Source organism: Urocitellus parryii, chromosome Y (genome assembly GCF_045843805.1).
Source record: "Urocitellus parryii isolate mUroPar1 chromosome Y, mUroPar1.hap1, whole genome shotgun sequence".
In the NCBI taxonomy this organism is placed as follows: domain Eukaryota; kingdom Metazoa; phylum Chordata; class Mammalia; order Rodentia; family Sciuridae; genus Urocitellus; species Urocitellus parryii.
The window spans coordinates 32392696-32536874 of NC_135548.1; the positions used below are offsets into that span (position 1 = coordinate 32392696).

General features: G+C 47.2%; 6 protein-coding genes across 6 annotated transcripts; all 6 read right to left on the minus strand.

Annotated features, from left to right (window-relative positions):
- Window positions 1-69992: 69992 nt before the first annotated feature.
- LOC144251006 (olfactory receptor 5V1-like) lies at window positions 69993-70931 on the minus strand. Its single transcript, XM_077794142.1, has one exon. It carries the CDS (start codon window positions 70929-70931, stop codon window positions 69993-69995), a length of 939 nt encoding a protein of 312 aa, XP_077650268.1.
- An 8233-nt stretch (window positions 70932-79164) lies between these two features.
- Window positions 79165-80118, minus strand: LOC144251007 (olfactory receptor 5V1-like). The gene has a single exon (XM_077794143.1). The coding sequence runs from the start codon at window positions 80116-80118 to the stop codon at window positions 79165-79167; it is 954 nt and encodes a 317-aa protein (XP_077650269.1).
- A 25054-nt stretch (window positions 80119-105172) lies between these two features.
- LOC144251008 (olfactory receptor 14L1-like) lies at window positions 105173-107618 on the minus strand. The gene is made up of 2 exons (XM_077794144.1): window positions 107504-107618; window positions 105173-106149 (listed from the first exon to the last, which is right to left on the minus strand). The coding sequence occupies exons 1-2, from the start codon at window positions 107616-107618 to the stop codon at window positions 105173-105175; spliced, it is 1092 nt and encodes a 363-aa protein (XP_077650270.1).
- Window positions 107619-115338: 7720 nt separating this feature from the next.
- Window positions 115339-116282, minus strand: LOC144251009 (olfactory receptor 2G3-like). Its single transcript, XM_077794145.1, is given in 2 exon segments — window positions 115339-115568; window positions 115571-116282. Coding segments are annotated over 2 exon segments (942 nt in total).
- A 12305-nt stretch (window positions 116283-128587) lies between these two features.
- Window positions 128588-129541, minus strand: LOC144251010 (olfactory receptor 2G2-like). The gene has a single exon (XM_077794146.1). It carries the CDS (start codon window positions 129539-129541, stop codon window positions 128588-128590), a length of 954 nt encoding a protein of 317 aa, XP_077650272.1.
- Window positions 129542-136808: 7267 nt separating this feature from the next.
- LOC144251051 (olfactory receptor 2G6-like) lies at window positions 136809-137741 on the minus strand. Its single transcript, XM_077794178.1, has one exon. The coding sequence runs from the start codon at window positions 137739-137741 to the stop codon at window positions 136809-136811; it is 933 nt and encodes a 310-aa protein (XP_077650304.1).
- Window positions 137742-144179: the final 6438 nt, after the last annotated feature.

The following is a 144179-nucleotide window of genomic DNA, read 5'->3' on the forward strand; positions in this document are numbered from 1 at the left end:
TAATAGAATTTTGGGGAAAGACCAAACACTTGTAAGTAAGGGAAATGCAAAAACTCCCTTAAAAATTACTGTAGGCTTGAATATTCAAGACCTCTTCTAGCATTGCACAGATGAGCTGTACATGAGGCTAAGATGGCTGAGGCTGAATGCGATCTAGAATATTCCTGACACTCTCTTGGGATAAGCATATTTGAAGTTTTCATTATCACCAGGTTGGGCTACATCTTCTTTGACAGACACATAAATAACATTTCTGTATGGCTGGTGGGAAAGCTATTTCTGGTGTGCACTTTCTTTAAATGGACTATCCCAGTTGATCCTGATGCCATCAAAGAAGAACTTGGCTTTAAAATTAGATGCACAGAGGCTCATACTTGATCCAAGGAAATAACCTCTCATATGCCTCACAGCTTGTGATTCACAGCTCCAGACTCCCTCAATGGGCCCTGGGGGTGGAGCAGACCCCAGAGTGAAAGGCTGCCCTCTAAGGGATTGGGGAATTCCAAACAGCTCTGGACATGTGGGGACTGAGATGAACTATGAGGTCTAGTTTTCCTCTTCAGATGTCCCCATTTTGACTGAAGCCATTAGGACAGTCTGCTGGCTGTCTATCAGGGGCTGGGCCTTCTCCCTCTCTGCACTCAAGGTTAAAGCACATTTCCCAGCCTCCCTTGGAGCCTGGAGTGGCCATAAGATCAAATGCTCAGTGGAAGGAAGAAAACATGATTGTGCCCTTAGCAGTCCTGGGCTGTGAAGCCTCCTGGGAGCTCTTTTCTATGTCCTTGAGCTCCTTCCTGACACCTAGGGTGGCCCCAAGTAGAGACTTTTGGGATGCCAGAGATGGGACACGGCAGATTGCCATGAGACTGGACCCCTGAGTGGGTGTGTGGAGAAGAGAGCTGCTGACCTGGAACCCCCACATGGGACTGTTACACATAGGTGTCTGTCCAGAGCTGTCACTTGTTAAGGTCTCCTTGTTACAGTGTTTGACTTGAGCAACTGTCCCTGTGTTTTTGTCCCATTAACTTTTTTATCCTCCTTGGTATTTCTTAACCTGCTCCCCTCTAACCCTCCATTGCCCCTGTTATTCAAGCCATTCACCATCTCAACAGCCCCCTAACTGGATGGCAGAGCCTGACCCCCTGGCATGGTGAGTAGGGCCACCCCCAGTACACCCTGCCCACCCCTACAGCCTCAGCTCCCCATGCTCCCCCATCCTGGCTTTGTGTCACACTGAGAGACAGAGACCCACAGGCAATTCCCAGGCCCTCTCTGACTTTGTCACCTTCACAGAGCGATTCCTCTCTCCCCAACCCTTTTCCTTCTCTACACCTGCTAAACTCCTACTCAGCTTCACGGGAAGATGCACCTGATATCCTCAACTGGACCATGTGGCTGTCTCTGTCCTGGGAGCCCTGCCCCTTCTGGTTTCCTCTCCAATGAAACAAGTTTCTTCTGTCAGCTTAAGTGCACAAACATGCAAGGGACAAAATGATAGATACACATTAGGAGCTTCAAATGCAGAGTTACGAAGCCACTCAAGTTCCCCTAGTCAGAGTGACCTTTACTTCCCCCCTCTCGTCTCAGTTCCTGTGGCCAGGCCAAAAGGTCAGTGGGTCCTCACAGAAGGTCGAAAACCCTGTCTCTGGCAGAGGTGGTGCCTCCCACACTGAGCAGCATCAACCCTCAGGCGCAGCTCCCCACGGCAGGCCTGTGCTGAGTAGCTAGGTTGTGTGGCATAGGGATTCTGTCAGCTAAGGGACTTGCCAAGGTGACCCACAGGCTTGGGGTGAACAGAGAGTGAAACTGAGGCCTGACCTCCAGCTGTCCTCATCCCCACACATGAGGCCCTTTCATGCCACAAAAGGGAAGAGGCCATGCTGCCGCGTGACGTGGGGATTGGGATAGAACAGCCTCATTCTGTCTTATTGTATGGGGACATTCCTGGCCACTGGAGCTCTTCCAGCATGGGTTCATCTGGGAGAGGAGCTGTACGCAGTCCAAGCTGCCCAAAGACAGAACTGAAGAGAAACAAGGAAACAGACGTGTCCTATGGCAATGACCTACACCTTGCAGCACCCCCTTCCCATGAGGAGGGTTTGTGTCTGAGTTCACACACCCTTTTTCCTGTTTAACCATAACAAGATATTTTTCTGATTTTTGCCTCAGGTTCAGTGATTATATGGATGGAGAGTGGGTCATGACAAATAACCAGAAAGAAGTTCAACAAGCAAAACTCACTGAGCATAAACCCTACCTTTATAGAAATACAGCAAAATTTAAGCACTATGTTTTAAAAACTATTAGTGTTAACAAATAATTTAGAAATATTATCCACAACTTCAAGCCCTCATGTTCTATAGCACAGTAGGGTGACTGTAGTTTACAACTATTTATTACATGTTTTAAAAAGAGACACCCCAAACAAAGGAAGGATAAATGTTTAAGGAGATGAAAAGGATAATTATTCTGGTTAAGTGTGGGATTATCTTACTGCCCTTCTTTCCCTACCTCCTCATTCCATTTCAGAGGAAAACTACACTTCCCTGCTTCCCCCACCATCCACAGCCCAGAGGACAAAAAGATACTTGCAGAATCATCAACATTTAATGATTCTGCTGAAATTGGCCTCCTTGGAGGTCACTAATGGAGAATGTGTGTCTGCTTTGAGATTCATGGCCTGTCCCCAAGGCGGCTCAGGTTCTTACCTGGCCCCTTTATCAGATCTGGTCATCAGATCCCATCATTGGATTGATTTCAACTGGGGCTCTTTGGCAGAGGAAACAATCAGAACCGGTTAGCTGAGGTTTCAGGGTGCTGAGCTCTGGAATCCGGGAGAGAGGCTGGTTTCAAAATTGATAGCAACACTGGATGTTACAAGCAAAAGAAATGTCATTGGCTCCAAAATAAAGAAGAGAAAAAAAAATGGCAAAAAGCAAAACAAGCTAATATTTATTTCTAATGCCAAATTATAAATTTATTATTATTATTAGTGGTACCAGAGATTGAACCCAGTGCTCAACCACTGAGCCATATCCCCAGCCCCTTTTATTTTTTATTTTGAGACAGGGTCTCACTAAGTTGCTTAGGGCCTCATTAAGTTGCTGAGGCTGGCCTTGAACTCTTGATTCTCCTGCCTCAGCCTCAGCCTCCTGAACAGCTAGGATTATAGGCATACACTACTGTGCCCAGCAAAATCTTTTTAACTTTTTTAAAAAAATGTGAAAAGTGTTTTGTGAGGACCATCAGCTACTTGAGTGTGCCCCATGTGCTCTGGTAGAGAGGGCTCTGGACCAGGAAGAGGGGAGAACTCCAGATCCTACAGAGGTGCCCAGGCTACATTCAGCCTCTCATGGAGGCCTCAGCAGGCTGGATTAAGGTGTGGCTGGTGATACCCAGAACAGGTGTGGCCCTTCCCTTGCTCAAATATGTAGTGCCTTTTGCCAGGGTGCACCCCGGGCATACCCATCTCCAATCTGGGTCCAGCTTTGAGCTCTATGACATACCCATGGGACCCCTTAATTCTCTCACTTTGATTAATCCAGATTGAATTCGTTTTGTTACTTGTAAATAAAACTCTTAGGAAAGAATCCAGCCTTTGTTATCACCCCCCTTCCTGTTTCTATAACTGGTCAATCAGTTAGTTGGCTGAAATAAGAAGTAAAATATTGAAAGCATTCAAATCAACCTCCATAGTTGTAGATTGGTTTGGGGTATCTGGATAGGTACTTCTTTTGGAATTATCCAAATAAATAATTTGTTTCTTATTATATGTTTGTTTTTATTATGTTTATCATCTAGGGTTTTCCTCTTTCTGCTAGGTATGAGTTCTAGGCAAAGTGGGGATCTTTACTTTTTCACTGCTTTACCAAAGGCTTTATAAGGTAGGTGCTTTATATATGTGACTTAGAAGAATGATAAGCAGTCTTGCCAGAAACACTCAAGCCTAATATTATTAATCTTATTACAGCAGTGATCCATTAACTATAGTTTCACTTTCCATAGTTTTAGTTACCCAAGGTCCAAAAATATTCAATGGAAAACTCCAGAAGTAAATAACTTATTATTATTATTATTATTATTATTATTATTATTATTATTATGCTGGGGATTGAACCCAGGGCCTTATGCATGCAAGGCAAGCACTCTACCAATGGAGCTATATCCCCAGCCCAACAACTCATAAATTTTTTAAAAATATATTTTGTAGTTGTTGATAGACTGTTATTTTATTCATTTATTTATATGCAGTGCTGAGAATCGAACCTAGTGCCTCACACAAGCTAGGCAAGTGCTCTACCACTGAGCCACAACTCCAGCCCAACAACTCATAAATTTAAAGTAAATTTATTATAGTATGTTGTTATAATGATTTCATTTTCTTACTAATAATGGTAGTTAGTCTCTTTACTGTGGCTAATTCACAAACTTTATCATAGGTATGAATACAAATTAAACTTTATCATAGGTATGAATACATGTATACAAACTGATAGTATGTATAGAACAGGTTGTTCTACCTGTAGTTTCAAGCATCATGGGGGTGTGTGGATTGTAATGTGTCCCCCAAGATAAGGGGGGGACTACTGTATTAGAAATAACCCTGTTAGGTTATTATCAAACTTTTTGTATCACTTTCAAAGAAATTGAGGAACAAAAGATTTTAAAAGGGGTAAATTTGATCTGTTCCCTTTATTTATATATTTGATACTGTGGATTGAGGTCAGAGCCTTTACCACTGAATTACATCCCCAGTCCTTTTTATTTTTTATTTTGAGACAGGTTTTTGCTAAGTTGCTGAGGCTGACTTTGAACGTGTGATCCTCTTGCCTCAGCCTCCCCATTGCTGACATTACAAGTATGTATCACCACACCTGGTTGGTCCCTTTATTTTATAGATGAAGAAAAACAGTCTCAAAGAAGGGAAATGACTTGTCCAGCATCTCCCAGCCCTGAAGTGACAGTTGAGGACTATAGCTTACCTCTCCCACTCAGATATCTTCCTGTAATACCACACAATCTCTTATTCCTATTACTTATAGGAGAGTCATTGGGCAGGTTTTTTTTTTTTTTCCTTCTGCTACGAGGTGACAATACACACCAGGACAAGCTTGTAATTACTAGATGGTAGAGGATTTGGCTTTCCTGTCACCAAAGCACCAACAAAGCAGGAACATCCACCTGCAGGCTGTGGCAATAATATACTTTCTACTCTGGCCAATAGACGGGTGTTATTTCACTGGCCTGAAATTGTTCTGTACCTATGAACAGCAGGGATCCCAGGCAATGCCCAAAATGATCACACCTTTTTCTTAGCCCTGACTTTCCAGATTCTTCCATGAAGCAACCCATCTCTCAATCACTTTGTCCCAGGCCAGGACCAATTTGGATCCCCTGCAGACAGGTAATAGAAGAAATTCCCATATATGGGCAATATTGTCCACTTTTGTATTCCTGAAAACCCCATGGTTCAGGATGGGGGATATAAGATGATTCTAGCAAATCCTGATAGTTGAGTCCCTGAGCTTCCCCTAGATTACTAAGGTATCCAGGAATTGATGGAAATATCCAAATGATTGAATGATGTACTCCATTAGCAAGTAAGAGTGCATCTATTCAAAATGTCCCTGCTGAGAAAGTTCAATGTGCTGTTAAATTGTGATCATTGTAGAGTATTTTCATTTTATTTGCCATCTACAATTTGTTAGATCAAAGAATAGTAATGTGTTTATAATGATCATGTCATAAAATGAAGTTAGAAATAAGATGTAGCAATAATGTGACAAATCTGATAATGTGGCATGAAACTAGTTCTATACATAAATTTCCCCCTCTTAATACATTTAGAAAAGAAACTAGACAAAGCTAGATACTCGACATGTGGAGACCTCTGGGAATGGAAACCTGATCCTAGGCATTGGAATATGAACTATAACTCTAGAAATTAATTTATTCTTCATTTGGAGAGGTTTTGCCTGAAAAAAAATCCTGATTTGTCACCATAAGAGAGTAAATTTTCCAAGGCCAGGGTTGTGTCTCAGTGGCAGAGAGCTTGCCTCACACATGTGAGGCACTGGGTTCCATCCTCCGTACCACATAAAAATAAATAAACAAAATAAAGATATTATATTCATATATGACTAAAAACTAATTTTAAAAAGAGGGTGATTTTTCCTTCAAAGGAGTCAGTTCCAGCTGGATGTGGTAGTGCACTCCTGTAATCCAGCAGTTTGGGAGGCCGAGGCAGGTGGATCATGAGTTCAGAGCCAGCCTCAGCAATTTAGTGGAACTCTGAGCAACAAAGAGAGACCCTGTCTCTAAATAAAATATAAAAAAGGGCTGGGGATGTGGCACAGTGGTTAAGCACCCCTAGGTTCAACCCCTGGTACCAAAAAACCAAAAAAACAACAACAAAAAACAGCTCCACAGTCCTTGTCTGAGACAGCTGGTCAAGACAGTTCTAACTGTGGGCCCTGGTGGCTGGTGAATTATTTGGCACCCCTTCAAACTGACATTCTTTAAATATTTTTTCAGCATTTTCTTAGTTGGGGTAGAAAGAACAGATTGTCTGCTAATAAAAACTGTATACCTCTTTCTGTACATTACAAATAAAGGAGTTATTATATGCCTCTGAAATAAAAAATTCACTGGAAATTAAGGAGCTGATTATTCAAAATGTTGCAAGAAAAAGAACATTCGTGGATGAGGAACTCCTCAAGGTAAAGGAAGAGGACCATTGTTTATTGAAGCAGGTAGACCAAGAGCCAACCATAAGGCCCGCAGCACTGGGAGAAAATTGGGCAATAAGTCTCATCTAAGTCACTCAGGAAGGGGGGATATAATCAGTTAGCCTTTTTTCCAGGACACAAAAGTTGGGGGGATTTCAGAAAACAGCAGGATGGTGAACTTCTTCATTATTGCCCTTTTCCATGAGCATGTGGCTCCATTAGATATTGTCAGGACCTATTTGACAACATTCACAATTTTTTCAAAAAAAATTTTTTTTTGTGTGTGTGTGTGTTTTATCAGAGATTGAACCCAGAGGGGCTCTACACTGAACTTCATCTCCAGTCTTTTTTTCTTTTTTGTAACAGGGTTTTGCTAAGTTGTCAAGACTGACCTTGAACTTGCTATCATCTTGCCTCAGTCTCCCAAGTAGCTGGGATTAGAGGAGTGTGCCATCATGACTGGCCATTTGAATGTTTTAAGGGAGGTTTTGAGTGTGTGTTTGTGTGTGTGTGTGTATGTGTGTGTGTGTATACATGAACCAGGTCCTTGTGAATGCTAAGCATGTGCTCTACCACTAAGCTACATCCCCCCAGACATTTAAATTTTTCTTTCATGTCACCATTTTTCTGCCATTTGTTGCTGGACAGCGTACATGGCATACACTTCCAAGGATATGCTCAAAACATATCTACATGTTCTTTCTTCTGGTTTGCATATGACAAATACCTCCCTATTTTTCTGAAGTTCTCGTTTTTCAGTTTTCTTCTGTTAATTTCTGAATTTGGCAATTTCCTGTCAAAAATACTCAAGAGTTTACAGTTTACATAATAAAATAAATCACTCATCTCTATTATTAGCGCTAACCCAGGCAATTCTTTGTCTGACATTATCTTTGGGGGACTGTCAGCTGGTTGGTCTCAGACTCAGGGGTGTGTCCGAGGTTGCTCAGAACACTTGCTTGAATGCATAGAGGAAGACTGTTCAGTGGTAACACTAGTATTGTTGAGGAATGGTACATTTGTTGATTTTTTTCCCTTTGAGGACATTTTGCCAGTTGTTTGAAGATTCTTGTGTGGATGCTGGTGTTAGGACAACCTACTTCCCATATATTCTAATGATTTTTTTAAAAATTAGCATCATCAAGACATAATTCTTATATCATAGAAATCACCCTTTTAAAAATGTACAAGTCAATGTTTTTGGTACATTCATAAAGTTGTCAAATCACCATTTTCTTCTAATTCTGGAGTCTGTGATGGTGGGGGAGGTGGTGCTGGGGATTGAACCCAGAAGTTCTCTAAAACCGAGGTATACTTCTATCCCTTTTTATTTTTTGAGACAGGCTTCCCCTAAGTTGCCCAGACTGACCTTGAACTTGTGATCCTTCTGAATCCTGCAGCTTCCTGAGTTGCTGGGATCTTAAGCATGAGCCAGCACACTTGGCTCTATTTCCAGAACACTTTGATCTTCCCACCAAAGAAGCCCTAAACCCATTAGCAGCCACTCCCCACTCACCCCTTCCTCAGCCTCTGGCAACCGTTAATTTATTTCTGTTTCTATAGATTTGCTGATCCTGAAAATTTCATATAAATGGAAACATAACCAATGTGGCTTCCTTTCATTTGTATCTGGTTTATTTCACTTGGCATGCTTCTAAGATTCATCCATGTTGCAGCACAATCAACACTTCATTCCTTTTTATTGCCAAGTAATGTTTCATTGTTTTGCTTTTTTCACATTTTATTCCCTCATCAGTTGATGGACATTTGGGCTGTTTCCAATTTTTAGTTATTCTGAATAATTATGTTGGGAATGTTTCTATACGAGTTTTTGTGTAGACATGCTTTCATTTCTCTTGGTACCTAGGAGTAGAATTGCTGAGTCTTAAGGTAATTCTATGTTTTGCTTTTTGAAAAACTGATAATTCTTTCCAAAGGAGCTACCTCAATTTGCATTTTACATAGTGATGTATGAGAGTTCCAATTTCTTCATATCTTGTTCACTTTGCTACTGTCCATCTTTTTTAATATAGAAATCCTCGTGGGTACAAAGTGTATCTCATAGTAGGTTTGATTTGCATTTTCCTAGTGACTAATGCCTTGAGAATATTTTCCTGTTCTTATTGTCACATGTATATCTTTGGAGGATGAAGATTTGGGGTCATATTTCTGAGTTGTAAAAGTACTCTTTATATTCTGGATACTAGTCCCTTATTAGCAAATATTTCCTCCCATGCCTGGTTTGTCTTTTCACTTTTTTGACAGTGTCCTTTGAATCATAAACATTTCAAATGCTGACAAAGTCCAGTTTTTCTATTTCATTCTATGACTGCTTGTGCTTCCAATGTTTTAGGGCCACATAGAGCTTATGGCCCAGTTAGCCAGTGGCCTGACCCTTTCCTTGGTCTGGTCCATGTGAGACCCTTGAAAGCTTTGAAAATACTATTACACATGTGTTAAAAGAACAACTTTAGACAAAGTAAATTTATGAGAATTCATTTGAGCCAAGAATGATTCGTGAGCCAGGAAGCACTCAGAACAAGAGAGGCTAGAATGCTCTGCCTGGCAGTGTGAGCAGTGAGCTTCATAGGCTGAGTGCAAAGCAGACTGAGTAGGACATCACCTGATTGGCTAATGCCTGGGCATTTGCCACTTGAGGGGAATAATGTGATCAGTTAGCTGCCTCCATTGGCTGAATCTTGGGTGTTTGTGATTGGCTAAAATCGTTATTTGTTGCAAAAAAAAAAAAGAAGAAAGAAAGAAACAAGTAAGGGGGGCTGGGGATGTGGCTCCGGTGGTGGCGCGCTCGCCTGGCATGCGTGCGGCTCAGGTTCGATCCTCAGCACCACATACAAACAAAGATGTTGTGGCCGCCAAAAACTAGAAAATAAATATTAAAATTCTCTCTCTCTCTCTCTCTCTCTCTCTCTCTCTCTCTCTCTCTCTCTCCTATCTATCTCTCATTAAAAAAAAAAAGAAAAGAAACAAGTAAGGTATCCAGGTCAAGTTAGGTTGGGGTCCATTAAGTAGGAACTCAAGTATGGACACAATCTCAGGCTAATGGCTTCCTACTTATTGCATTCAAGAACAGTTTATTGCTGTAACTACACTTTTTCTCCTTCAAGACAGCAATAATGGCAGTGTCTCTGAGCATTGTCTCAGAAATACCAATGATATACTATGGAGCAAAGTGCTGACACCTTTTCCTATTTGAACTTTCAGAAGAGTTTGAGCATTCTTCAAGCCTTTGATAAAGCATTTCCTTCTCCTGCATTCCTTGGAATTTTCTTTCCATGAAAGAACAAAGGCCTTAGGTCAAATTTGAGTCTTCCACATTGCTCTAGAAGATTCACAAATAGATATTATAATAAGTTCTCTGAAAAGTTCTGTAATAAATAAACATGTTTAAACTAAAGCTGCACAAAATATTTCACCTTGAAACTATTCCAATAAGGACTTGATAGTTTTTCAACTAGTTCTTGCTTGATTGACGAGAAAGGATGGATGTCTTAGGAAAATCTCAACCACCTGACACAATCACAATTTATTTGATATTCTCATCAGAGTCTGTGAGAGATGAATGGGCCTCCCCTCTCTTATAGCCACTCCCTCTGGGATATGTGGATTCTGAATTATCGGGGAAAGGAGAGAAAAAATGGGTGGTCTCAGATGGAGAACTTAAGGACTAGACCTAGACATCACTCTCCGTTACCCTCTGCTCATCCCATGCTCCTTTGGCCTGGACAGATGGTCCCCAGTTTTTGATGATCTAACTTGTGAAATTTTTACTGCCTCCAGTAAAAACCATAGTTAATTTTTGGATTTGGGTCTTTTCCTGGACTGGTGATGTGTGGTATGATCCTCTCTTGTTTTGCTGGGCAGCAGCAGCAGCAAGCCACAGCTTACAGTCAGCCCCTTAGTCATGAGGTGAAGCAACTAACACTCTACAGTGTGCTGCGTTGCTAAGCTAGGAAGCTCAGTAGGCCAGTGGACTGAATGTATTTTGGACTTAGGATATTTCATACTTAGCCATGGAGGTACATGGATATAACTCCATCATAAGTTGAGGAGGAACAATTGTTATCTCTCTAGATGTAATGTGGTCTACCTGTGTGACTGGGGGAAAAGGGTTTTGACACCTAGTGTTGTATGGGCCACATACTTTTGGAAGCACTACTCGATTGGCTTATGTGCCTACAGAGTAAGTGCATGTATTGACTGATGTTATGGGAAGAAGCTTGGTGTCCTATGTGGCTTCCACTCCTGGATGCCTCCTGATGGTGATGCTCCCTCTGAAATCAGAGAGAACATTGCTTATTCTGACCTTGCACATATCTGTCAATAATGTATATTCCTACAATCAACAGAGAAACATTTGGGAAATTATATGTCAAACACTTTCACATTTATATTTCATCAGAGGCAAAATTGGAAAGAACAATTGAGTGCAGTACTTTAATTACACCACCAAAAACCAGGTGGGTGTGATTGCTAATGTAAGGATATGTCTCTGTGGACATGAAGACCAGACAGAATTCTGAAAAATGGAAATAGTTGATGCGTTTACATGGCCAGCCTTTATCTATTATTATTTAGTGTCTGGAGATGCAGTAAAAAAAGAAAACAAATGACTAGTGCTAGTGGTAAATACTTGACATTTTCCCAGAAAGAAAAATAGATCTTTCTGTGGTTGGTACATCGGTAGATACCATATGCTGTGTTCTAGACATCCATAAATAGCCCTGAAAGACACGTTAATATTTTACACAAGAAAATCAATAACCCCCTACTGTATGCATATGATTGCTATTATGCCTCATTAAAGTGTATTTAAAGCCTTTTCCATATCAAGTGGGATTGGAAAAGTAATGAGAGTCCCTGAGCATGTGGTGTTGAAAAGGAAGAAGTGACACAAAGGCTTAGAAAAGGTCCTCTGAGTAGAAGTTGAGGGGCTTCAGAGTGTCCCCAGATGGGGCACAGGCCAGGAGCAGCTGGTCCCCGCTGGCCAGCCTACCTGACACTCTCAAGGCTCTCCAGCATTCCTCTGCCTTCCAGTCTGGGCTACTGCTGAGACCAGCCTGTGCCCTTTCCTGCTGAAGGTGGCTGTCAAAGAGGACGCCCCAAGGTGATCTGTGCTCCAAGGTGCTCCAGGGACCAGTTCTCAGCATCTAGACAGAGGCAAATCTTGTTTTGGGTGAAGCCTAGAACAAAGGCAGAGTGCTGCTTCTGTTCAAGTCCCTGACCCTCCCAGCCAGGCCTGCTTCCTCCACTGTTCCCAGGGGCTACCACTATGCCCCTCCCTCTTGGGACTACAGAGAGGCCTCCAAATACCAGTGAGCCCTGATGCTCCCGTAGTTTTCAGGATAGTAGCCATCCCTCTTGCTGTTTGCTGGTATTTCATTTTCCGTTTTAGCACCCCCACCCGCTTTCTGTACCCCAGAGCTACACCCTAGCCTGCCTCACTGTGATTGCTCCCTTTTACATGTGCTCCCACCACTGTGTTGTTGTCCACCACAAGGACTTAACTACAGTCTAGCTCTTAAGTGTCCCCAAAAGTCATGTGTTAAGGGTTTGTTCCATGTCCTATGGTGCTACTGGGAGGTAGCACCAGACCAAAACAAACCAAACCAATATGAATTCACTCATGTTAAATGCCACATTATACATCTGGAAAAAGATCTCAAACAGACCAGATTTTCAAAAAAAAAAAAAAAACTTAAAGGAAAAAGATCTCAAACAGACCAGATTTTCAAAAAAAAAAAAAACTTAAAGGAAAAAGATCTCAAACAGACTAGATTAAAAAAAAAAACAAAAACAGGAAATTCCAGTTTACCCAAGTCAATCTAACAAGAAAGACTCTATGCTTTAACCATTAACAACAACAACAACAACAAAGGTAACCTGAAATAATCTGACACTAACTGATCACCTTTTTTTCCCTCTACTATTTGGTTTTGAAAACCCACAGTTTATAAAACCTACTGTTCTACCATTGCCTGGTAGGAGTGCTTATTCTATCCTATAAAATGAAGCCTGCCCAATTCATGAATTGCAAATAACAGCTTCATTATTAGTCTATTTCTCATTGCCATAACAAAATAAATATCTGAGGCTGGATACATTATAAGGAAAACAGGTTTATTTGGTTCACATTGCTGGAGGGTCAAATTCATGGCTGCTGGCATTGGTTTGGCTCTGGTGAAGGCTTATACAGTCAGCTTATGTTAGTCATATAACAAATACCTGAAATAGTCAACTTGTAAGGAGACAAGCTTTATTTTGGTTCATTTAGAAGTTTCAGTCCAAGATCAGAAAGTGCTCTCCTCACAGTCAGGAAGCCAAAAAGAGAGGCTGAGGAAGAGACTTGGGTCCCACAATCCCCTCTGAGGGCACATGCCCAGTGACTTGAAGGTCAAGCACTAGTCCCTACTTCTTAAAGGTTCTACCACCTCCTAGTTGTACCATGGGACATGGAACAAACCATTAACACATGACCTTTGGGGACACTTAAGAGCTAGACTGTAGTTAAGTCCTTGTGGTGGACAGCAACACAGTGGTGGGTGCACTGTAAAAGGGAGCAATCACAGTGAGGAAGGCTGGGGTGTAGCTCTGGGGCACAGCACCTGCCTGATGCAGGCAAGGCCCTGGGTTCCATCCCCAGTCCCTCAAAACAAACCAACCCCACACACTGAGGCGTTGAGGCAGAGGAAGCAGGCGGTACTGGGCTTGCTCCTTTGTAATAACTCTCTCGAGAACTAAATTAGGGTACCACAAGAACTACCTGAATCCCCTCCCAGGACGATCCCCGTGACCTAAGTTTTTTAGGTTAGAGTAATATTTCCAGGCTGTATGACTAATTTTCGAGAAAGAAAGGAAGACAGGCAGGGATGGGAGGGTAGGAGAAGGTCAGATAGATCCTGCTTCTGAGGTCTTTTTGATTTCCTGCTGTTCAAAGTACTCAGCATACTAAAGCAGGATATTTTGGAGATTCATTTTCTGAGCCCTAACACCCCAAATGAGAGACTCTATTGAAACTATTCATAACAGAAAAGAGAAGCGTCAAGAAGGCCCACCTCACTCCCCACCCAGGGAGTCTCTGCTCAATCCCCAAACTAACCTACCACAGGCATTGCTGGGTTTCCCCATTGAGTCTGTTACCATTAGATCCTACCCCTTTATTCAATCACATTTCAACACAGCTGCCCATGCTCACTCATCCTAAGGATAAAAATGGGTCTTTTGGATTTTTATCTGAAGATTTCTGTGTAATATAAAACTTTAAGTAAATGTATTATGTCTTTCTTTTGTTAACCTGTCTTTTGTTATTGAATCGTCAGTCATGAACCTATAAACCATCAGGATAGATCACACCTTCCTGGCCCTGTAGAAAACATGTACTTGATTGCCCACTTACTAGAAGTTGAGAGGCCCTTCCAAAAAGTTAAAATAAATAGACACCATTTATAATAATAATAATAATAATAATAATAATAATAATAGATTCTGAAGTATACTGAGTTTTAACGCTAGTTCTTCTGTTTTTAAGATTTGTGGCTTAATTTTTTTTAAATAATTGTTTTTTAGTTATAGGTGGACACAATATCTTTATTATATTTTTATTTTATTTTATTTTATTTTAAAGAGAGAGTGTGAGAGAGAGAGGGAGAGAGAGAGAATCTTTTTTAATATTTTATCTTTTAGTTTTCGGCGGACACAACATCCCCGTTTGTATGTGGTGCTGAGGATCGAACCCGGGCCGCACGCATGCCAGGCGAGCGCGCCACTGGTCGAGCCACATCCCCAGCCCCTTTATTATATTTTTATGTGGTGCTGAGGATCAAACCTAGTGCCTCACCTATGCTAGGCGAGTGCTCTACCTCTGAGCCACAACCCCAGCCCCAAGATCTGTGACTTTAAACAAGCTATATTACCTCTCTAAATTTAAGTGTCTCATTCTGTGAAAAGAATAGAAAAATTTTACCTGCCAAAAATTTTTTCTAGTAATTAAACTAAATAAAATAATTAACTTAGAGCTCATAGCACAGTGCATAGGAAATATTACATGTTAACTTTTTAATCAGATGTAGTGACACACAATTTTAGTCCCAGTAACTCAGAGGAGTCTGAGGATTGCAAGGTCCCAGCTAGCATGGGCAACTAGGTGAAACCCTGTACAAAATAAAAATAAAAATGTGTGGGTATATAGTTAAGTAGTAGAGTTCCCATGGTTTCTATTCCTAGGACCACACACACAAAAAGTCTTTTTTTCCCCATCAAAACCAAGATCTTCTTAGAAGACTTCACTAGTATCAATAGTATCCATCCTTCCCTTTCTGTATTCTCAACTCCATTTTTGTTTCTTACCTAACCTCAGCTCTGTGGTTTGTCCTTCCAAAGGTACCTCAATTAGCAGGCCAATCAGAATCACTTGTGATAATTCATCTCAAACCCTAAAATTCAGGAGGGCTTATAATGATGGGTCTCAAGCCCTGAAAGAAAATAGCTGTTGACCAATATTGCTATGTTCAGCAAAGCTATCCTTCAGATTTAAAGAAGAAATAAAAACTTCCAAGATAAGCAGAAACTTAAAGAATTCATGAATGCTAAGTTGGCACTACAAAAATTACTTGGAGAAATAATATGCAAAAGAAATCAAAATATGCAAAAGAAATCAAAACCAAACTCCAGAGCTCACAAATGGACAAATCTCATTGAAGAGTTGCTACACAAATGAGATACAGGACCAAATTAAATATTATGAATAAATCAAAGTGGCACAAATTAATAAACACCTCTTTTTAATAATACTGAATATTAATGCCCTCAACCCTCCAATTAAAAGACATAGGCTGCCAAAATGGATTAAAAAATAAGAGCCAACTCTACGTAGTTTGCAAGAAAATCACCTTAGAGGTAAAGACATCTAAAGGCTAAAAGTAAAAAATGAAAATTGATATACCAATCAAATGGAGCCCCAAACAAGCAGAACTAGCTACTCAAGGAGCCCACAAACAAGCAGGAATACAGATTCTCATATCCAAAAAAGGGAACTTCAAGCCAAAATTAATTACAAGAGACAAAAAAAAGTCACTTCATACTGATAAAGGGAACAAACCAACAAGAAGACATAACAATAGTAAATATTTATACTTCAAATGTTGATGCACTTAAACACATAAAGCAGACACTACTCAACTTAAAGAAGGCTTAGACCTCACTACAATACTGGGTGATTTCAACACACCCTGCTTTAATAGATAGGTCGTTCAGAAAGAAAATCAGGAAAGATCCTTCAGACCTAAAAAAATAAGTGAAATGGACTTAATAGACATCTACAGAATATTTCATCCAACAATAGCTGAATTCACTTTCTTCCAAGATGCTCACGGAAACTTCTACAAAAACAGGTTACAAAGTAACTCTAGTAAACACAAGAGAATTGATAAAATTTCTTGCATCCCATCAGATCATAGTGGGATGAAATTAGAAATCAACACTCCCCCAAAACTACAGAAACTATAAAAACACAGAAGACTGAACAATACACTTTGAATAACAAATGGAAATATTTTTAGAAATTGTAGTATAAAACAGTAATACTGATACACATTCCAGAGCCTCTAGGACACAATAAAGGTAGTTCTAAGAGTAAAGTTGATATCTATGAGTGACTAGAGTAAAAAATCTGAAGATCAAGGCCTTAGAAAAATGATAACAAACCACTTTTAAAAAACAGTAGAAGTAATTAAAATCAGAGCCCCAAATCAATGAAATAGAAAACTATTGGGAACAGGTGAGGACGCTAGTTAGTTGCCGTCCCACCCTAGCTCATCAGCTGAGGTGACAGCGCGGCTGGCGGGGCGCCAAGGACCCCGCCCTCAGCGCACAGAGGTTGACGCGGAAGCGAAGCGGGGCCGTCGCCAGGGAGACGGGGACGGGGCCTGTGCCAGGGCGGGAACTTGGAGCCGGGGTCGCGCACAGCTCCGTGTGGGAGGAGCCCGGAAGTAGCGCCCTGGAGGCGGGGCTGCAGGTCCCGGTGTGGTGGGTCCGGCTCCCGGGATCCAGGAGCGGAGAAGGTGAGCTGCCGGGAGCGGCCCGGGTCTAGGCGCCCACAGGAGGGTGGGACCCCTGGAGGACTCTGTCGCTGCCCTGGAGCCCCGGTCCCGGGCTGCCTGTCCCCTGGAGCCGCCGGGGCGGTCCCCACAGCGCCCACCGCGGACCCCGCGGTCCCGGTTCTCACCTGAGGGCTCTCCTCGGCGGAGCTGCTGGTCACAGCTGGGTGGATTTTGATTTGCAGGGTCCTGTACAGGATGCGGTGGCCTCAGCAGTGTGGCCTGCGCCATGGACCTCAGAGGAGAAGAGGTGGCCTGACCCGCAGGCCCCCTGGAGAGGGGAGGGCGACTGAGGAGCCCAGGTGACCTGGGGAGCAGGAGGCGGTTTAAAAGACAGACCCGCCCAGATATTTCAGGTCTCACTGACTCTGTGTCCTTTTGTTTTCCTGTCGCACCTGTGGATTTTGTTTTAAGTCCTGGCTTTAAAAGCCCTCTCCTGTTTCCTTCTGTGTACCTGACCCATCATTTTAAACCATGTTCCAAGGTCACTTTTTGGTGTATGTGTGGTTCTGGGGATTGAACCCAGGGCCCTGAGCCTGTTAGGCAAGAGACCTACCTGAGCTCCACCCTCAGAGACCCTTCTAATTTTTCCCCCTTGGCCACAAGGTCTAATTGCCAAGGCTGACCTCAAAGGTTCCTCTTCCTCAGCCTCCCTGGTGGCTGGCATGACAGGCATGCACCTGGGACTGTCACACTCTAGCCTGTGATGGGGACTCATGTGCATCTGTCCAGGGCTGAGGATGGTTCTACAGAGCTGTGCTCCAGGCTCCCTGCAGGGCTGTGGAGGCTTCTGCTGCCCAGCAGCCCTGGTGCCATGGCCAGGGCTCCTCCCAGCCGAGGGCAGGCAGCTGCCCATTGCTGTAGGCTGACCTTATTTTCTTCTTATGGCACTCGTCCGTTCTCTGGAGTATGTTGTATGGTTTGTCCATTAGGAGTCTAACAGGTCCTCTAGAACCTTCAAATAATTAGTAAATTTCCTAAAGAGTAAGTGAGCATGCACAGAAATTGGGCTAATGGGAAGAATGATGTTGGATGATATTTTCATGGCTTGAATATATCATCCAACATGAAGTTACATTTTATTACTTACAAAATAATAAAATAATGTAGCAATACAATAGGCTGAACCAAAATATATCCTCAGGATCTTAGGCATTCTGTAATAAATGTGCATCATTTGAAGGATAGAGTTGATCATCTCTGGGTAATGAAATGGAAGTAAAGGTATCAAAGCCAATGATCATCTGTTTCCAATTTTCTGTGATTTGGTTCAATTGTTAAAGTGGTGATATTTATTAACAATGGATCAAATAGGTTCATAATTGTTTTAGAGTGCAATTAGATGCCTTTACACTTTAGGCTATATGGGCACATTTGAGAACGGTTCCAGCCATTCTCTCATCCTTTGGGACATTCCCCTCAGATGTCCTGTGAGACATTTTCTATGTGAGGCTTTAAGAAGAAGAAGAGAACATTCTGTAAAGAAAACCTTGTGATCTGTGCATTATAAACTTGAATGGGTTCATTCAGAAATCAGAATTTCTATTGAAAGCTATTTGCATGAGCCAAATAAAACCTATTTCTTGGCGTCCTGGTGAAGACAAGGTTTTATCTTTATATGTCTCATTGTTTCTGCCTTGCGACCAGCTCGAGCTTCATGAAAGAAGGTTCAGTTCATAAGAAATTGCTAGTGAGTTTTCAATTAAAGAGACAAAACTCTCATTACCTTTCACACAGCTCCGAGACGGCTTCTCCTAGCTCCCACTTCTAGCCACCTAATGTGGTGGCGAGGTTTACACAAGAGACTAGGGAGAGAGGGAGAGCACGCAGGGAGTGAGCTTTTATTGGGGAATAAAAAATTCAAGGGAAAATCCCATCCAGTGAGGGTTAAGGGGGGCAGCATCCCAAGGTCAAGGACAACGATTGGGTCTTCAGGTCAGTGGCCAGGCACGCCTCTGCATGGACAAGCCCTTGGACCTGGGAAAGGGTGGGGAATGGCTCTGACACAACTGTGTTTGAGCGCCTCTCACCCAGCCAGGGAGGTAAGTCAAATCACGTGCGAGGATGGCCTCCCACAATTGTCTGGGTTTTTTTTCTTGTTGTTGTTAAAATGAAATTCATAAGTTGGCAGACCATTTTTTCAGATGTGTAACTACATGCCATTTAAATTACCTACCTTTAAATGGTAGACGTTTTGTACATGAACACTGCCTGTCTGCACCTTTTTAAACAACCAGTCTGGGCTCAGGAGCCCAAATACCAATGTTAGCTGGAACATGTTCTTCAGTTTGGCCTATTTGCCAGTATGCCCTGAGGTCATCTGTTCAATGAGCTTCGTTACTCCTGCTCCCTCACTGGCTTTCATAGAAACCACATACTGTCTATGAATCAGGGACACCAATCCCACAACATTGTGTTCTTTGAGTATCCAAAGTCCCACTTTTCACTTCACCATGCCTGACATAGGCAGTATATTTATCAGCAAATGTGAGGTTTTCAAAGATCCAATTCTATGTGCTCCTTTCTCAAATAGCATTAGGCAGGGCTATAGCATACATAAATATTAAGTAAAGGCCATAGTTTTAAAATGTCATCCATTGAATAGTTGACACATGTCTGAGATACTTTTTATTTTGGAGGAGGTATTTTTTAATAGGGAATTCCAATAGCTACGTAATAGTGAAATGAGAAGTCTTGCATCCATTTTATTCTCTGTTTCTTATGATTTTTATCAGTAAGGATAAGATACTTCCTTGTTCCAATGCAGATGTTGCCCACTTCTGTAAATGGATGTGGGGTATCACCTGCTACTTGCATGTCTGCATGTTATGCTTGACACTAATATCGTACTTGGTGGGTGGCAGAAAGTCAATACTGAAGTTAAGGTCTTGTGTTGTAGCAGCAGAGCTGAAGATCCTTGGTGTACCACCTTCTGCAATCCATGCTGCTCTGTTGGAGTCCTTTAATGACTTCCTGGTGATGAGCATCATGGTCTCCTGGTCTTTGAGAATGGCCAAGCATTGCTCTGTGAATGTGGAAGATGGGCGTGTGGAAGGCTCCAGGCAGGATGGATCATTGAACATGTACTCTAATCCATATGCCTCTTTAATGACCTGTTTTTCTTCTTGGGTTTTAAGGGAGACAGTGCCCTCAGACACTTCTGTGCAGCTGGGAATGCAGGCTTCTGCTTCACCTTGAAGGAAGCATTAATGATTCATTTCCAGAAGACATGAGAAGAGAGAAGTGAGCCTCTGGTATCATGCAGGTTCCTTGCATTGCCCATGGGCTAGAAGAGAGAAGAGTTGCTTCATGAGATTTGATCGCCTTTTTCCTGAAGAGTTCCACACAGAGGTGAGTCCCCAGCATGTTTAGACACCATTTCAGACCGCTTTGTTCATGGAAATGAATCACACCCCCTGATGATGTGGAAGAGCTAAAGATGTGTTTGCTATGGATTTTCTATTTCATTTCTCAGGGCCTGAGTCAAGCCAGCCATTGTGCTGTCAGTGCATGAGCTGCTGGTCAAATGTGAGGAAGTGGTCTTGCTTTATGAAAACACCACCCTGATTCAGAGAGCCAGAGGCAGCCTGCAGTCCCTGTTTTCCTGTAAAGGCAGATTGCTGTGGATGGCCTCTGGCCTCGTCATGCAGCCCTGCTCAGAGTAGGGGATTGAGGGTCCAGGCAGATCCCTAGTTCCTTTTGACCTTTATTGCCATTGGGCCACCCCAGTATCCTTGGACTCTACCTGGTCTTCTGGCCTGGGTCAGTGGATGTGAGGTTTGGAATCCCCCTCTGTGGCAGGATCCCAGCCCCCCCCAGCCACTTGAGGGCAGGCACAGCCTTCCCTAATTGTGTTAGAGTTGGAGACTTCTCCCACCCATCCTCATCCATGCTCATCCCACATTTTGTAGCTTGGCACCTGAGGACCTTTATTCATTGACTTAGTGGTTAGTGATGATGGTTATTAAGTGACTCTTTCAAGTCACATCACTTGCATGGTAGGGCTAGAGCATGGATCTTCCTAATTGATTTCATGGGACCCTCTCATGGAAACTGTGACTGCTTCCTAAACACACACTCTACATTTGGAGTGTCAAAATTCTTGGCACTGCCTCCTTGGCAAGTGTATCTTGTCTTCTATGTGGGAATTTTACAAATATTTTCCTTTGGTTTGTGGAGGTCATGCAGAAGGGATTTCATTTGAAATAGCCCAAACAAGAAATACCAGTTGTCTTTTTCACACATGGATGTGTGTAGTGAACACCCCTTTCTGTGTGCTTGCATGAGTTACTCCTTTGAATTTGTTGAAGAATGGTTGGCTGGGGAGCAAGGTAACGAGAGATGGATATCAATGGTTGTCAAGTATTCTGAAGTGAAGAATGTATTGAGGATGTGAAGGCTTTTCTAGCCAGTTCCTATGGCTCAGTCAGGGATCAGTCAGAGGATTCTGACTAGTAGACTCTTTGGCACAGATGTCAAAGTGGCCTGGTCTTACCCTGCACAGGACTGAATGCTGAGCTTGAGTGGGAGCTTCTTGTCATTTCAAGCACTTCCATGAGTCTGTCCTCTGTTCTCTTGTATCCAAGTGGTTTCTAACAGGAAAGCAGAACAAAAATTGAAAGTATGGTGATTGATTATTTATACCAATGTTATTTCAATCAACTTTGTATAATACGAAATTACCTTTCTGCTAGTAAGATTTCATATGTGAGGAAATAATGAAAATATTGGGGTTAGGGGATGAGAATATGCAAATCAAACATTTTTGAGCACCAAGACCCGTTTTTTGTTTTTGTTTTTGTTTTTTTAACTTAAATAATATTAAGTGCCAGAGGACCACCGCTGCCATTCAGCCTCAACAACCTCCAGGTCCAGCCTCCAGGTGGCCCATTTCACCAGGGTGTGTGGGACCACACTGTCCTGGGATGAGAGAGCAGTACCCACTGATGTTGTCATCTCACAGAGTAGATATTGCCAGAGACAGTAGGGAGCTATTGGCACATGAGGAAGGGAAGAGCTCTCAGGATGGGAAGAGGGGGCCGCTTCGAGACTCATTGGGCATGGCACGAGGCTGCTGGGTGTGGTGTTGGCCTGGGCCCACTGAGTGGGGCAGATCTGTGGTCTGTGTCCCTGTACCCTCCTCTGTAGCCTGTGTTGGCAGCAGATCAGGGAATTGCGATCAGAAGTGCTCCCAGTAACACAGGCACCAGCCCCCAGAGTGTGTGCCTATCCGTTTCCCCTCCTGGCCTGACTTAGTGCCTGTCTTGCCTCAGGGCTGAGACCCTACAATCTCTGATGAGGGTGTCTGCGGTCCAGATCCAACCTGCATGGCCAACATGCTCAGACCTTCAGCTGGGTCCTAGGCTGCTGCAACCAAACCCTGTTAACTGGGTGGCCGACAACAGAGGAAGTGTCTTCCATTGAGCTCCAGAGGCTCAACACAGTAGGTGTTGGGCTGTCCCAGTGCCATAACCCCTCCCAGGTTTCAAGGGGACTGTCCCCCCAACTCTCCCAGCCCTTCCCATTCTCCTACTGCTGCCCACGATCTGTGGTTCCCATATGGGCATCCCCTCCTGACTCCATCCTCACTTAGGCTGTATCCCCAAGTCTCCCTGGTCTCTGGGTCCAGACTCTCCTCTTCCTACAAGAATATCAGATATTGGATTTGGTCCCAGTTGATGCTGTGTTCCATCATGTGAGCTCTTAGCTTCATCACTGTGCAAAGACTCTTTTTCCACACAAGTTCGCACGACTTTTGGCTGGCTAAGAATTTTCAGGCGACACTTTTCTAATGAGTACACTTTCCTTCCTTCAGATCTCCCCCCAGTGAGTATTCCTCGCACCCTTGTCCTAGTTCCTTTATGGCAAGTTCCCTCCTTATGGCTGAGAGGACCTAGTGACCCCTGAATTCACACATTCTCCTTAATCACCAACACACTGCAGAATTCTCCATGGGACTGCGATGTTTTGCATTGGAACTCACCCCCTGACCTCTAAAAGTGGTCTAGACAATTGGGTTTGCTCCCTCCCTCCTGAACCTCTTTGATGTCCTTTAAAGTAAGTTATTCTTTTGGATTCCTTCCACAGTAGGCAAGTCCTTGGATCCCCTGCTAGAAAGTCTTCCAGCCTTAAGGTCAGATGTGTCCACATGTTGACTTGAAGGATATCAGCTCCTAGAAGCCCTCATCCTGGCTGCAGTGTTTCCTCCCCTCAATGCAAAGCAAGAAAGTGCAGTTGTCCTGCACCCATTCTTCTGCATCCATGATCCTCACCAGCTGGAAATCCAAACTATTAGGAAAGGAGTTGTGTCTCTCTGGACAGATACTTCTCTCTTCATTGTTTCCTGGATCTTACAGTGTTACAGAGAATGACACTACCCTTTCATTGTTTTAGGTGTCAGAAGTCATCTAGAGATAATGGAAGTGCTACAGGAAGAAGATATGCAGCGTTTAGATGCAAATACTCGAGCACTTTTGTAAGAGACTTGAGCCTGTGTGGACTGGTGTTTTGGGCGGACTTTGAACAAATCTCCCTTGGATTTCTTGTAACGTTTCTGGTTTCTGGGCTTGGGAGTGTTCTGGACTTGTGTGTGAGTCAGCCTCATGGGGATGTGATGGGGGGCAGTCGGAGCTGTTGTGCAGAACCTCAGTGATGGCTTGTAAGGCCACCTGCAACACTGCAAGCATGAGAAGGGAGCCCTCTCCCCATGGGTTCAGCTTAACTCTTGTCTTATCCAAAATCATGACTTGTGAAATGTTGCAGAAATGGACTCATGCCAAAAGTTGGGATGTTCTGGGGAGCATGGGCTGTCATTCTATTTTGTCTCTGCATTATGATGTGTTAGTGGGTGGGAACTTGAAGACGTGCTAAGGCCATGGATTCTCCTTCCCTGGGAAAGGGCTTCTCAAATCAGCCCTTGTCCCTGTTTTACCTGCTTCCCCAGGAGGACACAACAAGAACGTTCTTACAAGTTGGCCCGCAGTCTTGGTCTTCCAGCCTTTCAAGTTTGAGAAATAAAATCTGTGCTACGAATTACCCAGTGTCTTGTATTCTGCCACCACAACACAAACTATGCTAAGATGAGGCAATCAGCAGTCTCCCAAGTGTTTACATTGTGGTAATTGACACCAAACATCCGTTTTGTAATTAAACCATTTTGGAGTACACAGTTGAGTGGCATTAAGCATGTTCATGTTGGTGTATAGGCATCACCACCATGCATCTCCAGAACTCACGTGGACATACTCTTGCCATCAATGCTGAATTCTAGTGCCCTGGAGGCACTTTTTATGAACCTGATAATTGAGAATCTTAGATATGTGAAGTCCTACAAAATTTGCCTTTCTCTGGACATGATCATTTTCAAGGGATGCAGTTCACCCCCACTCGTGGGCATACCAGGTCCACTGCTAACTCTGCGGGTGTTTCAATTGCACTCTCAGTGACAGTGGTGACTGTGTGCACATGAGCTGTGTGTCCAGCTCAGATCCCAGGAGCTAGGGTCTTTGGTTCCACACAGCCTATAGGTTGCCTGTTCCTCCAGGTCTCTGCAGGCCAGTGGCATGAATGCCCTGGGCCTGGTGGTTTCTTTAAGTGAGTGCAATACATGTCCACTGTGTCGTGGGTCATGATGGACTATAAATAGAAACAATGCCTGGATACTCCTGGGATCTCAGTGGGCTCAGCCTGTGTGCTGAGAATTGTTGTGACCTCCTAATTAATGGGCCCCCAGAATCCCAGAGAAAAGGGCAAGTCCAGAGCCAGTGGAACCTCAGTGTCTCTGAGAGAACTTTTGGGGTGGGGGGCCGGGATACATTGATGTGATGACTCTGATGCAGAGTCATGTGCTTCGAATCCAGGTAGAGGTGCTCAGGAGCAGCCTGGGCTGGCACGTGGGTTCCCACCTCCACACCTGTGGAACATCTTGGAGCTCTGAGAAGCACAGCAGCCTGACCACGTGAGGGCATCTGCTGTCTCTGCATACAGTGAGCTGGGTTTTCTTCATGTCTCTCAACAATTCCACATAACACCAGCTCTGAACCCAGAGTCCTGGGCACTTAGTTGAGGCTCCATCAGCTCCCACCTCTCTCTACCTGACAGAGCCCTCCTGGCTCCCTCTGCACTCATTACATTGAAGATGAAAACCTGGAGGGTGGGACTTCCCGTCATCCAGAAGTTCCCAAACACATTCCACTGTGTCATTTGTTCCTGGAACCCAAATGGTTGGGGTGGGCCACAAGCACCATGGCATCCATGTGTGGGAACCATGGTAGTATAATCAAGAAACAGGAAGGAGAGGGGTTGGACTGATCAGTACAGATGGCAGGGCATAGTTCACAGTGGAATGGAGAGTTCTCACTCGGGGTGATTGTTGTGATGTGCACAAATGCTCTGCTGGTGCTGGGGTGCCCGCATGGTTTCCAGGGTCTTGAAAGGCTACAGATGCCCACAGAGTGTTCTCGGATGCACATAGTGGGAGGCCCATTGCCCACTATGTACCTGTGGAAGAAGTAGGAGGCCCCCTTAGTGTGGAGGTGCCATCTAGAAGGCAGCCTAGCCTCACTTCTCTGAAAAACTTGATTGGAAGAAAAGGGTATGGACCTGTGCCCAAAGGGCCATATATGCTCCTGGAAGTTGGTGGTGGAAATAGTTCTCCATCCATTAATCACTCCCTCACTCACTAATGTCCTTGTGTCCTTGAGAAAGGCTCTCCCTTTCCTGGTTTTCCTGAATAGAAATCCTCTTGCCTCTTGGGTGAATAGGGTTATGGGTTGTGCAGAGGGTGTTGGTCCACTGAGCATCTTAGAGACTGTCCTTTATGGAGCCTAATGATCCTCATTGGGGAATGAGGCCAGGGTCCTAACTGTGGTTAGTGTGATGACACCATGGGTTCAGAGAGGGAAAGAAGGACGAGGGAAACTCAGATGTCCCTTCATGGCCCCTGAAGTTAGAGGACTTACCCCTTTGCACCTGGGATCAGGAGACCTCATTTCCTTGAGGACACACACACTCAGACGTAAAACTTGAGTGTGGGTTCCTTTCTGGGGTCCAGGGCTCTTGTTATCCACCAGGAATGACAGTGCTCTCCATGCTGAGTGGAGCCATTTTTTGCCAGGAAAGAGCCCATGGTCACGCCTTGTGCAAAGCATCCGACGCCAGGGGCTCCCATCCCTACATTCCTGTCTTGAAAGGAAGCCACTCAGAGGCAAGGTGGGTCCAACCACCTCCCATGTGTTCACTCATCACTGTGTTCCAGCAGTCACCCCAGTGAACAGTCCTGATGGGATTGGATGTGGCTCAGAATGTCACCCTCATGAGCTCTACCCTGCCACAGCTGCAGTTCTGTAGTGGGAGAAACTCAAAACGTCAAAACACATGCACATGAAAGAAAAGAGCAAGAGCCAGAGCCCAAACAGGCCAGGTGTGGCAAAGACAGCTGGAGTGCCTAGGTTGGGACCCAGAATTATGTCAGTGGGGTGGCATTGCTGCTGGCACCAGCATGATAACCGAGAGCCAGCCCTGCTCATTTTGGGGAGCAGTGTGTTGGGGAAGGCAACAGAAATTGAGAGGCAGGATTGAGTTTGGCCCTAGGAGGAGGTTGGGTAAAAGGGCAGTGTGAGTTGGAGGGCCTGGGCAGATAGAGAGAGGCCAGGGCACACCCCAAAGCCTGGAGACTGCACTTGTTGTCCAGGGTTGTGAAACACCACTTCCCCTCTTACTCACAACTGAGAGCAAGGGGCATTGATGAGTTCAGTTTGTGTGCAGCTGCATCCAAGGTGGCTCACCTAGGAACCTCTGTTTCCTTGACTCAGGAGGCTGGGAGTCCAGGCTCCACTGAGGCTCGGCTGGGAGGATCGGAGTCTGAGTTTATGCCTGTGTTCCTGGTGGGATCCATGTTGGCTGAACCTCAGTGTTTTTGTAATGAGAGGATGGGTGACTGTCATGTCTTTATCACAGGACACACTTGTGGTGAGCCATTTCTGTGAACTGTGGCCGCCATTACAAGATGGCGCTGGTTTCCCCTGTAGTCTGTGACAAACAACTCCTTATCAGAATGAGTTGGCACGCTGTGACTTGGCACCCTATGAGAAAAGTCCACGTGGCAGCTTCGCATTGGGGCTTGAGGTGCTTTATTAAGGCTGGGAGGGGCATCCGAGGGAGAGAAGAAAAAGTATCAAGGACCTGAATAAACTGCTGAGAGAAGATTCCCGAGTTGCGTCTTCCTTGCGGGCAAGGGGTCGCGACAAGTGGCGCCGAGACCCAGGAACCAGAACTTTCAGTCAGTCAGGGGTGGTGCACCGGTTAGTCCCAGGTAAGTGGGATCTGCGATCAAAGCAGGGATAGTCCCAGTAAGTGGGACCCGCATCCAAAGCGGGGTCAGCTCCTCTACAAAGAAAGAGAGAGCCTCATATTTATTGCAGCTGCACTGTGTACTTTCACTTTTGTTTTCTGTGTTTCTTTTGTTGTGTCATCTCGTTTTTGTTTTTTGTGCGTCTTTTGTTGTGTCATGGGTGTCGCATCTTCAAGTCCGCTCCTCCTGGCCCTAGATGACCTGTTACGTTCCAAGGGCCTGGAAGTGAAACGTAGTACTTTAGAGAGATTTTTACAGAAGACAGATATTGCTGCACCGTGGTTTGCATTCTCGGGCAGCCTTACTATACCTAGCTGGGATAAATTAGGCAAAGACCTTGACTTTGCTTCTGAGCAGGGCATATTAGAGGGTGGGGTGATACCCCTTTGGAAGATGGTCTGTAGTTGCCTCACAGATGGCAGATGTCAGGAAGCACTTACTAAAGGACAGGAAGTTTTAGAGCAATTACATGAGGAGAAGTCAGAAACGGCAGAAAGTGTGGTATCTCAGGAGGATGGGAGTGTGCGGAGCATGAAACAGGGGAGGAGGCGGCTGTCTCCGGCAAGAAGTGAGATATCTCAGAAGGATGGGAATGTACGGAATGTGAAACAGGGGAGGAGACGATTGTATCCAGATCTCAGTGCGCTGCGCACACCCCCATGCGAAAGTGGGTCAGAGAAAGAGGAGGATGAGGAGGAGGAGCTTGGGAGGCTGTCTTGTCAGCTAGGGAGTGTAGGTATGGGAGAAGGGAACAGAAATAAACAGGGGCTCAAGAAAAATGATCCTCCAGATCCACCGCCGTACGGTGGGGGTGTTTCGGGGAGAGCTTTCCATGCCCAAACATGGAGGGCTGTTAATGCTGAGATGGGTCTTGCTTATCCAGTTTTTCAGGATGACAATAGGGGAAGATTCCATGAACCCTTAGATTTCAAAATTGTGAAGACCCTGGCGGAGTCCGTGCGTACTTATGGGGTGGATGCCGCCTTCACACTAACTCAGGTGGAGGGTTTGTCTAGATACTGCATGACTCCCTCTGACTGGGCTAGCCTTGTTCGGGCTTGCGTTTCCCTGGTAAATATTTGGACTGGAGAGCATTTGTGCTAGAGGGCGCAATAGAGCAGGCCGCCCAAAACCATGCGGCGGGACACCCCGCTTGGGATAAGGATATGCTTTTGGGGCAGGGGAGATTTGCTAATCAACAGACAGGATTTCCTCTTGAGGTATATGACCAAATTAACAGCATTTGCATTCGGGCATGGAAATCACTTCCAAATAGAGGAGAGGTATCTGGTAATTTGACCAAGATTCTACAAGGCCCTACAGAACCCTTTTCAGATTTTGTTGCAAGGATGGTAGATGCCGCTGGAAAGATTTTTGGGGATCCTGATAGAGCCATGCCCCTTATCAAGCAATTGGTTTTTGAGCAATGCACCAAGGAATGTAAAGCAGCAATCACTCCTTATAAAAACAAGGGCATAGAAGCATGGATGAAGGTGTGTAGAGAGATTGGAGGACCTTTAACTAATTCAGGTCTTGCAGCTGCTGTCCTTCGGATTGCCAAAGGGGGTGGTCCTGGTGCCAGAACATGCTTCCATTGTGGTCAATCTGGTCATTTCAGACGGGAATGTCCCAAAAAAGACAGTTTTACTGGACCTCCTTACGGTGGCCCTTCCAATGGCCTTCGTCTACCGGGGTTGTGTCCAAGATGCAAAAAGGGGAAACATTGGGCAAGAGAGTGTAAATCAGTGAGAGACATCCATGGACAGCCTGTTTCAGCTGGGCCAAAAAACGGCCGACGGGGCCCCCGACCCCAGGGCCCACAAATATATGGGGCAATGGAGAATGTCACACCCGAACCCGAGACATGGCCGTCTCTACGCCATCCCATGAAACGCGGAGAGCCACTACAGGCGCCGCAGGATTGGACCTCTGTTCCACCTCCAGACTCGTATTAACACCTAAGATGGGAGTCCAATTGGTGGAAACTGAGTTTAAAGGGCCTTTACCACCTGGCACTGTAGGTTTGCTAATTGGACGTGCATCCTCTATCTTGCAAGGTCTTCATGTTTTCCCTGGAGTCATCAGCCCTGATGCTGTAGGGACAGTAAAGGTTATGGTGGAAGCTCCAAGGGGCATTGTGTCTATCTCTCCAGGGGATCGGATTGCTCAATTACTAATTTTGCCTAGCTTGCATACCCACTTCCCTTCTGACTCAAGGTCACGGACGGGAGATGAGATTGGTGCCACAGGAGGAAATTGTGCCTATTTGTCACTGAATATGAGCAATCGCCCCACTTTGGAGTTAAGCATAGAAGGTAAATCTATTGTGGGATTGCTGGACACAGGGGCAGACCGTAGCATTATAGCCCTTAAGGACTGGTCTAAGGGATGGCCAGTGCAGACTTCTGATCAATCCCTAAGAGGACTTGGATATGCCCAAGCCCCTCAAATCAGCTGTAGACATCTATCTTGGAAGGACCCGGAAGGACATAATGGTACTTTTCAGCCTTATGTACTTGATTTGCCTGTTTCTTTATGGGGCCGTGATCTGATGAATGACATGGGGTTTACTCTTAGCAATGACTATTCCCCGGTGTCTCAACAAATTATGCTAGATATGGGGTATAGGCCAGGTCTAGGACTAGGAAAACACCTACAGGGGCGTAGGCATCCTGTGCAAGGTCACCAAAAGCTTAACAGATTTGGTCTGGGTTTTTCCTAGGGGCCACTGGGGCTCAAATACCCATAACATGGCTCACCGAGGAGCCTGTTTGGGTGCCTCAGTGGCCTCTTCCCTCGGTTAAATTGGCAGCAGCCCATGACCTAGTTAAAGAACAACTTGACTTGGGTCACATCCAACCTTCTACTTCTCCCTGGAATACTCCCATATTTGTCATTAAGAAAAAGTCAGGGAAGTGGCGCCTACTGCATGATCTACGAGCGGTTAATGCTCAAATGAAACTTATGGGGCCCATTCAAAGAGGGCTGCCTCTGCTCTCCTCTGTTCCTCAGGGCTGGCATATTATTGCTATTGACATTAAAGACTGTTTCTTTTCTATTCCTTTGCATCCTAAAGACTCACAGCGTTTTGCATTCACCCTTCCCTCGTGTAACCACGAGGAACCAGATCAAAGGTTTGAGTGGGTAGTGTTGCCGCAGGGCATGGCTAATAGTCCTACGATGTGTCAGATGTATGTGGGGAAGGCACTCGTACCTCTCAGACAAAAGTATTCCTCCATTAAGATCATTCATTATATGGATGATGTACTATTGGCTGCTAAATTAGAACAAAGGGTTAATGAGGCTTATAAAGACCTAATAAACCTGTTAGCTCAATATGGACTGCATATCGCACCTGAAAAGGTTCAAACGGGGGATTTTATTAAGTATTTGGGAGCGACAATTGGGTATGACAAATTAAAACCACAAAAAATCACCATAAGAACTCAGGATCTCCAAACTCTAAATGATTTTCAAAAACTGCTGGGAGATATTAATTGGATAAGAGGATATTTACATATTCCTAATATTGTGCTTCAGCCCTTGTATGCTACTCTTAAGGGTGATCCAGATCTTACTTCCCCTCGTAGCCTCACCAAAGAGGCTAGAGCGGCCCTTATGAAAGTAGAAGAAGCTATACAGCATGCCACTCTACACAGACTCCAGAGTGATAAACCTTTCCAGTTATGTGTGCTTGCCACTATGCGGCAGCCTACTGGAGTACTGTGGCAAGATGGGCCTTTACTATGGATCCACCCACATGTATCTCCAGGAAAATCCTTAGAATACTATCCTGATGCTGTTGCAGCGTTAGCACTTAAAGGGATTCAACAAAGCATTCAATTTTTCGGACAGTCGCCTTCTTCTCTTATCATACCCTACACTGAAGCTCAACTTAATGTTTTGTGTGCTACTCTAGACAACTGGGCTATTCTATGCTGCTCATTTCAAGGAGATATTGATAATCATTACCCTTCCCATCCATTACTCAATTTTGTTAAAGAGCATCCCATCATTTTCCCTAAGGTGACTTCACCCAGTCCTATTCCGGGGGCTGTTAATATTTTTACTGATGGTTCCAAGTCTGGAATGGGAGCTTATGTAATTAATGATTCTCCCCCTGTCCAGCATCAATTTGCTCCAGGAAATCCACAATGGGTAGAACTACAAATTGTTATTGAGGTTTTTAAGCAGTGTTCTTTTCCTTTTAATCTCATTTCGGACTCCGTCTATGTGGTACAAGCACTAAGAGTCCTGGAGGCCGTGGGAGCTATTAGTGATGCCCATAATGTATCTGTTTACTTTACTCAACTTCAACAGCTTATCTGTAGCCGCGCTGCTCCTTTTTATCCAATGCACATCCGGGCTCACACCTCTCTTCCTGGTCCGTTATCACAGGGCAATGCCTGTGCGGACTCAGCCACTAGAGGTCAGTTGATATGCTTGGCTTCCTCCTTGGAGGGGGCTAAATTATTTCACCAAAACTTCCATGTTAATGCTTTAACGCTACGCAGGCGTTTTTCCATTTCAAGAGCAGATGCTCGTCAGATAGTATTACAATGTCCTCATTGTGTCACATTTCTTCATCCCCCTCATTATGGCATAAACCCACGGGGATTAAAGCCATTGGTTGTCTGGCAAATGGATGTGACACACATTCCTGACTTTGGTAACTTCAAGTATGTACATGTTTCTGTTGCTCTGGAATTATTCACGCTTCTGCTTTATCGGGAGAAAAGGCACTAATGTTATTACTCATTGCCTAGAGGCATGGGCAGCATGGGGTGCTCCTACATCCCTTAAGACTGATAATGGACCTGCTTATACTGGCAGACAATTTACATCCTTTTGTTCTACTATGGGAGTGCAACTTACTCATGGTCTGCCTTACAATCCTCAAGGACAAGGCATTGTTGAGCGTGCTCATCGCACCTTAAAGGAAACTTTACAAAAACAAAAAGGGGGAATAGGAGCTGAACACACTCCTAAAGAACGCCTGTCCTTAGCTCTCTTTACCATTAATTTTTTGAATTTGGATATTCATGGTCGCTCTGCGGCCAATAGACATGTGTCCCCTCAGCCCTCTGTGATTGGCTATGTTAAGTGGAAAGATGTTCTTACGGGCCAATGTAACGGCCCCGACCCTGTGCTGACATGGGCACGAGGATCTGTATGTGTTTTTCCCCAGGATCACACGGAACCGCTGTGGGTCCCTGAACGCCTGACAAGAAGAGTCTTGACACCAACCAACCAGCAACAAGAGATACCACAGCAATCCTGTGATGAGGACCTTCATCCTGCTAAGTGCTCTGGCTCTAATGTTGATGCCGATGGTACAGGCGACACCGATGCAGTGGTGGGCAGTGGCACGGGCATGGCCGATGCCGATGCCGGTTCATGGTAATTCTAGTGTTCTCCCCACTCTTTTTTCTACCTCATGTGAGATGTCTGCTCCCTGTGCTTCTCCTAGAGGGGACATAGAGAGCATTTTTAATCAATCTCAAGTTAATCTCACAGGAGTTTTTTGCTTCAGCCTTGGGAACGCTAATTGCATTAGCCTTAAGACCAAAAATTTGACTAACTGGGAGGACCCATTGCGGTCCAGTCAGGACTCAGGGAGCATTATCAGTGCCGTACTGAGCCAAGTAGTTTCGGGGAAGCAATCAGGCTCAGGGACCCCCGCAAATAGCTCTGCTTTAAATATAACTACCTTGGCTATTATCTCCGAGGTGCTAATCCCAGTGCCTCCTTCTTCTAATAGTATCTATCATGCGACTCATTTCAAGGCCTCTCCTTACTGTACCCCTAATCTTGGTTTTCCCCCAACATTTACGCCTTGTCAGGATCATTCTTGGGAGAAACATCAAGTTGCTAAAGGTTTCTCCCTTTCTCCCTCTCTTAAGAGGTATGTTTATAACTTTAATAACAGTGCCAACTCCTCTACAGGAGTGGGTTGGTCCTGGTTTCAGTGGCTGATTTCCAATGAAAGGGGGGCTTCAGCCGATATTTCTACATTGGCTCAATTGCTAGGAGCCAAAAGCTGGTTGGCTAATGTTTCTGGCACTGTTAGGGAGAGTGAACGAGGAAATAGACTTACATCTGTTTCGTTCAACTCTCTGTTATATAGTGCCACATTACCCCCTGCAGTGGTCTGTGTCCAATCCCCGTTCCTGTTCCTTTTGGCTAATGACACCTCGTCAGGGATGCTAGATTGTTCTAATGTTACCTGTCTCTTATCTGAGTGTTGGAATGGTTCTTGGACTGTAGCAGTGGTTATGAAAATTCCAACTTTTGTCCCAATCCCGGTAACTGCAGATCCTGAAAAATTCCCCATTGTTGAGCTATTTCGAGTCCGCAGGGATTTTGGAATTACAGCAGCCATAGTGACAGCCGTGGCGGTATCTGCTGCTGCAGCGGTTACAACCGGAGTGGCCATGGCCAATCAAGTACAAACTGCTGCCACCATTAATCGAGTTGTTCAACAAACTTCCACCATACTCGAATCCCAAAACACAATCAATCAACATATTTTGTCAGGGATTTTAGCTGCCAACCAAAGAATAGATTTACTCCAAGCTCAGGTAGAAGAATTAGCTGACTTGGTGCTTTTGGGTTGCGTTGACCAACGTGCACATTTATGCATAACCTCTGTCAGATTTAATGATTCCAGGAATGCTTCCCGCATCATTGGCGAATATTTGGCAGGAAACTGGTCCATGGAAGCGGAAGACATGATCCAGTCTCAACTAACCCAAATAGCTGTCTTGAACAGTACCCGTGTCGATCCCGTGACCTTGGGACAATTCACCGATTGGATATCTTCTGCCTTTTCCTTTTTTAAAGAGTGGGTGGGGGTAGGCATTTTTGGTGCAATGTGTTGCTTCGGTATGTTCCTCTGTTTGTGGTTTCTCTGTCGCCTCAAGGCCCGCAATGCTCACGATAAGGCTATGATCATACAAGCTCTTGCAGCTTTAGAAAATGGCAATTCACCTCAAGTCTGGCTTGCGCATCTTAAACAGTAAATCTTTGACATGGTCGCTGCACCCCAAGTTATTATAACATTGCACTGGGATCGACATGTCTTTCCTCGCTATTCTCTTAGTGTTGGAAAGCCCTTGCACTCTGCCGGTCTTGCTGCCATTGCACGCAGATGGGTTTCCACACTAGTGCTTCTCTATCGCTTTAAAGTCCATGCCTTTCTTTCAGGGTGCTGTCAACTTGTTTGTCGTTGTACACAGCCACAGTTCAGCCTCAGCTATCCCCCTCCGTCCACCATCGTCACGGTATAGGATGCGAGGCAAGGCACTGCACTTGAGTGATCCTTGGAGTGGACCTCAAGGAGAGCATGTCCTATTGCATGCGGGTTTGACGTCCTTCCTTACCCCACCTTATCCACGCCCCGCCCCACGAAAAAAGGCGTCGGCTGATATGGCCTCAGATCTGGGGAAGGCGCCTCCTTAGGGCTGAGCCATACTATGCAGCCACTTCTGCACAGTGGGATAGGACCTCTACTCTCGCCTGTATTGTCATACAAAAACAAAAAAGGGGGAACTGTGGTGAGCCGTTTCTGTGAACTGTGGCCGCCATTACAAGATGGCGCTGGTTTCCCCTGTAGTCTGTGACAAACAACTCCTTATCAGAATGAGTTGGCACGCTGTGACTTGGCACCCTATGAGAAAAGTCCACGTGGCAGCTTCACATTGGGGCTTGAGGTGCTTTATTAAGGCTGGGAGGGGCATCCGAGGGAGAGAAGAAAAAGTATCAAGGACCTGAATAAACTGCTGAGAGAAGATTCCCGAGTTGCGTCTTCCTTGCGGGCAAGGGGTCGCGACACACACTTCCTAAATGGATTTGTTTGCTCTGAGGAGGAAAGAGAGAGGGGGGGAGTGGTGCTGGAGACAGAGATGCAGACAGGGGTCATGGACTTGGCATAACTCAGTCTTGGAGGTGATATCCCATCACCTGTACCCACTTCAATTCCCATGAATCCAGAGGCTGAGCCCCGTTGAGGTGGGGGTTGAACTGATTCTGGGCAGCAGGATGCTGTGGTACCTCGGAGTCTCTGTGAGACCCCAACACTAGACACACTTGGCCCTTTTGAAATCTTAGGAGAAGCCTTCGGAAGTTGTATGGCAGAGGGGAGCAGCCTCTGCATCTCAGTCACCTCCAACTTGCCATGGTGTAGAGTGGGAACTGCAGCCACGATGGGACGGACATTGGCCACATCCCTGTGTGGGACACAGGCCTGATTGAGTGAGGGTGTATTCTTTGTCTCTCCCCTTCTTGTGATTGTCCCATCTGTACATTTGTGCTTCAGCCACCTGTGAGTCCCATCTCTGGTTTCAGAGAGAATAGAGGGTGTTATGGGCCAATAGACATAATAAACCCTAGAGATTAGATGCTACCCTACTTTCCAGAAAAGACTGGGCACACCATGAGTTGCACAATGATGGGACCAGGGTCCAAAAGCTGCTGAGAGGGAAGGACTGGTTGTGAATGCATTTTTGAAGGCTCCAAGCTGGAACTCTAGTGGCACCAAGCAGGGCAGATGCTGGTGGGGGTATTTGGGTAGTTGTTGGTGAACACCTGTGCACCTGAGATGGGTAGGCATGGAGGAGAAATCAGCAGCCCATAGGGCTTTTGAAAGTGGTCTTATGTGAAAAGAGGCTCAGGTATGGGCACAGGAAATGACATCATTGCCTTGACAATGGATCAAACAGAACATGGAACCCTGGTATCCAGGCACCCACTTCACTGACCAAGCCATCCGAGCTCACTTGGTTGGAGACACTGGAGTGAGAAGGATGTTCCCCTGTCCTTGCAAACAATGCCGAGCCTCAGGTTCCCAGCAATCTCAGGGGGGCCAACTAGCCCTTTTGTGGTTACACTGGGTGAGGCTTCAGCTTAGACGCCAGAGCCTCTGGCAATTGTCACAGAGGAGCTCAACAGTAACAGTGAGTACCACAGGGCAGGTGAGCCCAGCAGGCCCTCTAGTCTGATCCTTGATGAATGGCCCAGGACTCCTATTCTGACTGTGTGTGTGTGTGTGTGTGTGTGTGTGTGTGTGTTTGTACTGATGGGAACTGTCCCATTGTGCTTTGACCCTAGTGTATTGGCACAAGTCATTTTTCTGTTTGTCACCATTTCCATTTTGACCCCACCATTCTTGGTCCCAACCCAGGATGAAAATGATCAGAACACGGAGGAGCCCATCAGGGTACAGAGCCTTGAACCTTACAGGCAGGACCAGCTTAGGAATGAGCTCCTGCCTGTCATTTTTTGGAGGAACCTAAAGTTCAGCAGCAACATGGGGTTAATCTCCTGGGATTCCATCCCCACCCAGCAGGTGCTGGATCTCTTGTTCCCAAGGTAAGCACCAGACCACCTAGCCCAAGTGTGTAGCCCCCTCATGCCTGGGTCTTGGGGCTGCCATGTACCCCTCAGGGACCCAAAGGCTTGTGATACCTAATGAGATAGAGGACCACACTCATAGTGGAATGTCAGCCCCGAATGGGACGAGTCCTGGAGGTGCCTGCCACAGCCTTGCAAAGGGAGTGAACTTTCCCTCTCAGGCAGAGAAACCATCCTGACTCCAGCTGATCCACAGAGGTCCGTAGAGCAGTCCCCACACACTGGGCACCACAGCTCAATGGTGTGCACTGAGCTCATTCCCAGGTGGACTCTGAGGCCAGGTGGTCTTTCTGGTGTGATGTTGGCTTTGTGAAGAACGTAGATCTGTGCCAGAGGCGTCTCAAGACTCGGGCCTTGGGAAAAGCACTTTTGGGTTAATAAAGACATGTTAGACGAGATCGGGCGCATTCAGGGTGGTATAGCAGCACAATTCACAATAGCTAGACTCTGGAATCAACCTAGATGCCTTTCAATAGATGAATGGATTAAAAACATGTGGCATTTATACACAATGGAGTGTTATGCAGCGCTAAAAATGACAAAATCATGGAATTTGCAGGGAAATGGATGGCATTAGAGCAGATTATGCTAAGTGAAGCTAGCCAATCCTTAAAAAACAAATGCCAAATGTCTTCTTTGATATAAGGAGAGCAACTAAGAACAGAGCAGGGAGGAAGAGCATGAGGAAAAGATTAACATTAAACAGAGAAGAGTGGTGGGAGGGAAAGGGAGAGAGAAGGGAAACTGTATGGAAATGGAAGGAGACCCTCATTGTTACACATAATTACATGTAAGAGATGGTGAGGGCAAAGAGAAAAAAAAACAAGGGAGATAATTGAACAACAGCTGATGGGGTAGAGAGGGAAGATGGGAGGGAAGGGGAGGGGGGATATTAGGGGATCGGAAAGGTAGCGGAATACAACAGTCACTAATATGGCATTATGGAAAAATGTGGATGTGTAACCAATGTGATTCTGCAACTTGTATTTGGGGTAAAAATGGGAGTTCGTAACCCACTTGAATCAAATGTATGAAAGATGATATGTCATGAGTTATGTAATGTTTTGAAAAACCAATTTAAAAAATGGAGTTCTGCAGAGATGACAGAGTTTGCCCAGGGTTACCCAACTATGAAGTGGCGGATCCCACACTGGAACATTCAAGTTTTCTTTAGCCCATATGGTGATATGAAGTGTACTACAAAAACACCTTTCATTTCATTCATTTAATAATCACTGAGGTACAACAGAACATGTTTTCTAATCACTAACACTTCAAGAATATTAGTAATAAGACAAATTACAAATTAATATAAATCTTTTAAAAAAACAATAAAATATGTTCAACATTATTGGGACTAAAAAAAAAAATAAAGACATGTTAGTATACATACTGGGACAGAGTGTCCTAGCTGGGACATGGCTGGACAGGGGCTTTGGACATGGCAGCTCCCACACTCAGAGATATGTGGGAATCAGAAGTTTGGGCTCATTCACTGATGAACATGGAGAAAGCACCCACTGTGTGAAGACACGTTTCCAGTCACGTTTCATAATTCAGTGAAAAATGGGGTGCAAATGACTGCCATTGTGTCCCTTTTCATGAGGGTCAGCCTAAAACCGCAGGTGCCATGAGTACACATCCTACATGTGACTGCATCCCTGACTCCATGAGGCATTACTGCACGTTGTCCTCTTCAGTGACTATGGTGGACCCTTGGACCAACTTCAACATGGAATGGGCTTGGGGTCAAGAGGGTGGGCTCCTGTTTCCAGAATAGGGACCTGCAAGGTGATTTGACTTGGGAAGGCTGAGGAAAGACTGCTCTGCCCAATTCAGTTTTCTGCCTGCAGTGTAAGGTGTGGGGCTTCAACAGTAGGAGGGGTAAGGCGGGGAGTTGTAGGTGGAGTCAGGGTCCTCTGGGGAAGGCCCTGGGATAATGGATCCCCCCACACCACACCTCCCTGTCCTCCCCCAGGGCCACAGAGATGTGGTCTGCACTCATGGGAAAAGAGAGGTCCACCGCTACTCAGGGGGACTCAGTGAGCTCACGGAGAATGAGGTAGCATTGCAGCCCACGCCAGGGGAGGAGGTGTCTCTTGAACCCTGAGAAGAGTGGGCAGGAGGACAGACACTCCTGGAAGGTGCATTCCAGGTTGGAGAGCACGTAGCCAAGAGGAAGAAGAGTGTCAGGCCTGCCCAGAGGAGGGGAGAGCTGGTCAAACCATGGATCTAGGGCTCCTTCGTTGAAGGTTCTTTGCCTGTAGCGACCTGTCCTGACCCTGCCTGTACAGTCACTGTGTCTTGCCTGAGGTGGACTGGTGTGTTCAGAACCAGGGACGGTTCAGGAGGGTAGGGTCAGAGGTTTGCTCTGGAGGCCGTGGCGAAGGCAAGGCCAGGGTTTTGCTGACTCCACACCTGTCTCCCCACAGTGCCTCACCTTCCTTCCTGGGGACCTGGGTGAACTTCTACTCCGAGGCTTCCCATCAGCCTCCAGGCTCTCTGAGTCTGCAGTACCTGCTGCCATAAGTGGGGCTCTTGCTGGTTGGCTTGTACTTGGAGCACCAAGCATACCACCTCCTGGCCCCAACTGAAGATGGCATATCAAGCCAGGCAGAGCCTGAGAGCCAGGCGGACCGGGGTGAGTACCTAAGGGTATATGAGGAAAGGTCCAACTGCTGTCCCACTGCAGGGAGTCTGTATGCCTGGTGTTGGGCTGGAAATTAGGATAAGCCTTTGTCCATTCAGGAAATGACCCCAGTCTGCAAAGAGGTCCTGTGTGGGCTAAGGGCCTGAGTTCTTCCTGGCAGCAGGGGTATTGTCTGTCTGTGTGAAGCTCAGGGCAAGGCAGTCATGTTGGCATCTTTTCTCCTCTAGCTACAAGCTCAGTTCCTGTCAGGGCTCCTAAGCCAACCCCAGAGCCAGAGCCTTCTCCCTGGGAAGGGGCAGAGCCGGAGTCCAGGACATCAGGGGTCTCCACTGGGTACTCCCCACGGCCCCAGTACAACAGGCGGGTGAGAGGCAGGTGCCTCATTCATGTCTACCTGGAAAATGAAAAGACACAGTATAAGAGCATCCTGGTGAGTCTTCGAGCAGGGGAGTCTCCTGGGAGCCCACAGTGGGGAAGACCGAGTCCACAGCAAACACCTTGGACTAGGCCTGTCTTCTTGAACTGGAGCTTCTGGAAGGTCAGAAAGGAGAGCATAAAATAAGAGAGAGGCGGGAGAGCAGCAGTATACCAGGTCTGGGTGCAAGTGGGCCTGCGTGTTTTGGGGTGTGCAGGTCAGAAGTGCAGGAGTGAGTGCTGGGTTCAGAGGAGGTCAGAGAAATATCGAGGGTACAGGCCATCCTCTACTGATTTTGGTATTGAGGAGGAGTATATTGAACCGTGGAGGTTGAAGCAGAGGAGTTGGCAGTCATTTTCTTGTGTGTGGGAGGGGATATGTTGCTGGTTGAAGGGAAGGGAGCCATTGTAGAATGATTAGGGTGGGTAGGTGTGGGTCATAGACAACTTGGGGCCTTGGAGGGGCCCATTAGTGTCCTAGTTTGCATGTATGTGAATAGAGATTTACCGGGTCTCTCTGCAGAATTTTCCTGGGTGTGGAGCATCCATCATGAGACTCTGGTGACCACCTCCAGGTTGAGCCAGTGCACCTGCTGGGTCCGAACCTCCTGACACCCCAGCAAGCACTGACACTCTCGAGCCCAGCAACTTCCATGCCTATCATTAAAGAGTCCTAGTGTGTGTTGTGCCCTGGCTGTCAGGACCAAAGCACCTAGGGTTTGTGCCTGGTCCACACACAAATGCAGCTGCATCCCAGACCAGAGCAGGGATATGGAAGTCCACGGGACCATTCCTCCCATCTTGATGGGACTAGAGTGTGTCTGTACAAAGCCTTTTGGTCCTTATTCCCTTGTCCCTGTAGGGCATAGCAGGTTGAAGCAAACTCTTGTACCAAGATTGGACTAGAGGCTCATAGGAAGACCCCACATGATCCCATGAAGGCCTCAGGTAGCAGGGTAACAAGATTGTGCCCTTGTGTTGAGAGCTCTCTTGTCTCTGATTGTCCTTGAGCACTGTCCTCTGGGTAGCTACTCCCAAATTCCCTCTCTGATGAGCTTTCTCCAACCCTGCTCAGGTGACCTGCCAGGACAGCACTCCAGTCATCATCCACAGGGCCTTAGATGCACACTTGCTCCAGCAGGAGGATCCAGAAAACTACGAACTTCTGCAAATTGTCTCGAACCATCAGAGTAAGTGGAACCATCAAAGGGTAGGGAGCAGTGAGTCACAGTGGGCTCACAATAACTGGGAGCCAAAACAAAGTGTGTATTGACCCAATGCCCAGGAAGAGTATGGTGGGATTTGTGCACAAACAAAGTGTAATGATGGGGCATAAATCTGCAGGTTCTTCATGTTCCCCAGGGGCTGTGGACCTGCCTATCATGTTTTCTTTCCTTGGCCTGAGGAGGCATTGCAAAGCTATTATCCACAAGGGGCCAAGAAGAGAGGCTTCTTTGTCTTGTGTCAAAGAAGACAGACAACCACAGGGTGCCTACTTTGGCAGCCTTTCCTGACCTAGACGAGTACATGAGAAAAGCAGTTCAATGAAGAATTATTTCTGGCTTCCAATCTTTCTATTCATTGCAAACTGAGTCCACTTAGGAGCAGAGGCCATTTCTAGAGAGAAGTATGTGGTAGAATAGAACCCTTCACAGCTTGTAAACTCTTCTTGGAGAGAGAGAGAGAGAGAGAGAGAGAGAGAGAGAGAGAGAGAGAGAGAGAGAGAGAGAGAGAGAGAGAGAGAGAGAAAGGAGAAGAAGAAGAAGGAGGAGGAGGAGGAGGAGGAGGAGGAGGAGGAGGAGGAGGAGGAGGATTAGGAGGAGAAGGATGAGGAGAAGGAGGAGTAGAAAAATGAAAATAAGTTGAAGGAGGAGACCATGAATAAGAAGGTCAAGATGACTATAAGAAGAAGCATGAGGAGAAGATGAAGAAGAACAAGAACAAGAAGGAGAAACACAAGCCGAACAAGAAGTATAACAATAAATTGATTAAAAATGTGAATGAGAATTATACTCATGAGGAGGAAATGCAGAAGTGGGGAACTCAAGAGAAATATATTGCTCTGGATGGCACAGCCCTGCTGTGGACATCCTCCACCCACGCTCAACACACCTCCAAACCATACCCCTCAAATGAGTGTAGCCCTGTATGAGTGGATGAATCCACTGGCAAGGTGGAGGCACCCACCTTCAAGTGCTTTTCCCCAAACCCACCTTTGATCATTGCTGCAGTGGGGAGAAAACCTTCAACACATGAGTCTTTGGGGACCAATCCAGATACAAAGTCTAGCTGTTTCTCTTTGGTGGGTCCAACGTGAACTAAGAGGTTCTGGGGTACAAGGGGCTATTTCCTTGAAAGGTGTTCCTGGAGTGGACCTCCTGTGCATAGAGGGTCCTCAGGGAGGAATCAGTGGGGAGTCTTTGGTGGAACAGAAGCTGGATTCGGGGGCTCTCAGGTCTGTGTGTGAGACCTGAGCTGGCAGAGGCTCTCAGTTGTGGGGGATGTTGGGTAGTGTATTCCTTGAGTGTCACCTACCATGCCTTTGCCCCTGCCTCTCCAGAGCTGAGGATCCCTGCTGATGGGAAAGTATATTACACCCTGGATGGAGGAGTGCATTATAACTTTCTTCTTCGGGAAACAGCTGCCAGCAAGTCGTTGAAGGTCAAGCCAAATGAGGTAAACAGCCACCTTCTTCACTCTTTACTCCTGGTGCCACTCCATATCCTCCAAGGGGACAAGAACCTCAGGTTCTGGATGCATGTTGTAGAACGCCCACAGAGCCAACTGACAGGCTGGGTGGGGTGCAGTAGCTGGGCTTTGCTGATGTTGTCATCCCCCACAGTTCTTGGAGCCTTCTGTGGCAGTGGCATCCAGGATCCCAGCAGCTGTGAGCAGCAGCTCTGCAGTGGCTGCAGGATCATTGCCCCAGGCCACCCAAAGCAATGAGTGGTGCATGAGGAAAGTCACCAGTAGCAGCTCCTCACTGCTTCACTCCAGCGAGCAGGTGGAAGACAGCCGCTTTGTTCACGTCATCCTAGAGGGACAGAGCCTGAGGGAGACAAAGTGCATCCTGGTAAGCCCGACAGCAGGGCTGCCTCCTGGGTGTCCACACAGTGGAAGGCAGGAGACACAGCCAACCCCGGGGTTGGAAATAAAGAAGAGAGAGGTCTGTCTTAAGGGCTTGACCTGAGGAGGGAGAGCATCAGCATGCCCAGCGCCAGCGGTGAGTGGGCCTGTGTATTGTGGGTTTTGCAGGCCATAAGTGCAGACGGAAGTGCTATGGACAGATGAAGTCAGAGATATGTCCAGGGTGCAGGCTGCAGTGCCTAGAACTTGGTATTCTCAATGAGTGAGGTTGGAGCAGAGGAGGTGGCAGTGACTTGTCACATGTGTAGGAGGGGATGTGTTCCTGGTGGCAGGGAAGAGAACCTCCTTAGCATGACTAGGTGTAGGAATTTGGGGTCGGGATCACCTGGGGGGTCATGCCAAAGCTTCGGAATGTTAGGCTTTGCATATATGTAAATATGGAGCTAAAGGGGTTCTTGGCAGAATTTCTATGGATGTGCAGTAGACACGCTAATGCTGCAGGTGTCCAGCTGCAGAGGAGACATGTTCAGTGACTGCCAGTGCTGAGTCAAGTACATCATTACAACCAGACCCGCACCAAGCTTCCAGAGGCCAGGGCCTCTCAAAGCTCTCATGAAGCACTGAAGTGCACACTCTTGTATCTGAGTCTGTTTTGTGTAGTGGCAGTCAGGACCAAAATTTTCAGTGCATCTTCCTCTTCCACCCCCAAAGGCAGCCTGCATCCCAGAGCACACTTGGTGCGCAGATCCCTGGCCCATTGCTCTCATCTCAGTGAGATGAGAGTGTGTCTGTGCATAGGCAGTTTGGTCCTTTGACCTGAGTGGAATGTGGCTCCCCAGGGGGAGGGGAGATGGCAGGTACAGGCAGATATTTGTACCAGGATTGTTCTAGTAGCACATTGCAAGAACCCAGGGGGTATATGGAGGACACACTCGGGTAGCAGGATAACAAGATTGTGCCCTTGTATATGTAGCTGAGATTTCTCCTGAATGTTTGACCACAGTCTTCTGGGTAGCTCTTCTAAAAGCCATTCTCTGATGACATTTGTCCCACCCTGATCCAGGTGACCTCTCAGGAGACGGTGACAAGCCTCATCCACAGGGCCTTGGACCAAAATTTGTTGCAGCATGAGGATGTGGACAACTTTGAGCTGCTGAGATTGATGTCTGAGGATGAGAGTAAGTAGGACAATCAGACAATGGGGAGACATGATCCACAGTGGGCTCAGGATAACTCACAGCCAAGAGAAAGTGGGCCTTGGCCCCAAAATACCAAAGTGTGGTGGGCCTGGCGGAGACTCTCCGGGGTTGTGGGTGTTTTGTGGTATAATCCTTGAGTGCCACTTAACAATTCTCTCCACTTCGCTCTGCAGAAATCAAGGTCTCTGACCACTCACTCGTGTGTCTGTCCATGAATCCGGAAATAAAATATTTCATCGTGAGGAAACGCCCCCAGGTCAAGGGAAAGGAGGTAAACACCTACCTTATTCAAGCTGTACTTGTGCTGCCATTCCACTCCCACCTGAGGAAATAAGAAGCCTCAGCACCTGGACATATGTGCTAGAATCCCATAGAGCCAACTGACAGGCTGGGTGGCTTTCTGTTTCTGGGTTTGCTGATGTTCCATCCCCCACAGTTCTCAGAATCAACCTGCAAGTCCTCCAGGCCGCTTTCCCACAAGCAGGTGGGAGACACCTGCTTAATTCATGTCCACTTAGAAACACAAAGTCCAAAGATGGACAAGGATGTCCTGGTAAGCCTGGGAGCAGGGGTGTCCCCTGGTGCTTACATCTGGGTGGGGAGCAGACACTGGTCCAATACCAGGGACTCCTCATGCCCTCTTGAATTTGGAGCTTCTGGATGATCAGGAGGATAGATGGGAATCAAGAAGGGAGAGGTCAGTGTGAAGGGCTGGAGCTGAGATGAGGGCGAGCAGCAGCTTGTCCACTGCAATGTCTGAGGGAGTCTGTGTGTCAGGTGGCAGCATGCAGTCCAGAAGGGCAGGGGCAGGTATGGGTGACAGATGAGAATAGGATAAGACCTAGGTTGCAGGTTCCCTTGTATGGGATGCTGACGTCTATGGAGGAGGACAGCAGTGTGAGGTTCTCCATGTTCCTTGAACAAGGAGCTGAGAGAGTCTCTCTGCAGAGTCGATATGGATGTGGAGCAAGCACACTAAATGTCCAGGTAACCCAATGACCACCCTTGCCGGATGAGGTGCCCTCCTACATCCCAGCCAGCACTGAGTCTCTGGAGGCCAGGAGCTCTCGTGGCTGTCTTTCAGCACTCCTGTGTGTGGTCATGTTCCTGGGTCTGTTTTTGGCCCTGGCAATCCAGACCAAAGCCTCTAGGTTTTGTGCCTAGGCCATTCCCAATGCCGCCTGCATCCTCGGGCAGACCTGGGATCTTGGAGGCTATTGTCCCATTCCTCCCAACTTGTGGGATGAGATTGCATCTGTATGCAGGTAGTGGGATCCTTTCACTTCGAGAGGAGTGCAGCTCCACAAAGAACAATTGCAGGTCCAGGAAGTCCTATGTACAAGGATTGGGCTAGTAGCCTGTGGGAAGAGCCCACATGATGAGTAGGAAGTCAGCCTCAGGTAGTAGGGTCATGGATGTTGCCCTTGTATTTAGAGTGGAGGTGCCTCCAGAATGCCCCTGCCCACTGTCCTTGAGTAGTCACTTCAAGGCCCATTTCCTGAAGGCCTGCCTCCCATGCTGCTCCAGGTGACCTGCCACGATAGGGCTCCTGACGTCATCCGCAGCGCCCTTGACCAACACTTGCTTATTCAGGAGAAACCGGAGGATTATGAGCTGGGCCAAATCATCTCTCGCCGTCAGAGTAAGTGGGACAATCAGATGGCAGAGAGCAAGGGTCAGGATGTGGACTCAGGTCAACTCTTAGCACCAAAAGGTAGTCTCTGACCCCCAAGAACACTCCAACAGGTGTGTTGGGTTCATGCGCAAAGCCAACTGCACTTCTGCTGGTGGAAGGTCTTGAGGTCCAATAGTATACCCCAGTGGATATTGCGGCTCCCCACCAGGTGCCCTACCCTGGACATGAACAGGCATACAAAGCTGACATCATTGAGGAGTGAGGAGGAAAGCCTCTTTCCAGGAGCAGTATGCTTTCATGGTCTGGGATAGGAGTGGTTTCAGAGGAACATGGGAATGCATGGGCTAAAGAGGGAACTGGCATTTTGTGGACTGAAGCAGTACTATTGAAAGCCTTCTGTGTGACCAGAAAACCACTGCCTGGGCAGAGCATTGCCAGGATTCTAGCAAGCAGTAACAGGATGAAATTGGGAAGAAAACACAGCCTGGGAGACAGCTTGAATCATCTGTTTTTGCATAAGATACATGGTCTTCCGCACCTGAGTCCACTTGCCAAGGAGTGATCACAATAGCCAGGTTGTGATCCCTAACTAAAGTCAGATGAGGGCTTCCTGAGCACGTAGCCACAGAGCTCATCTGATAATAATGCCAGTGCTTTTTTGTTGGTTGGTTGGTTGGTTTTTGTGAGCCAAACACCACAGCAGCCATTATCCCATCCTATGTACGCTGAAGACCACCATCCCGATGAGTTCTAGGATCACTTGTCTCCTATCTTAACCTTCTGTTAGGTTAGTAGAGTCTATGGAAAAGGAAGTCTGTCTGGGGCCTTGGTAGCCTAAGAAATTCATAGCAGAGATCCCCATATCCAACCCAGAAGGGATGGAGAACAGGCTCTAGGTTAGAGGAGGGCGACAGGAAACAGGTGTTCAGAGGAAGGAGAAGCAGGCTGTTGTATTCTCCCACTCGGGGTCATGGCACCACTGGGCCATACACCATGTTGGAGGGAAGCAGTCCCTTTGCTGGTCTTTGGAACCATTGTTCTCAGTAGGGCAGCATTTGGAATGTGGCCTCCATTCTCAGAAGCCTGGTTCGCATGGAGGCGGGCTCCACCAATGCAGAAGCACGGCTCTAATGTGGTATCCGTGCTGGTCAGCCTGTCCTCACTGTGGCCATACTTGAGGAAAATAACTCAGAGGAGGAATCCTAGGCCTTTTCTCTGGGTTTCATAGCATTCTCTTTGGTTGTGCACTGAGGCTGTCCATAAAGCTCTAGTGTGTGGCAGTGGAGAGCTCCTCAGCCCTTGCCAAAAAGGCATAGACTGGGAGAGAGAGAACGAGGCTGGCAGAGAGGGAGAGAGAGAAAGATGGAGAGGGAGGATCTCTACTTGGAGAATGAGGATTCATTCAGTGGAGCCACCAGGAACAAGGTACTGTTGCCCAGGGCGCAACCCTGTTTAGGTCTTCCTCCAACCATGCTCAACCTTTCTTCAAGTCCCTCCCACCTCCCAGTAGTGTATTCATCTTGAATGAGAATTTCATGTTGACATTAGAGCACTCACCATCCAATGCTTCCCTCCAAACCCACCCATGAAGATGGCTCCTGTGGGGACTGAATCTTCGGCACAGGAGCCTTTTGTGGGAGATTTCAGATGTAAATCTAGTGGTGTGCTTTGGCAGATGCAACAGGACCTGAGATGTTCTGGAGTCCAAAGCCTTTGGTAGGAACAGACATTAGGTCTGTTGAAGTGCTCTGCCTAGTTCTTCCTCAGGGAGGACTGTGGAGGCTGTCTTTGTTGGTATTGGTGCTGAATTGGAGAGCTCTCAGATGTGTGGCTCTGGCCTCCTCTGGCACAGGCTCTCAGATGTTGGGGTGTCCTAGGGAGCACCTCCTGAGTGCCACCTTCTTTTTGTACACCCCTCTCTCCCCAGAGCTGAGGATTCCAGCAGAGGCCAACGTATTTTATGCCAAGAATCCTCACAAAAAATCCAACTTTGTGCTGAGGAAAAGGAGCCTCTCCCAAAGGAATGATGAATGGATCCAGCCTCAACCACCCTCTCATCCTGCAAAGAAGGCTCCGGCCCTCCTGAGGATGCTTGCAAAAGCATTCTGCTGCTGTGTGCCTGGGCGGGGCTGAGGCAGCCCAGGAATATTTACATTGATTACTATTTTCTTCAAAGTTTGAATCTATAGTTTGCCATTGTCTTTGACCTTATTTAGTAACACAGTTGTTACTCTATCCTGTATTTGTTGTTTCCATTAATATATTATTATTTTAAAATATATATGTTTTTGTTACCTGATCTACTCTGATGATTTGAGTATACTAAATGTAGTAGTGATTCCTAAAGTACACATCCAAACCAACAGGAAGGAATGTTTCATTCTATCAGCAAGAACTTTGGTTTTTAGGAGTTTGGCAGATGGCATTATCTGAGTCAGTTTTCCAATGGGGGCAATGAAGTATCAGCTATCATGGTACAAACACAAACAAAGACACACAAACACACACAAGAGCACACACACTCACTGAGATATAGATAGACAGATGGAGTTGGTCTCTGCTGAAATACTTTGGAGACGTGGTTCTGATTTCTCCCATTTTGGAGTATTTTCAATTGGACAAGGTGTCCTGCAAATGAATCCCATGTCTGAAGAAGACATGCATGTGTACTTCACATGCCACTTTTCACATAGCAGGAAGGTCATGTCATGTAATATTTTTCATGCAGCTGTGTTTTGACTGTGAACCATCCCATGAGTTCAGCTGTGGAATTTTCCACTGGTAGCATCACAATGGGGATCCACTCTTTGGATTTGGGGATATTTCCAATTTCCTTGATTCAGATTGGAATTATATATATATATATATATATATATATATATATAGTTTTTGATGAAAATTCTGCATGTGATGGTAATGAATGCCATGCATTTAGGAATCTGTAGACTGCAGACAATGAATGGATGCCTACTGTTGTCTGGACTGGTCTGAAAAGTCCTGTAGCATCTGAGCATGTGTGAGGGCTGTACAGGTCTTGCAAAAAGTCCAGGTCAGATGATCCTGCACAAATCTGAACTCCTAGTGGTCTCCACAACAGTGTAAGGGCCAAGGAGAAACACACTTCCACACAGAAGTTGGGAAGCTACCTTATGAAGGTGATCATAGATACGGGATCCTCTTGGTAGGACCCATTTTCTATTGGGCCAGAACTGTGCTCTGAATGTGGTTGCTAGAAGAACTTGGAATTTTCTAACTGAAGCAGTTCGTGCAAGCTACTTCCACTTGCAGGAACAAAGTGTGTTCTCATTGAGCACTTTAGGCTGTCCCTGGTTGAACTAGAGTGTCAGAAGCACTTGTAATGATTGGCATTCATGGTTTCACATTGAAGCCTCTGTGCCATCTGTCAACCAGTGATGGCTGCAAGTGGGGAATGGAAGCCATTTGCTGCAAGCAGTTTCAACTTGCAGGACTAACTTTGTTGTAAGTGGGCACATGGTGTTTTTCCTGTGTGAGCTAGAAGAAAGCAAAACTGCTTCTTACAGGTGACAGGCATGCTTTCACATTGAAGCTTTTGTGCCGTTGATCCAAAACAGTTCACTCATGTGGGCACCTGCACTTCAACTGTATGTTGTAAACAAGTGTGACAAATGGATGTCAGTGAGACTTTGGAAAACGGACCTTCTCAGCTGGTCCTCTTTCCTCCTGCAAGTTGGTGATCTCTTTCTGTCACACTTTGTGTTTCATGCCTGAACTGTGCTCTGAATGTGCTTGATGAGAACAGTTTAGAAGTGCAGAAGTGAAGCTGTTTGCAGAAGCAGCTTCAAGTAGCACAAGCTAACTTGTTCTCATTGAGCACATGGAGATTTTTCCTTAGGTGAAGCAGTGTGAATGAGAATGGCTTCTCAGAGCTGGTAGGCATGTTTGCATTTGGCAAACATTGCCATCTATCACCCAGAGTTCCTTGCATGCAGAAACCTTCTTTTTAAGTGTTCTCAGAAAGGTGTGATGAGTGGATTTCCATGGAATTTCGTGGAATTGATCTTTTCAGCAGTCCTCATTGGCTTCTCAAAATTGGTGATCCTGGGCACAAGGACTCTCTTGCCAGCCAACATTGTATTTTGGGCCTGACCTCGGCTCTGAATGTGCTTGCTGAGAGTAGTTTGGGAGTACAAAAGTAAAGCAGTCTCTCAGCAGCTTCAACATTCAGGAGCTCATTTTGTTCCCAGTGAGCACATTGGGGTTTTTCACTACTTAAACTAGCATGAAGAACCACCGCTTCTCAGAGGTGGCAGTTTCCCTCTGAAGCATCTGTACAATTGGTCAGTGCGAGTTCAATGCAGGCAGGCACTTGGATTTCAAGTGAATTCTGTGACAAACAATTGAGCATTGGATTTAAATCCACCTTGGGGAACTGCTCTTCCCAGTGGGCCCACAGTTCTCCTCCAGTTGCTGAACCTAGGTCCAAGGGCTCTCTTGCTAGCACTCTTTGCATATGGGCTGAAACTGTGCTCTGAGTGTGCTTCCTGAAAATATTTTGGAAGTGCCAAACAGAAGAATTTTGGTAAGCAGCTTTCATATTAGGAAATGACTTTTTTTCTCATCGTGCCCATTGAGCTTCGTACCTGGCTGAAGTAGCCTTAAATCCAATGGCTTCTGAGAGCTGGCAGGCCCAGTTTCCATTGGAAGCAACTGTGCTCTTGGTCAATGGCAAGTTGGTTACTGTCAGGTACCTGCAGTTTCAATGAGTTTTTAGAAGAAGGAGACCAAGGGGATAAGATGAAACTTGTGCAATTCATTTCCTAATCAATGTTGGAGATGCTAGGCCAGAGTGGACTTTTGCAATGATACTTTCTCATGTTTTTTTTAGGAAATGTGTTCTGAATGTGCATCCTGAGATGCATTTGTAGGGGGCAAACAGAAAAAGTTTGTGCACAAAGTAGATCTGTTCTCAGTGAACACGTGGCGGGTTTTCCTTGGTTGAACATGCAGGAAGCAGAACCTCTTGTCAGAGCTGATGGCACCATTTCACTTGGAACCATCTATGCACTCAATAAAGCAGAGGTCATTGCAGAGAGGCTCATGCAACTTCAAGATAGTTTTCAGAATCCGTTTGAGGAATGGATTCCAAAGAATCTTTGAGGTATTGACCCACCCATCAGGCCTATCACTTCCAATCTGAGCAAGTGCTCCGAGGTACAAGGGCTCTCCTGCTAGCACACTTTGGATATTGAGCCTTAACTGTTCTCTGAATGTGCTCAATGAGAAGAGTGTGAAGTGCAGAAGAGAAGTAGCGTGTACAAACAGCTTCAATTGCAGGATGTAAAAGTGTTTCTAGAGAGCATATTGGGATTTGGGCTTGGTTGAACTAGTAGGAATTGGAATCCTTCTTAGAGCCAGCAGTTACGGGCTTTACTTAGAAGTTTCTGTGTCTTGTATAAAGCAGAGTTTGTTGCTCATGGGTACCTTCGTTTCCAGTGAGTTTTCAAAAAATTTGAGAAAAATATTTCAATGAAACTCTGGGCCATTAATCTTGTCAACCGTCCAATGTTCCACGTGAATATTGGTGATGTCCCAAGGGATCTCTGGGAAGTACAATTTGCACTTTGGGGGTAAACGTCGTCTGAATGTGCTGGCTGAGAAAAGCTTGGAAGTGCAGAACAGAAGTATTTTGTGCAGGCAGCTTCCAATTGAAGGAACGGTCTTGTTCCCTGTAAGCACATTGAGGTTTGTTTCTGGTTGAAACTGCATGAAGTGGAACCGCTTCTCAGAGCTGGCACTCTCAGTTTCTCTCTGAAGCATCTGTTCCATTGGAAATGTAGATTCCCTTCAATAGGGCCTCATCTAGGGAGTCTGCCCATGTGCCTCCCACTTGATTCAAACTTCTCAAGTGCACTTGTTGTCAAAGCAGGGACTCCGAGGAGAGAGGGGCTCTCCATTCGCCACACTGAAATCTCTCAGCAGGGAGGACTCCTCCATGCTTGGATGGCAGGGCTGTGATCACCTGGGAAGGTGGAAATAGGAGGCTGGTGGTGTTCCTAGCCAGGATGCTGGTGACTGCAGTGCATTTAATCTATGGATCTCAAGGAGCCTTATGCTGCAGATTTGTGTACTTCTGCATCTGTATGCACACAGTTCTTCATGTGGGGAAAAAGCAGTGTTCTCAAAGTTTGCTTTATATTATACTCAACTGGTAATTTACAAACCCCAGTGTCCCATCTTAGCCCAGAGCCATTCCATCAGCCCAGGGCCAGTGGGTGGTCCAGCGGTCAGTACTATGCACAGCTCCCAGGTGGCTCCAGTGTGTAGCTGAATTTGACAGCCAGTGTACTGTAGGATTTGCCCTTGAGGTTAGAATTCATTGACTTCCTCTTATGTGATTTGACTAGTCAGGATGTCTCATTAACTATCTGTGAAATCTTCAAGTTAGCAATCTCTGGTCATTTCTAACCTCTGAGGCACCTGGTTCAACAGTTGGTCATGGTCATGAGTAGTCCTGGGCCACAATGAGGGAGAAGAAGACAATAATGTGGAATGGTGGTGTAGAGAGTAAGGGTGGGGCCAGAGCCCACACTGTGGTTAGGGTAGGGAAGGGATCTGAAGAGACTACCTTGAAAGCGAGCTCTGGCTGCAGTTAACCAGGAATCAGGGCCTGGAATTGGAAGCCATGACAGGGCTTCTGACTAGAAAGGACACATCCTTCTGGGCTGAGTTGGAGGTCCATCCAGGCAGAGGCAAACAGAGAGGATGCAGGAGAGCGGGGGATGGTCTAGATCACAGAGCAGCTCCGTCATCATATCTTAGAGAGTGAATTTGTTTCTTCCAGTTGTTGGTAAATGCTAATTCATTTACGTGTTACATTCACATCCACCTCGTCCATTGGAAAGGCCATTCAACCACCACAGGCAGTGATATCTTGGTGGATGTGTGCATTCTAAAAGGAGGTGAGGTTGGCGCCAATAGAGTGTGTGGGCACTCAGGCATTGGCAAGCTTGCTTTGGAGAGTGAATCCTCTAAATGTTATTGGGATGGCTTTTGAGAGCTCCTGTGGTTTGGCTAGATGTAGAATTCTTCCACACAATTTAGCATGGTGTATATTTTAGAGAGCATGATCACTGAGGGGCAGCTTGCTGGTGTGAAGCCGTGAGCATTAACATCTATCAAGTTTCTCACCTGGAGTTGGCTACCTACAACTGGTGACAGTGTTTTGCTACTGCTGAGCAATACTGAACAAGTCTCTGGGCCAGTAATCCATTGCTGAACTACATCACCAACAAAAAGACACTGAGTGAAGGTGAGGACCAGAAGAGCCCGGGAACCACTTGACAGCAGCCCTGAAGTCCTGAGCTCTGGCACATCATATGCCAACTCAACTGGGTATCAACCTTGTCTTCCTGGGCTCATTAGAACTGTGTGCTTCAACTTTCAGAAGCAAATGCAGAATGACAGAATCTTCTCTGAGGACACTTTTCTAAGACTTCTTTGCAGCATGTCTTCTAAGTCTTATTTGCAGCATGTCTTCACTGGAATGAGTAGTCATTTGGCATTCTGTTGTACTTAAAATTTCATGAGATTCTACCCCTACTTGGTAGGTTGTGTCAAAGTGACTCGGCCTGAATGCATTTTACATCCCAAAGTATGGCTTGTCTTTCCTCCTAAACCTATCAGGGCAGTCAGAGCAGTGAAGGAGTACTATAAATTCAGACATAAAATGGCTAGATAGACTGGGATCACTGTACATCTTTCTAGAACCTTCTTTCATGCTCTGGCTTCCCTGAGGTAAAGTGTGGGGACTCTGGGATCCAGATTTGTTAGAAAGTCGTTTCCTTGGAAGGCAATGCTAGAAAACTCCAGGTGGGAACAGGAAGTGATTAGGAACTGGAAGACAGGGTGTACCAGCCAGTTGTTGTCACTGAGTGACTAAGCACAGTTCTGATAAGGAGTGCTGGGGGTCCATGTAGATCATGCTACTAATAGAAGCCTTCCTACAGGGTGAGAGACCTGGGGTTCTCCACCCACTACTGCCAGCCATGGCAGGATTCTGCTGGTGGCCTTCACTGTAGGCAAATGGGCCATGGTGCTGGGGGCTCTAGGTCAGCTGGGGTGTGAAGAAATGGCATAGTGCTGGACAATGTCATCCAGCTTTAAATCCCCAGACTGGGATATTTAGCAGGGCAAGGTCAGAGACTGTACTCAATGCAGCATCTACTTCTCAGCATAGTGCTAAGCACACAGCAGAAATTCATCAATACCCATGGAATGTGCTGGCTCGCCCCAGCCCTGCTCCAGGCCTCTCTCAGCTGGGCTCTCTCTGCTGGTCTTGTCTGTTCTAGTATATTCAGCTCTTGCTTCTTTGTACTTCGCTTTCCTGAATTATGTCCTCTTTCTCCACACTCCTGTGGTCACTCTTTCTCTACACTCCTGTGGTCCCAAATGGCTGTCTGGTGGGACTGTGGCAGAGAGATCTCATTACTACCAGAGATGGAGTTTTTAAACCAAATAAGGCACATGCTCTGCTGCTTAGGATTGTCTTCAGCATAACGTGAGGTAGAAGGTTTGAAATTAGGATTGTCCTCCCAATCTTAAGGCATGTCATCCCTGTGTGCAGACCAGGAAGTGCCCTGGGAAGAAAGGCAGGTGTGGGTTTGGAATCAGAGACCAGCATGAGAAGAACACTTTCACTGCTTACTAGACAATGAGCTTGGACATGTTCTGTAACCTCTTGGGACCTCAGTGTTTGGATATCTGAAATGGGGATAGTTGTATGACTGACTTCAGGAGGTGGGTAGAGAGAATCCTAGAAGTAGAGGAAGAAAACACACAGCATTTGTGAAGCACCCTGCCCCCATCATTAGTCTTTCCATGATTTTCTAAGCCTGTGTTGATTGACGGTTGGTTACAGCATGCCTGTAGATCTACCTGAGGTACCATCTAATCCACACAGATGGAGAAGCTCACTTTTGCTCAGTTGCCACATTTGCAAGGACACCTTCTAATAGAATCAGATCTAGGAAGCTGGGTTCCCTTTGCAGAACACACAGGATCCACAGCAAAGTTCAAGCCCCTGAGACAGAGGGTTTCTGCTGGTGTCCTCATGTCCTCATGGGCACTGCAATGCCTTTCTCCTCTGATGTTCATTGAGAGCCTGGTCCAGGCCAGGCCAGGGATCCCTGCTGAGGATGTGGCAGAGAATGAAGCACATGCCTGGCTGACTTGTAGGGGATTCAACAATCGGGGGCAAGACAGGACAGTGATGGTGAAGACAAGACCAGTTAGTTGACTTGTCCAAAGGTCTTGGAGCCAAGCACTCTTCTAAGCACCTTATCATAAAATCTTCCTTTCAGTGCCTCAGTTGTCACCTATGGAAAATGGGGACAACCAAAGCACTGAAAGATCAGGTCACTTGGCCAAGGTCATGGAGATAGCACTTGGGGAAGTGTTGGCTGCAAACCCTCCCAGGTGGCTACAGCTTTGGGCTCTTTATCACCCACAGCCTGCAACCTCTTGGTCATGCTGTGGCCCCTGTGACTTGTCTGTCACCAAACAGTGATTCACTACAGGGCCTTTCCCGAGTCCTCTTCCACCTCAGAGTGCCTGTGTCTCACAGAGAGTTAAACAGTTTCCTGGGCACCACTGGAGTTCCTGGTTTTGCCAATCTGGGGTGGGGTCTGAGAATGTGTGTTTGTAACAAGGTCTCAGGTGAACCTGAAGGTGATGGGTCTCAACACAGGTGACTTTCCCCCTCCCCTTGGGTCATTTGACAATGCCTGGAGACCTTTTGTGTTATCACAAGTCAGGGGTGCTGGTGCAAAACTCAGGTAGAGGCCATGGGTGCTGCTGAATGTCTACACTGCATGGGGAAGACCTCTACAGACTAAGAAGGATATGGCCTGATGGGCCAAGGGCGCCAAGGTGAGGAACCCAGTGTGGAGTACAAGCACATTAACTTGGGTAAACTTGGGTAAACCTCGAGCACACAGCCTCTGCTGTCTGCATTGCCATCAGTTGCCTGGTCTTCAAAACCCTCACCAGAATCACAGATTAAGATCTGCTTGTAACAATCCAGCTTTTTCTAGCCTGTTACTCTCAGATTTCCCAAATCCTCCCACAATACAGTTCCAAAGGCTCTGGACAACTTTACCAGGTGTACTCAAAGCAACAACCTGGCTTCTCAGTACTAGTTTTCTGTGTTGTTATGTTGTCCATCACTGTGACAAAAATCCTGAAGTAATCAACTTAAAAGAAGGAAAGGTTAATTAATTAATTAATTAATTTATTTATTTATTTATTTATTTTCTTGTGAATGGCATTTTTATTTACATACTGTATATTTGAGCAAATACATAAACTCTTATATAATTAATTTCCAAAAATGTGCAAGAAATTACTATAATTTGTTTACAAACCATAACACATATTAAAATCAATGGACTTTGGATAGTTCATTCTGTGGTGTTCACAGTACAAATGGTACACACCTGATTTTAAACATACAGAAAAAGCATAAACTACAGCAAGTATTAATTTCCTGGCACTCCAACAACTATGAAATTTCTTTAACCCAACATATATACTATTAAAAAATTCTGTAAGAATTTCTCATTATCTCTGGATGTAGCATTTGAATAACTTTTCAGGAAGAATGACTACACATTTTGCCATGTTATGGTTGATCAAGAAAAAGGATATTTATAAAAGACATTCTTTACAAGATTAAAAGAGTATTAAAAGAAACCAAATCTGTGATTACTAGCATACCAATACTCTTAGAATTTTAAAGTTATTTATGGAACTGGCTATTGTTCCTTATTAGAGTATTTCAACAAAACTGTCTATTGCTGGTAGTGGGATTTCACTTTCAAATTAATATTTCACACTCAATGAAAAGCAATTAAGATTTAAATCAAAATATACTGTTTTGAACCATTCATAAACAATATCTCTCATACACTATGTGACACGTACAGTAATTAAAGTTGGCATTCCTGAAAGCATTGTTGGAAAGATAGACCTGAGGCACTAGCAGAGACCTTGCCTCGTGGTTTCAGCCCATGGTCTGTTGGCATCAGTGCTCCTGGGCCTGTGGTGTGGCAGGGCATCTTGTCAGGGAGCACTTGGTGGAGGAGCCTCATCACCTCATGGCAGCCAGGAAGTGAGAGAGAAAAGGGGGGGCCTTGCTTGCTCCACCCCTCCAAGGGCACACCCCAGTGGCCCACCTCCCACCATCCCCACCCCTCACAGCAGTGCACAGGCAGGTGACAGGGGCCTCTGGGGACACATCCATGTAGGTCCATAGCCCTGGCCCCATAGCAGGGCTGGGATTTCAGGTTTCAATACAAAATGGTGTGTTTCTCGCACCTGCTTGGGTCCGTCCTTGACTCTGCCAAGTGTTTATCTCAGAGTGCGGAGCTTTATATACCATCTCCATTTTAACTTCTGAAGGTAGAGAGTTTATCATGCACGGATGTTCATGTTTTTAAAATGTTCAGATTAGACACATAGGAACTGTAGGTGATCCTGCGGTGGAAAATGAATAATGGTGTGTTTTCTTCTCTGAAAAACTGTTGTCATTGCCGAGAGATAAATATGGTTTCCGGGGAACACGTAAGGAAGCTTCTTGGATACTTCTGGAGTGTCATGGGCCTCCCTTGCTCTATGGCCTGTTGGTCAAGGTGTCTTTGGCTGCTGTTGTGTTTTGGGGGTCCTATGTCTCTGTGCTGTTCACACAGTTGCAGAGACAGCCAGCTTCTGGTCTGACAGAGGCTCCTTGGCAGGCTGGACCTGCACTGTGAAGGCTTCCCGTGGTTCTGGGTGGACCAGCTATAAACGACCCTGAGCAACCCCACCTGTCTTCCATTCTCTGGGAGGCTGGGCTGCTGCCCTCACTCTGAGTTCCAGCAGAGCAGTGTGCCAGGCTCTGCTGCCCAGCAGAACTGGCGAGCTCTGCACTCTGACCAAGCTGCTGGTGAGCACGGCAGTCACCTGATTTAACTCACAGGTGGAGCCCCTGTGTAGACAATGCAAACACCACCAGTATGTGTTTTCTGTTTTTTGGGTTTTCTTTTTTTTTAAAAGACCCACATGTTGCAACCACATGCTGCTTACAAGAGACTCTCCTTGCCTGTAAGGACATGCTCAGACTGAAAGGGAAGTCAGGGGAAAAGACAATCCACACAAACGGGAACCAGAAAGAAGCAGGAGGAGCCACACACATACCATATTAAAAAAAATCTATAAAAACAGATGAACTCTAAAACAGGACCAAGTTAAATATATAAAACTGTCAAACCAGCAAGAGGACAAAACAACTGTAAATGCATTATTCCTCTAAAATCAGAACACAAACAAAGCAAATATTAACAGGTCTGGAGGGAGTAGTAGAAACTAACTATAGATTTTTAACATCTACTTTTGGTGTGTAAAGATCATCCAGATAGCAAATAAATGAGGAAACATTCCACTTAATCTATATCAAAATCATCTACATATTCAATGTACTCATTATCAAAATGTTGATTGTATTAGTATTCAAGAGCTGGGAAAAACCCAAACTCCATGTCTAAACTCCAAGGCAAGTATAATCTTGTGAAAAAAAAACAACAAAGCTGAAAGCATAACATTTCCTGACTTCAAAACACGTTTCAAAGCTGTGCTAACCCACACAGCAGGATACCAGGAAAAAATCAGGCACATGGACCAATGGACAGAACAGAGAATCCAGAAGTGAATCCACACATTTACAGCAACTGGTATTTGATAAAGTCGTCAAGGGCTCACAGAGAAAAGAATAGTTTCCTCAATAAATGGTACTGGGAAAACTGGTTATCCACACAGAGAGTGGAAATAGACCAGTACCCATCATCACATGCAAAACCATCCCCCAATAGATGAAAGGGTTAAAACATAAGACCCCAAGCTATGAATCTACCAGGAGAAAACACAGAGAGAATCTCCATAATGTTGGTTTAGACAATGATTTTTGAGGGAAAGTGGCCTCAAAAGCACAGGAAACAAAGCAAAAAGAGAAAAAATGAAATCGCATCAAACTAAAAAGTATACACAGAAAAGAAAACAGCAGAGTAAAGGGACGATTACAGAATAGGAGAAGAGCTTTTCAACTGTCCCTCCAACAAAGGGCTAGTGTAGAAAAGGTACTAAAGTACTCGGTAGCAAGAAAGTACAGCACCTGACTAAAAATGAGCAAGACCTGCTTAGACGTTTCCCACAAGGAGTCAGATGAATGGCAAATAGGTCAATGTAAAGGTCTCCAGCAGCACTGACCATCAAGGAAACGCAAATCAAAACCCAAATGAATATCTCTTCACTTCTGTTAGAGCAGCTGCTATTTACAGACAGCTAGGGCAGCGGGCGTGTGGAGGGAGGGGCCCTTGCACACTGTCCATGGGAAGGCACACACCTTCACGGAAGTTGGCATGGTTCTTCTTCCTAAAGTAGAAGTCAGGCTCCTGAGCCTGCAATCCCTGCGCTGATACAAAATGAAATAAATCTTGCCAGTCCCAGACAAAATCATAACCAGAAGCTATGAAGGGGGCAATTTATTGCTGCCTATCTGAAATGAATACTTTCTCAAAGATTTTCTTCAACCCCCTGAGAAATGCCTTCCTGTTCTATGTGCATCCTGTGCTCTGTGTGCCTTGCGTGATACACCTATTTCTGTCAGGATGTTTGTCTTTTATGTTTCTAAGATGCAGCCATTGGACAGGACCCTCTGTGAGGAGCACTTCGCCAGCCGTGGCACTAAAAGCTTGGTCCCAGCATTTATGGCAACATGCTCTGCTATGTGCTGCCAGGTATCTCCCCCACTTCAATCTCCCAGACCTTGAACCCGGTGCCTATGGCACAGGTATTTCCACTGTGATGCTCTGTGTTGCCAAATTAATCTTTAGGAAATCTTTCTCTTCATGTTAGGTAGGTCTACATGATTTTGCATGTCAATAAAAAATAATGTTCAAAAATATGTTGAGGCTTGGGGAATGTGAGATCTAAAGAATAATGCTGTGGGCAGAATACTCACTGCCGTGGCAGGAAAGAGAGGAGCTAAGGGAACCTGCCGTACCCCATGGTTTCTGCAGGAAAATCAACACTCCTCCTGGTGTGGGCTGACATGGAGCTAAATCAGTGAATATATTCTAGGATTTCCATGTTTTCCTGAGTACATTGAATGTTTTGCCAAATGGGTAACCTTTGTTAGTTTATTTATTTATTTTGCCATGGGGGAGATCCTAGCCTCACTTTTTAGGTTTATGAATAAGCAAAACTTGTGTGCAAACTCTAAGTAATTAAATAGCTTTTTGAGAATTCAAAGAACTAGACAGTTTCAATACTAAATAAAATATTCAATTATATTTTCCGTGCAATAGTAATTTTACTCAAAATGCTGTACAAGGAAGAAGGCAAGTTATGAATCTGGAGTTAAGCCCTGCAGATACCAAAATCAGCAGTTGCATGGGGGAAATAGGTTCATCCTAGAAGACAATATTTATTGCAACAGAAAAAAAAAAATCATGAGCTGATGAGCCCCATGAAGCACAAACACAGGGATTAAGTGAGCCCTATCAAGGGACTCCACATCAGAAGCCTCATGTCCACCCTGCTCCCAGCTAATGAGCCCCCCACTGCCTCCTTTCTCAGCCCAACAGACAGAACAGTGCTGGATAATCAGCAAGGCTCCTGCGCTGTGTTTGGAATCACACCAGGCCCAGGGAAACCCGAGTTCATTTTTTATCTTACTGTCCCCAAGCTCCCCTGGAATGAACTTGGCCTTCATTACTGTCCACAATGCTGGGGGAGCTGACTGGAACCCCAGGGATGCAACCACCATCATCCTTCTCCTGAGATCTGTGCAGATGCAAGCGCTCGCAATTCCTTCTATTCAATTATAAGTTTTTAATTGCTACATTGTAACGCTCTAACAAGTCCCCTGTCGCCTGCAGCAGAAGTGGAACTGGCAGGGATCCCAGACCCTGAAGTTGCCAAGTGAGGAAAACAAAGGCTGTCAGGTCACCCAACTCCTCTGTGTTCTACGAGGGACCATGTACCAGGTCGCTCCTCCCCACGTTTTTAATAAGCCCCAATCTTTGTTAAAAAAAAAAAAAAAAAAAAAAGTTCTGTCTGGGAGGCCCCTTGATGCTCCAGGTAGAGAAATGAGGCTGCCGGGGAATGGCGCTGTGGCCATGGTGTCCCCAGAACAAAGCAGTAGGTGGCACACCAGTTAGAACCTGTGGGGACACTGCTGCTTGGCCCTGTCTCCCTTTGGGAACGAGAACAAGATGAGACTGCCACATTACTTTCATATTATAAGATCATAGAAATAATAAGATAGCATCCTGGAAAGACCAGCCCCGCCCCCCGCCCTGCCATCTTTGATATGGGCATAGAGTACAAGCTATGTAAATCATGGATGTGTGGCTTTTCTGGAGTCTGTTCAAGTGGCCTATGTGTCTACACAGCGATAATTTTGTTAGTGGCTCCTGGGTCATGAATGGAGAGCAAGAGGACAGTGCAGGGCCACTGAGAGCCATAGGGAGCCTCATCTGACAGGCAGGCACCTGGTGGACCGGCCTGGTGCGTTGGGCCTCCCCAGCCTTAATGGAGTCAAACCACGTTTCCAGGACCATGTCAGGACCCTCCCTTTTCACCAAAACTATGTCACAGCCAAAACACCAAGACCCTCAATAAGAAAGCCCAATGGGGTTCTTCAAAGGGCTATGACTAAGGAGGCAGAAAATTGAGGCAAAAGAGGGGGAATCGATTTTCTTAAAAACTCCAGCTCTGGGGCCACACCGCCCTCTCCTGGAGGAGGTCTATGCAGTGCCATGCTGTCAGCCAAGAGTCAAGAGGTGAATCGGGCAGGACTCCGGAGACTTTCAAGGCATCAGTGAAACTGGAAGGCAGAAGAGGCACTCTGTCCCTCATCTTTCTGAGAGGACTTGCTCTCCTTGAGAATGTCCTCTTTTCCCTGTCCCTTCAAAAAACTCGTGCCTGTCACTTTGAGTGACAGGTCTGAAGTCTGTCTGGGGGCCTTGGCCTGTCTCAGCAGTGCAGAGGCCCAGCCTGTAGCAAGTCCACCCACCCGGCACTGCGCCCTGAGAGCTGGTCTTCAGTGCACTTTAACCCCTGCTTAGTTCTTCCTAACTGGACTCTCTAAGCACTACTCCTTTCTTTGAGGATCTGGCTGGCTCTCAATGCAGAAAAACAAACTTAAGGAGTTTCAGCTAGATCTGCAGCTACGGAAAACTGGGGACAGAGATTTCTGATTTTCATTATGTGAATTCCTCTGACCCACCACGTGGTCTATTCTTCTATTTATCTAAGTCACCTTAAATTTCTCTCCATAATATTTTCCAGTTTTCCTAATACGGTTTTTATATATCACTTGTTGGATTTCTTACAATTTTTGAAGGAATTCTAAATTATATCTCAAACTAAATTTTGTTTTCTCTTTATCTTTCTCAAATAATAATTCTACATTTCCCATAGTTACATTGAGGATTTCTCAAGTATATTTTAAACTACATTTTATTTCGTTTCTTTTTCTTATGACTATCTTAGTTCCTTCTCATAGTTATCTATAGATTCATTTAGAAGTTCTACATTAAAAGTCATGTTGTCTATGAATAATGATGATTTTTTCCTTCTGTTTTGCATTTTTAACGCTTTTATTTCTTATTCTTGCTTTACTGAAATTATTTCACCTTACAACAAAATGCTGAATAGAAATAGAGACCAGGGGTGTCTTCATTTATTTCTCAAACTCTGGAGGAAGATGCTGCAATATGTCACCATTGTGTAAACTTCAATAAAGTTTTTAAAGGTATTCCTTATTATGCTCTCAAGATTTCTAAGGGTCTGTGTCATTAATAAGTGCTCGGATTTTGCATTTTGAAGAGATGCTGACATACATGAAATTCCATGCTGAGGTACAGTTTCACTGTCTTAAATATCTTTATTAAGTTTAGGTAGGGGTTATTTTGGCTTCAGAAGAGAAGTGGAAGTGTTTTCTCATTTTTTATTCCATCTGTGAAAGATTGGAGTAATTTCTTGAACAATTCATTAAGGGTTTACAATTTAATCAATGTGTTCACATTTTACATAGCCATCAGAGGACACAACTTTGCTACATTTTTTTTTTTTGCAATTTTGATACTTTCTGTTACTTGAAAATTTGATCCACATTGTCTGGGATGTATTGTCATAGGCTTTTAATTTTTAATTTTTTTTTTTAGTTGTAGGTGGCACAGTACCTTTATTTTTGTTTTATTTGTATGTGAATCCAGGGCCCTACCTGTGCTAGGCAAGTGCTCTACCACTGAGCTTCGCCCTGCCCTTCACCACAGGTTTTAACACATCTTTTCATCAACTTTTTGATGACTAAAGTTTCCTTTTCTTGTTGTGTTATTTGCTATTTGTTGGTTTTCTCTGTCTTTTTAATCATCATGATTGGTTTTATCAATTTTATTAATGTTCTAAAGGAGCCCAGCTTTTGTTCTATTGATATTATTTATTGTGATTTTCTGATTTTACTTGTTTTTTTTTTTTCTTTCTCTTCGTTTTTGTATTCTTCATGTGTTGATGCTATTTTTTGGTATAATTTCTGCAGCATTTGCCACTTTAGATACCTAACATTCTTATAATTTGAGTAAATATATTTATAATTTATGCATTTTGATTCAGTGACCATGTAAAAGTATATTGTTTAATTTCCCAGCAGGTGAGAATTTTGTTTTTAAATTACTGATTTCTGGATGAATTCCATTTGGGTCATTAAAACATGCTCTCCCAATCTCTCACCCTTTGAAAGCGTTGGGGGGTGTTACCATCTGTGGCTCATGTGGAAGGCCCATTCTATGTGTGGATCAACCTACTTTCTGGAGCATGGTGCACATTCTCCTCACCCTTGGGATCTCGACTGGCTCGTTCTCGTCCTTGACCCACCACAGGGCATTCAGGTCCCACCTTAGGTGTGGATTTGCTCGTCCACTTCTCCTCTCTCTGCTTGTGGACACAGTTGGGGCTGTGTTGGGCTGTGCTGACCATGTAGGCCCATCTGTTCTTGTCCAGCTCACTCATCTGCCCCTGCGCCTTCTTGGTCACCCAGTAACCAACCCTGTGGGATTTTCCACACGGTGTCTCCATGGCTTGTCTTTTCCCATCCTTTTCCAACCAACCCTCTGTGTCTTTATTCTGTGTAATTAAGAAAGGTCTCTTGTGAGAGGAGTGCAGTTGAGATTGACGCTCTCACATGCTCTGGCAACCATGGACGCTTACGTGACAGGGTGGCTATCCCATGGCATCTGTGTGCGTGTGCATGTGTGTGTGTGTGTGTGTGTGTGTGTGTGTGTGTGTACTATTTCCCTGCCTTATTTTGGGAAGCACACGTTTACACTGTTTGATTGTGATCAATTCATTCCTTGTACATCATCTGACATACTTCTAGAAAGTCTGCCGTTCACATTCCTGGGACAGGAAACATCGTCAGTTCCACTTGTATAAGAATCAAAACTCATCTATTCAGCACTTAAAGACTCAAAATTAGGCTGAAACAAAAGCCCTGTTTGGAAAAAGCTTGAACATAAAATCAGAGTAGAGCCAAAACTTTTCTCTGTGCATTAAAAACGTGTATGAATAAGAGCAAGAAGTCTGACATGTTGAACCCGAAGCTCTGTCCTGAAACGGAGCACCACAGACCTCTGCATGTCAACAGTGCCTGGGATTTGCACCACGTGCTGTGTTGTAGAGCTGACTTCTAATTCACAAGTTTGCACATACGTAAGGACTAGTGTGACACATGGACACTGGGTGAGAGAACCCAGTCAGTCAGATGGACTAGCACATCCATCCCCTCCAGCAGGCATCAGGTCTTTGTGAGGAGGACATTGAATCCTTTCTTCCCACAGTACTGCACCATGGACGGTGCAGTAGAACCCCGGGGCCCATCCCTCCCAACCGCAGCGTTGTTGATTGACCAACCCCACCTTCCCCAGCCTCGGATTCGCCATTCCATTCTGTGAGATGACCTCATATAGAACGAGAGTGTGCGGCGTCTGTCCCTCTGTCTCTGCACAGTGCATTTTGCATACCATCCATAGGCCTATCCATCATCCAATCAACAGGACTTGGCTCCTTTTGGTGGCTGACCAGCATCCCACTGCGTGCACACAGCAGAACTTTAAAAGTCCCACGTCTGTCGGCTTCAGGGTGTGGGCGCAGTAGTTCTGCTCTGGGGTTGCGCAGCTTTCTAGCTCTCAGAACATCTCAGTGCCCTTCTGGTTAGCTGCTTTTTGTTACACCTCTTCTAAAGTAGGTTAGGAGGATCACAGTTTCTGAAAATACATCAGCTCTGTGAGCAGAATGATTAGTCACTCAACACAGTACTCCAGGTTCAAATTCTTATCATCATTCTTCACAACACTTCTCTAATGTTACTGATATGGTTGACCTGGTTTGTTTGAAAGTGTTTGGAAAATTCTCTCAATTTCTGAAATTCTGTGGTTGTGTGTGTGTTGCATGGTCTACTGATATATTTTGACACTTTAAAGAATCTTTTAAGTCAGTCACATGTCTACTGTTGTTTCTGAGTTAGGCCTGTTTTCAGATCTTTAAATATTTCCAAGTTTGCTTCCATGGGTTCCTGAGGGACGGATGTTACTATTTCCATTTCTGCACCATTGCTTCATATTTTCCCCTGTGGTGCTGGAGATGGAACTCAGGGCCTCACATATGCCAGGCAAATGCTCTGCCTCCGAGCCCCATCCAAACCCCCAAAGCTTAAACACACAAAAAAAATCCTTCTTGTGCTTGGTGCACCAAGAGCAGCCAGCACAGCATGGTGACAGGTGCCAGTGACAGATGCCAGTCCTTGTGCCTGTCCCTGTGACTCCGTGCCACCGTTCACTCCACAGACCTTCCTGCTCCCTGTGAGCTTGTGCTCCAGGGGCGAGAGCCCTCTCCTCACCTGGAATTCCAGCCCAACACTGGCATGTTTACTTCTGGCCGTTCAGGCTTGATTCTGTTCACTGGTCTTTAAGTATTTCTGTGTTGCTAGTTTGTCCTGGTGCATTGTAATCCTGCACGGCAGGGGACTTCACTGAGACACCTTCACGCATATCACATGATCTGCTCCATTCACTGTGGTGCTTCTGTTTTGATGCTGAAGAAAGTAGAATTCTGAAATGTCCTCCATTAAGTTACAGGAGGGAGGAAAGAGACAAGAGGAGGCCCTTGGGTTAACCACAGCTTCAAACTAAATCGATTTTTTTTTTAAAGAGAGGAAAAAAGAAAAACTGCTCACATTCCTCTTCTGTATGCTGAAGATCACCATCAAGGCCACACTGCATTCTGGTTTTGCAGACAAATCTCCAAGAAGTGGCAGAAATGTCTCTGGGGACTGAACCCTATCCCAGGACATCACCCCTTTGGCTGGAGTGTGTGGGATCACTGAACTTTGGGACTTTCCAGTTCCCTGTAGGTTTTTTGGAATGTTGCAAAGCAGGAACAAGACCTCAAGACATCCTGAGGAAGGAGACTGAGCAGATGACATTAAGTGCATGTAGGAATAAGGCATAGGAACCGTACTATTAGGTCAAATTTTAATACACCAATAAATAGTTATAAAGTGTGGAAAGAAAAACAAAGAGAATGAGACCATCAACCTCCTGAGCATAGGGCCTCCCATTTAATTGGTCCATGACCCCCTGGCTCAGTCGCCAGCTGGACCACCCCACCCCTGGACACAGACAGAGCCTACACACCAGACCAGGGTCCTGGGACTGAGAAGGCACGGCCTGGCTCAGAATGCCCAGCCCCTTGGGATCACACATGTCCGACCTCGTGTGCACCCTAAGAAACCCAAGCCCAGCCTTCTTCCTGGCCACTGAGACCTGAATCTTCCTTAAATTTTTTTTCTGCAGTGAGTTAAGGACCCGAAAAGTCCAAGTACAGTCTTCTCTGCCTCTAGAGAGACCTCCTACCCCTGGAGGGTGATAAGAGGAACTAAGTTCTTCCAGCTTTGGACAACTGCTTATAGAAACCAGAGTCACTAGGAAAGAACAGCTGCCCAGCAGCCAGGATTTTAAAGAACTGAGCACAGACGTTACATGGCCAGTGTCTCCACTCTAACCTGCTAGAGCCTCAGCCATCCTGGTTGCCCACCACGCTGGAGGGGTTGTGTGGCAGAGGGGACAGCCGTGGAGTCTTGCACCTCTACCACAGTCAAGTTCAGAACTTTGTGTGACTTGCCAGAGAAACTCCACACCCAAGTCACCACCAGCTGGGTCCAGTGCTGATCCCATTAGGAGCAGAAGTTCTCTTGCCTTGCCGGTGAAGGAGGGAGGCCGCAGGCTGATGCTGCCCGAGGCTGCCCCCTAGTGCTGTTTTCCGGGAACTGTCAGAGGATGTACTCAGGGATGGTCCTCATCCACAAGAGAGCAGTTGCCCATTTCCAGGTCTGCAGCTGGGCAGTAGGGTGGGCAGTGAGGGAAAGGACAGGCAGCTTGGCTCAGGACAGACAGAGGCTCACCTGCTCTCCCTGCAGCCATGAAGTGGGAAAGAGAGAACAGGAAGGGGCAATGTCCCCATGGGCAAGCAGCAAGGTTGACACTCAGATACAAAGTGGTTCCTGTTACACCCCTGGGCCAGTACTCCCAAGCCCTGGAGCCCACATTCTCCCAGTCCTAAGGCACACTGGCCACACTGACCCTGAATGATCCCTCATGCCCAGTCGCTGGTGCTCTTTGTTTCTGTTTATTTATTTATTTGTATTTTGGTATCAGGGATTGAGTCCAGGGGGCACTTTACCACTGAGCCATATCTCAGAACTTCTTATTTTTTTTATTTTGAGACAGGGACTCACTGAATTGTTTAGGTCCTCATGGAATTGCTGAGGCTGGCCTTGAGACCCTCCTGCCTCAGCCTCCTGAGCCTCTGTGATGACGAGGGTGCAAAGTCATGCCCAGCGTTTGCTGGGGCTGTCTTGCAGCCACAGCTACTGCTCTCATCAGCTCAGGTCAGCTGACCTTGCCTGGCCCAATGGCCTGGCTTTCATGTTCCCAGTCTGGGTGATGGGCCAGGCACAGCAGCAGCAGCAGTGTCTCTTGCCCTGCCCAGCCCTCTCTGTGCCCATGTTTACTGCTGGGACTTGGGTGACTCCTCAGTCATGCCAAGAGCCAGACTGGCCTCATGGCTCTTTAGTTAGCAGACTAGTGTCCACGGGGGTCTCGAGCATGCAGCAATGCTGGGCACTGCAGGTGTGTCTGGAAGATGGAGACCTCATATTCTAGGGGAAAAGTGGGAAATAAATGCTGGGATCATGGAGTCCATGAGGCAGTGTCAAGGGCCCACAGGAGCGTGGGGGTGAGGCGTTGGTGAGGAAGGCCTTGCTGGCATGAGGAGGGGGTGAGCCACGGAGATGGTGGAGAGGACCTAGGCCACCAGGACCGAGAGCGTGAAGCCTTCCCTAGTGACAAAGAGCGTGAGAACTGAGGCAGTCCAGCCACTCGGGCAAGGTGGGGGCAAGTCCAGGACAATGAATTCAGGCCTGGGAGTTGGTCGCCCATGAAGTACCTGGGCTTGGTACAGGATGACACTGGAAGTCCTGTCCTGAATATGGGGACGCTTGCCAGGACGTGCACGGCTGCATTGCGGAGAAGCGCACTGAGGAGAAGGGTGAAGTTGGAGGGCGGCCACAGTGATGCACCCAGAAGCCGCAGCCGTGGGTGGGAGCACTGAGTTTCTGGCTGGGTCTGCAGAAGAGGGCGCTGAATCTGTGGACAGTGAGGACAGGACCCCATACCTGAGGGGTTACGTGAAAAATCCTTCCAGTCCTAGAGCCTGGTTGTGGGGTCGCATCGGGCTCTTGGTGGGGTCTGCCACCTGGGGTGTAGTGGAACCACCTCATTATAGCCACACATGGCTGGGAGACTGAGGCGGGTCTCCTGTCCCTCATGTGGCCTCTGAGTCCACTTTTGAGGGCTCAACTACGGGTCCTTGCTTTCTCCCAGAGGCCCCCCTCCAGAAGCCATCCCGCTGGGGTCTAGGTGTCGGCACAGGCGCTTTAGGGGACACTCAGGTTCAGATAGTAGCAAGGCGACTCTGTGCTCTGACCTGTACACCCTGAAGCATGAGGTGGTGTAAATTGGGATGGGGAAGATGGTGGGTAGAGAGGTTTTCAGCAGGAGGTGAGGAATCTGCTTACGCAGACTGTTGAGACCCCACAAGGGACAAGCCTTCCTCCTCCTGACAGACGGCAGCACCCTGTGCAGGGGAGACGTGACTTCTGTCACAGTGCCCACCGGCTGGGCGTGAAAAATGCTCCACCTGAGGGTTTTACTAAGGTGTGGAACTACATTCTTGGAAATATGTGGATTCATGCTAGAAAATAAGATAGGAATTTGAACAAATCAATGCAAACCCAAGCCAAATCCCAGCCACCTGGGAAGGTGGCCTGAGAGCACCACACTGTGCCTGGTGGACCCAGGCTTCAGGGCCAAAGGCTCTTGCCCCCAGCACCCTGATTTAAAATTCCTCACTTGGATGGAAATGAAGACCTTTATGCTAAATGAATAAGCGTATGTTACCACATGAATACCGTATGTTACAATATATATACCATATGTTACCATATGTATACCGTATGTTCTTAACTCACACATGGAACCTGAATAAATTGAACTCAAAGAAAGGAGAGAGAGGAGGGCGGGTCACCAGGGAGGGAGAGAGTGGTAGATGAGTGCTCAGGGCTCGGAGCCTCAACACACAGGCCAGGTATTCGTGTCCCTGAGACCTGCTGCAGCGCATGATGAGCATGGCCAGTAACACAGCGCGTATTTCAAACTCCTCACGCAAGTCCATGTCAAGAGCTCCCACCACAGGACAGCGCAGGGCGACGAGGAGAGGGCTGTGTAAGGATGCAGCTCAGTTAACACACGTGTGTGCACCTTAACTTCCCTTAGAACCTCCTAGGTGTTCATGGCCACAGCTTGTCCATTTTCAGCTAAAAATACAGAAATGAGGAGTTTAAATGGAAGATCTACAGAGAGACGGTTGGATGTTGATTAGAAAAGGAAATAAGACTGATGACATAGTCTAGCTCTGTTAGGGCTCAGACAGGCTGGATATGGGATGGGCATAGGAAAGGTAGCAATGGATACAAGTTAGCAGACAGTCCGTAAGAACGTCAAAGAATTTTAATTTTGGATGACAAATTTTAATTCCTAATAAAGAATGAGATACATAAATACGTACAGCTAAAGGTGCACCTACATGTATGTCTATGAATTTCTGTGTGTACATGTGTACAGAAATTTACCCCAAATCTCGAGAGAAAACTGTTTTCCCATGACTTCACTCTGGGCAGAGCATGGAGTCACTCTGTTCTAATGCTCTGCTTGCTATGAACGTGCTCCTCCACACAGGACCCTTGTGAGTGCTCCCTTGACCTCCGAGTTTCTCAGGCTGTAGATGAGGGGGTTCAGCATCGGGGTGATCACCCCGTAGAGCATAGAGATGAGTCTGTCTCTGGCAGGGGAATGTTGGCTGGAAGAGGGGCGGATGTAGGTGAAGATGGCTGTGCCGTAGAAGAGGCAGACTACCAGGAGGTGGGATGCACAGGTGGAGAAGGCTCTGCGCTTGCCTTCTGCTGACCGGATCCTGAGGATGGTGCAGATGATGTACACATAAGAGACCAGGGTGGTCAGGAAGGCACTGATTCCCAGTGTGCCTCCTACCACTAAAACAAGCATCTCTGCCATGTATGTGGAGGAGCAGGAGAGGGCCACAACCTGTGGGATGTCACAATAGTACTGGTTGACCAGGTTGGACTTGCAGAAAGACAGGCAGAAGGTGGACACAGTGTGCAGGAGGGAGTTGAGGAACCCAGCTGCCCAGGTCCCACACACCAGCTGGACACAGCGCACCTTGGTCATGATGAGGGCATAATGCAAAGGAAAGCATATGGCCATGTAGCGGTCATAAGCCATGACGGCCAGCAGGAAGACTTCACTCCCAGCTAGGGCCACCAGGAAATAGAGCTGCACTGCACACCCGAGGAAAGAAATGCTGTTCTCCCCGCTAGAGAGGTTGTGCAGCATCTTGGGGACAGTGGCTAATGGGCAGAAGATGTCCAGGAGGGACAAATTTGCCAGAAAGTAATACATGGGAGTGTGCAGCTTTCTCTCCATGCAAAGGGCCAAGAGAATGGCCCCATTTCCCGCCAAGGTGATCTGGTAGATGACGGCAAAGACCACGAAGAGAGGGTAGCGCACCTCGGGGAGGTCGGAGAGCCCCATGAGCACAAACTGTGTCACTGTGCTGAGGTTGCCCACGTCCATCTGCTCCCTGCACAGGGCCTTCCTGGAGGGAAGGAAGCCAACAAGCTGGGTTATGTCTAGAGAGCAGGGAGCCCAGGGCTGGGAAGCTCTGGGAAGCAGTGGGCATGTGGTGGACATGACCTGTCAGCCCCGCTGACCAGGAGGTGTAGCTATTTGAACCAGGAGGTGCAGCTATTTAAACACCTGTTGGACACAGCTGTACTCTTGCCATTTCTTGAAATAGTCCTGCTAGGTTCCTTTTCCAGAGGACGCTGCCTGAACACCTGGGGACTCTGGTGCCAGCCTTCACCACCCTGAAGTCGCAGTGGAGCGAGCTCTGAGCAGGGCTCTGTCTTCTGCTAGGACACTTGCCTCATGCTGCCCTGGGTGGTACTATCCTTGGTACTAGATTCCTTAGAAGGTCCTGGACATTCATATTACCTGTTATAGGTATCCATGTCTCATATATTATCATTCTGATAAGGGGTGCAATCATTGATACGTGCACTTAAATCAGAATCAGCAGACATATGGAGAAACATGAGCTGAAGGAGTGGGTTGCACTAGAAGTACCCAGACCTGGAAGAAGTCAGCAGGAGCATCCCCACACAACTTCCAGAGAAGCCTCCCAAGTCAGCATGGCCCTGCCTGGCCCACAGAAGCCCAGTGTCACCGCCTTTTTTACAGGAAGCTTCATTCAATGCCACAAGTAAGCCCTGTGGATTTTTTCCCTCTAACACTACATGCATGCAATGGAAAATTCAAAGATAAAACTGGTCAGAAAATAAAATCCAAAAGTTACTTTCTCTGGTCCTCATATGATCTATTTAGCCGGGTGGCAGCTGGGAATGCTTTCTTTCTCAGAGAACAAGGGTGTTACCACTTAGACACAAGGATAGTTTCCTACCTGGCAAGAAATGCTTTTAAGTCTGCTTTTCTATTTCCTGAAAGACTTGGGTAAGAATTGCAAGAGTTCTATTTTTCCCTCCTCAAGTATCACCAGGTTTGTTAACACTGTTCTTTGGGGGAAAAAAAAAAAAAAAACAGTTTTTAGTGATCTCTTCAAATCAAAACCTAGGGAAGAAAATTGTTATAAGTCATGGATTGGCAGTGATTGTTCTTCATCTGAGGAGGGATGTGTAATGAGGGAGAGAATGGTTCAGGGAAAAGCCACCTGTCATCTCAACTCTTAGGTCTGGAATGTTCTCAATTCCACCAGGTTTAAAACTCCTGTTTGCATCTTTATGTATGAATATCTTTAAAATGTACTTGTATGTTGAGAGCCATCCATGGGCTGAGTGTGGATTGTGTTGCACATCACAGCTAGTGAGGGAATGGGTCTAGCACTGGAATGTCCCGTGGCCCCCCACAGGGATAGAGTGCCTGGTGCAGGTGAACTTCCCCCTCAGCTCTGCCAAAGGTCCCACATATCACTGGAGATGAGGTGACCTGCTGTAGCTGCACAGCCCCTCTGAGATGGGTGTGACCGGCTAAGATGCCAATCAACCTGCGGACTGCAAGACATAAGGAAGCAAGACTCCACCCTGAAACCTTATCCCTGCCTTTGATGTGCCCCATCAGTCAACATGGGAGCCATTCCTAACTGTCTGGCTCCAGCTCCTATGTGGACTGGACCTATCAGGGACTCCCCTGGTGAATCTGTCTTTCTGATCTTGTCTTTTGTTCTTCACTAATTATTCTAGGCTTTAATTTTTCAGGTGGCTTACATCCTCCTTGGCAGGAAGAACCCCCAAACGAGATTCTGTTGGCCTGGCCATATTAGTACATTCAAGTGAATAAATAAGGCACTTTTCTAACCTGGGGAGCAGTAACTTGAGAAAGTGAACATTAACTTCCAAGATAGTTACTAATTTTCTTTTTACATTTGCAAATTTGACTTTTAAAAAAACAACACTATGAGGAATGAGTATCATTCAGATTGATAACATGCTCCATTCCTTCCTCAAAGCTACATAATCAACAATTATCCTCCAAAAACTGTTGCATTTTCATTAAATTTTGCACTTGATTGTTTAAAACAATAAAATTTCTTGATTTGACATGTGGAACGTAGAACTTGCTCATGTGGTGGGGGAACTTGTGTTTGGAGTAGCAATCTCCTTCTACTAAACTTAATTAAATCCTGTTTAATCAGCCATCTAATTAGAAAAATAAGAGTCATATTTTTTTCAGTGTTTTGCTGAGGAAGAAGTTCCAGAACCTTCCTTGTCAATGTGAGGAATCAGGAGTTGATGGACTAGAGATTAAGAAGAGTGCTCATGAAATGCAGCCTTATAGGTGCTCTAGGTGGCCGCCTGGTCACACACACCATGGGAACCCACATGGGGGCTGGCGGGCATCATCTCCTTGGGAAATCACCCAGATGTCCCACCCTCCAGTGTTTGACTTACCCCTCTGCATATGGCCCAAGGCACGTACACCGCACAGGAAGCTTTTCTCTTCACAAAAGAGTTATTTCAAGTTTCCACTAGCTAGAGAACAAGAGAAGAAAATCATGAAGCACAAATAGCCCACATATAACCTAAACTTCATGCAATTAAAATGACTTATTTTACCATATGCATATCAAGGCAATATGACATTTAAGTATTCTTTTGTAGGAGGTTATATTACCCATAAAAATACTCAACCAGGAGGCCAGATGATCTGGACAGCACATCACATCAGGAAAGAAAAGCAAACTCATCGCTTGCATTTGGACGCAGTCAGGAATTTAGCCTGGTTTATATTGCACCCCTTTTCCCCTAGGAAAAATGACAGTAACGATAATGACCCTAGAGGGAATACTCTTCTCTTGCACATGATCCAAATTGAAACCAACTGACTAACAGAAACTCATAGCTAATCAATCTCAGGAAGTTTAAAAATGAGTCTAAATCTTGTGAGTGCCATCTTTGATTTTAATGATGGTCCTGGTTGAGGTAAAGCAAGACATTTCCTGCTAATGCACTTGTCATCAAGAGCAAAGGGTGTTGTTGTCAAGGTGTCTGTATTCATAGCAATCATCCCTCCAAAGTAGGATTATATCATCAGGTACTGACACACGTGCAGCTCCATGGCAAACTCCACATGTTGTCCATGCACCACTCCACGTCTCCTCTGTGAAGCTGTGTGCCGCCCACACGACACCTGCGTGGGCAGGGTCAGACCCGTGAGTGTTAGTGCACCCCGTTCCAATGGTGACCCCAACTTGATTTCCTAGTTGGGTATTGATTGAGCAATAGAAGAATCTTTGTCTGAAAGTCAGATAGATGGCAGACAGATGGATGACCGAAGGACAGATGGATGATAGGTAGAGAGCGTTTGCAATGACTGAATGTGGTGAGGGCAACAAGTAAATGTTAACCCATTTCACTGTTTCAATAACTCATTTCAGACTCAACAGGACCAAGTCAGACACAAACATCAAAAGGAACAGAAATGCAAGTCCCCACGGCTTCTGTCTGCTCTATGGGGAGGGAGCCACGGATGCGCGGACACAGCTTCTACCTGAAGCAGCCTGATTCCCATCACCATGGGGTGCACTGCATGGGCGCCACATGTGTGTGTCGGCCTGGGAACCCTCCTGGACTGGACCTCAGGACACTCCCTCTCTCTCTTCAGGTCTCACACTGGGATCTCTTGGTACCTCTTTCTATCACAAGCCAGGGTTGTGACAAGAGTCTCCCAAGCTGCCGTGGACATTCCAGTACAGTTATTCCAGCTTTTCAGAAGGGATGTTCTTGTAGAAGAGGGTGGTTCTGCCGCTCCTGAGTGGAATGGTCTGTGGTTCCCCCTGGGTGGCTCTGCTCTCCGCAGGCCAGATGGCCAGATGGTCTTCCCGAACAGAAGGAAGGTTCTACTGCAAAGTCCCTCCCGTGTCAGCTGGCTTTCCTCGGCAGTCAAATACTGGCAGTCATTCAGCTTAACGAGAGAAAGGTTTTGTTTTGGCTCCTGGTGTAGGAGCTTTCCCCAATGGTCATTTGTCCTGTGGCTTTGGGGCCTGTGGCGAGGTACATCATGGCAGGGCTTGAGGTGGTCGAAATGCTCACTCCTGGCATCTGGGAAGCATGGGGATGCAGGAAGGGACAGGGCCAGCATCTTCAGGGCATGTCCAGGGTGGTGACCCTGCTTCCACTGGCCCTCCTCCACTACCCAAGCAGGCCACACTGCAGCCCAGGCTCTTACCATGCAGGCCCTGGGGACAATCCAGGTCCAGTCTGAGCACCGACCTTTACTTCACTCCTCTTGACGTTTGTGTTCAGGTGTGTCCATGTTCCTACGCAGCCCTTTCCTGTAGTGGGTGCATGTGTATTTAAAATTGCTGTACCTCCTCTTGTCCTCTGTCGGGACAGAAAGACGCTGTCTCCAAAGCCGGTTGTAATTCAAAGTCTGTGGTGTCCAAGGCACAGGATCACCCTGCTGTCCTGTATTCACCACTAGGGCGTCCTCTCCTTCCACCTCTGTAATGGTGCCGTACAGAGCTCAGGTCTCAATGCATCCATCTGTCTGCTCACGGTCAGTTTCCCCAGGCCTGCTCCAGGTAATTAAGCAAAGTGGACACTTGTCCTTTTCTCCACCATGTTCTCCTGCAATGACCACATCCTTCTACTCCTCAGTATTTATTGCCTGTCCCTTTTTTAGTGATCTGCTTTGGTCTTTTCCTCTCTCTCTTTTGCATATCTATTTAAGGTTTATTCTGTTTTCCTGACAATGTTCAGTTATCCACAAGTGTGTTTAAATATATCTCACTTATTGTCCTTAGAACGGTTACTTTTACTTTCTGTTAGGCTGTTTGTCAAACCCCCCCCCCCTTTTTTTCTGATTACTTGCAGGGAATTGCTGTGTTCTGGGTTATTTTGGTTGATTCCACTTTTAGACTGGTGTAAGGGCCACGCAGTCACAGCTTCTGACCTTGTAGCCGGTGTCTGCTTCTTACTCTTTCATCACTTCTGGTGTGTTTGAATCACAATTAGAATTAATTTTTATTCATATACTTGAAATTATTTAATAAGGATAATAATAATTCATGGTAGTTATAGTATTAGATATAACACATTTATTATTTTCAATAAAACATGGAATAATTAGATCAAGCTAAATTATCTATCATGTCAAATATTTAACTTTTGGAAGGGGACATTTAAAGAAATATTGGAAGACATAAAATTCAAATTTTAGCAATACTCACCACACTTTCCAATTGATCTCAACAAAAAAAATTGAACTTTTTACTCAAAGCTAACTCCAGCTTTGTGTTATTCCTCCTGTTTTGTTATTTTTGCCCATAATTTCCTTGGCTTCTCAAGGTTTTTGTGGTTTTATATAAAATTTAATCTATAAAAATGACATTAGAAATTTGTAGGGATTACATTGTATCTGCAGATTTTATAATATGGTAATTTTAACAATATTTTTTTTTTATTGGTCGTTCAAAACATCACATAGTTCTTAATATATCATATTTCACAGTTTGATAAGAGGGGGTTATGAACTCCCAATTTTACCCCATATAAAGATTGCTGTATCACATCTAATTTTAACAATATTAATTTTTCCTTTAATTCACAGAACATTTTAATTATGAATTCCTGAACTCCTTCTCTGTCATTCCTTCTGCTGTGCTAGCCATAGGTTCGAATCACGTAGCATCTTGATTGGTTTGGGGCACTCTCTTCCCTTGTCTTTTCATGTTGCTGTTTGTCTTCCCTTCTAGCTCTGTGGATCTTAGATGTTACTCTTTTACCCTATAGGCTTATCTCCTGTAGGGATACCTCTCCTTTGAGGTGAAGGACAGTGTTATCAGATCCCAATATAAACAATATACACCCTAAAAACTGATGTTTGCCATTAAGACACAGTTTGGTCACAATGTCCAGAAATGGTGAATTCAATTGTTATCTACAATATACTCAGTAGATTTGTAAAAGGGTTTACAGTTTCTGGTGGTGGACAAAGAACCAGGGGCGAGGAGTAGGCTGATATGCAGAGGAGGTAGGGGATGAGGGGATAGAGTTGTTGTATCTTAGGAAGTGTGCAAGAGAAATCTAAAGAGGAAGGTTAGTAGCAGGAGAAGGGAGAGGAAGTAAATTTGGGTAGACAAGTAAGTGGGAAGACAGAAGAGTACATAAAACAAACACACATTCATATTAAGAAAAACAAAAATGTTAAGATAGTAGAAACTGATGGGAAAAAAAAGAAATAAAGAGTATACTACACAGGTGTAATATGCTAGTCAGAAGTCCTAGTCCGCGGTATCCTAATTCATGCAAAGCACTTGGTTTTACATATGTTGGGGATGTGAGGGTGGGAGAATAGAGAGGGAGAGGAAAAAAAAAACTTGAAGGAAGACACAGGGATTGTTTGGTGGAGATCAGTATCTTTCCTGCTTCCCTTCTCATCCAATAGGGGAGGGTCGTCTGTTGTTAACTGGTATCTCCACCCTCTGAATGGTGAAGAAACTGAGTAGAAACTGGGTCCCTGGCCAGCCAGAGTTCCAAACTGGGAGTTGCCCCTACTGAAGATGGTGATGAAGGTGACCCAAGATGGAGGCGCCTGCTTTCAGCAGTGGGCTGTCGGGTTATGTGGGGGGAGCCGTGATGGCATTGGACGACGAGTTCAGAAACGACTCTGTGGTGTGCAGTGTGTGGCTGTTGGCTGACTTCAGAGCCTGTGGGAAGTTCTTGGGAGCAGGCCACTACTTGTAGGGGACTATCTCTGCTGCTGCAGAGTTCCAAGTTGGTGTGATGGGGCAGCCCCACGTTGGTAGATGGGGGTCCACACAGGAGTGGTGGCCAGATTCCTGCATGTGAGAAGCTGCCAGGTGTCCTGAGGGGGAGTGGCATCAGCGATTTCTGCTCAGGTGAGTGGCTGAGAGTTCTGTGCGGGTGCTGATGGTCCCACTTAGTTGCCCAGTAGTCCTGTGTGGGCCAGTAATTGGGAGACCTACTCTGATGCGGAGGCCTAGAGCCCTGTATGGGCATGGTGGTTGTGTTTCCCGCCAGGGAGCAGGAATATCGCTTGCAAAGAAGCAGTATTCTCACTACTTGAGACCTAAGTCAGGGAGCGACACAGAATGCTGCCTCCCTTCGGCCCACCATCTTGGATCTCGCCCAATATTAATTCTTCCAAGCAAAGAACACAGTATACTTTGCAATGCATTTTTTTTTTATTGTTAAATTTTATTTTGGGTTGACACATCACAATCGTGCACCAGAACTTCAGGGAGACACCGCATTTCCAAACCATAACAAGTAGTCTACTTTTCTCTTTTGTGAACCTCCATAGTCATTCATAAGAGTCATGCTGCTAATTTATTTTCTGAGCAGAGGCTGTTTGGGACATAATTGGGATGCTCAGAATTGGGAAAAAAATATTTTAAAAAATAAATAATTGCAGACCAAAAGTGGTGTAATTAACATAAGTAGTAGTCTGGAAAGAAAGCTTTCCTGTTTCTACAGATGACAGAAGGACAGAATGAAGCAGAAATCACAGCTCTCTAGTCGCAGCCCATGAAAATGCTGAGACTCAGGGATGGAGAAAGCATGATGACAAAGTCACACAGGCGCACATGGTGGAAGAGTGTGGCAGATGATGACCAGGAAGCAGAGAGAGAGAGAGAGAGAGAGAGAGAGAGAGACTCCACTTACCAGACAAAAATATATACCCCAAAGCCACGGCCCCAGTGCCCCATGTCCTCCAGCCACACCCACCTGCGTCAGTTACCACTCAATTAATCCCATCAGGTGATTGATTCAATGGTGGGGTTAGGGCTCTCAGAATCCAATCATTTCCCCTCTGAACCCTCTCGCATGTCTCCCACATGAGCTTTTGGTGGACAGCTCACATCCAAACCGTAACACGGAGCATAGCAGGGTGAGCAGGTGAACGGCCAAGGGGAAGAGGTGGAAGGAAGACACATAGATGGATGGATAGGACAGATTCAGACTCAGCAGCAGGTGGAGGCTGAGGTACGAGTACGTGCACGGTGGGCAAGGGTCCAGGTGAACTTAGGATAGCCCAGCTTTCGACCTGTCCACCCAGGATCAACAGTCCTCCTTTCCTCTCCAAGACGTTCACTATTGGATGCCAAATATTAGGGTCCCAAAGTTTTGAGTTGGAGATACACATAAATGGATAGGTCAGCTGAAGTTACATGTGGGTGCACAGACAGGCATTGTAGACATTGAGGGGCAACTATTCTATGAATTCTTCCCATGACTTCACTCTGGTCAGAGCATGGAGTCGCTCTGTTCTAATGCTCTTCTTGCTGTGAACATGCTCCTCCACATAGGACCCTCGTGAGCGCTCCCTTGACCTCTGTGTTACTCAGGCTGTAGATGAGGGGGTTCAGCATCGGGGTGATCACCCCGTAGAGCATAGAGACGAGTCTGTCTCTGGCAGGGGAATGTTGGCTGGAGGAGTGGCGCATGTAGGTGAAGATGGCTGTGCCGTAGAAGAGGCAGACTACCAGGAGGTGGGATGCACAGGTGGAGAAAGCTCTGCGCTTGCCTTCTGCTGACCGGATCCTGAGGATGGTGCAGATGATGTACACATAAGAGACCAGGGTGGTTAGGAAGGCGCTGGTCCCAAAGATGCCTCCTATCACTAAGGCAAGCATCTCTGCCATGTATGTGGAGGAGCAGGAGAGGGCCACAACCTGTGGGATGTCACAGTAGTACTGGTTGACCAGGTTGGACTTGCAGAAAGACAGGCAGAAGGTGAACACGGTGTGCAGGAGGGAGTTGAGGAACCCAGCTGCCCAGGTCCCACACACCAGCTGGACACAGCGCACCTTGGTCATGATGAGGGCATAATGCAAAGGAAAGCATATGGCCATGTAGCGGTCATAAGCCATGACGGCCAGCAGGAAGACTTCACTCCCAGCCAGGGCCACCAGGAAATAGAGTTGCACTGCACACCCAAGGAAAGAAATGCTGTTCTCCCCGCTCAAGAGGTTGTGCAGCATCTTGGGGACGGTGGTCGATGAGCAGAAGATGTCCAGGAGGGACAAATTTGCCAGAAGGTAATAAATGGGAGTGTGCAGCTTTCTCTCCATTCCAAGGGCCAAGAGAATGGCCCCATTTCCCGCCAAGGTGATCTGGTAGATGACGGCAAAGACCACGAAGAGAGGGTAGCGCACCTCGGGGAGGTCGGAGAGCCCCATGAGCACAAACTGTGTCACTGTGCTGAGGTTGCCCACGTCCATCTGCTCCCTGCACAGGGCCTTCCTGGAGGGAAGGAAGCCGAAAAGCCGGGTTATGTCTAGAGAGCAGGGAGCCCGGGGCTGGGAAGCTCTGGGAAGCAGTGGGCATGTGGTGGACATGACCTGTCAGCCCTGCTGACCAGGAGGTGTAGCTATTTGAACCCCTGTTGGACACATGTCCTTTACAGTACTTACGATATTTCTTAAAATATTCACCCTTGGTTCCTTACCAAGAGGAAATCTTCTGTATAGATGGAGAAATTTAAAATCTACCTTCTCCATCAAACATTTGAGGAGTTTCCGTTGTTCTGGGGATTGTAGAATTCAGTGGAAATCCACCTTCCCTTTGACACCTGCTTTGTTCTGCTTTGTATTATTTCCAAGTGTTTATTTTTATAGTTTGTCTCAATACTAAGACCTTGACATAGAAGCTGTGCATTGTTCCTAGGTGTGTCCACTACTGTAGACACTAGGAATTAGCACTTGAAAGGATGGAGAGAGGGTGGGGTGATAAGTGGTCCACGCCCTGCTCTGACAGGCTCTTCCCATTCTGAAGAAATCAAAGGAAGGATGCTTCTTTATCTACAAGTCATCATCACTCAAACATAAACTTAACTCAATAAAATTAAACTCACCCTGAAGACATAAACCGACTTGTTTGAAAGTGTCTGTCTGTCCCCATTCAGGAAATTATATATATATATATATATATATATATATATATATATATATATATATATATATATATATATATGTGTGTGTGTGTGTGTGTGTGTGTGTAAACACATATATACTCACATTGTTCACACGTATCTTTTGAATGTAAAACTTGCATACTTAGCCACATGCTTAATATATTTAGGGAAATAAGGTGGTTTAAATTACATATTCTAGAACATGTTAGTTTTATTTATTCTTATTTAATTTTCTAGTTTCACTAGTGTGTCTCATCAGAGTTCACATAATTGCAATTCTTAAAACTATTTACAACATGACTTTAAATGAAGGTCTACGTGTTTACACTTGTGTGGGGTTTTTCTATCCCTTTGAAAACTGGTTGTTTTTTTTTGTTTTCTTTGTTTTTTTAATTAATTAATTAATTTTTAATATTTTTTAGTTGTATATGAACATGATACCTTTCTTTTATTTATTTATTTTTATGTGGTGCTGAGGATTGAATCCAGTGCTTCACATGTGCTAGGCAAGCACTTTACTGCTGAGCTACAACCCCAGCCCCTTTCATTTATTTATTTATTTATTTATTTATTTATTTATTTTATTTATTATTTTTTAATTTTTTAATTTTTTTTTTTTTTAGTTCTCGGTGGACACAACATCTTTGTTTGTATGTGGTGCTGAGGATCGAACCCGGGGCGCACGCATGCCAGGTGAGCGCGCTACCGCTTGAGCCACATCCCCAGCCCCATCATTTATTTTTTAACACACACATTTGACTGGAAATTGAGAAAAGGCCACTAGAACACAAAGTGCAGAAGTCCCTGTCTGTGACCCCCCTTCTTTCTGCATTGCCTGATAAGACGATTGATGACTTCTTTGCTCAGGTAAAATACATAATTAAGGCAACTCATACACAGTGATTTATGTATACAAACGGAATAAAACTACCTCCTCACCCTTTCTCCCTGCAGGATTTAAACAGGAATCATGGATCCTACTTAACACATCAGTCCTCCCTCCTCATGGAGCATCCACAGTGAACCATACATACATAGCACTCTCCATGATGAGCTCTCTGTCTCGTGGAACATACTGAAGAACATTGCTGTGATAACCATAAAGTCCTTGGGTATCATTATGCAGCTTTGAGAAAAAAAAAGAATTCCACTAACACTAAATGAAAGAAAATGTTAAAACAGGAAACATCTACTGGCTGGGGTTGTGGCTCAGAGGGTGAGTGCTCGCCTAGCACGTGGGAGGCATTGGGGCCCACCCTCAGCACCACATAAAATAAATAAATAAAATAAAGGTATTTGTGTCCAAATACAACTAAAAATATGTATTAGAAAAACAGACCATCTACTGTGACAATTCTAAAATTCTCCAATGTCCATGAGTCTATAGAGATATGTAGTTTCAGCTGGCCCACCTTTTTATATGTAACACTTTGAAAACAAAATAGAAACATAAATTAAATGAAGTACTTCTTATTTCAAGAAAATTAGTGTCTTCAGAGAGTAAATATTTATTTTGTAATAAATATTTGTTTTTCTTTATATACACACTGAACAATTTGACTGGTTTTAAAACTCAGTGTTATGAGACATGAGTCTATAATATCTTCATAACCATGAACCAACTTTCAGTTACACACTCAACTTGTCCTCGCAAAGATAATAAATCTCCTTAAATTTTGCACTTGAATGTTTAAAATGTGTTCAAGCTCATGATATAGAGTCCAGATTTTTTCCTGTGAGGATCTTCCTACTAAATTAAACACAATTCAATCCTCGGCATTTGCCATCTGATCAGAAGCACAACTTACAGGTTGCTAATAATAATGGCTGGGGATGAAGCTCCGTGAACTTTCCCACTTACCTGAGGATTCCAGAGCCCTGCACACAGAAGAATCGGGTTCGTCCTCAGGACGGGCATGCCATGTGTGGTCTGTGGTCACTTGGTGAAGCAGGGGCGGGCGAGAGTGTGAAGGACACAGGCAGAGATGAGCTTGTTGGAGTCAGAGCCAGGGGCATGGTGACTGTCAGGGAGAGGACGTGCAGCCAGGGTCAGTCCACCAGGAGCTACCCAGAAGCCTGTCACCTTAGCAGTTCTCAGCCTGCCCTTGGACACATGCGGTCAGAGCACCGTGAACCATACGTACAGCTTTTCTCTTCAGCATGGGGTCACTTTTGTTTTCCAATTTATAAAGAAAAGAAAAGCATTGACTAAGCACAAACAACCACTGACAGATGCTAAGATAATTTAAAACATATAATTTTTAGTATAATGATATCAGAAAACATTACATTTAAACTTTCTTTAGCAAAGAAGAATTTTCTTTAAAGCTTTATTGCCAAGCAACAAGTTATATAGCTTCCCTTTTGACTCTGTGGGTTGGTACTCAGTAAAAAAAAATTTAAAACACTTCTAAAGGGTACCTGCCACCTGGTTGGTGGCATCTTGGTGCCTGTTAACTCTCATGGTCCCATTTCACAGGGACACACACTCAGGATTGTGGGTCAGAAACAGCGTCTAGAGACTTCTGTGCCTTACATGCAAAGGTGGTGGAAATGCACAGTGGGAGCATGTTTTACGAGCTGAGCTGAACTATTTTTACACATTTAGGTACTCTAAATAATTGAAAATGTTCTCTTTGCTTGTTTAATGCTGTTTTAACCGGCTTCTTAAATGTGTGCATTTTCACCCTATATTATCTTCACAAAATCCAACGGCTTACCATTCAATGTCCAGAATTGAACACTCAATTTTCCTACCTTTCCTGGTCCACAGGTGTCTTCAGCAATACCAAATTTCAGGAATAAAGCCAGGTGACCAGAGAACTAAAAGCACATCAGTTAACCCAAGCCACTCCTCAGCTCTACGTGAGGCTCCTGTTCAAAGTCGCACTGTAGTTTATAGTGTCCCCACCTCCCCTATGACGACAGTGCAGACCCAGGTGGGAATACCTGCACAAGTCCCAGTTACTAATGCAGTCGTGGGCACTCACAGCTGAGCAATTTCACATAGGTGTGAAAATGGACCTGAACTGTGGAGCAGTGACAAAGGGCTTGTTTTAATTGCCTAGAGTGAGAGAAAACAAAACTTTCCCTGCTGATTGTATGACCAGACAAAAGTGAAGAAGAAATTGATGTTTTCACAATAGTTTGCTGTAATCAGAGTAATCATTCCTGTAAAATATTTCACTGCCAAATTGGTATATATTTCATTCATGTCAGATAGGGTGAACTTTAATACAATCTTATGCCCAAACATTTACTTTTATGTTGTTAAGATTATTTACCATAAGCATGGAAAACTGTTGTTAGACACAAAGTGGTTGGAATTTCAAATTGATTTAAGTCTGTAATCAATAAATCAATTTTCTTATAGTATACTGATTAGAAATTAAAAGAATCCATATGAATAAATTTTGTATTCACATGTATACAGGTAAATGCATAGAAAAATCAATATATTACAGTTAGTAAGTCCAGGTAAAGGAAATATAGGTGTTTGCTGTTTCATTTCATTTTTTAATATAACTTTGAAACTTTTCAAAATACAGTACTATTAAAAAATCAAACACAAACATGAAAATAATATAGGGAAAAAATCTGTCTTGCATTCCACCTACATGTCCACATCCTTAGTAACTAAACTGCTGACTAGTGTGAAAAGAGCCCACTCTGAGCTCTATGCCATGGGTGGGGTGTGTGTGTGTGTGTGTGTGTGTGTGTGTGTGTGTAGAGACATATACACATGTATTTTATCCCACATGCTTTCCTTCACTGAATAATCAAATCTCAGTTTTAATATTGGTCAGGAACTGGAAAATAATGAACTGTTCTGAATTATAAATTATATTCTGAATAACCTAGCCAAATTCTTAGCGACAGAAGATGGAGCAGAGGTTGGTGAAGGCCTGTGGAGGGAGGAATCAAAAGTTGTTGAGGGTTTGAGCTTTCTGTCTTGCAAACTGAAGAGTGTTTGCACTTCCCAGTGTGCATAACGCTAGTGATCTTTAGACTTAAAACTGACAAAGACAGAATGTTTTATTTTAGGTGCATTTAATCATAATTCAAAAATTAAATTGAAAACACAATCCACATAGTGGAAAAAATTTGCAAAATACCTGGCTGGTAAGGGAATGGCAATTAAGGTACACGGAAATTCTCATAACTTATAGCTCAAAATGCCCAGCTAAAAGTAGGCAAAGATCTGAATGGGCGTTTTTCAAAGGAAGGTTTACAAATAGTTAAAAGCACAAGAAAAGATGCTGCACTTGATTTACAGAGGACTGCAAATAGAAACCAGGATGAGGTGTCCCTCCACACCCAGGAGAATGGTGAGAATCAAGTGAGATGACAGAAGCTCTGGCAAGATGTGGAGAAACTGGAACCACACCCTGCCTCTCACAGTGACCTCAAATAGCTCCTCCATTTGGGAAAACAATGTAGCAGTTTCTCAAATGATTAAATGTAGAGTTATCATGAAAGAAACTCAAGAAGTCCACTAGTGGTGAGGAATCCCACTCCCAAGAGGAGGGGAAAGAGGTCCACACAAAGATCCATACGTGAGTGTGTATGTACAGCAATGTCATTCACAGTGCTGACGACTGGAAAGCAGGCAAGTGTCAGCAGTAGATCAGTGGATAAACGAGAACCCTACACGCACACAATGGAGTAATGCTTGCAAGCTACACCTCTGATGAGGTATCACGAACCCATTCCTAAGAAAGAAATAATCCCACAAATGGGCTAAGGCCTGGCCAGCCATTTCTGAAATGAGACACTCAAATGGCCGACAGATGCACAAGAAAGAGAAGCTCACCACCACTGACAACGTCGGCTGCAAATCAAATCCCCCGGACACTCCCTCAAGCAGGGCAAAACTGCTGACACCAGGAGGAAAGAGCTTCCATGTGCTCAGAGGTGAGCACTTGCCTAGCACAAGAGAGGCCCTGGGCTCCATCCCCAGCACTTTGAACAAACAGGGAGACCATATGTGTCCTCAAGTGCAAGAAGGAACCTGTTGGTGAGAAGACACCTTAAGACAGTCGTAATGGAAAACAGCACGGAAGTTCCTCAGGAAGCCTCAGCCAGGAGCACACAAGGTCCAGTAACCCCACTCCTGTGGGAGCCGGAAGGAGCTGAAATCAGTCTGGGAGGGGACGTCTGCCCTCCATGCTCACCTCAGTGTGTTCACGACAGAGAAGGTACAGATGAACCTCGGCCTCCACCATTTAATGAACACTTGGACCTGAAGTGTAAACACACAGTGGAGAACCTCCAGCCTCAAAAATCAGGAAATCTGTTATGACAGCATAGTGACCCTGGAGGACACCATGCTGACCGAGGCAAACCAGGCACAGAAAGGCCAAGCTGTAGATTCTGCTATGTGGAATCTGGAAGCATCAGATCCCAGGAGAGGGTAGGACAGGAGACGGAGGGTGCCATGTGATGTGACATCCAGACATTTTAGGCAAGGTTTGCAAACACTCAGATGCATAAAACTTAACACCACACCATCATGAGACTTGACGAACAAGCCATCCTGTAACTAGTTAACTCCCCAGGAGAGTTTTATGCAAAATGCATTGTATCCAAGAACCAAATTTAGTAGAAGAGAGAGAAACTATTATTTTCTTCTGAAAATATCTTTATTAATTTTTGCCTTAGGACAATACCATGAATTCTTGTATATTTCCCTTGCTCATTCTGCTATTCTGGGCTGGTTTGGCTGAATGATAAGAAAAATATTGCTTTGCACTTATACCCAATTCAAAAGGGAAGGACTATTTTAATCATACTTTTATAGAATTGCTAGCATTCTTCATTGATCCTATGCCAACATGCAACAATTATGATTTCTAAAAGAATGGTTGCAATTTGGAACCTGAGTGTGTTCACGATTAATGAACTTTCTGTGTTCTGTTTTAAATTTATTTAGCTTTTGAAACAACCCATGCAGAATAAAGAGAATAAATTAATTTTATAGCCAGACATGAATTGGAAAATTTATTGAATCTCTTTTGATATACAAAACATTTTTAGCACTTCCCTTTTTTAAGTGTCACACACAAAGTGTTTCTAAAAATATTAGGAATTTAATGACTCTCAGTGGTATGGCCACGGAATCCTTGCCAGTTAGCAGCTGGAGGAAACTCTGCCTCCTTGGAGGTTGAGACAGGTCTCCAGAGGTCAGCAGAAGCATGACCCTGGCTGTTCTTATTAAAGACCTGGTGTCCCTATACATCATTCAGCAGCAGGGCTGTCCTCGGGATCTGCGCATGAGTCTCACTGAGAAGCAGCTTCTATATTTCACTCCCTGACCTCATCCCTCTCCTTAAATTATGCAAAAGCAATATTTCTGCAAGGGAAGTCAGCTACATGGTCCTGGTTCACAGGTAAGCTTGTGCCTGTCATTTGTGCACTTCTCTTGGCAAGTAAATGACAGAAATAGCTTGGTAGACTCCAAAATCTAAAGCATACTTAAATTTTTCCACTTCACAGATGTATGTGAGTTCACAAAATAGAGTTTTAGATTTCTGTGTTTATTTTAGGCAACCAGTTCTCTCTCTCTCTCTCTCTCTCTCTCTCTCTCTCTCTCTCTCTCTCTCTCTCTCTCTCTTGTATCAGAGATTGAACTCAGGGGTGCTAGGGCCTCTTTTAGTTGCTAAGGCTGACCTTGAACTTGCCATCCTCCTGCCTCACCCTCCGAGCCACTAGCATTACAGGCATGCACCACTGTGCCTGGCAGAGGCAACAAGTTCTTAGAATGCTCCCTGAAGGCCTTGTATGTGCACTGTCCAGGCCAAGGGGCCTAAGCCAAAGTGATTGAAAAATTCCCTTGGAACAGAGCAGCAGGTCCCATGAAGGAAAAGTTTCCTGAGCTTGATTTAGAAGGTCAACCAGGAAATCTACATGCAGAAGAAAGTTATGATGCCATTTCATGGAGGTCTAGTCATACAAGCAAAAGTAGTGTTTAAAATGGCAAAAAAGAGAGATATTATTCTGAGGTACCTAGTGTGCTATTATGATGAATGATTTTTATAAAGGCTGGATTTATGAGGCATTAACAGGATAATGCAGGTCATTTATATATCCTGTTGTGTTCAAGTGTTAACAGTGGTGGGGAATTAGCAACCCGGTGTATTCTATTGCCCTTATTTTAAAACTGTGAACCAAGTAATTTCCAAGTATCACTGCACACATGCAGGGGAGTGGGCACCCTGAACTTTCTGTGCTGCACAGTAGTCATGAGGCCATGCAGGTGCACCTTGAAGGGTAGAATGTGAGGTGAGGTTAGCACAGGCAAATGTGAGCATTCACCTGGACCAAAGAGACAGAGGACAATCTGAAGAACCAAGAGCATGACAAGACTTCTACTGGCCCCTGCTAGTGTGTCACCTGGTGAAGGACACTGAGAACAGAGTGTGGTTTGCAGCTGCGACCTACAGGGCAGTCAGTATCCACCTGGTCTCCCTCAGATCCACTCACCTCCAGGGGAAGCTCAGATCCACCCACTGAGCTGGCTATGGAACTGCTTTCCAGAGCAGCCAGCCACCACTCAGGGGTTCAGGGCATGCACAAGGCAGAGGGCGACCCAGCAGCTTTCGAGAATTTCTGAGATAACCCCTCAAATGGAGGGAAGGGGGATCCTAATCATGCCGCGCCTCAGGGTGAGGGTTAGAAAGCTGTTCTACACCACAGAGTAGATGTATCAACAAGTGGAAGGGGCATGGGACTGGGTTTCATTTTGAATACTTCATGTGCTTGGTACTCTTATCCTAGGAGGATTAGAAAGAGTAGGGTATCAGTAGATTCGAGGAAGAAAATCCAGGCAGAAATAGAGCATTCACCTGACCTCAATGTCTTACTCCACCCACCTAGGTTGTGTGTCTTCGGCTGTGGCATCCTCTCCTTGGGCTGTGGCTCTGGGGACAGCTCACTAGCAGCCATGGACAACGTCACCTCCTTCACCTACTTCCTCCTGGTGGGCGTCTCCAGCTCCCAGGAGCTCCAGGTTTTGCAAGGTCTGCTATTCCTGGTGATCTATCTGGGAGCCTTGACGGGGAATCTTATCACCGTTGCTCTTATTGTGACAGACACACGCCTTCACGCTCCGATGTACTTCTTCATAAGCAATCTGTCCCTCTTAGACCTTGGCAGCATCTCGGTGATTGTTCCCAAATCCATTATTAATTCCTTGACAGGCCATCGGACCATCTCACTGCAGGAATGTGCTGCACAGATCTTCTTTTACATACTTTTTGCCACTGTAGAGTTTGCGCTCCTTGTGGTCATGTCCTATGACCGATACATTGCCATCTGCCACCCTACGCACTACGGGCTGGTGGTCACACCGCGCATGTGCATTCGGGTGGCTCCTGGGCCTGCGGGCTCGTCTACTCTGCCATCCACACAGGCTCCATGTTCAGGCTTCCCTTTACAAAGACCAACCTGATCCACCAGTATTTCTGTGATATGCCTCAGATTTTGAGGCTCTCATCTCCTGACGTCCAGTTTTCTGAGTTCGTCATCATTGCCGCAAGTGCTGGCCTCGTGGTGGTGTGTGTCGTCTTTGTCTTGATGTCATATATCAACATATTCTCAACCGTGCTCAAGATCTGTTCGGCGGAAGCCCGCAGCAAAGCCTTATCTACCTGTGTCCCACAGCTGGCGATTCTCCTCCTGTTTGTGATTTCTGGGTCAGTGGCTGTCTTAGGGCCCGTGGCAATGGAAGGATCCCTTAAAAATCTGCTGACAGCCATGTTCTACACCATGGTCCCCCCCTTCACAAACCCCATCCTCTACAGTCTGAGAAACAGGGAGATTAATGCCACTCTCCGTAGAATGTTCAACAGGCATATCGAGTTCCCAATCAAAGATTTTCTTAGCTAACAACAAATATCAATTTATCACTAGAAAGCAGTCTGACTTATGTTTGATTCTCGTCAGTTGTGTTATACGTGCTGTTTACACTTGTGATGGTGAACTACACAGTTAGGTCTTCATTTTCTTGCTCAACGCTATATTGTAAGTGCAACTTCCTGAAACACTGAGGCCCGAGGCCAGGCCTTGTGAATGCCCACGTGAGCAGGTACATGTGCTTTTCAGAGAACCCTGGGCACTGGGTATTGCCACCCTGGAAGAGCATGTAAGAGGCTGGGTGGGGAACTCCCACCGTTCACCCTTACACTGAGGCTGGAGATAAGTGATTAGAGCAGGTGACGGTGGTAGGTCGACAGAGTGCCAGAGAAATGGATGGCGATGGTTGATCCAAAAGGGCACACTTGCTAACTCCCAGCTTGGTTTTGGTTTCTGATGGTCAGATAGTTCATATAAAGTCACCCTGATCCTGCTCTGACTCAAGGTAATGGGATGTCTGGCAATCGGTGCCAAGGTGCCTTGTTCTCAGGGTGGAGGAGCATTGGTCAGGATAATAACACAGACCTCCCTGGCCGGAGACTACAGAAGCCAACACCCTCCAGGGCTGGGTAGCTCGTCCAGTTAGGACCCGTGTGCACAGGCCAAGATGGCCCAAGGGTGCCTCTAGGTCCTCAGCATGTCACAGACTCTCACTGTGACTGTGAATCTTCTCCAAACCTGGGCTTTGCTCAGACACTTATGGGTAGAATCATATAGTAGGGATTTAGGGGTCTGATCCAGAGCTCAGAGGTGGTGCATAGGTGGGACTCCCCAGGAACGTCTCCTTAAACCCCAGTAAAACCTGGGACTCAAAGGAGTCAGAGCCATCAGTCTCCTCTCTGAGCCAACCTATGCTCTCCTTGCTTTGTTTCTTTCTTTTCTAATAAGCTTTGCTATACTGTTACCAACTCTTGTATCTTGGTCAAAATCTTCTCTTGTGAGAAGACAAGCACCCACAAAACAAAGCCCTCGCTGGTAATGCAGGGAGACCCCCAAGCAGGGAGGAGATCAACACCGAGACCCTTTCCAGACCCCTGAAGTGGGCTTCCCCCAGGCTCCCAAATCCATTTGCTCAATGAAAAACAGGACATAAACCACCCACCCTCAGAGAGATTGTAGTTGAGAAGCTTTGGTTTCTTCCTGAGCTCTGAATGAAAAGATGCCCTGCTCCCTTCATTCAAACATGTGAGTAATGAGGAAAAAGGACTCAGGACATAGAACAGAGACAGATGAACCCTGGGATTGGAATTAACCTGGAGAACAGCAGATAAGGAATGCTCGCCTGGCTGGGTGCGCTCTTCTCCTCAGGTGGGACACACAAATCCATGCTCTCCAGATGGATGTAGTTCTACTTTTCTGATGCCCAAGAGCTGAGCCTGCGTCCTGATGACTAAAGTGCATATTAAGGACTTTTTGTTTCCAACTGAATCAGCAAGTGTCCTCTTTGTAGTTCAGAAGCATATGGAAAGACTCGGCATATAGGAACCCAGCTCAGTTAACGCAGCCTGGGACCTGACAGCCGGCCCTCCAGGACTGTGTTGTCTCAGAACTTATTCTTCAGTGTGGAAGCCACAGCAAGAATGTGGGCCTCATGAACCTCTCAGCACCCAGATGCGACCCTAGTGACCATCTGAGCTTGGTTCACACTCCTTTAATCCCTGAAATAGCCCCACACTTTCAATTTCATAATCGAGGATTCTACAAATGTTTTTTCTGCAGCTTTATTTATATATACGTGACAATTAAAATTGCATGCATGTGATTGTAGAACTTATGTTCATTGTGAAATAATCACCACAATCAAGCTAATCAACATATCCATATTTGTTCTTTAAATCCATTTGTACCTGGGTCATTTGAAGAGATTTCCAAAGAAAACACATCACTGTCAATTACAGTCAAGTAACAGTCTTACAAAGTTTGGGTTTTATCTTTATGATTCTTTGCATGTGTGGATTTGCATTATCTTTACCCCCATTTCTTCCTTTCTATTTAAATGTTTATGTAGATTTTTCCACCCAGGTTTATTCTCCTCCAGATATCTGAATATACAGATAGATGGATTTCTAATCCCCATGGTTAATAAAAAAGAAAAATTATATTCTGATGACCCTTCCTTTTGACTCTAGCCCTAGGACGCAGTAGTATTGTGTTGGTGGGTTTGTGAAATGCCACATTAGTATTTATGATTGTGTTTTCAGTTATTGTAACATCACAATTTAGGTTCCATCTATGTTGAAATTCAAGCCTTCTGGGGAAATTTTTCCTAGATATATTTTTTTTACTTGTTAATTTAATTTTTAGTTGACAAATGGCAAGTATACATGTATTTGTGGGATGTGATTTATCCACCAAATCCTGCTGTATTTACCCTTTGGGGGAGTGAAACATTCAAGATGTACTTTTTCAGCAATTTAAAAATAAATTACAAATGAACCTGAATACATTATCTCATCAAAGTGACCCTTATTATCCACAAACCGTTGCCATCCCTCCCTCTGGCCACATAAGCCTCGGTGACACCCCTAGACTCTGTCCCCACAGGTGATCCAGGAGCCTCTTGTCCTACGGCTCCTGCCCAGCATGTGCCCCTTGCCTCCGTCCACAGCAGGGGCCACCTTCACCCTCCAGCCCTGGCTGTCCCTATGCGTGAGGTCAACCAAGATCCTAGCTTCTCTCCCATGATTCAGCCTCTCACGGATTTGGCCTCTAATCCAGCAGTGCCCACGGGAACCCGGGGTGCTGGGGGCCCACACCCTGCACCTCTCACCTGACTCCCGCTTCCCGGGACCTCGTCCTTATTCCTGGATGTGAGACCAGGTCTTTTTCTCTGCTTTCTCTCCTTGGGCAGAATCACCAGGACCATCCTGAACGTGGGCTCTTTCCAGGGCAGCTCCCTGGAGGGTGTGGACTGGCAGCACTCTGCCCGGCAGGTCCCCTGATTCCTCCTCGGCTCTCCTTTTCCAAAATTATTGTGCAAGTTTAGCACTAAGGGCGGTGGCTTTGGAACTCAGGCACTTTTGGTTAAGTTGGTTTAGATTGGAGAATGAAATGCCCGGAACCTGTGTTACTTATTTATTAGCTGGTTTATGTTGCACACGTTTATAGATAGATTTATTTAGTCATTGAATTACCACTCCAGAAACCTGTATGGAGAACATGCTCTCTTCCGAGTTTTTAAGATTCATATCCTAAGATTTTCTCTTACAAAAGACGTTCAAAATAATCTCTCTGGACTGGGGAAAAAATATGTGGAAACCAGTTACTGAAGGGGTCAGCTTCACAGAAGAGGCTAGGAACTTGCTGCCCGGGGAGCTTCAGAGGCACCGCAGTGCCCGCAGGAGGAGGAGGGCAAAGCCCGCGGCCCGGTCCACACATACACACACACACACACACACACACACACACACACACACCGTGCTTGAGAAGACCCTGGGCCGTGGGCTCAGTCAGTGGGAGAGCCGTGGTGTGCAGAGAGCCATATCCAGTCCTCAGGTGCACTCGTCATCTGTCATCTGTCGCTCATTCCTTTGTGATCTTGTATTTTAATGTTTGTATTTATATTATATTTGGGATATTTCATATCCCACTGGAAGAAAGCTCTATTTTCTAAGGTGTGGTGCACCAGGCAATGCTGTTAGCATCTCTGTTTTCCCCTACATCCTGACTTTTCAGCTGGCATCCAGGGCCTCACCCATCCTAGGCAAGAATGCTGCAACCAGGCTCACCTCCAGTCCTCCTCATTCCTTGTGACCAGCCCTTGGGGTTAGCACATTAGATTACACTGTATGTGGGGCCTGTGTCCCCAGCCAGCCTACCCACTCACTGCCCAGGTTTCCCCCAGCTAACCTACCCACTCACCGCCCAGGTTTCACTCCCTACAGGTGAGGACGATCTCCCTCTTGTTTGTGGCATCATCTTATCACTGGGTCAGTTGACTTCAGGCTCTAAGAGCCCACCAGCCGGCCACCCCACCTTCTTCACGGACTTCCTTCTGGGAGACATCTCAAGCTCCTGGGAGTCTGGAACTTTTGCAAGGTCTGCTGTTCCTAGCGATCCGTGTGGGAGCTCTGCCTGGGAATCTTCTAACCTTTGCCATCATTTGACGGAACATGAAGCCGTGGAGCTTGAGATATTCTTTATAGGCAATCTATCCCTTTTAGATTTTTTTAAAAAAAATTATTTGTTCTACTTAGATGTACATGACAGTAGAGTGTATTTTGACATAATATACGTACACGGAGCATAACTTCCCATTCCTGTGATTGTACATGATGTGGAGTTACACTGGTTGTGTGTTCATATATGAACATAGGAAAGATATGTCTGGTTCACTCTACTGTCTTCCTATTGCTATCCCTTCTCCCTTCCCTTCATTCCCCTTTGTCTAATTCAATGAATTTCTATTCTCCTCCTCCCTTTTATTGTGTATTCGCCTCCACATATCAGAGAGAACATTTGGCCTTTGGTTTTCTGCAATTGGTTTATTTCATTAGCACGATAGTCTCTGGTTCCATCTATTGACCTGCAAATGCCATAATTTTATCTGTCTTTATGACTGAGTAATACTCCACTGTGAATATATACCACATTTTCTTTACCCAGTCATCTGTTGAAGGGCACCTAGGTTGGTTCCATAGTTTAGTTACTGTGTATTGAGCTGCTATAAACATTGATGTAGCCACATTACTGCAGTATACTGATTTTAGGTCCTTTGTGTATATGCTGAGGAGTGGGATAACTAGGTCAAATGGTGGTTCCATTCCTGGTTTTCTGAGGAATCTCCATATTGCTTTCCAGATTGGTTGCACCAAGTTGCAGTCCTACCAGCAATATGAGTGTACCTTTTTCTCCCCCTTCTCATCAACATTTATTGTTACTTGAATTCTTTTTTTGGGAGGAAGGTACCAGGGATTGAACTAAGGGGCCCTTGACCCCTGAGCCACATTCTCAGCCCTATTTTGTATTTGATTTAGAGACAGGGTCTCACTGAGTTGCTTATCACCTTGCTATTGCTGAGGCTGACTTTGAACTCTCTATTCTCCTGCCTCAGCCTATGGAGCCACTGGGATTATAGGCGTGTGCCACCACAACCGGCAATTTATATTCTTATTTTCCCCTTTTTATTGGCACATGATAATTATACATAACAGTGGGAAACTATGGAGCCAACCTAGATGCCCTTCAACAAATGAATGGATAAAGAAAGTGTGGTGTATATACACAATGGAATATTACTCAGCCTTCAAATTAATGAAGTCATGACATTTGCAGGTAAGTGAATGGAATTAGAGAATATCATGCTAAGTGAAATAAGCCAAACCCCAAATCCAAAGGCCAAATGTTTTCTGTTAAACAGATGCTGATCCATAGTGGGGGGGTGGGGTAGTGAAGAATGGAGGAACTTTGGATTATGTAGAGGGGAGAGAGAAGAAGGGTGGGCTGTGGGGAAGGGAAGGCGTTGGAATGAGACAGACACTATTACCCTACATACACGTGGGATCACACTACTGGAGTAACTCTGCACCATTACAGCCAGAGGAAGGAGAGTTGTGCTCCATGGGTACAGTGTATCAAAAGCAGTCTACTGTCATCTGTAACTAATTAGAACAAATTAAAAACAAACAGAAGGGAGACCAGTAGGACAGAGGGAGGGGATAGGGGAGGGAGGGGAGGGAGGGAAGGGACTGGGAATGGAATTGATCAAATCATGCTGTTTCATTGTGTGCGTGTATTATGACCAACCACTTTAGGTGCTGGTCACATTTCTGTTCACCATTCCAATCAATCATAAACTCTGTGACAGGAAGGAAACAGATCTCCCTTCCAGCCCGTGCCACCCAAACTTGCCTATTTATCTTCTGGTCCTGGGAGTCCTCGCTGTGGTCATGTCCTGCACCACTACCTTGCTGTTTGCTGCCGGCTGCACTGGGGGCTCACCATGACCCCTGTCTGTGCGTGCAGGCAGCAGGCAGCTCTTGGGCCATACAACTGGGATGCTCTCCAGACTCCCTTCACGGAGGCCAGTGGGAGCCCCCAGTTCTTCTGTGATGTGCCTCGAGATTGAGCATCTCCTCCCGGGCTGTGTGGCTCTCTGAGCCGGTGGCCCTGGCTGTGAGTGTCCGCATGGCTCTGCTGCGTTCACCTCCTATGTCAACATCTTGTCAACTGAGCTGCAGATGTGCTCCTCGGAAGTTCAAAAAAGTGCTGCCCGCCTGCTCCCCCAGGATGGCCACTTCACCCTCTCGGTCATTTCTTCCCTGTCACTTATCTGAGTCTGCAACAGACTGGCACAGTCTGGCATCCACCCTCAGACCCACCCCGAAGCTGCGTCCTACACCCTGGCATCCCCTTCCTGAACCCCATCATCTTCAGTCTGAGAAACAGGGAGATCAGGAGCACCCTGGGAAGAACCCTCTACAGAGCCCACCAGTGCCTGGTGGCTCCAGCTGCCGGTCAGATGTGAGGGGGTGGTCTTCTAGTCCACACGGAAAAACCATGGAGAAAGTGTCCATACTGCGGTCCTTGGGTCATTTTGATAAGGAGACAAATGGATAGATGGACAGGCCAGTTAACCATTTGGAGCAAAAGCATAGCCTGGACAAAACGAGTTAGTATCTCCTGCACCCACGGTTCCTGGGTGGTGAATGTGGTTCACAGTGGCTTTGGCTGTTGTGCTGGTCCCACTGAGTTTTAACTGGAGACAGGCTGAGCAGCAGAAGTCTTTCCCCACATGCACCGTGACTGGATTCAACGGTGGAATGGAACCTCACTCGGATCTCACTCTACAGAGACACGTGACTGTCCTTTTTAACACAGAAGCATTCATTGTTTAATGTTCATTTTTATTGTATGAACAGAAATCATCTCTTTATATTACAATTGCGAAGTGTCCGTCTGCTCCACCCCTGACTTCAGCATGTCCACCCATTTCTCTGTGAACATCCAATCTGCCATTTCATTAGATAACTGGGGAGAGGGCAGCTTCAGACAAACTCGTCCGCGTCCACAGCACCTGCAGCATGAACTGTGACAGCTGTAGTCAGCAGCTACCAACCCAAGGAAGGCGATGCCCAGGCTGAGGACCAAGGCTGGTGTCTGGTAGGCACCTGTGCACGAGGCATCATAATGCCAATCACAGATACAACCCAGCAGCTTCAGCACTTAGTGTGAGCGTAAATCACACAGAGATGGAGGCTAAGAATAAGGAGGCTGTATTCATCTTCCTACACTTGGAATGGGAAGGAGATTGCAGGAGGCGAGGCACCTCCAAGGGCCACGGATGCTAGTGGGGAAGGGACCCAGCCAGGCTCTGGCAGAGAGAAGGCGAGGGCAAAATCCACAAGCAGTGCAGATGCCCCTGCCCATGAAGCCTAGTCACCCAAGGTGGCCACTGCACAGAAGACTGTGGCCAGCCCACCTCCAACACTTCTCAGTGAGTGGGCAGCCTGAGGGGCTATTCCACCCTGTTCCTCATCTCTGCCTCTCATCTCGGCCCCATTCCATTTGTTTATTCTCAAAACCTTGACTACCTAGGCTGCACCCCGTTGAGCACGGAGCTTGGAAACACATCTCTGGTGTGAGGTGTGACCAGGTGCACCCAAGTCCACAAGGATGTGCAGGACTCCTAGGGAGCAGGGCAGGCCTCCAACCTGGGGACAGAACCTCTGGTCTCTGCAGTGAGTGGGGCTCAGCAGCTGTTGTCTGTTCCTCTGAAGTATTCATTTCTGCATCAGTCACAGGGCGTCAGCCGTGGAGCACTGACAACATGACACCATCTCGTACTTGTCATTGTTTTGTATTTTTTTGTTTTTTAAACCACTCCCTCGAGGTTGGATTGACACATCAGAGGCCGTACTGATGGTGGGTCTGCCTCGCAAGTCTGTGCAGGTGGGAGCCTCGAAGGCAGAGCCTCCAGCGCACTTGGAGCTGGCCATCACTCCTGGAGTTTGCTGCTGGCCAGCTGGCCCCACGACCCCTCCTCTGGGGGATGACGACCTCTCGCCAGCTATCCTGGGAGCTGTCAGTGTGGAACTCGGGGCTGCTGGCCCCAGCAGGATGCCATGTGGATGACCTCCAGGACTCACTGGCCGCAAGCCCAGCACTTCCATTCCTGGCTGGTGCCCCCTGTGGTGCAGGAGGCTGTGCAGAGTGGTGGTTTTGTTGGCTCATCATGAGCACATGGTTGACGAGTCCAGTCCCAGACCACTGCCCTCGAGGGGTCTCCCTGCTACTCCCTTGGCCTCCCTGTTTTCCATTCCCTTCCTCGTTTACAATATTTAAGGGAAAATGTGATACTTTTGTCTCAGTGTCTGGGTTATTTCACTCAGAATGATGGTTTCCAGTTCCATCCATTTTGCAAATGACGTGATTGCGTTTTTCTTTATGGCTGAACAAAACCCCACTGTGCATCCACAGGTTGTGCCTTCTTCATCCTCTCATTGGCTGACAGCGCCTGGGCTGGTCCCCTACCTAGTGGCTGTGAGCTGTGCTGCTGTAAGTCTGGGTGTGCACGGATCTCTGCAGCATGCTGACTCCAGTGATCTCAGGCAAATGCCAAGGAGTGGCCCAGCTGGGACTTGCATCATTTGTGGCTTTTTGAGGCATCTCCATTCGGATTTCCACGTGGCTGCACTCATTCATGTCCCTCTGCAGTGTGTAAGAGCTCCTTTCCCCATGTCCTCCCCAGCACATGCTATTCTTTGTGTCTTCGCTGGCTGCCACTGTAGCTGGAGAGAGACGGGATCACAGAGTAGATTTGATGGGCATTTTTTCCGAGGGCTCAGGTGTGGAGCAGGTTTTCCTGTTTGGTGGCCTTTGGTGCTTCTCCTTTTGAGAAGTGTCTGCTTGGTTCTTTTGCCCATTTCTAGATTGGGCTATCATTTCTTTAGTGTTATTTTTTTGGGTTCTTCCTACATTCTGGATGATAAACTCCTTCAGATCAGCAGCTGGCAAAGCCCTCCCCTGTTCTGCAGATGACGCAATCTGGCTGGGCACAATTCACGAGCCACTTGTCTGACCAGGGGCTAAGAGCATCTTGCCAGGGCATCTGAGGGAGTGGTGGCCAGAGCAGCGGTGAGCAGACTTCAAGAGAGAACAAAGAAGTTCACCATCTAGTGAAGAGGGGCGGAGCCACAAAGAGGTAGCCCTGTCAGGTCCAGGAGCATCCAACAGTGCAACATTTAGACCTGTAGGCTACAGCAGGGGGCCCCCGCAGCACGCACCGTCCACAGGGAAGGTCCTCTCGACAGAGCAGGAGGGAAATGGTGGGCTGGGACCGGGGCTTAGACCCAGCAGGTAGAGGCAGGACAGAAGACTTCCCGAGGGAAGAGAGGGCCACTGTCCTCCAGGGTCACAGAACATTCTGCAGGCTGGATCCTGTGGCCGGCCACACATCGACTCCCACAAGATTAACAAGGTTGGAGTCCTACCAGGCATATTGCCTGGCCATAGTAGAATTAAGCTGGACATCAGTAATAAGAAACATTTTGGAAGATTCACAAATACATGAAACTAAACAGTAGGCTCCTGCAGGAGTGAATGAAGAAACTAATAGAGTCTAAAAGTATCTTGAGAAAGATGGAACCAGGACATGCCCAGATCTTGAGATGTAGCAAACCCATTTCTAAGAGAAGCTTACAGCCATAGATGCCTCCACCAAAAGTGAACCAATAAATAACTCAAATAAACACTTTGATGCTTCTCTTCAAGAAAGTAGAGGAGAAAGTGGAAACTAAACCCCAAATCAAGAAAAGGAAATAATAATGACTAGAAACGAAGTATAGACTAGAAAGACTCCTTTGAGCAGTCACATACCAACAAGTTAAATCACCTACAAGAAATAGGTAAATGCTCAGGAATACACAACCTGGAAAAACCCAATTAAGAAGAAACAGAAAATCCAGACAGACAAGTAGTGGGTACGAAGATAAAGTCAGTAATAAAATTCTCCCATCAAAGTCGAGCCTGGAACCACACAGCTTCATGGAAGAAGTCAGGAAAATGTCCAGGGAGACCTGAGACCAATTCTTCTCACTCTCCCCCAAAATTGGAATGAAATGGAAGACTTATACCTCGCTCAATGGGGCCAGCTTTGCCCTGATACCAAGGCCAATTAAGGACACTACCAGAAAAGAGTAGCTCAATAACACTGAAATGCACAGATGCAAAAACAATCAATCCATCAGCAGGTAGGGTCAGACACAGACACACTGTTGGAATTATCCTCCATGAAACGGATGTCTGTGGCATTTGCTTGATTTCCTTCTGAGGTTGGTCGCTGTGTTAACAAAGGAGAAAAGTAAGCCCAGATGGAGAGAAAGTGCTGGTACCGCTCCTATCTGTGCCATAGACGGATGTGGAAGCCTAACAGTTGCTGCTCTTGAGGGGTGGTCTGCAGCACATCTCAGCTTTGTGACAGTGAGAGTGAATGGGTTCTGTGACCTTCGGTACATTAAGGGCAACCATGGTCAGCCCTTTCACAGAGCACCGAATTCTTCCATGCCCCACCAAGGGGCACACCACAAGCTCCCTAGGCTCAGTGCCACCTCAGAAGCAGCTCCTGAACTCTGAACTTGGACATGGCATGTCCAGTGTCTTAGGAATCTTGAGCAACCCAGAAATGGGAGAGGCTTAACTCCTCTTTTATTTTTTGAGGGATGCTTTTGCTGGAGGTAGAATTCTGAGTGACAGATGTCAGCAGCATGGTCAATGGGCAGACAACTCTGTATCCAGGGAAGGTTTACACAGAGCACCTGTAAGTGCTTCAGCTGTGGCCCATTGGACAGAAGACTGAGCATCCTGGGCATGATATCCCCAGGGGCCCTGGAACCAGACCACACAGACACCGAGGGAGTGTCAGTCACATTAACACACACTCACGTGTAAATCATGAACTCCAGGGAGCCACATATAACACACACGCTCCCTTTCCATCACCTACAGAGGTCCTTGTGGGATGCAGCTCCTCACCAAGTCAAAGAACAGTGAAGACATTGTAAGACCGGAGATGATAAAGGGAATGTGTGGCCAGGCAAGTAAAGAGGGGTGAACTTTCAATGAGTAGAGGGCCAAAGAGGCCAGCTGAAGGAAAAGAGCTGGCCTACAGAGATGGGCTGTGCCTTGCAGGCAAGTTTATAATGACACTAGACATAGTTCATGAGGAATATAAAAGAGCATCAAGTGTGCCTTGCCTGTTGTCAAAGCTCCCCAGACTGAAAATAAACACAGAAAAGGTGCTGCCCTTGTTGAAAAGTTTTGCTCTCTTCTCCTATGTGGTAGATCCACGAGGTCACTCACATCACAGAAGTTTAAATATCACTGAGGATGGGACTTAACCAATAAGAGAACGCCAGGTATAGTCATGAAAACACAGTCTTTCATGACAATAGAGTATTCGCCAAAACAGACCCTGTGGTAGGCCATAAATCATGTTTTAATCCATTTAAAATTATGGATCATTTGTAGAACATTCTCCCTGGCAGTAGCAATATTAAATCAGAAATCAGTATCCAGAGATCAGAAAAACTCCACAACATTTGCAAATTAAACATTATTGCTTCAGTGAACGCTTGTAAACACGGCTGAGAGAAATTGAAGATGACGTACACAGATGGAAAGACCTGTCACGCTCAGTGTGAGCTCACTATGTTTAGAGTCCAGTTCTCCAGGAATTCCAAACAAGATATTCCAACAATCACTTAGAGAAAGTGACAAGCTGATCATCAATGAACTTGGAAATCCCTGCACAACATCCAAAACTGTAAGAAAATGGAGTGACCTGACATATTCTAACTGGAAGCCTTGTCATGCAGCTGTGGTTTCCCCGTCTTGTGAAATCAGCAGATAAACAGACCCAATGGCACCTGGCAGACCGAGGACCACACACACACATATGCCTCTGTTGGCAAGACAACAAAGAATTTACAGGCAAAAATCTATTCAACAAATGGTGTGGATATCCACAGGAAAACAATTTTAAAACATACAGAGAATGTAATCATACAGCATGATTAGAAATGTATGTTGCCCTGGAAAACGTGGAGACACAGGTAAACATCCTTCACAGACTGGCTTTAGAAATCACACATTGGCCTCTGTCAGGTTCAGAACTAGCTGTGCAGTCTGCAGGCAGATTAATGCCTTCCTGAGCCCTGGTTTCCACAGTTTTAACTGTCCTTTGAAGGGGTAGAAAGCAGAGTAAAGCATTGGAAATACGTCAAGCACGGTGACGTCAGAGCCCTCTAGGATGTGTTACAGACACAATCCCTGCCACTCAGAGGCCTCGTGACCAATACAAGACACATTCAGAGCTGGTTGGTGGAGTCTCTCCCAGCTGGACTCCTGAGCCATATTTCTACCACCTTGTGAAGTGGCCTCAATATGTGGCCACCAAGGTTCTCAAAGGGGACAACAGACTGAAGATTGCATGAAGTGTTTGTATTTTTCAACCTTTATTGATGTATTACTGACACAAAGATCATACACATTTAAGATGGGCAGGATGGAGTTTGATGCACATATGCAACATGAGAAATGAATGACACCTGTTAGTCTGGTCAACATGCGGATCACATCATGGTGACCTTGCACATGTGGGTCTGAGGAGAAAGACGTCAGACCCTCGTCCCAACACATTTCAAGTACAAAACACATCCTAGTGGCTGCAGTTGGCATGCTGCATGCACCAGAGGCTAGAACTTTCCTCCTTCCTGGAGAACTGCACCCTCTGAACAGCGTCTCCCTGCTCCCCCATGATACCTGGCAGCACAATGTTCCCTCAGCTTAGAAGCTCCTTTGTCCACTGTGTGCTCCTGAGAGTCCTGCCAGAGGTCAGCTAGTTCTGACATGAGGATCTATGTTAGGGCTCTCGACTGTGGTCCCTTGGGCTGCATGGCTGTTTCTACAATGGTACCACAATGCTTGCATAACTCTAGTTTTGTAATATATTTTGAAGCCATGAATATGACACCTGCAGCTTAGGGCTAGTCAGTATTTTGTGGTTCTAGGTGAATTTTAGGATTTTTTTCTATTGCTATGAAAAATTGCATTGGAATCTCTGTATGGAAATTCCAATGCACAGGGATTCCATTAATCTCGGGTCACTTAGGCAGCATGGCCAATTAGTGATACTGATGCTTCCAGTCCCTGAGCACAAGCTCTCTCTACATTTGTTTATGTCTATTTAATTTATTCATTAATGATTGCAATTTTTAGAGCACAGATCTTCCCTCCACTTTGTGAAATTTACGTAGTCTCTTTCATGTTATTGTAAGTGAAATTATCTGAGGTCCCTTCCCCTGATTTTGTTGTTAGAGATGTTGCTGGGGTTTTGTATGTGGTTTTGCGTGATGTGGCTTTCCTGGATGTGTTTTAACAGGCTTTGGGTAGAGTCTTAGGATTTCTGTGCATAGCATCATGGCATCTGCTATCAGGGCAACTTGGTTCTCCCTCTCCTACCTGGAGGACAACATGTCCTTCCCTCCTGTTGCTCTGGCTGGGTCTCCATCTTAACCACACCAACAAACCCATCTTACTTAACCTGCTGTGACCCTGTTCCCAGATGAAGCCATCTTCTGAGGCGGCAGAAACCCCAGCACTCTGTTGAGGGAATACCACTCAGCACACAGCAGTTCACAGCTTTTCTGTAAAGCTACTTTTAAAATTATCTGCTGTGCGTTCTGTATCTGTTTCTCCTCTTTCATTCCTGACTTTATTAATACAAGTCTTCCTTCATTTTTTTCTAGGTGACCTAAAGAAGTTTGTCAATTTTTAAATTTATTATAGGAACAGCTTCCAGTGTTGCTCATCATGTTTATTTCTTAATGTCTTTTATCAATTTCTGCCATCACCTTTATCATCTGTTTTTCCTGCTGGTTTACACATGGTGTATTTTTCTTTTTCCGCTCCTGGGGGTGGAGAGGTCAGTCAAAGGCTTTAGAGTTTTCTTTTCTCTTGAGACAGGATTTAGCAGTCGCCGTTTCACCTCTGCATACAGCTCCTACCATGCACAGCTGCCAACTGGAACAGGCCCAGCATGAGGAGCAGGACTGACTCCACTCACGCATGGCTCTGAACACCTGCCCACCAAGTGAGCAGGAGAGTGAGGGTGAGGACCAGGCTGGCAGGAAGGTGGACTGGTGTTAAGGTCTGTAAACAAGTCAAAATAACACCTGGTATTTTGCCAGGGGAATGTTAGAGTTCATAAACAAGTCTGGATGGTGCCTGGCAAAATGCCAGAGGGAGTGGTTTGAAAAGTAACAAAAGTGAGCCATTAAGTGTGGAGATTCCTTATTGGTTGACTGATGTATCTAGTTTATGCTAATTAAGATAAGCTGTGCAAAATGTATAAATAGCTCTGTTGTCCTACAATAAACGGGCTCCTACTCCTGCTGTATCAATGTACAAAAGTTATTCATCACCCCCAGCTATTTTGCTGCAGCTGGACTGCGGCAGACTGGGGAAGGAGATGCCGGTCAGAGGTGCCATGTGTGGTAAGCAGGAGGAAGAGCTTCTGGTGACCTCTCACTGCATTGTGACCACAGCTAATGCTGCATTTTATGTTCCAAAATAGCTAAAAGAGAATTTAAACATTCTCACCAGAAAGAAACAATAACTGTTTGAGGTGATGGAAATATGAGCCTGATTTACCATTCTACGTTGCAAACTAGTCAAAACTTCACATTATGCTCCAAAAATGCATGCAACTTTCATTTGTCCAGTAAAATAAAACTTAAAGAAATTTTAAACATGGATAGCAAGGTCATGATGCCCTTCACAGGGGCACTTAAGCATGGACTCACAGAGGGAATGGTGCCCCGGGCTCGTGCACACTTGCAGACATTCACACACCTTTCAGCTGGTGCCTCCCCTGGGAGGGGATGGTTAGGGTCCGTGAGCCCAATACTATGTCATTAAAACAAGCCAACGTGGACGTTTCCTTCTGCCATTTTTCCTGGGCAAATCATATACCTTGGGCTCCTCCTGATGGATGTGCCCTCAATTCACTATGACGACAACCCCTGAGGCTTTGGTCTGCCTGATCACACCTTCTCACATCTAAAACATTTTGAGTCCACCGGCTTTTCTTTGTTTCCCATCTGGTTCATTTTAATACTTGTGATCTTGTTCTACTGTGATTAATATATTTATTTATACATACTTAATTTATACTACACTTTCATTTTGTGATAATTGATATGTTAATGAGTAAAATATTAATTATGAAATCTTAGGAAAATAACACATAAAAAATGAATAAAGACCATAAGTACTAATATTTGGCACAGTCCAAGGTACCTTGAAGTGCCATCCAGGGTTCAACAAAATAAAATATGGAAAGTCTTGCTAGAATACAGTGGAATTTCATTAAAAAAAAAAACAAGAAAGAAAGAGCTCAGTGACCCCTGGGATCCCCAGTGGGGAAGCTCGAGGCTCCTGGCTAGACCAGGTCAGGCGTAAAGGGCAGGCCCTGGTGGAGCCCCCACGCCACACTGCCTTCTCAGCCTTCTCAGGGCTGCCTTCAATTCCTTGTTCCTCAGACTGTAGATGACAGGGTTCAGGGTGGGGGGCACCACGGTGTAGAACACAGGCAGCAGAAGGTCAGAGATGGAGGGTGAGCTGGAAACGGGCTTCACGTAGGCGATGCTGCCAGACACCAGGAAGAGGGTCACAACCACGAGGTGAGGGACATAGGTGGAATACGTTTTCCACCTGCCCTCCTTGGACAGGATCCTCGTGACGGTAGAAAAGATGTACCCATAGGAGAGCGTAATGAGACCGAAGCACAAAATCACAAGGCTGGTAACGAAGACCATGACTGGGACCTCAGGGAGGATCGCTGTGGAGTCCAGGAGGCTGAGCAGCTGGGGAATGTCACAGAAGAAGTGATGGACTTGGCTGGACCCACAGAACGGCAAGGAGAAAGTGGCCACCATGTGCATGAGCCCAGAGATCCCACCACTCAGCCAGCACAGGGCCACCATCCTGACACAGGCACGCTGGCTCATGATGGCCTCGTAGTGCAAGGGCCAGCAGATGGCCACACAACAGTCACAGGACATCACCGTTAGGAGGGCCGTCTCAGTGGACGCCAAGTTCATGAAGAAGAAGGCCTGCAGGGCACACCCCCAGAAGGAGATGGAGGTGTCCTGGGTGAATGAACTGACGACAGACTTGGGGACTGTGACGGAGATAAAACAGAAATCCAAGAAAGACAGGTGTCTTAAGAAGAAGTACATCGGGGTCTGCAGGCGGACATCCACGGTGGTGACCGTGATGATCAGGAGGTTCCCCGTGAGAGCCGCCAGGTAAACTAGTAAGAACAGGACCGCATGTGTGGTCTGAACCGTCCAGGAGTCTGTGAACCCCACGAGGAGAAACACCACAGCCTCGCTGCTGTTCCCACCTGCGGCTGCCCAGCTTCCTCCTAGGATAGAAGAGTGGGTTACAGCTCTGTCTACGTGGATGCCTGCAATGACGTCCCTGAAGCAGCCAGGCAGGTGACTGATGCATGACAAATCACACACATGCACAGGTGGAAACTATCTTGCTACCTGAAATCTCCACCACACAGCACAGCACTCGATACAAAGTACAACCTCAATAAATACAACATAGGACCTCAGGGGCCTGGAGAGATGAAAACAACACGGGATTTTAATAGGAATTGCATTAAATCTGTATAGTACTTCAAGTCGTAGGGCCATTTTGACAATATTGATTCTGCCTATCCAGGAGCATGGGAGAGCTTTCCGTCTTCTGAGGTTTTCTTCAATTTCTTTGTTTAGTGTTCTGTAGTTTTCTTTGTAGAGGTCTTTTACCTCTTTTGTTAGATTGATTCCCAATTTTTTTTAGGCTATTGTGAATGGTGTAGTTTTCCTAATTTCTCTTTTAGTAGATTCATCGCTGATGAATAGGAATGCTTTTGATTGATGGGTGTTGATTTTATATCCTGCTAATTTGCTGAATTAATTGATTGGTTCTAGAAGTTTTCTGGTGTACTTTTTTTGGATCTGCTAAATATATGATCATGTCATTGGCTAATAGTGATAGTTTGAGTTCCTCTTTATCTATTTGTATCCCTTTAATTTCTGTCTTCTGTCTAAGCAGGCTAGAGTTTCAAGGATGATGTGGTATATATATTTATGGAATATGACCCTTGAAATTATGGCCTTTTCCAGTAAATGGATAGAGCTGGAGAATATCATGCTAAGTGAAATAAGCCAATCCCAAAAAACCTAAGGCCTAATGTTTTCTCGGATATGCAGATGCTGATTCATAATAAGGGCAGGGACACTAGGGAAGAATAAAGTTGCTCTAGCTTAGGTAGAGGGGAGTGAAGGGAGGGGAAGAATAGGAAGGTGGTAGAATGAAACAGACATTACTACCTTATGCACATAATCACCAATGTGATTCCACAACACATACAATCAGAAGAATGAGAAATTATACCGCATTTGTGTATGAAATGTCAAAGTGCATGAATGCATTTTACTATCATATATCACTAATTAAAACACACTAAAAAATTATAAAGTCAAAACAAAAAAAGAAAATTACAGGGGACCATGAAAAGAAAAGGATCTGACCACAAAGATAAGGCATAGTATTCACAGAAGAGAGAAGTACCCATAGGTGGGGAGAAATTAGCGGGGCTGCTCTCATCTGTGGAGCAGACGTATTTGGAAGTGTACATTTATTGCTGTGGAAGGTGGGGGCTCTTCAGGGCTTCTCAGCTTTGGTGACAGTGGAGTGAGTGGGTTCCATGACCTGGAAGGCACCTGCCCCACAATGACTGAGAGCACCGCCCTCCTCGATGCCCCTCGCAGGGGCACACCACAGCTCCCGGGGCTCTGTGCCTCGCCAGAAGCAGCTGCTGAGCTCTGAAGGGGGCATGTTAGTGGAGGACGCAACCAAGCACAGCACCAAGGGGCATCTGCTCTGGTTGACAAGAGGGGACGAGGGACAGAGGTGGTGTCCTGAACACGCTGGCCTTGCTGTGTGCTGTTGGAGACAGGTGGGAGCTGCTCCTGGGTCAGGTCTTGATGGGTGTTTCGCTGGTTTTCAGACTGGCGTCTAGAAGACAGCGTGAGGAGACAGGAGGAGGATCAGGGTGTGCCCACATCAGGGTCTGCTGGGCCGCAGCTGGGATGGGCCTTCCCTCTCATGCCCTGGCCCTCAGCTCTCATCCGCAATCTGGGACCCAGCAGCAGAATCCTGAGCATCCGGCCGCACAGCTGAAGCACTGAGCAGTTTTGGTGACAATCTTCTCCAGCATCTGGCTCCCACTGTATTTGTTGGGTTAGTCCAGTGAAACGGCATCTGACCACATTCCCAGTCTCTGTGAGTGTGTCAAGCCACTCTCAATAGAACTTTGCCCGTAGCAGTTCATGATCAAGAATGTATGCACAACAAACTGACTCCCTGCAGAACTGCAGGAGTTCCAACACCTGTGTGTGCTTGTGAAAGCTCAGCTACCGTCGGCACCACAGCCGCTTAGGGCAGCTCCACAAGAACACCCAGAAGGAAACCCCAGGGGAGTGGGCCAGGGGTCTTTCCCTGGGAATCTTGTCTCTCCCCAAGTTCCAGCTCTCTCCACCTGCCCATGAGCCCAATGTTGGAGGGACACCGCAGCCAAGGGCACACTGGAAGGCTCCTGTGAGCTGGAGGAGCAAGCTCACGCTGGGCTCTGTCTTCACTGTGGCTTACTGCAGCCAGATGACTTCTACCTTCACTCAAATGGGCTTCAAAGGACTGTATCCAGACAGCGATCATGGGGACAGAGATGGAGGACCCAGGCATGGGCTCTGCCGAGCAGAATTGGGCCAAGACACTGGGATTGCCTCATTGAAGAGGATGCTTAAGAATTCAGCCAATGTAAACACTTTCATCTATGCACAGAACACCCCTTCAACCTCACACACACACACATACTCTCTCTCTCTCTCTCTCTCTCTCTCTCTCTCTCTCTCTCTCTCTCTCTCTCTCTCTCTCTCTCTCTCCATAACTGTTACTGCTGAATAGTTCAAACCCATAAGTAGAGACTCTAGACGACCATGGTCCTTTTGCCCCACACTTTCGGCAATTATACACCGCTCATGCCAAGATCTGAAATAACTATCATACAAATGAAAGAAATGAATATTTATTCTAAAATTCATGGTCCTCCATCTAGACAGCAGATAAGGAGATAATGTGAAAATCCAAAAGTGCAACCTACTGATAAAGAAGTAAAATAGCATTTCTATCATTTTCCTCACCAAGTCTGGGATCAGACTTACTGCATGGTGTGGACTGATTGCTAGTGAACTGGGTCATGGAGCAACTTCAGTTGTTCAAAATTCCAAACCTCTGTTCCTTTGTCTGAGATGGAACCTCAGCTTCTATTAGTATCTCTTAGGCCAAATGGAGAAATGGCTTGATCTCACAGTGTGGTGTGCTGCAGCCCTGGTCAGAGCAAGATATCTTCGTCTTTCCCTGATCTAGAGGAACACACCTGGTGAGCACCATGCCTGGTGTTCACCTCACAATGCCCAGTTTATGGTCTTTGTAAAAAAAAAATGCTGGCCAATAAATGAAATCTAGTGAGAGAAATTTTGCATGACTCTGAGCTCTCTGGAGGTAAGTTTCCTTGCATTGAAAATATGTTCTTTGGGAGAAAGAAACCAAAGCACAACTTTGATTAATCCCAGTGGACAGCACTAGTGGGAAATACCTCCTTTATGTGGCAGAAGGTAGAAGACTGGAAATTGATTGTATAGTACTTTGCATGCACCCAGAGTTCAGTTACACGCAGCATTTTTCTGAAGCAAGGGAAGCTTCAAAATCATATGTGGACCACAGACATTAGCCCAAACATGGAGCCTGGGTCTAGATTTCTGTTCTTCTATTTTCTTCCTAAACTTCAACCCAATAGGTCTATTCCTATGTCCTTCCTCAGCCCTTCCTGTCTCAAGTCAAATAAGTGTATGGAGAGGACGAGTGTTAATCTTGTGTTTGCATCTTCTGTGAATTGATCTTAAAGGTGGACCTTGATGCTCTGGCCCATACACCTGTCCTCACTCTGAGTGATGCCCTTTTGCACCCACATCAGAACTGAGGCCACTGGATGTCTGTTTGGGGTGCTGTTAAATATTGCCTCATTTAAAGTCGAGTTGATATTTATTTGTATGTAGGCATTAGTTTTCTATTAGGAATGTTGATTCTTTGTGGAGGAAATGGGTGGAACATCATTTTCCTGTTTGTAGTTTGGTATTTCTCTGCATGTAGTCTCTGATGAATATACGTTATTAATTTTTTGGAGTGTTTCTAGCCTTCCTTACTTTTTAAAGCTGCTTAGTTTATTTCCTCATTTGTTGAACTATTCTCTTTTAATTGCTAAGGTTGTGGATTAGGACTTTCCAACACTCATCCCTTTCCAGAAATATTAACCTGAACAGCCACTCATGCCAAAACCCAATCACAGCAGGCTGAGGAGCTGGAGAAGAAATGGTGGCTCCTGTGTGCAGCAGGAAAGGGAGGTGACAGCTTCCCTTGCCTGTGGCTCCTCTCCCACTCCACGAGGACCACGTGGAGATGGTCTCCGAACAGGAGAAACTCTAGACCTTGCTTTAGACCCCAGTGCCAGGCCCATCCCAGGGAAACCTAGAGCCAGGCTCTTCCTCAGGGCCCAAGGTCCAGGCAACTCTGCAGCCTTGGTGTCCAGTCTCACCCTACCACAGGGAGTCTCTGCAGGCCAGGCTGCAGACACGCCCAGCTCCAGGCTGCCCCATGTATGGACTGGCCCCAGTAGCTCTAGGCCCTCTGCCAGGACCCCTGGACCAAGCCTCCCAGCTGACCCCACAACCAGAGGGTCCCTCCTGACACCTACCCCTGACCCACCTAAGTCCTGAGCCTGTTCCACCATCAGGTCAGCCCATGACACCAGGCTACCCAGCCGTCCAGTGCAGACCAGACCCGGTAGTCCAGGCTTCAGTTCCAGCCCCGTGGGAGAACAGCCCAAGATGGCTCCAGGTCCTGACTGTGCACACGCCTCACGGTCAACCTGGTACCTAGAGATCTAGTAGCCAGGCCTAGCCAGTGACAGGCCAGCCTTCCTTGCCCCCAACCTCAACCAAAGTGAATCCATGATCCTACTCCTGCCCCAAAGCGTCACCATGGACCCACAATCCAGGGCAGACTCCATGCTGTTGGAAGCCAGGTTGTCCCACAGAAGACAGCCTCTGAGGTGGGGCCCACCCAGTGGTTTGTTGTGGTCCCATGGACACTAGCTCTAGGCCCACCCAGTGCCAGACTGTACACCATGGTACCATGTTCTAACAGAACCAGGGCTCAGGGCTGTTACAGAAGACCTATCTGGGCAGAGCCCAGCACCAAGCCAGAGGCCATGGCGCAGTCTCCAGGCCAGCCCCAAAGACCAGGAAGCCAATACGTCAGCCACACACAGCCTCCAGACTGTCCTCCACGGACAGAGGCTCGAAGCCAGCTCTGGACCCAGGGGTCAAGCCCACCCCAGCAGAGCCAAGCCTCAGGCCTCCCTCCCCTCAGGAGCCATGTCCAGAATAGTTGTCCATTTTAAACTTGAGGAACATCAGCATGTGGCCTCGAGTGTGAGGGCCACTCTGTCCCCCCCACAGTGCCTCGTGTACACTGGCTGTGACGTAATGTGAAGTCCTGTGTGATGGCCCCTTCTGCTCCCTCCTTGTTGAAGATGCGCTGGCCGTTCAGGGTCTGTGGCCATTGCTCTGCAGGCATGGTCGGCCCTGTGGGCATTGTCCCTGGAAGCGGGTCTCTGTGTACTTGCAGAGCGATATGCCTTGTTTTGCTCTGGGAAGTGGTTTCTCCTCACTCAGGGACACACTTAATAAACCTATCTTTAAAATAGGTCACACACATAATTTAATGCCAATTTTGGAGAAAATCATTAACTCTCCCAGAAAGGACACTGCTTTGTCTGAAACAAAACAAACTGTGGTGTCTCACTTCACATGTCAAAGCCAACACCGCAGGAGCCCATGTGCCGATTATCCAGCTGATGAAATCTGTCTTCTAGTATGGCCACATTGTCCCCCTCGCCCTGTTCTTCTCCAGCTACTACAAGACACAAATGCATACCTACCAACAACACACGCACGTGCAAAGCACTTGCTGCTGTCTGCACAGACCCATGGGCCAACAGGTGGAGAGCAGGCTGTGGGTTCACAGGTGTGACCCAGTCTCACTCGGACTTCTCTACTCCGCAGCTTGAGCTGGGTCTCCTTAGACCTGACTCCACTACTCTCCTTGAGTCGTGAGAGTTAGAGGAAAAGACCAGGTGCTGTGTGAACAGAGAGGTGGTGGAGTAAGAAGCTCTACGCCCCACGGATATACTCCGTGTACCACGACACGTGGCCACACACCTCAGGAGACCTGCAGAGCCCCAGACACCCAGCAGTGATGCCAGGGAGTGAACAGGAGAGCAGTTCACCTCATCAGGGTCTGCCTCTACCCAGGCCAGCAGAGCTGAGAGGCCCTGAGGAGGAGGAGAGAGGTATGCAGGTCATGCCTGCCTGTCCCAGTACCACAGGGCTGTTCCCGTATCACCTCCCCAGCTCTGAGGGAAGTGGAGCAATGTAGGTGCTGGGGCAGATGAGAGGAAAGAAATGGCCCGGGCAGCTCTCAGTTGCTGGCAGGCTGTGTGGATTGAGTACTGCCCGGTGGAGGGCAGGGCTGAGGGCTGTGTGCACAGCTGTGGGACTGGGAGAAGCAGCGCACGCAGCCCGACACTTCCCCCTGGGGGCTTGCACGAGGCCTCTGGAAAGAGTGGACAGTTCAGGATGGCCCCCGCACTCTGCCAGGCTGGCAGACAGAGCACGCCCCGAGACGTCTGCCACAGGAGGGAAGGGGAGACACGGAGCCTGCGGTGGTGTCCCGGTGGTCAGCACAGCACTGCAGGGAAAGGGGCTGGAGGTGACACTAGCCCACTCAGCCCTGGGAGACTCCAGCCTGAGCGTCCTTGCTGCAGTCTGGCTGCAGCAAAATAACCGGGGGTGACGAACAACTTGTGTAGATTGATACAGCTGGAGTAGGAGCCGTTTATTGTAGGACAACAGAGGTATTTATACATTCCACACAGCTTATCTTAATTAACATAAACTAGATACATCAGTCAACCAATAAGGAATCTCCACACTTAATGGCTCGCTGGCGTTACTTCACAAACCACTCCCTCTGGCATTTTGCCAGGCGCCATCCAGACTTGTTTACAGACTCTAACACGTCCTCACACGGGAGACAAGAGTGTGACACGATCCTACCTGGAAAAGGCCCGGAGCTGCCGGGGTCTCTCAGTGGCAGAACTGTGAGGTCTGACCCCACTGAAGCCAGACCTACATCCTAAGAGAGGGTCCGGCACAAAGCTGCAAAGGGCATGGGACATCAGGACTCCCGAGCACATCTCCAGTCACTGACACTACGGAGAGAGACCCGTGAATCAAACCACCGTTCCAAAGAAGTGTCTCAGGGGCCCCGAGAGCAGACACCAAGAACGAAGCAATAACACATCAGCACAAGGACAATGTCAACAGAGAGGAGCCATAAAACAAGAAACAGGACATCTGTGGCTGAAGAACGCAATGACTGAGTGGAAGAACTCCATGGAGAGCTTCTATCGCAAACCCAGTCAAGCAGAAGACATACAGAAACAGAAGGTGGCAAACATCAGCAAAGAGAGAGATTGACCCCTGCAGGGTTGGTGGGAGTGCGCATGGCTGAGCCACAGGGAGTGACCACAGGTGCAGCCACCAGCCATCAGAACACCCAGAAAAGAACCTTCAATGCGGGCCCTGCAGGTCATGCCCCGAAGAACAGGGAAGTCCCCCACTGGCCACGGCGTGGGGACCTGGTGATGGTGTGTGAAGTGACCTGTCAGGCTGAGCCGAGATACACACCAGCTCCTGTCACAATCTAGGCATCTGCAGAGCCTTAGAAAGTCGGACCCACGAAGATGAGACCAGAACGAGGTGTGGGGTCTGTGCCTCACAGATGTGGCCCCAGGCAGACAGGAGGACCCAGGCCAGGAGATTCATTGCACAGGGCCACCATTGTGCCCGAGAACAGTTTATCTTACACTTGAAAACTGCTAAGAACGTCATCTTACACGGCCTCAGCACAAAACAGCAAAACACATGTTAGATAGTGTGGGTTTTATTTTTTTATTTTTTTAAATATTTATTTTTTTTTTAGTTTTAGGTGGACACCATATCTTTATTTTACTTTTTGTTGGTGCTGAGGATTGAACCCAGGCCTCATGCATGCTAGGCCAGTGCTCTACCACTGGGCCTTAACCCCAGCCCCAGTGTGTGTTTTAATTACACGGACTTCGCCTTTTCACAAAATGTAGCTATATCAAAACAGCACACTGCGTACACACTTGTGTGACATGTGTCAATTAAAATACGAAAAGAAGGGAGGGAGAAAGAGAAGGTATATCCACCTAATGGACTATCATTCTGGGTTTTAGTAAAGAGGACTCTGCCACTTAGCGGGAGGCAGATGCCCCTGAAGGGCTCTGCAGAGAGCTGGTGCATGATTCCACTCCCAAGAGGTATTGGAAGTCGTCCAGATGCACAAGTGCAGCTTAGAATGGCGGCTTCCAGGGTGTGGCTGGAGGAGGAGAAAACAGGGAACTCTCTTCTATGGATGCAAAGTTTCAGTCTTGCATGCTGAGGGGGCTCACAAAGAGCACAATACTACTCTGTACACTTAACAAGGTGTTGAGAGGGAGCCAGGCATTGTGGCCACACCTGTGATCCCAGCAATGCAATCCTAGTAACTCCAGAGGCTGAAGCAGGAGGATCCAAGCTTGAGGCCAGCCTCAGCAACTTCCTGAGACCCTGTCTCCAAAGATGAAAAGGACTGGAGATATAGCTCAGGGGTAGAGCACCCCTGGGTCCAGTTCCCAGGACCAAAAATGTTGAAAGGGTAGACCTCACGCTGGGTTCTTACAACAAAAGGGAGGCACAAGCAAACTTCTAGAGGTGGTGGACACATTGAATACCGTGAACATGGTGACCTTCTCAGGGTGTCTGCTTAGGAGACAACTCATTCAGTTGTACACGTTAGATATTTACACTTTCTGCATATCAGTCACTATTCAATAAAGCTGCTTTTCACAAACAGAAATGCTGTCCTTTGAGCTCTCCTTAGTGTTATTGATTTAATCATGAGATGGTCAGAACAGCAGTATTAGATCACCTTTTCTTTCAAAATAGTTGTATCTACCATGCGTGCAGGGACCTTCAGACCAGGAAGGAGATGCACCAGGTCATGAAAAAACATCTGACACTCTTTGTTCCTCTGACCCTTCTGAGAATCTTGACATGCGTCTGAGATAAGAAAGAACTGACGGAGAGGAAGGGCTGAACAATACCCACTGACCTGCAGATCAGGGGTGAGTAGGGACCTCAAGCATGCTCCCTTTCCCTCGGCTCAGCTCTTGGCCCAGCGAATATGTGACCGCTCAGTCCTTGTGAACCCTCATGAGGACAGAGGCAGGGGCAGGTCTGTGGGCGTGGAGTGTGGGGCTTGAGCTTGGCTGGCAGAGGCTGGTGTGGGTCCCCACGCAGCTCCTGCCACATCATGTCCGCAGGGGACACAGTTTTCCTGAGAGGAGCTTCCTCAGCGCGCCCTTCACATCCTTATTCCGTAAGGTGTAGATAAGGGGGTTCAGAGTGGGGGTCACCATGGTGTAGAAGAGGGAGATGAACTTGCCCTGGTCCTGGGCATAACTGTCACTGGGCTGCAGGTACATGTAGATGATGGTCCCGTAGAAAATGACCACCACCGTGAGGTGGGAGGAGCAGGTGCGAAGGCTTTGTACCTGGCCTCCGAAGACCTGATCCTCAGCACCGCTCAAGTGATGAAGCCATAGGAAATGAGGATGAGCACGGGTGGGATCACGAGGAACAGGATGCTCACAAGAAAGAGCACCAGCTCGTTCACAGTGGTGTCCACGCAGGCCAGCTTGAGAAGTGCAGGCACCTCACAGATGAAGTGGTCCAGCCTGTGGTTGCCGCAGAGCGGCAGCGGCAGGGTGAAGGTAGCATGGATCAGGGAGTTAGCCAGCCCGCTGAGCCAGGAGGCGGAGGCCAGCTGCTGGCACACCCGCGGGCTCATGATGACCACATAGTGCAGGGGTCTGCAGACAGCTTCATAGCGATCCAGCGCCATGACAGCCAGGAGGATGCACTCAGTGGAGCCCAGAACCAGGGACACGTAGAGCTGCACCATGCAGCCACCGTAGGTGATAGTCTTCGCCGGTCCTCGCAGGTTCACCAAGGTCTGGGGCGCCAGGCTGGTGGTGAAGCAGACATCCAGCAAGGAGAGATTGCTGAGGAAGAAGTACATGGGCGTGTGGAGAGCGGGGTCCAGGTACGAGATGGTCATGATGGCGAAGTTTCCCAGCAGGGTCAGGAGGTAGAAGAACAGGACAAACACGAAGAGCACAGCCTCCAGGCGGGGGTGGGCAGAGAAGCCCAGCAGAATGAACCCCATGGGGGAGCTCCCATTGGCCCAGTCCATGCCTCCCAGGGAGCTGCCCCTGCAGAGGGAAGGAGGAGACCCAAGAGGGTAGGCCTAGGCCCTGTGAGAGCCCAAGGGGTCAGCAGACCCAGCCCTCTGTGCTGCTGGCCCTGGAGGCCAACGGCTTCTCCCTCCAGCCCACTGACTGTCCTCGGGAAACCTCAGACACCTTCAGCTTTGGATCTGGTGATTGATGACCAGAGACGGAGTGGGTGTTTGCCTGCGTGTAAAGACTGTGCAGTGACTGTCACGAAAACAGGCTTTCCTCAGATGAAGGGGTGACGGGCCTCTGCGCTGTGCCAGCCACTGGCGAAAATCTTCACCGAAATCCTGATCACAGGTGCAGGTGGGGGTTGGGACGCGTGCCCCTTCTTGGCTGCCCCCACACGTGCTCATACTCTGTATGTGCCCTTCTCTTCACAGTCCAGGAGACAAAACCAGATTGAACACTTACATAACTGAAATGCCAAAGATGAAGATCATTGTTAAAAATATACTTTATTTATTTAGGTATTATTTAGAAAATTTGGCTAAAAGTCTTCAAAGGTCAAAAAAAGAGAAATACTGAAGAATAATATATATGTTACTAGTAAAGAGTTAAAACGCATTATATCATTCTTATAAAATTCACTTAAAAGAATACTTACACAAATCTATTAAAATTCCTTAACTTGAACCTGGTGAAAAATACCAATTAATTTTTTTTGAGAGAGAGAGAGAGAGCATTTTTAAATATTTATTTATTTATTTATTTTTAGTTTTTTCATTGGACATAATATCCTTATTTTTATTTTCATGTGGTGCTGAGGATCGAACCCAGCGCCCTGCACATGCCAGGCGAGCACTCTACCGTTTGAGCCCCACCAATTAAATTTTAAGGAAATGCAAAAAGTATATGAGAGAGGCCAAGGAGCCCGAGGTCATGAGTGAGAGTTGGACAGAGGTGCAGAAGCCCCCTTTGTGAAAGGTTCACAAAGACCTATGCCTGGGAGAAATCAGGCAGAGTCTGCCTGACGGCCACTGAGCCAAGGGGCACCTCCAGCTCCCACCTCCACGCTGGCCTGAGATTCCCCAGGGCCCAAGGCTTCCTTCTCGGATGGCCACTGACACAAAGACACCAGGAAGGGCTGACTGCAGAACCGTGTGGTGGTCCTCATGAGGTATCAGGCGCAGGGTGGTCACAGACTGAGAACCACCTGAACACACTCTTCCCTGACGGGGACCGTGGAGTGAAAAATGCCCAAATAAATCTAAACTGGTTTCCAATGGAGAGGGGGATAAACCAATGGCACAGGATGAGTCTGCATTTTGTTTTCAGATGAGAAAAGGAGGGAGATGTTAAATAACAGAACACAATTATCATTCTGAAAAATTGTCTGACTGGCCACCACTCCCAATTCAAATTCACATCACAACCCGTCAGCCCGTGTTGCCCGCTGCGTACCCACACCCAGAGCTCAGCGCAGGTTCTGAGGAAGGGATGCGCATGGGTGCAGATTTGCTCCCTGCATGGGAAGCAGAAGCAAGGACGTCCACCAACACTGCCCACACAAACCCATGAGAGGCCTGCGGAGAACCGGGCTTTGGACCCATCTGGAAGAGAGCCTTCTGCTCGTGCAGAAGGATGAGGGAGAAAAAGAAAGATCGCCAAGAGACTGCAAAGGACCTGGTTCAAGAACCTGGACACACTAGCGGCTGTGCCAAGGCTGATATAGAGCCTGGCACTGCAGGTAGTAACACGCTCCTGTGAGCTGAAGAACCTTGTTCTCCAGGGTGGAGTGGCCCCTTCTTCAGGGTGGAGTGGCCCCTTTGCGTTCCTGCACCTCTGGGAAGCCCCCCACCCTGCAGCCCCCCCACCCTGGCTGCCCCCCACATGGCCGCACCTTCTCTAACCTGCTGCCTGTGACACCCACAGGGAGAGTGACTGTAAGATCCTGGATCTCAGGAGACAAGGTTCTCCTGGCTCTGGCCCTAGCCTCCCCTGTCCCGGCTCCCCAACCTCATAAGATGCATTTTGTGTCTCTTGTACCCTTAAATTATGTCTACCCCAATTCCAGACGCCACTGACCTCATGAAAACCTGCAAACACTATAGGCTGCCTGGAAAGGGAGGGTCATATTTACCAAGACTTGATGGATGTCAAGTGCGCGCTAAGGGGTCAGCATGCTGCAAAAGTCTGGCTGCACTTTCCCAGTGTCCTGGGTCACACAGTCACTAGGCCGTTCTGGACATCGAGGAAAACAGGAAGTGGGCAACCTCAGGAATGGCTGGATGGGGAGGTGCCAGAGAAGCCAGAGAGAGCAACAGGGACCCAAATGAAACTGCAGCAAAGCCTTTATTCACTTGCTGTGGAGCCATGAGGAAGCTCTGAGAGGTAGCAGGAGCCTCCCCTCCCACCCTCCTCCTAGGGAGCACAGTGTATGCCAGGTGTGAAGAGGAGCTGCCCCTGGGGGGACTCAGGAGGAGAAGAGGGGCTGGGCTTGCACAGGTGCTGACCACCGACTCAAAGACGGGCAGCTGTCCTTGAGATTCCCTTGCTGCATCTACAAGGCAGCCTCGAGAAAGACGCAAGGAACACCTGTGCCTGAAGCATCAGGTGACAGGAATGCTCAGGACAGAGCTGGCAAGACAGGGACACGCATGACCAGCCAGGGACACCAAGTCCCCCCGTGACCCTTCAGTCTCAAGGCACTGCTGTGCTGCTGGCCAGGCATGGGAGAGCAGCTCTCCGGGGCCTGCCCACCACACCCTAGAGGTTGCCTGTGCCCAGAACCTCATGTGGGGTTTCGTCCACAAGCTGGCTCCACACCCTGCACCATGGCACCAGCCCAGGGCAGCCTCCGGCCACCACAGGCAGAGAGCTGTGCCATGGGCTGAAGGGGTACTCATAGCCTCTCCTAAGGGGCAGAACCAAGGTTCCTGGCCTGGCACACTTCCCAGATGCACCGTTCCTCCAGGATGACTCTGCCAACCAGAGGAAAGAGCAACGGTTACTGTCCCCCGTGTCTGCTCAGGCATCGTAGGACCAGGTCAGACGATCACCCGTTGGTGAAGTGCCTGGCCTCTTGTTCAAGCTAGGTGCCCTGGACATGCAGACTTCAGTTCTTGCTGAACCTCAAGTCTGAGGAAATACAAGTGCTTCCCTGGAAGGACCCGGGAAAGGGAGACAAGAACCACAGGTCATAAAGACCTGTCCTCTGCGACACCTCTGGTTTTCACCCAGCAGCATCTAGCCCCAAATCCATTTTATTCTTTTATTTAAACTTTTCAAGTGTATTTAAAATTTTAAGTTATTATTTTAGAATACTTTTAGGTTAACAGCAAAATTGAGGAAAAGGCAGAATTTTGACCATTTAAAAAAAAACTGAAATGTAATAAACATTTACATTTTAATGAGGAGAGGGAGATCTCTCCTCCTTCTGTTTGTAATTTTACAGCAAAGATGCCTTCCAACCAGCAGCACTTATTGTGCCTGCTCATGAAGCCCGGATGCTCTGTGTAGGAGACACTTATGATGCAGCCCAGGTCCCCCCTCGTCGTGGATCTGCCACAGCCAGTGTGCCCCGTGACCACCTGAGAAACAGTGTCCCAAACAGCCCTTGGTTATTAACAAGAGGCGGATTGTAACACCTTTTCCCACATCAAGTCCTGCTCCTCTTGACTCACCTTTTGTCTCCTGGCCCATGAGAAGACGCCCTGACTCTCACGCCAATGCTGCTGCCTTTTCCCCTTAAGTCGGACCATTTCTTGTTCCCACCGTGAACTCTCCTGACTAGTTGCTGTGGTCTGTCTGCTCTGTGCAGCGAGTGGCAGAGGCTGGAAGGGTGGGAGGCTCCAGTCTTGCTGCTATCCACCGGGACTCACAGTCCCATCATTTTAAACTCTGTCATTTTGATTGACAGACGCCACTCCCCTGCTTGAGCCAGCAGCTCCCAATTTCAAAGGCCTGCAGAGCTTCCCTCCTGGAGGAAGAAGCCAGGGTAAGCCATTCCTCCCCAGAAGTTCCGCAGGGTTGTACTGCTCCCCTGGGGTGCAGAGCCGAGGGTCTAGCTACTTGTCTGCCTGCGCACCTGTATGTCTAGTGCCTCTCAATCTATCCTTCTAGTCATCGTGGCCATCATTATCCGTGGTGTTCTTATTTTAGTTCTTGAGGGTTGGTGTCATACTAAGCAATTGCATGACACTGGCTTGCATTTATGAGAAATTACAAGATACAATTCTGAATTCCAGACAGTTCTTCTGGCCCAGGCAACATCACCATCACCCTAGTGACAGAAGCAGCTGACTGGGATGGGAACTGTGAGCTTCGTGGACTCCATGACCCCAGCAAGACCCTGGACACCCGGGCTGCACAGACTGCCAGCCTACTCACTGTGAAGGGCAGAGCTCACGTTTCTCCTGTCCTCAGAAAGCAAGCCTTGGGGTCCATGTCCAAATAATTCCCAGACCACGGGTCACTGACTTCAAATCAAGGTCTCTTGAGATACACTTCCAGGACCCAATCCTGGAAAAGCCACCTCAGTAAGACAGGGGCTCCTGGGTGGGAAACAGAAGCCTCATCAAAGGGCCCTTGGCTTGTTCCTGGTGCTGCATCTTCTGGGGAAAGCCATGTCCCGCGGGCAATTAGCTGAGGAGCTGACTAACATCTGGGGGCGGTCCAGGAAGAAGAGGTTGCATCTCCCCAGTGTGAGGGGCCTTCCTCCTTGAGTATCACTCTGGGACCTTCTGCTTGACCAGGGAAGCAGCAGTCAACAGGCTTGTCCAACACTTAACAAAACCACAGTAAAAAAAATAAATAAATAAAAATAACCCACTGTTATTTTTATAACGGTTATAGCTGGGAGTGATGGTGCATACCGGTCACCCCAGAGGCTTGGGAGGCTGAGGCAGGAGGATCCCAAATACAAAGTCAGCCTCAGCAAGTTAGCAAGGCCCTGTCTCTAAATAAAATATAAAAGGGCTGGGAATGTGGCTCAGTGGTTAAACACCCTGAGTCCAATCCCTGGTATCCTCCCCTACACACACACATACACAAAATCCACTTCTGCTAAGCCCTTCCCCCTTATGGCAGAGGATTCTCTCAACCCATTTAAAGCTCATTTTTCTACCTGTGCTCTTGGTTCCCTGCACCAAATAACTTGCTCCATGAGCATCTCTCCATCAGTACAAAGTAGCCTCACAATAAATTACCAGGAAAAGCACTGTCTCTCTTATAATCTCGTCTTTACCTGTGGAACCATCAAGCCCCACCCAGTTTCCTCACCTCTGATCCTGCTTCCTCTCTTGCGATTGGACACAGCTGCTGATCACATTCCTTTGTGCAGCTCCTTCAGGTGGACCAGATCCATGGGTCCACATAGAGTCTGCACCTGCTAATGGGCCTCCAAGAGACCTTGTTCAAACTCACATTATCCTGAAGGAGCAGAGACCACTGCCAACCCAGTCATGCCACTAGAGATGCGGGTCTCCCATCAGGCTTGATGGAAGAGCTGGGGGAAGGCCCAGAACCTGCCTTCTGAGTGTGACGTTCTTCACGCAATGTAGCACCATCACTTAGGGCATTCATCAACATGTTGAAACTGAGTCTGTTTACAAATATCTCAACATCTCTGTCTTCAGTACCTTGACTCTCTCAGAGCCTTCTATTGCTTAAATATTCTCTAAACTCTCTTCTCTGAACATACAGCTTCCTTCAAATTTCAACATTTTCCTATATGAAATATACCAGTGTAGCTTGTAGTATGATTATTTGGGAGGAAAAACATCATTAAACATCTTTTTAAAGTTACTTCCCCTGGACTTTGGTACCTTGAATTAAGTGTGTCTTGTTATATTAGTGTATATTGGGTAATTAGGGTATATTGTTATGTTAATAAGTGTGCCTTGTTATATTGATGAGTGTTCCTTGTTATATTAGTGTGTGTTGTTACACTAACATGTGTTGTTATCTTGGTTTGTGCTGCTGTACTAGTGAGTGTGGGTGTACTAGTGAGTATGGGTGTACTAGGGAGTGCCTGCTTATTCTCACTAGCACTCCTCACCATCCCCACATGCTCAGTTTGCTCCTGAGGCTGAGGCTCAGCTGAGAAAGATGACTGTCTCAAGTGAGTGACAGGCCCACACCTTGCAAAAACCGATCTTAGGTTGGGTTCCTAGCAGCTCCGTCCTCAGGTCTAGTGGCCTGGGTCTGCTTCCCAACCATGAAACCTATGGAATGCAAATTCTCCTGCCTTTCAGCTGGTGATGATGCTCTGTGGAGTAGAGAACACTGCAAAGACAATCATGCTCTAGGAAATACAAGGCCACCCATTCCTCCCAGACCGCTATGCCTAACATAAACCAATGCCTTTGTCCTTACAGAAATGGAAAAACTCAGATAACTCCAACCAGAGAGAGCACTGAGGTTTAATTTAAGGTTTTATGCAACTGAGGGAGAGAAAAAACACTCTTCATCACCCTAGAGAGTATGATATGGGTGTGTGGTGGTCTCGTGCCAGATGTGGTCAGCATTAGCAAACAGTCAGCTGGGGGCTGTCGGTGGAAGGCAACTACTTGGCAACTGTTGAAACTAGCAGCTGAATTGATTTCTTTGAGCCCCCACCCCAGCTCATTCCTCTTTCTTCTGTGTGTGCACGTGCACGGGGATGTGGGGTGGGGTGAGGGTTGGTCTTGGATCTGGTTTTTATTCTTTGCTTCACCACTCCTTTAGGCACTCTGGACACCACCAAGCTCCAAAAACATCTTTAGGAAGTGGATTATTTTCTCTACCTTCTTAAATTTCTTTTTCCTACAATCATTTACATTTTAACCTTTGGCTCCAAGTGGATGCAAAGTGTGCTTCCTGTTGGTGGAGGGAAGTCATTACAGAGATGTTTTATCACCACATGAGCACATCATATCTGAGTTATGAAATAACATGACAGTCCACATTGATGGTAGGTATTGATATATTTTCATAAAAATATGCAAAGCCCAAACTGATGATAGACAGTTTGCATCGTTGACTAGGTATTAATTCAATGAAGATGTGATTACATCAGAGTAGAAATGTTTAATCCCATAACACATTGCAGTAAGACTTGAAAGCAGGAACAAAAAGCAAGGTAATTAGGAGTGCCAAAATTTCAATCAGTGATCTTTAGAATTTATCAATTTTCAAACCCCTGAGCATCACAATGTAAGAATATTCAGGTTTAAAACTATTATTAAACAAGATAAAATGAATTAAGAAAGTTAATTTAGCAAAATACAAGAAAACAAAATAGTAAACTATCATTTTAAATAAACAGAAGTCTCTAAATTAAACATCAGCAAAAAAGAGTCTAATAGCACATCAGAGATAAATATATAAAATTAAAAGATTTTAGAAACATTTTAATAGAATTCACTTCATAAAGAGGTTTCTACACAAGGGAGCAAATTAAGATGTTGTAACTCCAAGCAATTTGTAGTTTGGTTATAAAATTGGGAAACATACATTCTGCAAGACTCCCTGGTTTGTTTTTTAATTCCAGTGGAGAACATTTGCAGTCTTTCGTTTTGAAAAGCACCAAACGCTGCATTGAGACCAAATGAAGGAAGCTCCTTGCTGCCCCTCCCCAGATTCCCAAAGACTCTCTTCCCAAGCCCAGCCACTTTCCATCCCAACCCTCCCCAATGCTGACTGTCCTCTGGTACTTGATTTCTGAGCACCTGTTTTGAGCCTCTGAGACACTGCACCCTGGGTTCTCCACCACCACTAGAGACATTTTGTGTTGGGTGGGTGATGTGACCACATAACATAGTGTGGGGATTTGGGGTCCCACCATCCGGAACCAATCTACTGAGACTTAAGCCTTCCCAGGAGACATAGTCCACAAACACTTGACAATGCTTCTCTCTGTATTCCCATGGCACCTGACACCTGTTAGGACTGCCAATTAAACGCACCACCCTTGGAAAACAAGGAACTCATAATGAATAATTGTCTTTGCCCCAGCTGTCTAGCTGAAAGCATTCCGACCCTCTATTTGTCTTTCTGTCACATGGTGTGGTGTTCAGCTTTCTGTTACTCCAACACACACCTGGGATCATCAGCCTATGGAAAAGCGGGTTTGGTTCTGCTCAAGGTTTTGGATATTTCAGCCCATGCTTGGGGGTGGAACTGCTCTGGGCTGTGGTGTCCACCATGGTGGGAGCACATGGAGCAAAGCCGTTGATCTCATCACCTGGCAGCCAAAGAAAGAGACAAAGGAGAGGCTGGCACTGCCCGTGCCCTTGTTCTGGGACCGCCCAGTCCTGGTTTATGATGACTGGCTTCAAGTGCTGTGAGACCAAACGAAGAGAGGCAGAGAGATCTCAGCTTGCACAGGGTAGGACTTACTCAGGGGCTTACTGACACAAAATGGGTCCTGGGTGGCAGCAAGATCAGTTGGATTCACACAATTTGGGTCAGAAAGAGGGGAGTATTAGTGGGTTAGGGCAAAAGTGACTTCCTCCTGGCTGGAATAGACCTGGTTTGTTAGGATAATAATGAAGAGCCAGGCACACCCCTAGAGCCAGGGTCCAGTGGTAAAGGCCACATGTGACTAATGGCTTTGTCTCCTTAGGGAAACCAGGCGGGAAACCCAGCTAGGGTTCCCCATGACCCAGGATGGGTGCCTTCGAGCCAGTCTGCCCCCATGCACAGCTTCATGGGCACAGCCGAGTGACCCAGAGACCTCCCCTCAGCCCCATCTCCCAGGCTGGAGCTCTGTGCTGGGAGCCAAGCCTTCAGCGCCCAGGCCTTTGGGGACATTTCAGGTCCAGTCACAGTATTCCACCATGGCCCACAAGGGCCCTCGCAACATGCCATGCATGCATTTCAGCCCAGAGCACCAACATCTTAACTGCTACATGACCCAAAGTCCACGTCCGTCTCCTCCAAGACTCAGCTACCAGCCCTGTAAAAATAAAAATGAGAGTTATTTATTCCTGAGATTCAATAGTGGGACAGCTACAGGGTAAACATTTCCACTCCAAAAGGCAGAAAGAAGGGAACAAAAAGGAGAGCTCAGATCAAAGCAAGAGCAAAACCCAGCAGGGCGAACATTAAATCCTCAGGACAAGCCCATCCTTCTGGACACGTTGTGCTCAGACATGAGCTCCCAAGGGCTTGATTCTCGTGATGGTGGACTGCTGTGCACACTGCCTGTACTTCTCCCTCCATGGGGTCTCAGTGAAGCTTCACCTCACCTCAGAGCCCTGTGCATCATCGCTGTCAGGGGTGACTGGCGGGGAATCCAACCCCCAACACCCTGTCTGGCCCCTGGGCCTTGCTTTGAACCCTTGGTGAAGCCTCCACCATGTCCTGCACCCTGCATCCTGCAGAAGGAGTGTCACATGGAGACACCCATGTGAGCAGTGCTGGGCAGCCCAATCCACAGCTGCAGGACCTTGGAGCTGCTTGTTGGCCAAATGGGGTCACCTTGGGCTTGGGGTTCCCTGGGCCTCTAGTCTCCGCCAGTCCTGAAGCAGGCTTGCATTTCCACTTGTCTGAGCCTGTGATGGCTGCAGCCTGGTTGGTTCCTGAGATGCCCTCAAGGTGCCTTTCCTCTCGTCCTGGTGCTGAGCATGTGCACCCTCCTGGGCCAAAATCACACACCCTCTTCTATAAGGGAACTGTAACAGTGATGTGTTCAATAGGGTGGAAACGATTGGGATCAGGTGCCTGACTCTCTCTTTCTCTCTTCTACCTCTGTATCTCTACTTACTAACTACGTTGTTTCTGTGAATAAAATGCACTTCACATGCCAATCAATCACAGTAACTGCGGGACACTAACTTTGGGGATGGCAATAAGTTGCCCCATGTCCAAGTTCAGTATACAGAGCTGAGACCGGCCAGCGCTCCAGCTTCACCCATCGGCACACTCACTGCACTGAGAGGACAAGCCAACCCTGACTGCAGCTCCAAGGTTCGTTGTCACCCTTCACAACCCTTTGGGGACAGAGCACACTCCAATGACCCTGCCAGAAGGAACTCTGACTGTGAGGCGGTTTGAACTTGTTGGAGTTCCTGCTCTGTCAGGAATTGCATCATATGACATTTCCTTAGCTTCCTTATTTTGTGTCCAGCCAGCTCTTGACCCACGGGATGAGTGGCTTTGAAACAACCCTGTTTGAGGCTCGTGTCTTACATGAGCATCTCCCCGCTACCCCAGGGAGCTACTGAGTGGTCATGAGGATGTGAAGAGAAGGGGGAACCTCAGGGTTACCTGGCAACCTTAAGCAAGTGTCGTTCACCTAGCCATTGGTCTGGGGGTGCCGGTGTCCCTGTTGGCAATAAACTGAGGAACTGCTGACCTGTGGAGTCACCCAGGAACAACGAGTCACACCCTCTCCCGGTGCAGAGGGCTCTCTTCTTCCTTAGACACCTCTGGGGCTCATTACTTTAAAGTGGAAATACATCCTTTAACATAGTTTCTGAGCTAATAAAAATAGCATTGCATTTTTCTAATATTTTCTTTTTCTTTTTAAGCTAATTTTCTTTTCTGATCTGACACACACACAAAAAAAATACAAAAATGGTACATGGCAGTGGGTACATGTGATCCACCAGTAACCCAAACCGGGAAAGCACAGTGAGCCTCCTGCTCCCTGGTCTCTGTGGCTTCTCTCTGGCTAAGATACGGACAACCCTTCTTCCTTCTTGTTTTGTTATTTTTTCTTTTATTTATGATTAGGTTAAGTTACCATCATTTCAAAATAATTTGTAATAATCAACAGATGTTTTCTAAGCCTCATAGTAACCACAAAGCAAGAATCTATAATGTACAAAAAAAGTAAAAATCAAGGAATCAAAACACACTTAAGCAAGAAATCCAAGGTCCAGAAATGGATCCTAAGTCCATGGAGCTTGTGACTCGACTCTGAAAGGATGCCGAGGAACCCTCTAAGGACATTCAGGCAGTTGTACAAACGGGGATGTAAAACTACACAAGAGCCTTTAGACCAGAAGCACCGTCCTGCATGTTCTAGTTGAATGGGAGGCAGCCGTGTGCCTCCCACCCAGGTTTCTCCTGCTCCTCTCACTTCTGAACCTTTATTCCAGCCAAGCCACATCTTTTTTAGTTCCAGAAGATGCTCCCAGGTTCCTGCACGTCACTGTGGCTAAGCCAACTGTCGAGGGACAAGAACTCCCACACGCAGGGCCAGTGTAGTCTTCCTCTTTTCACCTCTGAGACTATAAATGGCCCTCCTCCCTTGACCTCGGTCCTGTCCTGCAATGGTCAGCACCGTGCAGGACGCTCCCCGCCCATTCTTGCTTGTCTCGCTGAACCGTTGGTTTATTTTGAGGGAGGTTTAAACGTGAGCATTCTTTCCTGCCGTGGACGGCCTAATGCCTGTTTCACTAAAATGAAATGAAAAGGCAACATGGAGCTCACAAATTTTCCAAAGGTCAAGATCCAAGATTCTTCCTTTCTAGAACAAGAATGGTCCAGACCACAGGCATTCAGAGTGAACCCATGTGAAACGAAGGTCAGTGGTGAGTGGAGATGATTGGATCACTTTTATGACGCTTTTCCCTGAAAGATAAACCTTAAAATTATGTAAGCTGTGTTTTGTGATGGAAATGTAGCCATCCAGCAGCCATGGGTGCCCTGTTCATACCTCCGTGGACTCCAGAGAAGAGCACACAACTGCGTATTTCTTAGGAAGCAGACGCCAGTCTCACTTGACTCCTAGAAACTTGACGCTCATCAGATCTGAAGCCCAGCCAGAGGCGGCCCTGCTGCCCGCTGTCTGTCACGTGGAAGGAAGTCCTGGTCCCTGTGCGGTGTCAACCCTCTCCCATCTCTTCCCTGCCTTCAGCAGGTGAGCTGCTGGGGCAGTGAAGGACTGGTCACAGGACAGCTCACCAACACCTCCACACACCCACACACACCCCTTTTACCCTGCAGCCATCTCAGCAGCATCCCGGTAAGCACATGGGCCCTGCATCCCTCTGCAACTGTGAGAAGGCACAAAGAGAAGCTGTGTCTTCACCAAGGGGCTGGCTGCCCTGGACATCCCCAACATGCCCCTGCTCACCTCAGTCTGGCAAAGCACGGATTTACAGTGAGTCTCATAAGTGCTTCACAAATAATGCACTTCACAGAAAGTCCCCTGAGCCTAGGGCACCGAGGGTTCACGCCGCACTACTACTGAGTGGCGGCCAAGTTGGGAATCTGCATGAATTCCAGGGAATTTAGACAGAAAATGACACAAAAGTGTTCTGTTTTCAGATGATAAATGTGTTTACAAAAAGATGCCCTTCACCATGTTGCATGTACACCTTTTTGACAATCATGTACAGCTTACTCCCAGGACCTTCTCTAGGACCCTCTTCAGTGCCCCTTTAACCTCCTCATTCCTCAGAGTGTAAATCAGAGTGTTGAGCACGGGAGTCACCACCGTGTAGAACAGGGAGACAAACTTGCCCTGGTCCTTGGATAGGCTCCGGGCCGGCTGCAGGTACATGAAGATGATGGTCCCATAGAAGATGGTGACCACCAGCAGGTGGGAGGAGCAGGTCCCAAAGGCCTTCCTCCTGCCAGCAGCCGACCTGATCCTCAGCATGGCCTGGGCGATGTGGCCGTAGGACACCAGGATGAGCGACAGGGGCAGCACCAGGAACAGGACGCTGGCCACAAAGAGCTCAGCCTCCTTGAAGGTGGTGTCCACACAGGCCAGCTTGATGAGCACGGGGACCTCACAGAAGAAGTGATCCACGTGGCGATGCCCACAGAAGGGCAGGCGCAGTGTGAGGGTGGACTGTACTAGGGTGGTGGCCAGTCCGCTGAGCCATGCGGCAGCCGCCAGGGAGTGACAGAGGCGGGGGTGCATCAAGACAGTGTAATGGAGGGGACGGCACACGGCAACGTAGCGATCGTAGGACATGACAGCCAGGAGGACACACTCGGTGGACCCTAGCGCTAGAGAGACATACAGCTGAGCCACGCAGCCGCCATAGGAGATGGTTTTGAAGGGATCCCACAAGTTGACCAGGAGCTGGGGCAAGACACTGCTGCTGAAGCTGAGGTCCAGGAGGGACAGGTGGGAGAGGAAGAAGTACATGGGTGTGTGCAGTCGGGGCTCCAAGCGGGACACCAGGATGATGGCTGAGTTCCCCAAGGTGGTGAGCAGGTACAAGGCCAAGATGGTCACAAATAGAACCCTCTGCAGCCGAGGGTGGTCCGAGAATCCCACCAGGATGAAGCCTGCTGGGCCGCTCTCGTTGACACCCCTCTGCATCCACATCCCCACAGGTGCCGAGGCACAGCTGGGAAAGATGGCAGGCCCCACCAGGTCCCTGTGGCCTGCCACCTCCGAGGAGGGCGCTCATGGGCGGCTCCCTTGAAGCGGGCAGCAGGTGGCTGGGCTCTGTGTCCTGGTGTCTGCCTCTGATGGTGTGAGGTGGACTGTCCAGGTCTTGCCATCCAAAGCAGAGCAGAGGGCAACTTGAAGGTTTTACAAGTCTGGAATAAACTAGATCACCTTTCCAACTTATCTAAGCCTACTCCTGTTCGTCACTGTCTTCCTGGTTACAGAAAGGTAGAGACTGAGATATTCCAACTAAAGACAGAACCTCAGGTCTTACTTTAGCACTTTTCAAATAAGGGGAATAAAGTCTGTTTTTCGTCATGCCCAAGTCTGGACACTAGTTATACAGGTTTAAGTGGGTGAGAGATGCTGGGTTTGATTTCACTAAGTAAAAGCCAGCTCCTGAGACTTGGGTGACCTGGCAAAGACACCGTCTGGGGTGGTGGAAGCTCTCTCCTGGCCTCACGCCACTCCCCGCCTCCTGCTTCCCTCAGTCCTTGCTTCTTGGTCGTGTGTTCTCACATTTTGTGGCCTCCCTTTTGAGACCAGGTGCCTCTGGCCCCCACACTAGTTTTCCTGGGGACATGTCATCTCTGTGATTTTGACTCCCTTCTTTGGGGACCTTCGTACTGTAGGCACTGGCTCAGGGCACAGGTACAGAATGACATTCCTATCACCAGAAGCAGCTAGGAGGAGGACGCTGCTGACCACGGCCAGTCCTTCCTGCAGGCCACAGCTACCAGAAGGACTCCTCTTAGCAGAGAAGTCGGAGCTCAGTGGTGGAGCACTGCCCAGCATGCACGAGGCTTCTGTCCCCAGTGCGGCAAAATCAGAAACAGAGAAAAGAATTCTTTACTGGTAGGTACGCCTGAACCTTTGTTCTTATGAAATCTTTGGCAAAGGAGAGTTTTGGGTTTTAATGCTTTTTAAAATTTTATCTTGTTGCCTTCAACAAGGGGCATGTGGCTCTTCAGAATTGTTTGTGAGATTCACAGAGCCAGGGGAAGCCACACACAACAAGAGTGCCCAGCAGAGGGATGGCTGAAAAGTCACCCCTACCCCGCAATGTGCATCTCTAGCCTTCCCAAGGGAGTTCACTGCAGTGTGGTCAACTGGTGTGCGGGTCACGTGACTCTCAAGGGAGGAGGACACAAAGGCCCCGCCCCTGGTAGAAGAGGCCCTGCTGCTCCAGTCATACCTCAGAGACACTGTGACTGTGCCACCCACCTGAGCTGCGCTAACCCTGTGCACGTCAGCAGGGCTCCACAGCATGACAGCTGGGCAACAGGGAAACCCCGGGCATCAGGCAACAGGACCCCCTTCTGGCTGCTGCACCACAATCTGACCATCACAACATGGAAATGCCCACAGCCTCCTTATTGTCTGATCCTGCTCCCCCCACCTCCCCGCCCGAGGAAGTGCATGCACTGCATGGGCTGTGGTGAAAGGGGTGTTGGGCCCTAATAAAAGTCCACTCATGGGCAGCACCGGAGTGTGGACCGTGTTTTCTCTAGCTTGTGTTCATAAAACCAGATCACTAAAAAAAAAGTTTCATGCCCAAATTTGAAGAGAGTATTAAAATATATAATTCAAAAGAAACCTATCCAACAGCCAGAGTATTCACAGTTTGGGACTCCTGCTCAACAAAGTAAGATAATTAAGAAAAAATTGTTGGAAAACTATCAGAAAAGAATTCTTGGATAAAAACATCTAAAATTAAAAATTTACAAAAGCCAACATAAATTATGGTTTGTGCAATCCCTAATAAAATATGGGGAGGGTATCCAATAGCACATTAGAAATGATAACACAGAATTAGCAATTGCAGTAGTAATTTTGAGGATGTTTCAGGAACAGTTTTAGGCTCCAGCCTCAGACCGAGGCTGGCATACAAGACCAACAGCATACTGGTAACACTCTGTGCTTTGGTTGCAAAGCTAAGAAACCTGGGCTGCAACACGTCATCATTACATTCCTTACAGTAAACTTCATGGCCCTGGTATAAAAACAGACCCATAGGCCAGAAGACCCAGAGCCCAGCCACTTAGACCCCATGAGATGTGGAAAGTGACAAACCCAACATAGTAAGGCCTGGGGAAAGGGAGGGGAAGGAAGCCACTCACTGGGGACATCCATCCTCTCCAGTATATCTCCCAGGGACAAGATGAGCCCTGGGGAGGACAGAGCCTTCCAGGACTAGACCACAGTCTCTAGGAAGAAGCCCAACTATCGACCCTTCCACACATAAGTCCTTCTCAGTGACAGTACAGTGAGGCCCCAGGGGAAGGAGATAATACTGGCCTTTGATGCCAGACCCTCCATCGGGGCCACTGACCACTGACCCCAGACCCTTCATGAGACACGCTCTGGCATTAATTAAGTCACCTATATAAGTCCAGTCCCCCTTCTTTATTCAGTGGCTCATTTTCCACCAGGATAGTGGGTCCATCAGGACCATGAATAAAGAACCATAAATAAAGTGGGTACATTAGAACTGTTTCTGAATAAAGGCTTTTGGCTCATGTGTGAAGTTTTTGTTCATCCAGGTCTTTTTCTGCGCTAACAAATACCGTCAACCTATCCTTGACAAAGTGCCCAAACATGCCCTGGAGAAAAGACAGCCCCTGTGCCCACTGGTGCTGGGGATCTGGTTACCCAGGTGTAGAAGGATGGGACTCGACCTCACCTCCCATCCTGCACTTTGATCCTGAAAATGGATCAAAGACCTGGGAATCAGACCAGAAGCTAGAAACTCCTAGGAGAAAATGCAGGGTCAGCTCTCAGCTTGGAGGCAACGGCTTTGTCAGTAGGACCCCCAAGCTCGGGGAACTTGGGATGGCCTTGGGTTACAAAGCCTCTTCCCATCAGACCATTATTAGTGAAGAGAGAGCACCCAGGGGAAAGTCTTAGCTAGCTGCTCTTCTGACAAAGGATGGATCTCTAGGATATACAAAGAGCTTAAAGTAGAAAGTTTTAATGAAGTGAAATTTTAGAATTCAAAAGAAACACTTTGGGAGTCAAAGCTCAGTGTCCCTAACATACAGAGAGGTCTTGGAAAGGACTGCCTTACCTTGCTGAGCCCGGTGAATCCTGCAGTCAACTGCCCCTCCTCCAGTGCAGGCAGTCTCTGCCAAGGTCCAACAGGTTCCCCGCCAGCCTCCACAGAGGCCACCTCCCTGAACTTCTGCCTCTCCTCTGCTCGACCTGCTCTCCCTGGACCTCACACACGCAGCCTGGGCCAGACACCATTGGGCATAGACCTTCTAAACTGGCAGCTGGAAGGACCTTTTTGCCCTGGAGGAGTTCACAGAGTCTGGGCAGCCCACGGCGGGGGCCCTCCGAAACTCTTCTGGAAGATGCAGTTCTCTGAATCCCATAGCTGATTATTTCCCACCCTCAGAAATTACAAGGTGATGACAAGGTGGGGGTGGGGTCTGTCCTGAAACCTTGCCAGCATCACTGTCCTACCTGACTGGAACACAACACGAACAGCCCTCACTTGAAGGGCGGGACGAGCCAGCTCCTCACAACACCCCTGCTCCTAGCCCCTCCAGCTGCTCAGAGGGGCCCTTCCTGACACTCAGACTGCAGTGACATGCCCATCTGTCCCTCTCAGCTGTCGCCACCAGAGAGGCCATGTGAGTCAACACCAGACAGGAGCTCCCATACCCTACCTGGTTCATGAGGCTGGTCTTGTTCCTGCTGAGCACCCTGCACATCACTGCGGCTGCAGGGAGGGTGCTGGATGCAGGCCACAAGGAGCTCGCAGATTCTCTTGAGATGCCAACCCTGCCCTGAGCCATTCACCCATCACTCTTCTCTGTTTGACTCTTTTCACTTCCAGAATCCAACAACAGAACATAAATATGAAGGCTTCTTCAAAGAAAAGAAATCCTGAACACAATTGTCTCTTCCAAGCAGCCAAAGAGAGAGAGAACTCTAGGCCAAAGGCTAACTAACTAGTTTTGCCTTTAACCAGAAAGCTCTTCAAAGGAACTCAATGACTTTTCCCTCAGAGGGCAATTCTGGGCTGCAGCGTGAGGGGGCATGGGATGGGGAAATGACAGGAGGGGGCAAAGCAAGCATTTTAATTGCCTTGAAGGTGAGGGGGGGTGGGGGGTGACACCGTCATTCCTGAGGAGGAGCGTTGGGAAACAGTTCACTGCTTGCATCTGCTAAACCACACCTGGCCACTGTGGCTGGCCCTGGCTGCCAACCTCTGGCTCAGGAGCAACCGCTCTGGCAGTGTCTCCAGCCACCTGCAAGGAGTGGGTATAAACAGACCTTCCCAGGTGGTGCCCGGGGCATGGGAACTGCTGGAGAGGACAGAGTGGAAAGCAGACCAGGTGTTCCCAGAAGGCAGCAGCGAGCGTGCCCTCCAGGGAGCCAGGCTCCAGTGCTGGCCCCTGGAGACCACGTGGGGACTGAGGCCTTCTCCCAGGAGTCCAGGAGTCCGACCTCCAGGTGGAGCATGGCCCCTAGTTAGGAGTAAGAGGTGTTGCTCTGGCTAGAAGCTGCTTCTCAGGCTGACTTTCTGCAGTAGCTCAGAGAGGGGCCCCTGCTGAGCTGCAGGAGGAGGCTTCTTCCAAGAAAGATGAAGAGTGGGGTGGGGGGGCATCAGGAGAAAGTGAGCAGCAGAGTGGCAGCCTTAGGGAGGCACAGCTCACTTGGGAGAGAGAAGGAGCACCTGTTAACACAGAATGGGTCCCTGGAAGGCTTAGACAATCACTGTCTTTCTTCTACAGAAACTCAAACAAAGCTGGGCATGGCAGTGCACCTGCAATCCCAGCCTAAGGGGGCTGAGGCAGGATCGCCAGTTCAAGGCCAGCCTCAGCAGACCCTGTTGAAAGAAAAGAAAAGGAAGGAAGGAAGGAAGGAAGGAAGGAAGGAAGGAAGGGGAAAAGAGAAGAGAGGGCTGGGGACAAACTCCGTGGTACGACACTGCCAAGTGTGCGCAAGGCACACCAACATAGTCCAAACCAGAGACTCCAGGTCACAGTCCTGGAAAAATACCCTCAGTCACGGTCTCTGCCATCACTTAGGGGACTGTGTGAGACACCAGCAAACTGGGCGTCTCCCAAGGCTCGCACACAGCCATGGAACACCATGACGGGGTCCTCTGGGAGATGGCCACGCCGGCAAAGCCCCCAGGAAGCGGCCCATGGCTGCAGGCGGCTATGACTGAGGTCGGGAATAGCAACATGGGGGGCTGTGGCACTGCGCACCCTCCAGGGCCAACTGCCCCTGCACAGGGCTGTGCTAAGGAATCCACACCCCTGTCCCTAGTCCTCCATCCACTCTGATGACACTTCAGCTGGGTCAGAGAAGGAAATGTTTCCTGGAACACCCCGTGCTGCCCCTTAGCACCTAGGATTATTATGGTGTCAGGGAAAATGTGAATTTAACTTAAAACTTTTAAATAGCTATGGATTTTTGCTTTATTATATTCAGAACAGGAGCACCTGCTTCCCTTGAATAACCACTGACCTGAACCCCTCGTCAGAGAGGTCCAAGATCTCCATCCTGCCTAGTAAGCCCACGGTCCTCACTGTAACTCACTGTGGCCACCAGTCCAGAGCACGGATCCCACTTTGCTTGAAGGAGGGAGGTTCAGGTGCCCTCGTCAGCACAGCAGAATGTGCCCTACCTGTCCTGCTACCCAGGTGGACCCCTCCTGGCCCATGCACTAGCTGGACAGGAAGTGTGCCTCTGCTACGAGGGTGCATGGGGACGATTTCAAGGCCATCACAGATGTCAGGCCCTTGAAAACTCAGCCACAGATTCCTTCATTTTTATACACTTGTTAATGTATAATTGTTTAGTGTGTAAATTAGAAAATAATGAACACTCTTTCCTTCTCCTTCAGGGTGAAGAGTTACTGCACAGATAACGTTTCTTTGTAGCCACGTCAATTTAATAACAAAAATCCAAGTGAAAGAAAAATGTAGCTATTTATCTTGTAGTCTGGTTGACATGGATTTAATTTCACAAATAATTTGCTAAAGATGAGGATTTTCCCTAATATTTTTTTTCTATTGTTTTGATAACAGATACTGTCACATAGTGAAAAATACACCACAAATTGAGTTGGACCATTAGCGTAAAAACTCTGTGAAGCCATAGGTTTTTTTTTTTTTTTAAATTTATGCCCTCAGAGCCTCAATAACTGTTGAATAAATGAATCAATTTCTTAAAAGAAATGGCAGTTCCAAGGTGTATGAAGACGTGCACACACAATGTAATGTGGAATAGAGAGTATAAGAGGTGACCAAGTCACTAACTCAACGTCTTGTCCAGCAGGGAGCCCATGGCATCCTGAGGGCAGAGGCCCCAGGACTGTGTGAGAGGAAGGAAGGACCGAGGCTTGGGGACAGCTCTTCACTCTCTAATAATAAAAAAAGTGGGCAAAGCACCCCCACGGGGTGCCAGATCACCTTTGATCCTGGGGCCAAGCAGTCGAATGCAGTGTGGTTGAGCAGGAGGATACAGGTGGAAAGGTCTGCACTGAAATGGACATCCAGGAGGCACCTGTACCGAGATTACTTGGGAATCAGTGACTAAGTCACAGCACAGTGGGCGTCTCAAAACAGGGACGAGAGGAATTCAAAAGTTTAATGTCCAGTAGAGGAAAGGACAGTAGTGGAGAGGAGCTCGGAGCTCCCAGGACTCGTGTGGGGACACATATGGGCAGGCTCAGAGCTTAATGGGACTCACACAGGGACCTACCAGGGGGCCTCAGAGCTCATAAGACTCATGGGGTGGGGGATGCGCCTGAGAGAACTCAGGGACCCTCAGCCACATGAAGGTCCAGCAGTCCATGGTCAGTCAAAAACAGTCACTGAGCTTTAGAGTTTGTACTTTCTGTTCTGAGCAACTAACCCACATTCTTCAGTATCTGAGAGAGACCCATCACAGGTCTCTCTCCCTCTCTCTAGCAAGTGGCTAAGACTGTTACATAGAAGGAGCTCTCATGTAGCACAGTGCTTGGAGCACAGTCGCGTTCTCATCTGGTTGCCTAACATCGGCAACCCCGTGATGAGGACACAGATCTGCAACGTGGGCTTCTCTCAGTCTGTCCTGCTCTGAAATTCAGACTAGCCTCGCTTTCTACCAAAGCCCAGGGTTGGGTCGTTGCCATTTCCAAGTCATCCTCTAGGGGAGCAACCGCGTCTCCTAAGTGTCACCTGGCAGTCACCAGGTCCCCTCAATCATAAGGTCTTCCCCAGAGTTTCCTCAGTGCCGTCTTCACCTCCTGGTTCCTCAGAGCGTAAATCAGAGGGTTGAGCACGGGAGTCACCACCGTGTAGAACAGGGAGACAAACTTGCCCTGGTCCTTGGATAGGCTCCGGGCCGGCTGCAGGTACATGAAGATGATGGTCCCATAGAAGATGGTGACCACCAGCAGGTGGGAGGAGCAGGTCCCAAAGGCCTTCCTCCTGCCAGCAGCCGACCTGATCCTCAGCATGGCCTGGGCGATGTGGCCGTAGGACACCAGGATGAGCGACAGAGGCAGCACCAGGAACAGGACGCTGGCCACAAAGAGCTCAGCCTCCTTGAAGGTAGTGTCCACACAGGCCAGCTTGATGAGCATGGGGACCTCACAGAAGAAGTGATCCACGTGGCGATGCCCACAGAAGGGCAGGCACAGGGTGAGGGTGGACTGTACCAGGGTGGTGGCCACTCCGCTGAGCCATGCCGTGGCCACCAGAGAGTGACAGAGCCGAGGGTGCATGACAAGAGTGTAGTGTAGCGGGCGGCAGACGGCAACGTAGCGATCGTAGGACATGACGGCCAGGAGGACACACTCGGTGGACCCTAGCGCTAGAGAGACGTACAGCTGAGCCACGCAGCCGCCGTACGAGATGGACTTGTCTGAGCTCCCCAGGTGGACTAGGAGCTGAGGAAGGACACCAGTGGTGAAGCAGAGGTCCAGGAAGGACAGGTGGGAGAGGAAGAAGTACATAGGTGTGTGGAGCTTGGGGTCCAGAAGGGACACCAGGATGATGGCAGAGTTGCCAAGAAGGGTCATGAGGTAAAGGAGCAGGACAACCCCAAAGAGAGCCCGCTCCAACCGAGGCTGGTCTGAGAACCCCAGCAGAAGGAACCCAGAGAGGAGGCTGTGGTTGGCGCCTCCCATTATTCTCGCTCCACCCACTCACGGAGAGAGGGCTCACGTCAGGCAGAGCCGCAGATCCCGTGCCAAGTCCTTGACAATTAAAAGTTACATTCTGGGAACTAAGACTTTGGACACATGTGACAGGCAGAGAGCACCAGAGTGGGAGACTCTTATTATGCCCCGAAGGTGGAACCTGGTCTGAGACCCACAGGTGTCCCACGTAGCTCGAGGATCACATGAAAGTAGGCATCACTTGAGAACGAGTTTGCCCCAGTTTTTAACAACATGGATTTTTTTAGTGTAAACATATTAGAATTTTATAGGAATTGTGGGAACTGCAAGCACTCTAGAAATATGGTTATTCCCAAGGTACCAAAGGAACAGAGCAGCCGGTAGGTGTCCAGGAGAGCCCCAAGCACGGTGGGAATGCAGCAGGGCTGCTCAGGACAAATCCAGGTGTCGTCACATGCTGCTACCGAGGAGTCCATAAGGAGGGCAGCCCAGCCTGAGAATGGAAATGGAGAGGGAACATGGTCAGAGCCAGAGGGAAAAGGAGCCAAATGTGGGGAGCAGCTACTGCACACACCGCCTATGCTTCAGAACATGGCATGTCCAGGGTGAACTGAAATCAGTTCTTCCAGGACCAAAGACATCAGTACACATTATCTGGATAGCATAGCCCTTGTTGAGGGGTTTTAGTTCAGTTCAAAATTTCCTTCTTAAGATAAATGTTTGCACAATGTAAGAGAATTTAAAACTTCAAGTACCCTGACCCAGAATCGATGTGTGGGGCTCATGGGACAGTGGACAATGTCGATGTCACACACTTGGAAGGGAGTGAGTGCAGTATGACCAGAAGGCAGGGAACTCGGCAGAGGTTGACTCATGAAGGCTCGCCTGCCGGCAGTGGACTTGACCAAATAACAGAAGAAACCAAGAGATTGAACAGTTAAAAACAGCCTCTGTCTTTTTAATCTCAACCAGGGATGCTGAGAACCACGCTGATCATGTCTGAAAACTCCGAGAGTCCACATAGTTGATGCTCTTCTTGTAATAGGGACTTGGCTCCTGTCTCCTGGCACCCACCTTAATGCCAGCCACTGGCTGCGCATGCCTGGCTGAGCGCCCTGTGAACACATGAAGCACAGGGAATCTGGATGACGGGCAGTTCCACAGCACCCGGGGGAGCCTACTGACTATGGCCACTGCCCTTCACAGGCGCCGAGGCCCGGACATCTTCAGACTCATGAACAACCTGATCTTGCTCTTCTCCAGATGCAGATGAGGAGTGACTCCCCGAGACCTGTGTCCGCCCTGAAGTTGCTCACTCACACCATGCTGCTCAGGATGAAAGACTGGCTGACCGTGTCTTTCCCTGAATGAGCAGGTTTGCTATCTCAGCTCAGGTTTTCAAAGCTTCTCTTTCATGCTATTTATTAGAATGGGCCTGCACCTGGTGTCCTGCCACCAGGATGCCACTGAAGTCACCTCCTCATCCCTTACTGCCTACAAGAACGTCTCCAGAGCATGGTGGACAATCTGGTAAGAGAACAGGCTCCAGGTACGACCCGCTTTCTGCATTTTAGTTGTGTTTCTGAACATGTCACTGCATGAGGTGCCCTGGCTGGCTCAGCTGGGACCTAGAGAGGAGCAGAGCTGTCCATGGGGACGAGGTGCATGATACCAGCCCTGTGGAGGGACAAATGTGTGCCAGTGAACAGTGATTGCTGTGCCTATGGGCACTACTGCCAGCTCACATGGCCTTCTCAGGCTCGTGGGCACCTTACTGTCCCCCGGAGCCTCACTTGCAAGCTGCAACAGGAAGCCCCAGACAATCAGAGCCACTTCCTGCTCCCCAAACATTGAGTATGGCTCCATTGCCCCTCCCACCACGGCTGCATGGTGTTCCCTCACTGAACCCACCTAGGCATCTCCATAAGTCCTCTAAGACTTGACCCAAAAGACAGGAAATCTTTAGAGAGATATCACATTTCCAACTAGTTCTACGATATTTTATATTTATGCATTGCTAGTATCAGAGTGTCAGGAATCTAATGACTTATTTATCTTTATGCTATTAACGTCTACCACATTCTCCAAAAGCATTTGCTAAGTCAAAGTGCTTGTGGAGCACCGTGCTGTTTCACTGGGCAGATGTGGTGACCATGCCGTAACACATGCAGCGAGCAGCTGGACAGACATGCAAAACGTGCACCCCTAGAGCTCCCTGAGAACCACGTGGAAGCCCTGCTGTTTCACAGAAGGAATGCATGCCCCACCTACCATAGGCAGGGCAAGCTTAAAGACTTATGCACAAAGGCACTTCTTGGACTGCTTACCAACCACATTGAACACAGTGCTACTGCAGAGGATGGACATGACAGTGACCACGCCACAGGGCCTGAGGTCAGGTGCTTAAGACAGAAGCATAAAGACAACTAAGTATATGTCTGCACACACTACAACAAAAACAGAAGGCATCTCAGCACTCACCTCATGGCTCCCATCCCATAGATGTGAATAGAGAGCTGTTTAATCCCATATGCTGCTCCAACCACAAACACCTGGAAGACAGGTTTCCCTATGTTTAACTGCACACTCTGAAGTCAGATGAAGACAGACAGACAGACAGATTGGATGAAACACTGGAATTTGTCTCTCACTAGACATTATTTCAGTTAATACATCCATCAACCTCTGTTGGACACAGGCCGTGGCCAGCCCTCAAGCTGGACATAAGGGGTGTCTTAATGAGTTGGCCACTGACTCTCTATTCATTACGAGTGGTGTGGGGTATTAAGCCAGAGCTCCATGCGAGCCAGGCAAGCACTCTACCAACAGAGCCCAGCCCAGCCAAGAATATGAAATAAGAAAGATGTGTGTGTTGCTGTCAAGAATCTTGTCAGAGTAAAGTAAAATTAAAAACAACAACAACAACAAGAAACCATTCTCAGTTGCCTGCTCATGCTGCATGGATGGGGAGAGAGCAGCAGCACTAACCCTAGCCCAGGGACCCACAAGGTGAATAGTGAAGTATAAATAACTTTCCCTCAGGGTGTCACAGGCCCACTCACCTAGCTTGTGAGAAGACATCATGTCCTTGGAAGTCAGTATCTATAGATAACCCCAACATGGTGGCACACGCCTATTATTTCAGCCACTGGGGAGGTGAGGAAGGAGGATCCCAAGTTCGAACCAGCCTTAGCAACTTAACAAGGCCCTGGGCAAGTTAGTGAGAGTCTGTCTCAAAGTAAAAAATAAAAAGGGCTGGGAATGTGACATACTGGCAAAGCATCCCTGGGTGCAATCCCCAATACAAAAAAAAAAAAGGGAGGTAAATGAAGACAGCATTCTGTTTTCTGTGCATCCAAGGTGTGCTGCCAAGAGGAGTGAAAGGTTTGCTATTGATGTCAGAGCATATGAACACCATGCCAGCAGAGCCAGGATCTGCCAGGGACCTGAGGGGACACTCGCGGAGGACTCCCTGGGCGCCAGGCTGCCCTAGAGGACACGACTTACACACCTGTCTGTCTCCACAGGGAAACGAGCAGGACTCGCTTTCCTGTGGTCACAGAGGAGGAGGCCCCAGGGTGGAGGCTGCCCGCCCAGGGAGGCTCTGAGGCAGAGTGGAGTTGGGGCCCAGGGCTGGCGTTCCAAAGTGCTCCATGCCACACATACCTCCTGGTGAAGGAAATAAGTGGGCACATGGTGGCTGGGGGATGCCACCTCTCGTCCTCTTAATCACCCTTGTCCTCTCATGTCCTCCTTGCTGCTCTGCTTCCCCTAAGCCATCTGTCCCGCTTTGAGCTGTAGCTCTGCGCTCCCGAGGCTGCATTGTTCCTGGGGTGCCCCGATATCTAACATCTGAACAGGGGCTTTGCCATGGTGCAGAGGGTGCTCAGCATCACCAGACACCGCAGCAAGTCCTGCTTCAGGGGGAAGCTTCTGGACCCTCTGCCTTGGAGCAAGAAGGGGAGGGAGGCTGAGTGGGAAGGCACAGAAAGCTCAGCCACAGGCTCAATAATTGAGGACCACAGTGGCACTGAGAAATGGCGAGAGGGATAAAGTGCCACCATGGGAAGAGCAGCAAACCCTCTCTGCAGCTCTGGGGTCCAGGGATGTGGCCTCCTGTGGCCATTGAGAAGGCCTGCTCCAGGCTGTTTTCCAGAAGTGCAGCACGGAGGGCAGGGTGGGCTCAGGACCCAGGCAGGAAGCGCTCCTCTCCCTTGAGGGATGGACCCTGGGAGTGGAGCTGAGCAGGTGCAATCCTTGAGCTCTCTGGCTCTACACCTGCGTGTTGCCGTGGAAACACCTCCTAACTCGCCCTGAAACCTGCTGACACGTACATGAATTGTACCTAATATGCAAAAACATGAAAGTCGTATGTGCTGACGAGGAAGCTGGTGTTTTGACCCATGGACACTCTGTGTGTTTAAGTCCAATTAAACGTAACTACCTCCTCAAACATCTGTCACTTATTTATGGAGAACATTCCAAACCATTCCTCCTGGGTTCCTAAATGTCCACTGTGTCTTTGCTCTCTGGGCACCTGTGGCAGCAGCTCACCAGAACTCACCCCCATCTCCCTGCAACCTAGTGGGTGTTGACCAGCCTGCCCCACCCACCCTCCCTGCCCCTATTGCCCCCAGTAGCCACCACCCTGACCTCACAACTTACCTATTATCATTGAATGTATGGCTCACAAGGGAAGCTGCTGCTTACCATAAAGGAGTCTTGTGGTCAGAAAGCCTGGACGTAACAAGGCAGGTTCCATCCGGTTCCCTCACCTGCACCAGCCCTGAGCAGAAAGGCACCCTGGAAACACAGCCCAGATGTCTCCTTCCAGACTCTGCAGTGGCTTTTCAATCTTGAAGTCATTCTGTCCATGAAAAATGCAGCCCTGATGGCCCCTGTGCCCAAGGCACATCTGTGGCAAGTAGGGGGTTGCTCCTCTCCTGGTCCCGGAGCAGCCCTGCCTCACTAGGGAGCTGGCACCCTAACTGAGGCATGGAGGCTCCACGCTCCAGAGAGCTCAGTGGCCCCTGCCCCTGGGTGCCCTGCCCCACCAGGAAATGCTCCCTAAGCACAGGACAGCCAGAGAGCTGTTAAGTGGTCCCTGGTGTCCTCCTGGGCAGCACTCTCCAGCCCCAAGCGCTCCAGCAGCAGTGCCACAACCCAGGGGCTCACTAAGCCCAGCCAGTCTCGTGGCCAGCCTCACAGCTTCCCCAGCAGACCCAGCCCCTTCAGGTAGCCTGCCGCAGGAGACTGGCCCTGCTCCCAGGACTTTTCCCTCCTGCCACCTGGGCTCTGCTGAACCGGAATTTTGGGCATTCACTTCTGGTGCTCTACATCCCTCACATTTCAATTCCCCTGGTACCGGGACAAACCTCCTGCTATTCCTGTGCCTAACAGTCTTCTCACGCTCCTGTGTTTAGACCTCGCCCCTAAGAGTCTTGCCCAGCTGTCCATCTGAAGCAAATCCCTCTGACCATGCCTTTTATTTTAATTTCTAGCACACCTCCAGACCCGATGTCTCTCCAAATCGTGTGCACTAGAAACAGGCAGTACCTCTCCTGACCAGACCAAGGAGGCTCACACCAGTACCTGGGTGCCCAGGAAACGGCAGATATGGGAGGAGACCCTGTGAAATGAAGGCGAGAATGAAGGAGAAAGCCAAGTGAGGTCCACAGAAATGCACTGAAGGCAAATGAATGCAGCAACAAGAAACAGGGACAAGCCCAGGCCAACAGGAAATGGCCTTAAAGTAAAGACTCACATTCTCAAATAGACAGTCAGCAACCATGCATGCATAAAATAGACCAAGCACACCCTGGGGATGGAAAGAGCTATTCTAAAAAGCTACTACCTAGGCAAAAAGGGCAAATGAAAGGTTCGATACAAGGGTCTACAGATTAGTGGAATAACCACCCTAAGAGGAGAAGAAATTCATAAAAATGGGAAAGATAAGAAAATTTAAAATCAGTAAATGTGGCCAAGAACATATAACCCGCAGGTGTTCCAACAGGCAACTCATTTGATGCTCCTCTTGCAGAGCAAATTTCTCTGTTGTTACGGGGGCAGCCAGGTCACCACAAGGCTCAACGAACTCAACCCAATAAAAGTTTCCTCCTCACCCGGTCCAGACCGAGCCTGTTAAGTAGTAGCTATCCATGAGCCAGGAAATGTAAGCAAGGTCACAAGTGTCCTTTAAATCACTTTAGGGTCTTCTTTAAACTACTTCCAAAATAGATGAGAAAGCAAAGGGTGGTAGTTAGCAGAAGGTAGAAACAGGGGAGCTAATTGGAAATCACATCAAGAGAAAAGGATTAATGGGACTAACTCTTAACAGGGCCACTGAGGCTGATGGGAAGCTAGGAATTATGGCTACAAGCGTCTCCAGCTATCTGGGATTGAAGACTCCTTGAGTGGTGCAGGCACACTAAGGTAACTCTGACCAGC

Coding starts and splice junctions, on each gene's coding strand:
- LOC144251010 (XM_077794146.1), bottom strand. CDS start 129,541: ATGTGGATGCAGAGGGGTGTCAACGAGAGCGGCCCAGCAGGCTTCATC.
- LOC144251006 (XM_077794142.1), bottom strand. CDS start 70,931: ATGGACGTGGGCAACCTCAGCACAGTGACACAGTTTGTGCTCATGGGG.
- LOC144251007 (XM_077794143.1), bottom strand. CDS start 80,118: ATGGACGTGGGCAACCTCAGCACAGTGACACAGTTTGTGCTCATGGGG.
- LOC144251008 (XM_077794144.1), bottom strand. CDS start 107,618: ATGCCCCCTTCAGAGCTCAGCAGCTGCTTCTGGCGAGGCACAGAGCCC. Junction 106,150..107,503: donor TCTCAGTCATTGTGGGGCAG/GTGCCTTCCAGG, acceptor CTTCTATCCTAG/GAGGAAGCTGGGCAGCCGCA.
- LOC144251051 (XM_077794178.1), bottom strand. CDS start 137,741: ATGGGAGGCGCCAACCACAGCCTCCTCTCTGGGTTCCTTCTGCTGGGG.